The 143,679-nt window shown below is 43.8% G+C and overlaps 4 protein-coding genes, 1 long non-coding RNA gene and 1 pseudogene across 18 annotated transcripts in view; 3 read left to right on the forward strand and 3 right to left on the reverse strand.

The window, feature by feature from the left end:
* Positions 1–3,054: 3,054 nt before the first annotated feature.
* Positions 3,055–5,401, reverse strand: RHOB (ras homolog family member B). Its single transcript, XM_036335245.1, has one exon. The coding sequence runs from the start codon at positions 5,004–5,006 to the stop codon at positions 4,416–4,418; it is 591 nt and encodes a 196-aa protein (XP_036191138.1). The 5' UTR covers positions 5,007–5,401; the 3' UTR covers positions 3,055–4,415.
* A 6,710-nt stretch (positions 5,402–12,111) lies between these two features.
* Positions 12,112–13,791, forward strand: LOC118668763. The gene is made up of 3 exons (XR_004971756.1): positions 12,112–12,335; positions 12,869–12,952; positions 13,702–13,791. It is a non-coding gene; the product is annotated as an uncharacterized LOC118668763 (long non-coding RNA).
* A 9,226-nt stretch (positions 13,792–23,017) lies between these two features.
* Positions 23,018–31,007, reverse strand: LOC118669484 (b(0,+)-type amino acid transporter 1-like). The gene is made up of 6 exons (XM_036335569.1): positions 30,255–31,007; positions 27,262–27,395; positions 26,515–26,644; positions 25,397–25,521; positions 23,806–23,893; positions 23,018–23,293 (listed from the first exon to the last, which is right to left on the reverse strand). The coding sequence occupies exons 1-6, from the start codon at positions 31,005–31,007 to the stop codon at positions 23,060–23,062; spliced, it is 1,464 nt and encodes a 487-aa protein (XP_036191462.1). The 3' UTR covers positions 23,018–23,059.
* A 19,954-nt stretch (positions 31,008–50,961) lies between these two features.
* Positions 50,962–118,849, forward strand: PUM2 (pumilio RNA binding family member 2). 13 transcript variants are annotated; one of them, XM_036335253.1, is made up of 23 exons: positions 50,986–51,096; positions 65,162–65,230; positions 66,123–66,247; positions 67,146–67,219; positions 71,757–71,865; positions 75,689–75,876; positions 76,447–76,616; positions 80,067–80,337; positions 80,581–80,674; positions 82,226–82,351; positions 85,034–85,176; positions 86,760–86,889; positions 90,975–91,118; positions 91,238–91,534; positions 95,526–95,762; positions 106,161–106,428; positions 108,893–109,022; positions 110,890–111,024; positions 112,411–112,548; positions 113,200–113,325; positions 113,565–113,686; positions 114,186–114,378; positions 115,859–118,849. In XM_036335253.1, the coding sequence occupies exons 6-23, from the start codon at positions 75,712–75,714 to the stop codon at positions 115,988–115,990; spliced, it is 3,021 nt and encodes a 1,006-aa protein (XP_036191146.1). In that variant the 5' UTR covers positions 50,986–51,096; positions 65,162–65,230; positions 66,123–66,247; positions 67,146–67,219; positions 71,757–71,865; positions 75,689–75,711; the 3' UTR covers positions 115,991–118,849. The 13 variants fall into 13 exon arrangements, with proteins under 13 accessions (XP_036191142.1, XP_036191149.1, XP_036191150.1 ...); XM_036335249.1 differs by lacking the exons at positions 66,123–66,247; positions 67,146–67,219 and having other exon boundaries at positions 50,962–51,096; XM_036335256.1 differs by lacking the exons at positions 66,123–66,247; positions 67,146–67,219 and having other exon boundaries at positions 50,962–51,096; positions 110,890–111,018.
* Positions 87,645–88,557, reverse strand: LOC118669378 (annotated as a pseudogene).
* A 13,925-nt stretch (positions 118,850–132,774) lies between the features above and the next one.
* Positions 132,775–143,679, forward strand: part of SDC1 (syndecan 1) — a 21,518-nt gene continuing 10,613 nt past the window's right edge. The window contains exon 1 of one of the 2 annotated variants that reach the window (XM_036335260.1): positions 132,775–133,083. In XM_036335260.1, the coding sequence (XP_036191153.1) occupies positions 133,018–133,083 (66 nt within the window). In that variant the 5' untranslated portion in view covers positions 132,775–133,017. Of the gene's footprint in view, positions 133,084–139,592; positions 139,635–143,679 lie in introns of those variants that run through there. The other variant, XM_036335261.1, reaches the window with a different exon arrangement.

A 143,679-nucleotide genomic window follows, 5' to 3' on the forward strand; every position in this document is an offset into this window, starting at 1 on the left:
CCTTGCTCCTGATGTGCCCTGGGCCTCATGCCTTCATTTAAGCGCTCTGTACTCCAGGTCTTAGTGAACGTACTCCCGGGAAGCCCAGCCCGCCAGGGCAAGGACTGTGTTTTTCAATGGGAAGTTTTGTCTTTAAAATGAAGGGGGGTAATGTGAGCTGGGAGGTGGACGGTGAGTGAGGCCCTGTCCCTGCTATTTGCTTTTGTACCCCTCCTTGCAGCAGAGCTGAGGAAGCAGAAGCCAGGGCTGACTGAAGTACGGAGAGCTGTCGCAGTCTGCATTCAGGAGTGGCAGAAAGAAACCTCTAGAAGGCATGGGACCCCCTTTGCACAATGTGGAGAGAGGACAGGGGTTCTGCGTGGCTGGTCCTGGCAGGGAAGCTCTGTGAAAGCGCTGTGCTCCCTGGAGTCAGGAAGTCCGGACCACAGGGTGCATCACCCAAAATCTGAGCTACTGTCAACTAAACCACCTCCCCCCTCTGAGCATTGACAAGGCTCTACCTTAGTCTAAGCCAGTGTTTCTCCAAGTGTGGTCGGTCCCCAGACCGGCAGCATCAGCGTCACATAGGACAGTGATGGCGAACCTTTTGAGCTCGGCGTGTCAGCATTTTGAAAAACCCTAACTTAACTCTGGTGCCGTGTCACATATAGAAATTTTTTGATATTTGCAACCATAGTAAAACAGACTTATATTTTTGATATCTATTTTATATATTTCAATGCCATTTAACAAAGAAAAATCAACCAAAAAATGAGTTCGCATGTCACCTCTGACACGCGTGTCATAGGTTCGCCATCACTGACATAGGACCTTGTCAGAAATTCAAACGTTCAGGCCTCATCCCAGACACACTGTGTGGGAAGTGTGTAAGCCCTCCGCGTAATTCGGATGCATGGCTAAGGTTGAAAACCACCATTGTAAGTACACTGCCCCGCATGTAAAAAAGACTCAGAAATACAATCTGGATTGGTTTAAAATGAAGATTAAATGAGAACCTAAGCCGATGCCCCTTGCTCTAAAATGCCCAGGATCAATAAAACTCCCCACTATCCTCCATGAAACAGTTCCACGGGCAATTTAATGAAATCAGCACATTTATTTTAAAATGTGCAAAATGATTTTTCATATCCTAAGAGTAACACCAGATGTTTTAGCTCTTTTTCCTAATTGATTTTCCAGCCTACAGCAATTCGTCTTTGTATTTTCCAGTTGGATCCTAATGTAGCAAGAAGAGCGTGTTCCGGCAGGATTATTAAATGCCATGCATTTTAAAACAAGCACAACTCAGGCCGCCATGCGTCATCTGAGTGGTTGTCTTCCCAATCTATTTTAGAAAGCCAGGCACTATAGGTACCAGGCACCTTTGAGCAGGCAGGAAACCCAGAAAAGGCCTTTGCGGGGGGCTGGGTCTCCAGGCTCTTTGCTGGTTGCAGAGCTGAGTCCTGGGCAGTGAGCCCAAGCCTGAGCTGTTCTCTGAGTCCTGCACTCCCTGGTACGAAAGCGTTTGCTAGCTGTAAAATCTGCAAGTCACATTTTGTTTTTCAATGGGAAGTTTTGTCTTTAAAACGAAGAAAAGAAAATGTGAGCTGGGAGGTGGAAGGTGAGCGGGGCCCTGTCCCCCCTCTGAGCCTGGGGAAGCCCAGACAATTCCCCTCTGTTGGCCAATGGGCCTGGCTGCACAGGAGGCCCTGTTCCCTGGGTGTTGAAGTGGGTGAAAGGTCACCAGCGACCAGGTTTGCCTCACTCAACAAAAGCTCTGGATGTCTGGGGAAAGACAGGGAAACAGAAGCCTTAAGCTTTAAAGCAAACTTCCAAATGGATCTTGTGGGGCTCTGCCCAGGGTGTGGGGAGAGTGGGGTGGGAGGGAAGAGGAGGGGAGCCACGAAGTGCTAGGGTCCCCAGAAAGTGCTGATTCCTAAAGCAAAACCCACACTTCTTAGGGCGTTGGGAGAGGCTGGCACTATCAAACTGCCTCCCCTCGAAGCTGCTGAGAGTTGGCAGGTCTGAGCCATCATGCCCCGACAGGATCCTCATGTGGTCTCCGAGTATGTCTGCTTGTCTGGTTCTGAGACCCCTTCAGCCAGCTAAGTGTCTGAAATTAGAGCTCATCAGGATTAAATCTTAGACTGTGACTGCTCCAACTTTAAGTAACTGCCCCCCACCCCCACCCCCAGCCCCAAACTCAGTGCTCTGTTCATACAGTGGCCATCTCAGTACTTAGAATAAAGCATTCTAGGTCCTGTATAGACACCCATGCCCATGAAAGTTCAGTGATAGAAGCCAGCTCCAGCCCCAAAGTAACAACCTGCAATTTCATGGGGTACAGTGTACAGTGGAACCTCGTTTCTCGAACTTAATTCGTCCTGGAAGGCTGTTCAAAAACCGAATCATTTTTCCCCACTAGAAATAATGTAAATTGAATTAATCTGACCCAGACCCCTAAATGATTCCCTGTTTTAGCCTTTCTTATACACAATACATGCCTATTGTATTGTTTAATCTATAAACACTTTAAAAACAAAAAGGACATGAAGTGAAAATTTAACATAAAGGAAATGTACAGTAAAAAAATGAAAGTTTTGACACTGGGTGCCTGGGTCATTTATCTTCCTCTGGGACAAGAGCACCCTGGTCTCCCATGGACACCCAACCCCCACACATCCCAAAGGGATTTCATCAGCACTTATTACAAATACTATCAGGGGAATGGAGTTGGTGGGAAGGAAAGACCTTGCTAGCAGAATTCTTCCCTTGCCCCAAAATCACTGGGTTGTTTTTACACACTATTAAACCACAGAAGGGGGTGTTGGGGGGCTGGGTGGAGGGATTGAGCAAAAAAGAAAAAACCCATGGACACAGACAACAGTATGGTGACTGGGGAGGGGTAGAGGAGGGATAAATGGTGATGGAAAAGACTTGGCCTGGGGTGGTAAAAATGTAATACAGTATACTGATAATGTGTTGTAGAATTGTGCATCTGAAACCTGTATACTTTTGTTTACCAGGGTCACCCAATAAATTCAATAAAAAGGAAAAAATTAACCACAGGAGCCATTTTATAAATGTCATCATCATAATTTTTTAATATTTTACATAAAAAAACTGTATACACAGCTTATAGAACTTTTATGTAAACATCATAAGCTCACCACTTTGTCATTTGTCAGTTTATCTTAAAAATAAAAAACAAGACAACAATTTAGTAGAAGTACCACTGGGTGGGGAAGGGAGGGGGAGGAAGGCGGCTAGGGGCAGGTTCATTCTCTGTACAGAGATGCAGAGAAAATTTCACATAGCTTTAGACACTGCCTTGTGAAGAAAAGAGGGGGGTTTAAGTAGGCCCCAATACTCGTTACTGCCCTTTCTCAGAACAGTGCGCATACCTGCACAAATAAAATCGCAAAACGGTGTGGCCACTTTCTTTCAAGAAAACAAAATAAAAATTAGTGGTTTCTTTTTCAACTCTCATTTTAAAAGTCATCATCATTTTTCTTTAAAACATCAGAAGTCGATGAGGTTACAGCGTACAAGTGTGGTCAGAATGCTACTGTCTTACACAAATGACAAGTGCATTGTGTCAATGAAACAATTGTGCAAAGAATCCTTTCAAAAGAAAACAAGTTTTAAGCCTTTAAATAAATCAAAAACCTCGGTTTCTTGGACTGAACAATTTTCACTTGTAGGACAGGCACAAAGTTCGCGTATGGCAAAAACAACCCGCAGCTCACTCTCCCTCCTCCTGCCCGCGGCTGGCTGGCGAGGGGTTCGCTGGAGGCTGGCGTGCAGGAGACGGCAATCTGGAAGCTGTGTCCTCTCAGCCCCAAGTCAGTTGCAAATGTCTTCCCCAGGGGTTGGAAAGATGACCAAGTCCTGTTCTTGCTTGGATGGGCGCCTGACCCAGAGCTGTTCTAGCGCCCTGTCACTCCACCCACCACCACCATTAAATAACACCATCCTACCTCCGAAAATAAAATTATATCTATATTTATATAACACCCCGCCCTCCCCACCCTCCCCTCCCGCCGTTCCCGTGGTCTATGTTACAGACAAGAGATAGCAGGCGCTCGCTGGTGACGGGCGCACATCTGATGGGGCGCGGCAGCACCGGGGCGCCAAGCTCCTCTCCCGGGACCAGAGGCGGGGGTGGGGTAGGTAGCACGGGGGCGGGAGGCAGGGGGCGGGGGGGGGTCGAACATACAGCCACACACTCTGAAGAGGCTTGGCTCTTCCGAAAAGGGTGCTCAGGGGCCCCTTGGCACTCGGCGGGGCGCCTGGGCCTGTGCAACTGCAGCCGGACGCACACAGACACTGGAAAGGGGACGCCCGGTGCCTCCCACGCCGGTTCTCGGGCGGGAAGGCGGACGCCAGGCAGTCCGGTGGGGTCCTCGGGGGGTGAACGGCCCGGGGGGCGGCTCTCATAGCACCTTGCAGCAGTTGATGCAGCCGTTCTGGGAGCCGTAGCGCTTCTGCAGCGCGGCGCGCGTGGCCGTCTCGAAGACCTCGCGCACGCCCTCCTTGGTCTTGGCCGAGCACTCGAGGTAGTCGTAGGCTTGGATGCGCATGGCCATGGCGCGGCCGTCATCCGTGCGCACGGGCTCCTGCTTCATGCGGGCCAGCTCCGTGCGGACGTGCTCGTCGCTGCGCAGGTCTTTCTTGTTGGCCACCAGGATGATGGGCACGTTGGGGCAGAAGTGCTTCACCTCGGGCACCCACTTCTCGGGGATGTTCTCCAGCGAATCGGGGCTGTCCACCGAGAAGCACATGAGGATCACATCGGTGTCCGGGTAGGAGAGCGGCCGCAGGCGGTCGTAGTCCTCCTGGCCCGCCGTATCCCACAGCGCCAGCTCCACCTGCTTGCCGTCCACCTCGATGTCGGCCACATAGTTCTCGAAGACGGTGGGCACGTACACCTCGGGGAACTCGTCCTTGCTGAACACGATCAGCAGGCACGTCTTGCCGCACGCGCCATCGCCCACCACCACCAGCTTCTTGCGGATGGCCGCCATGAGCGGGCCGGGGCCGGGCAGCAGGAGGGGCCCCGCGAACGCCTCGCTGCCGTCCCGCTCGCCGCTCACTGCTCACCTCGGGCTGGGGGGGCAAGGGTCGCTAGCTGCACCCAGGCCCCGCGGAGGCGCGTCCTCTCCGTGCGCTCGGGCAGCCGCGGCGGGGGCGGCGGGGGCGCGGGGGCATAGGGCGCCCTGTGCGTCTCAGCGCGGCTCCCGGGCGGTGGCCGCTTTTCTCGCCTCGGACCCGGAGTCGGCGCCTTTGTGCGCAAACCGCAGGTCAGGCAGCGGCCCCGGCCTAGCTCCCTCCGGGCCTCTCCGGGCCGCGCCAAGAAGCGAATGCGGGAGAGAACTCGACTCCGGCCAGACTGCGGTGGCAGACGCTGGCTGCGGCCCTAGCGCCCGCTATTTAAAGAGTTCGGCCACTTTCTTAATATAGCCGCCCAATGGGAAGCGAGCCGACTGAGCTCATCGCTGCGGAGCTCGGCTCTGATTGGCCGTTTGCCGCAGCCCTGAGGCGGGGCCGGGCGAACTTGATTGACGGCCCAGGCCGCGGGGCTGGGAGAGGCAGCGACCGGGGAGTCTACGCCCCCGGCTGGCGCTGCAGGGCGCTGGGGACACCGGGTTCCCTTCTTCACCGCAGCTTTTCCGCGGCGGGCCCGGCCCGGGCGGGAGCTGGCTGCCCGGAGTCCACGGGCTCTGGGCGAGCGCTGCCGAGAGGCGGCATTTTGCGGGGCGTTGACGCCTCCATCCCACTCAAAATGCCCCTCTTTCTTTGCAAACTCCCAGCGGGCGGTCGGACCTGTGGGGGAAGAGGGCGGCACCTTTAACGAGGGCTTGTTTTTATATAAACACACACACACACACACGTTTGTTTCCAAGCAAGGTGTTTTTGTTTTGTTTTGTTTTGTTTTGTTTTGTTTTGTTTTGTTTTAAAAGCGGCCCCTCTCTGGTCTAGTTGGCCACCCCACCCCCCTTTATCCAGTTCCTCCCCGGGGCAGCCCTAGGTTTGGACCCAGTGGTTGGAGACACTACTGTGAGCTCTGTGAACCAGCTCACAGCCTCGCGGCTCCTCCAAGTCCTACCACCTACCCCCTTCCCGGCCCCCAGCCTGGGTCTGTCCATGGAAATTAGGGGAAGGAGGAACAGTGAAAAGGGAAGGGCGAAGCTGGATGCAGAACTTCATGTCCACTTGGAGAAAGTTACGAAACAGGAAAAAAAAAAAGACAGCCTGGCCCTGGTTTGCATGATTAATTCGGATTCTGGTGTCAGAAGTAGATAGTACAATAAAATTTAACCACCCACACCCCACTGGGCAAGAAGAGGCCGGGGGAAGAAACTTGAAGATGGGGACCCAGCAAATTAGTGTCTTGAGGGGTGCGAGGTCTCTCGTCCCCAGTCGCACACTAAGACTTAATTCATCCATCCCAGGAATCCTGCAGGAGAGGACTGAGTCAAGGGATTTCCAAGGATAGAAGACGTAGGAAGGGGGAGGGGAAGCAGGGTGAGCCTACCAGGAAGGAGCAACCCCAGGAACAAAAGCAGGGAGGTGTGAAAGCGGAGGACACACTTCAGCGACTGGGACCAGCTTAGTGTGGCTGCACTTGGAGGAAGTTGGGACTCAGTTTGGGCCTATGGTGGGGGCTAGAGCACCCACTGAGCAGGTGGAGCTATATCTGTTGTAGAGGGATGCCTATTGGTTTTTCAGCACAGGAGGGACATCACATTATTGCTTCATCTTTCTGCCTCCCTCTCTAAGACTGGCAGCTGTTGGAGAGCCAGGATTCTGTCATATCTCAGCATCTTGGAGACCTAGCACAATGCCTGACAGTATACACAAGTCGGTAAGTGACTGGAGAATTCACCTAAGTGTGCTGGAACCCATTGGAACTTTCTGGGGGTCTCCTACCTCGAACTCCAGACTCTGCATTAACAACTATCCAACCCAATCACCTAACTGAGCCCTGCTGTTTTCACCTCTGATTCATAAACTGGGGTCGAGGTCCCTATCTGGATACTACAGATTGAAAACCGGGTCTATGAAGACATGATGCTGCAAACCCTAGAGAACAGCTCATCCAAAGAACCAAGTGCTTCCTTCACAATGGATTAGCTCCGCACAGTGCCCAGCTTTCTGGTTTTGTTCTTCAGATCCAAGGACCTGAACCGTCAACAAATAAATAATTTTTCCGAAGTGGGATCCACTGGGAGATAATCAGCTATTTTGATCATTGGTTTAGTGTCATGGAACAGAAATCGTTCCTTCACCTGGCGTTAGCAGAGTCAAACATTGAGAATTACAGTGAAGAAAGACTGGCTATTTTATTAGGAATGGCACCACCCAGGAGAATGGGAAGCTAATGCGGGAAAGAAATCCGGTCCCTGATGTATGTAGGTTACAGATTATATAGGGCAAAATCATAAGACCCTGTGGGTTAGGGGGTTCAAGGTCGTGCTGGGAGCTGATTGGTTAGAGATGAGGTAAGAGTAATAACTCATGTATTCAGCATCTCTCTGTCTGGTTTCATGGGAAAGCAGCCAGGGAATCTTTCCACCTAAGGGCTCTGGAGCTGAGACATAACTTAAGTCAAGATGTTGTCTTTAGCAGCTAGAGGTCCAGACCTATGACCATGAAGACCAGCTGCTGTCTTCTCCTGACTCAGGGATTGCTGACTATCCAGGGGCAAGGCTAGGTCTCTGAAGAGTATAGAAAAAGATATACTTTCTAGAGCTAGGGCTTAAAGCTAAATTTAATAAAAAATCATAAAGACCCTCAGTTTCATTAGGGCTCCAGTGGAGACATGTTTTTCTTTTCCGTCTTTTCTTTTTCAGTTGGCCTAGTAGAAAACTCTTATCTGCATGTTTCTTTTTTTAGTCAAAACCTTTTATAGCTGTACTATTAATACTACTTTCTTTGGTCTTAACATATGCTGGAAATATTGGCCATGTTCTTAAACTTCAAATATTTTAAGAAACCAAACAATTAAAAGTTTGTAGTACATGTTTGTTTGTTTGTTTTTTAACTGAAATACAAAGAATCAGCCTGGCCGGTATGGCTCAGTGATTGAGCATCAACCTATGAACCAGGAGGTCACAGTTCGAGTTCCAGTCAGGGCACATGCCGGAGTTTTGGGCTTGATCCCCAGTGGGGGGTGTGCAGAAGGTGGCCAATCAATGATTCTCTCTCATCATTGATTGATATTTCTATCTCTCTCTCCTGCTCCCTTCCTCTCTAAAATCAATTAAAATTTTTTTTAAATAATCAGGAAGAAGGATTTAATTCATTCATTTTCTGATTCTCACATATATTATATGAGGTGTTTCAAGCTTGAATCTCAATATCAAAATAATTCTAAAAATATTCAGTTGGTAAATATGCCAAAGTAAACAAATAGAAGAATCCATGTTCTGCAGCAACTGCTTTTCATGGTTTTCATTTTTTGGGTCCAGGATACTTTTGTCCAATGCAAGCTCTGTGGAGACTGGCTACTTCGAAGACTGCTCCATTCACAGGATAAACTCACTAGGTGACAGCTAGTCTCCTCCCTTCCCAGTACACTCCCACTGAAAAGCAAGGGTAAAACTGGTTGTCTATGAGAACAAATCATTTTAATATTTAACTTTATTAACATAGATTCATTGTATGACAGATTCCCACACCGGTGAGAGAGGGAAATTATCCTTGAGACAAAAGAAAGATATTTATCTATCTCCAATCTTCAGCTTCATTTATTTGGTCTTCATTTTGTCCAGTGTCCCCTACAGGTCTGTAAAACCACCCCCCAACTCCTTCCAGAGAAGACCAGACTGGAATGTTCATTAGATGTTAGCGCCACCTTGTGGCAATCTTATATATGATTCTAGAAAACCTTATCTAACCTAAAAGCATGAATTTCATGACTTTTTATTTTGCGATCTTTCATGGAATGTATTTATAGCTGTATTATTAACATTACTTTCAAATCTTTTTGTAAACGGGTGTTTTACAAAGTTCTTTAGAAATTCTTCACATATATACTTGTACACACATAACTTTTTTCATAGACACTTTAAAAAAATTAATTCCTAGTTAAATAGTAAGTTATAAAAGAGATTAGAAGAGATAAAGGCTAGGGAAACTCGATAGTTTAGATAACATTGGACTTCATTGTTCCATAATTATAATGTACAGGATTGTAAAACAACTTTAACCACAAATATCATCTGCTTTCATGTATCATGTATGTAATACAATATTATTAACTACAATCACCAAATATCACCTTAAATGTTCTCACCACAAAAAGGAAATGGTAATAATGTGATGTGATGGAGATGTTAGTTAAGGTGGTAATCATTTTGCAATATATAAGTGTATCAAATCAACACATTGGCCACCATAACCTTATAGAATGTTACATATCAATTATATCTCCATACAGCTGGGGGGAGAATTAAATAAATGCTGGATAACCAAAAAAAATAATGCTTGACTCAATTATTAAGCAACTTTTATATATGTTTAAAACAACTTGGGTATGTGAATCTGCTTTTCCCTACTGGAAAGTTTATGAAATCTAAATACAGATTTAGTATTTTTGATACAAATTTAGCGTCCAAATTGAGATGGGCTATAACTATAGAACAAATGCTAGAATCTGAAGACTTAGGAAAAACATGTAAAATAGTTCATTAATAATTTTCATATTAATTACATGTTGACCTGATAATATTTTGGATATAGTAGACGTGCATTTAAATATCTGAGACTTAATAGATTGTATATATGATTCAAAGTAATTTTATGTTTTTGTGTGTTAATGTGTCACCTAGAACATTTAAAATTATACATGTAGTTCACATTACATTTCTATTGGATAGTCTCGAAAATGTCTACGAGTTCCTGATGCTCACTGGGTATACTCCCTCACTCAGCATTCTCTCAGGAGTCACCTTTATAGGACCCCCCTGGCACCCCTCATCTTCCTACAGGTATGATTTCCTCCCTTTTCCTAAACTCAGTGCTGGGTTTCAGAGGGGCACAGACACTCAGATGCACACTGGAGTAGAACAATCTGAGCCTCCTCGTCCACTTTCCATCACTGCTCTCCAGACCTGGCACCTCCAGTGTTTCCCCTCTGTCCCCCAAAACAGCAGCCCCTCCCTACCTGCCCACCTCTCATCCCAACGCTAAGCGGTGCTTTCTTTTTTAATTTTATTTTTCAATTGTAATTGACATTCAATATTATGTTATATCACTTCCAGGTGTACAGCATAGTGGTTAGATAATTATGTAAAACACAAATAGCAGTGGTTCTCAGCCTTGGCTGCACATTAGAATCACCTGGGGATCTTTTTAAAATCCTGATTTCTGGGCCTCATCATTAGTAACAAAGAAACAGAATTTCTGGAGAATGAGGCCCAGAAATCAGGATTTTAAAAAGATCCCCAGGTGATTCTAATGTGCAGCCAGGGTGGAGAACCACTGCACAGAGAGGCTTTCTTGGATCACAGAGGCTGAGCGGGCCTTGTTGCACGATGATTTATTTTCCTTTCCAAAAAAAAGGGAATCGAAATCTAACCTTCTGGGGTCCAACCCCAGCAGGTCCAGGGGTCCCCAAAGGTGTGGACAGAGTCGGCGAAGAAGGAATGACACAGAGACAGCGTTCAGTTGATCAGCAGCCTAGCCAGGATCTCTAGCCAAGTTCTGGTCAGGATCTTTAGCGAAGTTCTGGTTATGATCTCCAGCCAGGTTCTGTGTCCATGTTCTCTTGCTAGGTTCTCCAGCCAGGTTCTGTAGCCATGTTCCCTCGCTAGGTTCTCCAGCCAGGTTCTGTCCAGGTTCTCCAGCCAGGTTCAGTCACCAGGTTCTAGTCAGGTTCTCTTGCCATGTTCTATCCAGGTTCTGTAGCCAGGTTCTGTCTCTAGGTTCTTCAGCCAGGTTCTCTCGCTAGGTTCTGTCTCTAGGTTCTGTCTCTAGGTTCTGTGGCCAGTTTCTGTCCAGGATCTTTTGCCATGTTCTCTCCAGTGAAGTTCTTCTGTCTCTAGGTTCTGTGTCTAGGTTCTGTGTCCTGTTGTCTTGTTACATCTGTATTTATACCAGTTGATTCCAATCCTATCAATCTCTATTCCAAAGGTTAGGGCGTTTCTAATCTCTATTCCAGGGAGTAAAGATTATGTAGTTTAAGCATGATTGTTCGTAGTTAAAGTGATTAATTACCCGCCTGGCACTTAGTTAAGGAGTTTTATTCCCTCCCTAACTTCAGGGGAAAATCCCTACCTGGGGAAACAATCTTTCTCAGAGAGGTGACCTTGGTTAAAACACATAGTGCCAAGAAGGTGAGCAAACATATTAAGAACAGTATGCCATATATGCCAGGTCCCTTGAAACAGCAAGGATGGACCGGCTCCTGGCACTAACCCTTGTCCAAGTTTGATAGAAAAGTGGGGCTTGTCAAGTATTTTCTGGAACTTTTCTATCAACCTCAATCTTCTCACTTCAGTTAACATGGATTTAGGGGAGGGAGTGGAGAAGGGGAGGTGAAGACATAAAAGATAAGGCAGGCTTATGATTAGGGGGTCACCTCATACTCTATATAAACGTCTAACCACTATGCTGCATACCTGAAATTAATATAATATTGAATGTCAACTGTAATTGATTTTTTTTTATTAAAAATAAAGTAAGGCTTAGGACCAGCTTATGTAAGGGGGAACACACACACACACACACACACACACCGCACTGTGGGACATGCTATCACTAATATATAAATGAAGGGTGGAGCTGGCTTCACACAGGAGGTCACACTTGAGCAGGGCCTTGAATAACAAGCAGGATTTTTCCAGAAGAAAGAGCTGCCCATTTGCACCATCTGAAACATGCACTGTGCTGATTTTATGTGGAGCCGTCGGAGGGAAAGGAGAAGTAGCCATCAGCAGATGTAGACCGTGAGCTTTGCCTGATGACAACAGCGGGGTGAGGCTTGTCTGGCCTGGTGATGGGGAGGGCAGAAAGGAAAGAGGAAGGTCGCAAGAACTTGCCATTGCATAAGTGCTGTCGTTACAGAATCCAGCCCAGCAAATGCTTGCTGGTTCTGTGGCAAATGCTGAAATGGCACACGCATTTGTTAATTTAGCCAAAACCACAGGAAAGTGGTATGTCGATGCAGTAAAGCAGGAGAGAGAGAGAGAGCCTCATGCTGGGAGGCTGGAGACCTGCGTGTTAGGCTTTGCAATTCCCAGCCGTCCAGCCTTGGGCGAATCATCCTTCCTGGGTCTCACTGTCTCCATTTGTAAGATGAGAGGGAGAGCTCAGAGGCTGGAAACTGAAATGTACAAGGGATCCCGCAGGTAATGTAACTGTGTGTACGACATTAGGCAGCAGTGGAAACTGGGGAACCAGAGAACATGCCATAAGTAAGCCAGAGAATTTCAGAATTTAGAAACCAACTACTGTGCTGTCCAGAAAAGGCACCTGTAGGCGCCATTCGGCCAGCAGAACCAGTATGTGGTCCCTGACTAGATGAATTTCATTTTTAACAAGTCAAGGGGGGCTTGACTGCAGAAAATAGGAGTTAGTTTTTTTCATAAAGTGGGGGGAAACGGCCTAACTGGTTTGGCTCAGTGAATAGAGCGTCGGCCTGCGGACTGAAGGGTCCCAGGTCCCAGGTTCGATTCCGGTGAAGGGCATGTACCTGGGTTGTGGGCACATCCCCAGTAGGGGGTGTGCAGGAGGCAGCTGATTGATGTTTCTCTCTCATTGATGTTTCTAACTATTCATCTCTCTTCCTCTCTGTAAAAAAATCAATAAAATATAAAAAAATAAAAGTGGGGGAAAACTTTCATAGAACAAAAATCCTTTTTATTTAATTTCATTATTCAAGGTCTTCTTTTATGTGAGTTGCTTATACTGAGGTCCAAAAGATGAAATATTCCAAAGGATGGAATCTCAGGAAATGTGGGCTCAGGTAAGAATAAATTATTCTCACAGCTGAGCACGGGTTAGCGTTCAGCAGGGTGGAGGGCAGTCCAGAGGGCAATAACACCCAGGTTTTTTCTCTTCCCTTTTTTAGTCTTCAATGCAAAGCAAGTGATCTAATCAGAGTATTTGTTCAGAGGTGATTCACTTCTTCTGTTCTCTATGAGGTCAGAATTTTGCAATAGGGGAGGAGTTAAATTCACAATAGGTTTCCACACTCCAGTGTGTTACCACAGAAGATGTGTCTTGCCTATTTATAGCACAAGAGGGCGTCTATATTCAGACCCACTGCTCAGAACCGGGGAATCTGGGGAGCAGGAAACATTTGTGGGGCGGCTCTGATGGATACACGTCACCCCACCAGCCCAGGCCTCGGCCTCTGCTCCAGCTACCAGACAGGCCAGCGGAATAGGGCTCAGCTACAGGAACTTCTTCCGCAGGGTCCTCAGTCAGGAAGGAGAACTCAGAAAATCTCTCTGGACAACCCTCTGATGGGACTGCTTCCTCTGTGGAATGTGGAGTCATGTGACTTCTGCTCAGCTCGGTCCCAGTGTATGTTTAAGAATTGGATGCCTTGGAAACTAGATGACTTTCATTTTTTAACAAATCAAGGGGGCCTTACCTGCAGAAAATAAGAGTTAATTTTTTAGGAGTTCCTTTCCCTTTAAAACCTTGGAAATCCCGTTGCTATGCCTAGGAAGTTTGCTCACGCATTCATTCATTCCACTAACATGTTAGGTGCCTCCTGTATGCCTGGACCTCAGTAGAGGACCTAGCTGCCATGCTCCAAGGGACTCGGGGACTTGGTATACTTGGCATCAGACAGCTGTTGACCGGCCTCCATCTAATTGAGGTAGGGACAGGCCTTGCACTTGGCAGATATGAAGGAGGTGATGACAACTGCTGTTCTCGTTCGATCACAGACGATGCAAACAAGCTCTGTGCCAGCAATGGGTTATGGGGAGAAATTACAAGGAGTCCCTGTCTTCAGAGGAGCTCCGGTTCATAAATATAAATGGCAATGCAGTATGGCAGTCATAACAAGTAAAATGACTATTTCAGTCCAGTGAGGAGGTCAGAGAAAGTTTGAACTGAGTGGTATATTGCAACTTTGGTGCCCTCATCAAACTACATCCCCTCCCCCCTTGCAGGTATCCATCTCCTGCGTGGTCCCCTCCCATCATGAGTCTGGGTTTAACCAGGTGACTAGCTGCAGCCAAGAGACATCAGTAAGACTGATGCAAGCTGCAGCTTGAGAAGCACTTGCACAACAGGGCTTGCTCTCTTGGAATGCTTCTTCCTGGAACCTGGCTGCCATCATGCCTTAAGGAACTCAATCAGCCATGTGAATGGGACAATGGTGAGGTTACCCCTGAGACCTGCCGGCAGGTCTGGCAACGCCCAGTTGAGTCAGGAAGTCCTGCCAAAATCATTCACTGCCTGCGTAATCATTTCTTAAGCCCACATTGGGAAAACAGCACTCGCTGGGGGCAACTTTCCTTTCCCTTTAAAACTCTCTGACTTAAAGCTCCAGTGTCAGAAAATAAAAGGAAGCATCCCATGGACCTCTTTATGTTGTATGACTTTACAATGCAGAAAAAAATGGGCTGAAGAAAAGATATGCCTGGCCAGTGAGAGGAGGGAAGGGGGACTTCTATATTTTTTTTAAATCACAGAATGATTGAAGCACAAGAAAAATATAGAGAATAATATCTGCCACCCAGCTTTGCCGATCTTTGAATTTCCTGCATTTATTTCTAATCATTTCAGTACAGATGAGACTCCTGTGTACCCCTTCCCAATCCTTCTCCTCACCCTCCCTCCCTCCTATATGTTATTTCCCATCCCCGTGCATGTACTTATATATTCACTATATATGAGTGTGTCCTAAAGAGTGTTTTGAATGTTCCAAATTTTCACACTAATCATATCAGACTTTACGTAACCTCTACAGCCTGCTGTTTTTGCTCGATGATGTGTTTTGAGACTTAGCTATGTTAATACATGTCGCTCTTGTTCACTCATTTTACCTTTATTAGGTTCCATTTTTAAGATATTTATCCATTTTCCTGTTGTTGGGCACTTGGATTATTTCCATGTTTTTTTCAGAGAAACAATGCCGCAATGATTTATGGCGCGATTGGTAGGCCAACGTGCACGTGTAGAAGACGTTCTAGGAGAAACACCTGTGTCATAGGAGGGAGCGTTGAACGCGACATAAATCCTGGGTTGCATTTTGAGTTCAGAAACTGCAGCCAAGGGCATATGAGATGTGCCTCATCTTCCACCTTGAGGGCCCCATATCCTAGGTGAGTGAGTGTGGCCACCACTCCAAGAATGTGGTTCCAAACAATGCCCTTCCATCCAGACTCAGCTGGAACCCTTTCTCTTGTCTGTTTTTTCCTTTAGATTTACAGTGGGAGATAAGGACATTCTGGAGTGTCCTGATGATTCATACTGAGTGTGACAGTAGGAGAGTCAGGAGGGAGGGCATGACTGTTTAGAGAAGGGAAAAAATGGGGTTATTCTGGAAAATCAGGAGGATTGACGTTCCGCTCACCTATTCCTGGGTCACAAGCCACCCAGCAAAGACTTACTATTCTCCTAATTCTGTGGATGCCTTTATTGATCTCTCCTGGGCTTCCTCACCTGGTTGGTTTCAGCTGGAGGACTGGCTGAGTGGAAAGGCCCTAAGGGCCCTGCTCACATGTCTGAAACTTGGTGCTGGTGGTCAGCTGGGTCACCTTGCCTCCCCTCCACTTGGTCTCACCCTCCACTAGGCTAACCCAGCTTCCTTACACGGTGGTCTTGGGAAGCTTTCTACGAGAGAGGGAGAAGACTCTATACAAACTCTTGCAGGCAAGGCCTTGAATTCACATAGCATCACTTTCTGCTCAACGCCATTGGCCAAAGCAGATCCCAAGGCCAACCCAGGGTTAAGGACAGGACAGGTGCACCCTCCCTCTTGTCAGAAGGAGCAGCGAAGCCATGGGACAATGCAAAGAAGCGTGGGACAAATCGCCTCAGCGTCTTTGAAAACCATCTGCCCTGATGGGGCGGCTTGGGCAGAGACGAAAATGTAACACTCACCATTGGGGTTGTCTCCGGAGTCTTCTGTGCAGCTCCCCAAATAGGCCACGATGACACCAGGCTCATCAGCCGGGATTTCCTGGCAAGGAAGAGGCTGGTGGAGGGAGAGAGCTTTTAAATGATCGATGCTTGCGGGTTCTTCTCTTCACCTGAGAGTTCAATAAGGACTCTACCTTCGACCGTTGTGAATTAGCTCCTTAAAAGGCTCTTTTTGGTGTGGATAGTGCATTGTGCTAGCTGCTGAAGATACAGCAGTGAACACAAGAACTATGGTCCCTCCTACCTCGGAGCTTTTGGTCTATGGAAAGGAAAGAGGCATGAAACAATTAATGACACAGTTAAAGATTGAACGACAGTGGTGTAATGCCACAGGAGAAGTAAGGCATGCGGAGTGAAGATAAAAGGAAGTGGGGGCCCTGGCCTGGTGTCAGGATCAAGGAAAACTCCCTTGAGGAAAACATGGAGCTAATTTTTAAAATATGTTTTTATTGATTTCAGAGAGGGGAAGGGAAAGGGAGAGAGAGAAACATCAGTGATGAGAGAGAATCATCGATTGGCTGCCTCCTGCACACCCCCTACTGGGGATAGAGCCCACAACCCGGGCATGTACCCTGACCCGGAATCTGTGGGGAGCTGATATAGGATTAAGCCTCGGACTGACCTGTTGGCAAAGTCACAAACAAGTCCCAGCTTAGAGGGCACAGTCCTCTTAGCATAATTAGGCTTGACCTTATGATGCTCCCTGGATCTTATCTGGGAAGCTCATGGCCTGAGGGAAGTGCAGCAAGAACAAGAACAAAAACAAGTGAAACTCACAAGAACAGTGTAAATAAGTGAAACTCACAAGAACAGTGTAACCATGGTAACCACTACCTTGTTTACCTCTGACTATAAAATAAAGGCTCAACTTGTCTCAGGATCTTTCTCTGTGGCCTCAGCCTGGCACAGGAAGATCCATGGAGACTAAAGAGAGCTAGAGAGTTCTGAATGCTGTCTCCATCCACACCTTTGGGAACCCCTGGACCTCTGGGGCTGGACCCCGGCAGGAATCAAACCGTAACTTCCTGGCTCATGAGTTGACACTCAACCACTGAGCCACACCAGCCAAGCAGGAGCTAATTTTTGAGGACTCAATAGGCATTACACAGGCTAACACAGTGAAGGAAGGCGGTAATGAATAACTCAAGCAGAAGAAACAGCAGGTACTGAGTTCCTAGGAAGGGAAGAAGCCCACGTGTTTGAGGAGCTGAGAAAACAGAAAAGGAGAGAGTTGACCAGATGAGACTGGAGAGCAGGCAGGAGGCACGTCATGCAGACCTGGTAGACCACGTAAAGGATTTGGGTCTGTCCTGAATTGGTGTTCTCATAAGACAAGAGACCCTAGGAGAGCACGTGCGCTGAGGAAAAGCCACGTGAGAACAGCGAGAGCCACCGCTGCCAGCCAAGGAGAAAGTTCTCACCAGAAACCAGACCTGCCAACACCTTGATCTTGGACCTCCAGCCTCCAGGACTGTGAGAAAATAAGTTTCTGTTGCTTAGACCACCCAGTCTGTGGCATTTTGTTCTGGAAGTCCTAGCAGACTAATACAGTATGTGAAATACTCAGATTTATGCTCTTAAAAGGTCATCCTGGTTGCTACGTGGTAGATGGGCCAAAGGAACAAAAATTGTTAGTTGGAGATCTATTAGGAGCCTAGACAGACAACTGGGCGCACACAGAGACACCTTGTTGTTGCTGTTTCGAGATTCCCATGTAACCAAGGGAACCTACCCACAAAGCCAGCTTGGGTTTTTCCTCTTTCATCAGCTGGCCGTTTCAGATCCTCCATACAGCCATGAGCATGGGGAAGGGGCATGGATGTGACTGTGGTGGGTGCTATAGGGTTTCTGAGCTTCCTGCTTGCTATGCCTTCTGGTCCCACTCACGCTCAGAGATGCACCCCTCCCACCTCACTGTGGATTGTGGCTGGGCCCACTCAACCTTCCCATGTGGTCGTTCTGACAGGACTCAGGTCCTGAGGGGTAATTCCAGCTGCATGGTCACTTGGTGTCCTGTACTCAGAGGTACTGTCTGTCCCAGGACCCAGAAGTATGCAGAAGTTGTTTTTCAAAAGACGTTTAGTTCTCTATCCAGAGGGCATGGCCTCGCTCCAGAACCCAAGGTCTGCATTGGGTTTCTTCCACAGGGGACTGGCCACAAACTCTATGTGGCATCTTTACCTCCAACACCATAGAGTCAAGCAGATCATACGGCTGCAGCCAGGGCGCCCCCTGCCCCCACCCTCTCATGTGATCCATTGTATGGGCCAGGCACAGCCCAGCCAGCCTTTCCCACCCTCTGATGGCCACCAGAAGGGAGTGTACATGCCTCCACCAGGTGCTCAAGTCCTTAGGCGTTTGCTAAACACTGCTCTTTTTTTCTGTCTTTCTTTTATAAAGTTTAAAGTTAATGGAGCTTATTACTGAAGCATGCCAAACACTTTCTTATTTCATACTTACAACTTCCTATGAAGCAAGACTAGCCTCCTTGTCTTACAGATGAGGAAACTGAGGCACAGAGAAGTGAAGAGACCTGTTCAAAAATGCTCCACAGTGTGAGATAAAACCAACAAAAGAATACTAGGAGCCTCCAACTAGGCCAGGGATGGCGAGCCTATGACACGCGTGTCAGAGGTGACACGCGAACTCATTTTTTTGGGTTGATTTTTCTTTGTTAAATGGCATTGAAATATATAAAATAAATATCAAAAATACAAGTCTTTGTTTTACTATGGTTGCAAATATCAAAAAATTTCTATATGTGACACGGCACCAGAGTTAAGTTAGGGTTTTTCAAAATGCTGACACGCCGAGCTCAAAAGGTTCGCCATCACTGAACTAGGCAAGAAAACCTTTTAGAAGATTTTACTGGAGTGGAGAGGAGTAGACCATGATATTGGGGGCTGTGATGGCTGGTTTTAGTTACGTGTGAACTGGACTGGGCTAGCGGATGCCCACACAGCTGGTAAATATAATATTATTTCTGGGTGTGTCTTTGAGGGTGTTTCCAGAGGAGATTAGCATTTGACTCAGTGGGCTGAGAGAAGATCACCCTCACGAATGTGACGTCATCTGGTCTGTGGAGGGTCTACATGGGACAGAAAGGTGGAGGAGGGCGAATTCGCTCTTTGCTTGAGCTGAGACCCTCGTCTTCTCCTGCCCCGGGACATCGGTGCTCCTGGTCCTCAGGTCTTCCCTGCCAATCACAGCAGCCTCTCCGGCCCCTCCACTTCCCTGGACTTGAGCTTCTTTAGAGTTCAAGATAAATCATAGCACATACTTCCACTAAAAAAAAAAAGGAGTTGTTGCCCGGCTCAGGTAGCTCAGTGGTTGAGCATCAACCTATGAACCAGGAGGTCACGTTTTGAGTCCAGTTCAGGGCACACGCCCGGGTTGTGGGCTCGATCCCCAGTAGAGGGCATGCAGGAGGAAGCCAATCAATGATTCTCTCTCATCATTGATGTTTCTATCTCTCTCTTCCTCTCCCTTCCTCTCTGAACTCAATGAAAATATTTTTTACAGTTGTTTACCTGAAGTTCAAACCTCACTAGCATCCTCTCTTTTATTTTAGTTTTTGCTAACGTTTGCAATCCTAGCTTCTTTCTTTGTGAAATGGGGTGCCACCCAAGTCATGGGCAGGTGAGACGGCACCAGGTGGGCTGCTGTTACCGTAGGCTGCTTCCAGGCCCAGCTGCGGAGAGGAGCGACCCTGGGCTGCAGGGGGCACAGTCCTCTAACCCTGAAAGGGCGAGGGTATGAGTCAGCCTCAGGGGAGAGTGGAGATGTCAGGGTTCACAGTAACCACAGAAGGATGTCTCCCCCAGACCAGCCAGCAGTAAACAGGAAGTTCCCTCCCCCACCCCTGCTCTTGCCATGGTTAAGAAGATCCTAAACGAGGATTCAGATCAGTAGCTGATGCTGGCGTTTGGCAACCCTAAGCTGGATCTCCAAGCTCCCAACCCACAGGTGCCTCCAGTTTTCCAGCCCCCAGGCCAGAGGAGATGCCTGTACCCCACCCCCTCCCGGAGCCAGGGCCCAGACCAGACACAGAACCCCCAATCTAGTTTGGCAAGAGGAGGAACTTCCCTACAAGCCATTAAGGTCCCCAGAAGTGGATGAGATGCTGGGTGTAGATTCCTGAGCCCGGGGTCCTGAGATAGTGAGGGACTAGAACTGAGGGAGGTGTGGGGCTGAGACACCCCCCCCCCCCCCCACCAGCCCACTGGGCCCCGTGGGAGCACAGGACAGAAAAATAAACAATGCTGGCCCACGGGAAGCCACTCGCTGCTTCGCCAGCTCTGCCACTCACTTGCCGCTTGGCAAGTCACTTGGCTGCTCCAAATCTCAGTTTGCCTTCTGAGAAATAACAAGAGGATACTGCCCCTGCCTGCGTGCCTCCTCCGGCTAGTATAAGAGTCAACTTCCGCCGAAACCGGTTTGGCTCAGTGGATAGAGCGTCGGCCTGTGGACTGAAAGGTCCCAGGTTCGATTCCGGTCAAGGGCATGTACCTGGGTTGCGGGCACATCCCCAGTAGGAGATGTGCAGGAGGCAGCTGATTGATGTTTCTAACTCTCTATCCCTCTCCCTTCCTCTCTGTAAAAAATCAATAAAAAATATATTTAAAAAAAAAAAAAAGTCAACTTCCTATGCAAGGGTTCCCTCAGCTACCAGTGGGCAGGTAGCCTCAGAAAGGTTTCCAGGGGTCAACAGGCAAGGTCAAGTGTTTAGATGGCCTTCATGTCCATCACTTAGTACCAGAAACCGGCAGCTGGGGACAGGAGCCAGCCCCAGAGCCATTCAAAAATAAGACCCCAGGCCCTGGGCAGCGGGTCCCAGCAGGCAGGGCCTGGGCCCAGGGGAACTACGGTGCAAGACGGGGAGACAAAGGCCCCAAACAGCCTGCGGCCTTCCAAGCACTGGCGGTTTGTTGAGACACCACCCAGGCCAGACCCAGGGCCAAGACTCTGAGTGTGGTGGGTCAGGAGAGGAGGTGGCGCTGGGGACAGGAGGTGGTGAATGTGCCCCACACGGCCAAGGAGCTGGCTATCCTCTGACCAGGCCCCACCCCCACGTTAGAGGACAGTTCTTCAAGAGCTCCCCTGTGCGGCCCACTCTTGGTGCTGCCGCCTGGGGCGTGGGTGTTGTGACCGGATGCAGCAGGAAGTGAGCACACGTGTGCATGCGGTGGGTGGGGAAGTGGGAAAGCAGGCCTGGCGGATTTCAATGAGGTGGGTCACTCCCTTGAACAGCTTAGTCCCGGCATGGAGAACTGTCTTCAACACTCGATTCACTTCCAAGGCTCCTGTTTCCCCGTGACTCCTGTGTATGCATCTCAGCCTTGATGGTGTTTGAGCTCCGGATAGGCAAACCCCCCTGATTATCGCCACAGGAAAGTCCCGCAGCGTTTCCAACTGGACACAGTAAAATGCCCCCCTTTCCTCTAGCGCCCCTCCTCCCCACTTCTCTATTTCCATGAACCCCAACATGAACACTAGGTCAGCTGGCCTCGGACTCTGAGTCATGGCTGGCTTCGCCTCCTCACCCACAACCAGGAAGCAGGCCAGCCCTCCCTTGCTGTGGCCTCAGATCCATCCATTCCCCTCAGACCTGCTGCTGCCCACCCCCCAGGCCCCCTGGAGAGCCACTCTCACCCTGGGTTCCCTCAGCACAAGGAGCCAGATCCACCTTCCGGAGCACCATCTCCTCTCCAAGGCTGCAGTGCACTCAAGCCCCAGGGCTCACTCAGGGCCCCCCATTCTCTGAGCCAAAGGGCCCTCACTTGACCACACCCCTCCTTCCTGAGCCTCCCGGTCAGCCCCCATGAGGCCCCAGAACAGGCCAGCCAGGGGGACGGCCCCGTGTTGGAGCATGAAGCTGGGTGATGCTGCCTTTAGAACGAACTGGTTGCCCATAGAGACGGGCTGGAATCTCCCCAGTTTGAGGCTCACACTCAAGAGGCCACGCCCTGGGCTGTGATGATCAACAGTGGTGAGTGCACCAGGATCAATGCATCTCACACCGAGATGGGGCTCCTGCAGCAGGGCCCCCACACAAAGGCAGTAACTCGGGCTGGTCCCGCCTCCTCTGTCCCTCACTCAACCCCCAGGGCCTGTGGGACAGGCCTGTGCCCGTGAGAAGCCGAGAGCAGGCTGAGGCCGGGTGCCCTTCCCTGCCAAGCAGCTCTTCCCACCCCATTGGTGTCTCACGATCTAAGTCAGTGGTTCTCAACCTTGGCTGCACATTAGAATCACCTGGGAATCTTTTTAAAATCCTGATTTCTGGGCCTCATCTTCCAGAAATTCTGTTTCTTGATTATGGGGTGGGACCACAACATTAGTAACGAAGAAATAGAATTTCTGGAGGATGCGGCCCAGAAATCAGGATTTTAAAGATTCCCAGGTGATTCTAATGTGCAGCCAAGGTGGAGAACCACTGATCTAAGTGTTTCTCTGCCTTTTCATCTCTGACCAGATCAGCTGGCACAGGTGAAATGCTGATCTGATCGCTGCTAATGGGAAACAAGCGCCAAAGATGCTGTTTACTCTTACATTCAGTGCAGCTGTGAGGTCCTGGGCTGAAGGAGCAGTTCTCAGAGAAGGCACAGGAGAGGGGAGGAGAGGGAGAGGGGGACGCTGTGCTGGGTGCTTAACCCAAAACCCCACAACCCCGTGTCCTGGCACTCTAGGAGCTTGTTAGAATCATGCGCGGTCCACCCACAGAGGCTGGCCAGGCCACTCGTGTGAGGACAGAGTCATCTGCAGTAAAGAGGGCAGAGCAGACCTGCCCAGCCCATCAGTCAATTTTTTTTTATTTAAATTCTTTATTATTGAAAGTATTACATGTCTTCTTTTTCCACCATTGACCTCTCCCCAGCCACTCCCCACACCCCCGCACATATCCCACCCCCCCCTACTGTCTGTGCCCTTTGGTTATGCTTATATGCTTGCATACAAGTCCTTTGGTTGATTAGTCAACATTTTTAGTGGCTGGAGCAACTTCCAGGAGCAGCTGGAGATGCAGGGTGGCCGTCTGCAAACACTTGGGCTGGTGCTGGAAGTAGACAAACAGGAAGTAGACCAGGAATCCGCTGAGCAGGAGCAGGAAGATGTAGAGGAACTCGATCTGCGGATGGTCGATGACGGGTGCCAGCACCAGGTAGAGAGAAGCAAGGAGCACGACGACGGGGACGATGGTGGGGACCTGCAATCGGCAGAGCCCTGGATGGTGAGAGGTGCGTGGGAGGCGGTATGTGGTCCCTGGGCTCTGTGCCTCCTGCCTGCCTTCCTGTTACTTCCACCTGCCACCAGCTCCTTCCCGCCAGTCCCTGCCCGGATATGATACCTCGCCTGGCCAGGGGAGCCACCTGCTGGGCTACAGAGGGTCCTGCAGGGAGCAGAAGCTTTGGAACCCGCCCAGTCCTCTCTGCGCCCTGTGAGTCCAGCTGTGTGTGTGCCTCCTCCTTCACTGGTCTCCCACTGTTCTCCCGTGGGGTCTTCCACGGGAGAAGTGAATCCCCAGCGAGCAGAATCAGTGCTGTGTGAGTCAGATGTCCCTCACTCCCCACCCCAAGAAATAGAGAAATTCTCAACCAGAAATGACAGTGGCCACCCCTTACCTTCTTCCTCTGGGTCCTGACAGAGGCTGTGGTTCAACAACCAGCCTCACACAACAGCTTAGGGTTGAAAAAGCCCAATGGGTACCCCAACGTCTACCTTGTAAGGGCGGGGTAGATTCTTCTTCTTCATTCGCAAGTACAGGAGACAGCTGATGGTAGTTCCGTAGGTGACCCAGGCAAGGAAGCTGAAAGGCAGACTTGAGTCACTCACTACCAGGCCCTGCCATAGGCTGGCCTCCTAGGTACAAACCTGGGGCAGAAGTACAAGTTCATCCAGGGCCTTGCAGCCACCTCCAGCTCCCCTGATCCATGAAGATGAAGACAGAAGGCAAGGCGGGGGCACCGAGGACCAGGATGCCCTGGAGGGTCAACATTAGCCCATTCTGCCTCCTTCACCTTCTGGCACAAAGGGGCACCACCTCACCACGTGGTTCCTGATCAAGCCTCTGACTGCCCCTGGCTGAACAGAGGAGGACAACTTTCACGGGGAGGGAGGAGTGTCTGTGTTTTCCCAAAAAAAGCAAGTCTGATGGCATCTCAAGGAAACCTGTGCACTTCTCAGGGACCAGCACCCTCGTAGCCGATCCTCCCACCCAGCAAATCCTGGCTTCTGCTTTCCCATGTCGGTCATTGAGTGGCTGGTGCAGGTCTGATGAAAACCCCAGCTAGCCTTGGAGGCAGGGTCCAGGTCAGGCCATCCCTTGAGGCGGTCAAGACCAAGATGTTGGGTCCTCGCTGAGATGCAATGAATTCCTAGCGTTCTCACTCTGGGCTGGGACATTCTCAGTCACACTCCCCAATCTCAGTCTGAAGACTCCCTATGGTCACCATAGATTTGATTTTATTCTCACCATAGAATGATTTTATTTTTTCTCGCAGGGAAAAAAATAAGAAAGAAAAACCATGTCTGTTACTTAATGTTCTGAAGAAAGTCACATCAGGCACTGCATATCCTGTTCCCGAAGATGCATTATACTTATGACAACAAAAGGAGGGACATGTGGTGCTTGGAAAATTACCCTGAGAACTCCTTGGGCATGCAGACCTGCCCAGAAACCAGCTTCAAATGAGGCTACAAAATTACAACTGGATAGCACTACAGCCCATCCTCTCTGCCCCAGGGAAGGTGAGAAAGGGGGTCAGATCATCTCCCCACTTTGCTGCAATCATTGTGTTGCCTGCGGGTCTGCCCTGAGTTTAATAGAGACATGTTGGGTCAGAGTCCAGGATGCAGACCAGACTCCAAAGGAGAAATCACAGCAGAACCAAGGGCTGCAATTGTGTGAATAAAGCCTGAATATCCTTTCACATTATCTTAGTGACAGAATAGAGGGACAGCAATAAAAGTAAAAGTGAGAAAGACAACACAAGCCTTTAACTTGCCTCTCTCTCGACCTCCTGGTTCATCTGTCTCATTGAATTTTTTTAAACAGAGCACGAGAAGAGAAAGCCACGTTTAATTTTGGAAACATAACTGGAGGAGAATGGCTGAAATGTGTGTGCGTGGGCTCCCAGAAGTAGTGTGTAAGTGTATGTGTGGATACATATAGTGGAGATTACACACACACACACACACACACACACGACTTCCAGCGTGTGCATATATATATTTATGTGCATAGATTCAAGTATAAGTGTGTACACATAGGGTCCACAAGATACTCAGCCTGGCAGGACCTCTCACTTGCCTGAAGAAGTTCACGATGTTGCTGAAGTTCCCTGAGATGACCAGGACCAAAGTCACTGCCGTGGTGAACACCAGAGCCGGAGTCGGTGTGAGGCGACGGGTGTGAACCATGGACAGAAGTCCGGGCTGGGGAGCAAAGCCAGGTGTCAGGCACCCCCCAGGGGAGCCACAGCGGACGTCTGCCTGGGGAAGCTGCCGGTCCTCTTCCCTGCCACACTCACTCTGGACACCAGTGTGCCCAACCTAACCATCCCCAATTCCCACGGCTTCCAGATGTGGGCCTGTGGCTCACCAGGGGTGACCAGGCTCAGGGTGCAGGTTGGAGGGGCCTGTCCCCTCAGACCAGCCAAGACCCAAATAGCTTAGTATGTGGGGCTGGGGCGTGGAGGCTGAGGCAGATGCCTGGCCAGGTCTTTTGACTTTCTACTGCTCACCCCAGGACAGGAAGAGGGACAAAGATGGGTTTGGGGAGAGATGGAGAAGGATGGAGGAGAGGGCAGGACAAGTGTGCCTGGAGCATGGAGTGGGATGGTGGGTTATTGTTGGTTGGCTGTTTTATTGTCCAGCAAACACTCGGTCTCATCTCCCACTTCTGGGGGAGAAATACAGTTTCCCACCCGTTGATGTTGGGCTTGGCCAATGAAGTGTGAGCAGGAGTAGAGACTCTACATGTGCTCGTGTGATTGGCTTGGTCTCTTGAGCCCCTGCCACCTGCTATGGCAAGACATGCCCCAGGACTCACATTTGGAATGAGAAGGTCCAAACACAAGCCCAGCCTGATCCATCAACTCACGGCAACATGAATCGTTTGTGGTTGTAAGCCTTTGAGATGTGGGGGTTGTCTGTTATTCAGCATGATTGCAGCAAAGCTAACAGAGTGTCAGAGAGGACCCCAGAGGAGTGGCCTGGAGGGTTATACAGAAGCTCCACCCTGTGACCCAGCACGGTGAGCCTCCAAAGGCTGAAGTAAAGGGACTCGAGTTCCGATGCAGATGCATTGAGCCCCATTCTCGGAGGAAGAGGGCTGTGTCTAGAGGGCAAGTCCTGCTTTGGGCTATATGCTAGGCTCCCGGCAGGAGGAAGCTTAGCTTGCAGTCCTTCCCAGACCTCCTCTCTCACCATGTGGCCTTCTCTTGCAGCCACGTAGCACACACGGCTTCCGCTGAAGAATGTTCCATGGGCAGAGCCAAATGTCGAGAGTGCCACAGCCAAAGGCACCAGCCAGGCCCAGGCCCCCAGAACCTGGTTCCTAGGATGACAGAGGGGCCAGGGGGAAGAACTCGAGCAACAGCCTGGAAGACTGTCACAGGCCCCATCTGAAAACTGAGCAAGCGAGACATCGGAGTAAGTTTTTTTAATTCTTTTCTATAATACTAGAGGCCCGGTGCATGAATTTGTGCACGGGGGGTGGGGGGGGGGGTCCCTCCTGTCTGGGTCTGGGGTGTGGGTGAACCCAGATTCAAGGCTGTCAGGGCCCCAGCAGCAAGGTCTGGGTCAGTGCATGTCATAGCTACTGGCTGGTCATCCGGTCATTCCGGCCATTCAGTCATAATGGTTGCTTAGGCTTTTATATAGAGAGATATATATTTTATTGATTTTCAGAGAGAAAGGGAGAGAGAGAGAGAGAGAGATAGAAACATCAATGATGAAAGAGAATCATTGATTGGCTGCCTCCTGCATGCCCCCCTGCCCCCCGCCCCACTGGGGATTGAGCCCTGACTGGGAATCGAACCTTGACCTCCTGGTTCATAGGTTGACGCTCAACCACTGAGCCACGCCAGTTGGGCACAGAAAGTTTCACACCCATGGGACACTATCCTTCCCCACCCTGGGGTCTGCCTGGCGGCCTAGGAGCATGAAACTCACCCCCAGCTCACGGCCACAGCGTCAGTGGAGAGGATTTCGTTGGGTGACAACACTAGCAGGTAACTGATGTTGACCAGGATGTATAGGCCCGTGACCAGGGGAATGGCGATCATCAGCGCCCACACCAGGTTCTGCTGTACAGTCGGAGAGAGGAGGCCATATGTTAGCCCGTGAGGTCCTTCCCAGGCCCCTGAGCACAGCACTGAGCTCATCCCGGCTGCAGGGCAGGTGCCAGGGCCTGGGGCCACGCAGGCCACGTGCCCCTCCTCCATGAGCTCAGAGACCCACCGCATGGACACACACGGGCAGATGCCCTGGGCGGCATTGAGGGGCCCTAACCAGTCAGAGCAGTGGAGGCACAGAGCGGCCAGCAGGGGTGGGGAGGGGAGAGGAGCCATCACCAAAACGTCTGGAGCGAGCAGGGCCTTCCACTGGGCTCTCCTTGAAGAATGGGAGAGGTTCAGGCAGGTGGACGGGGAGGGACTCCTGCCAGGGGCAGCCACAGAGCAGAGGCACAGGGAAGAGACAGGACAGGTAAAGGTCGCATCATCAGCTGTTCACTGAGCACTTCAGCTGGAATATTCCAGGACCCCCAGGCCAGCCCTGCCGGAGGCCAGGAGCCCCAGGACTCAGACCCAGGTTGAGGGCCATTACACTTGGGGTTCTCCTCTGACCCTCAGTCTCCTCAACTGGAAATTGGGGATCATTGGGGATCTGTCAAATGGGACTTCCCGCTGTCTGCCTCTCTGCCAGGCGTGAGGGGCAGCAAAGAGGAAGGGGAGAAGGGCCCTGGAAACAGGGGCTGTGGCACTGGGACCAGTTTGCACTGCTGAGGCCTCGGTGCCCAGCGGACCCCCGTCACCCAATAAAGGTACCGAGCTCACCTAGGGTCACCTTGGCGGCAGGCACTGATGACCCAGAACCTTCCCCTTGGCACCAAGCGGCACCCAGGACATGTTACTGACACTTACAATGTAACATGAAACAGAACCAGAGGAGGCCATTCTTCGCCAAGACGCAGGGAGCTCTCAGTCAGACTGGCACAGAGCTGTCTGTCCCTGTGGGGGCAGGCAGACCTCCTCCCCGCCCCCTAGAGGGCCCTCCCCCGATTCAGCATCTCCTCCTCGGAGTGTATCTTCCATTCTTCAGTATAACGTGAAAAGCAATTTCCAGAGCTTTCTGCCGGGAGGAGATCTGCTCACAGAAAACTTTGGATCTGGGCGCGGGAGGAAGGACACGGGGCACTGAGGACGAAGTAGCCTCTCAGAGCCTGTCCTCACACCCCCCTCATTTTTCCTTCAGACACAAACGCCCTGTTCTTTCTGGTATCTGGGTTCAGATTCCTACTGCTTCCATGTGGCTGTTTAGCCACAAAACGCATCAGTCCACCTCTTCCAGGAAGCCCACTAGGTTGCTCTGCCTCATAGTGGTCTCCTTTCCTGAACTCCAGCAGCAAGTGGCGGCAGAGCCCCAACAAGCACATCTGCTTCATTGTATCCAAGCCTCTGTCCTGCCCTGCCCTGTCCTAAGGGCAGGGGCCAGATAGGGTGGCCAGCTCATTCCAGTTTGCCTGGGACTTTCCAGCTTTTAGCACTGAAAGTCCAGCATGCCTGGGGATCCCTCCGTCCTGAGCAACCCGGATGGTAGGTCACCCAACCTAGCAGGTCACATGGAAAACTTGTGAAAGTGACACAAATAAGGTAACAATAAATTCTCATATGAGATGGGTCCTCCCATCTCCTTTCTAGTTCTAAAACCTGAGAATCTGAGGGCAAAGAACTTGCCCCAGCCACAGTGTGCACATAGCCACTAATTCCTCATGATCCCAGTCCTGGAAACATGGCTCTGCCTGGGCCCTGTGAGGCAGAGTCCTGGGTTCCCCCTCTTGGCCTCCTAGCAGGGTCCCCTCAGCAGGTGAGCATCCACCATGCCTGACCCAGCCCCGTGCCGAGGCAGACGTTGTGCTTCTGAACTTGACTCATCTCGGACAGCCCACCCGCCAGCTAAGGAGCTGTGACAGCTACAGAGCCCTACAGTTGTGCCACGGACAGGTTTCTGGCGAAGACACAAGAACAGAGATTTTTCTGGTTTCATTCTCAAGTACCTTAATCTTGCACTCAAATCCCATGGACCAAAGCCAGCCTGCTGCTTTCTTTTATAAATAAACTTGTATTGGGATGCAGCCATTTATTTACTTATGACTCCTCACAGCGTCTCCCAAACCCCTATCCAGGGGGTCTTTGCTGAGAGCTGACAGCCCTCAGGGCCCTAAAGCCAATCTAGGACAGAAAGGAAATGACTGGCCATTTCATCCTGTAAGAACTTAAAACTCCTGCAGGGGAACAAGAAAACAAATGGCATCCTAGGCAAATGTATTTATGGCCTCGGCACCCCCACCACCTGAAGAGTCCAAGTGTTGCAAATGCTTCCTGGGAGGCAGGTGATGGGGGGGGGGGGCTGCAGACCCACCCCCCCACCAGGCAATGACTAACCAGCCCACGGTTCTCCGGTGGGTGAGCCAGGCAGGACTAGCCCACACTCCTGTCCCAAACCACGCCGCTGTGTCCTACGGTGGCTCCCATGGCAAGTGTGAATTAAGTGTGTACTACTATGTTACAGGGAGAACAGCCCAAGAGATATCAAACTGAGCCATCAAGCATGGCCTCCTGCTATCCCTATGACCTCAACATCACGCCTCCATTCTGAGCCTCGGTTTTCCCACATGAAAAATGGGTTGATAATGCCTACCTCACAGGGCAGCAATATGAGACCCTGGGGATGATGCTGTGAAGTCCTCTGCTTCCTTGAGACGTCATTATTTCTATAATTCCATAAACTAATCAGAGTGGACAGTGGCTGGCATTCCATTCCCATGAGCCTAGGAAGGGCACCCCTGTTTTCAGCCAAATTTTCATGGTTTTAGCTCAAAGGACAATCACTGAAACTGCTGATGCTCAGAGACTTCGCCCCCCAAAGCAGTGTCATGGACTCACTTGTGGGTTCTTGAGCTCCTCCAACACATAGTTGAGGGTATTCCAGCCGTCGAAGGACCACAGGCCCTGGTAGAAGGCCATGCTGATGCGCCCGGTCTGCCGCGTCGTGTTGTGGAAGGCGGCCAGGAGGGCTTCGGTGCGGCCTCGGCCCTGGCCCAGCACCACCGCGCCGCCCACCACGATGACCAGCAAGGAGAACACCTTGGCAGCCGTGCACACGTCGTTCAGCTGGGTGGCCAGCTTCGAGCTCCAGCCGTTCACCACCAGCAGCAGCAGGATGCAAGCGACGGCCATGCTCTTGAGCACCGCCGGGGGCAGGGAGGAGCAGCCGGGGTAAAAGGGGGCCACTGCATACTCGGCGAAGCTCAGAGAGATGGCAGCGATGGAGGCTGGGCGGCTCACCAGCACGAACGTGTAGATGACCAGGAAGGCTGGCAAGGAGCCAAAGGTGTGCAGGATGTAAGCATACTCCCCCCCGGATTCGGGAACCAGGGCCCCCAGCTCAGCGAAGCACAGGGCACTCAGAGTGGCCAGGAGGCCGCAGACGGCCCAGACCACGAGACTGGCCCCGGGGCTGCCCATGTAGACCAAGATCCCCTGTGGTGACATGAAGATGCCAGAGCCGACCATGCTGCCGACGATCAGGGACACGCCGCTCCACAGCCCGATCTCCCTCCTCAGCCTCAGCCTCCCAGCACCCGGCTCCTGCCCGGCCACCCCCTCGCCGCCATCTCTCTCCCGACTTCTCTCCATCGCAGAACCTCAGAAGTCGCCGTGTGCACTCGAGCAGAAGCAGATACTCTGATGCCTGTGTACCTGTCCTGCAGCAGTTAATGATTATAGCGCCTGAGGAGTCTTGGCCCGAGGCCAGAGAGCCAGAGCATGGCGCGTAGAAGGTTCCGAGCCTTCAATGATCTACCCGCCCCCGTCCAACCCAGAGCCCAGGACAGGCATCTGCAGAAGCTGTTGTCAATGAAGCCCAGGAAAGGTTAAGGAAAGGGGGTTCTAGCAGAAATCCCTGTTGGCCAATTCCACAGCAATAACAGTTAGATGAGCGCTCTGTACCAAAAATCCGATTGCTGAGCAATGACACAGACAAGCCTAAGAATCTCGACAACTCTTTCATCAGACAAGCACTGAAGTCCTTATTTCCCCAAGTTTCCAATTAAAACTGCACCAGCCCTACTCCGAAGAACTGAGATGGTGGAAAAAGAGGGTCCAAATAGCGCAGGGCAAAGCTTGTTCCGCTAGCGGAAAGGGGCAGGTGCGCAAGAGCACAGGGCCTGGAGTAGATTCCTGCGTTCAAAGCCCAGCTCTAGTCCTTCATAGTTGTGTGACCTGGGACAAGGTCTCTGAACTGTCTGAGAGGAGGTCACAAGCCCTTGCCAGGTAGCTCAGTTAGTTAGAATGTCATCCCGATAAGCCAAGGTTGCAGGTTTAATTCCCAGGTCAGGGCACATACAAGAAGCAACTAATGAATGCATGAATAGGTGGAACAACAAATCAACGCCTCTCTCTCTCTCTCTCTCTCTCTCTCTCTCTCTCAAATCAATTAAATAGATAAATAAATAAATAAAGCCATTCATACAACCACCCTCATCTCTAACACCAATGGCAAGTTTGGGGGTTCCCAAGATCATTATGTTCAATAATTTGCTAAAAGGATACATAGAACTCACCAAAAGCTGCTATTTTCATATCAAGGCTACAGATCAACCAAGGATATAAAATCAGCCAAGAAAGGAAGGACATGGAGAGGAATCCAAGAGAGCTCCAAACCCAAGGCTTCCAGTTCTCTCCCTGTGGAGTCAGGAGCCTGGAAGCCCCATCACACAGACAGGGTTGACTGCTCATGTGGCTAACCTCAGTTTCCATCAGGAGGTCGAGCTGGTATTCCGTGACCCACAGTTGCCATCCAAAATGACATTATCATTCTCAGGCGGGTCCAAGGCTCCCAGGCAAACACAGGTGCTGTGACCAAGCATGGCATTCCACGGACGTAGAGATTACTTCTCAGAAGCTGAGGGCAAGGGCCAGACCTCTCTGTGGGCCAGGTTTAATCCTTCACCACACAGATGGGGAGATACCTGTGACCTGAGGAACATTATGAGAACATAAGGATGGTGAGGTTTTATAAATACTTCTTTAAAAATCTATTTGTTGATTTTAGAGAGGAAAGAAGGGGGAGAGAGAAAGAGAGAGTGTGTGTGTTCCCCCACGTCCCGTGCGGTTCAGGGTTCAGGATCTGGAAGAGGGGCCGCACACAAATGAAAGAGACGAGAAAAGAGATAATTTGGAAATTGGGGGGCCAGGCGAGAGCCCATCCCAAGAGGATGGACTCCGCTTTGGCTCAGGCCTCCCCATCCTTTTATTCAGTTTGGGACCCACCTATAGGCCTTAGGCAGGCAAGTTCCAGTAACAGGCAGACTATCTTATCAGTAAGGATTGACATGACTTTCTGGTGGGGAAGTTGCTTCAGCTACCATTGTCTCCACTAAACAGTGGGTGCATAGCCCTGGCCTTTGCCAGGACTTCAAGGGTCACCAGCTCTCCAGGCTCCTTGTCCACATCTCTCTGCTACAGAAGACAATAGGCGGTTTCCCACAAGCGAGAGAGAAGGAAACACTGACTTGTTGTCCCACTTATTTCCGCATTCATTGGCTGATTCTTAGGTGCCCTGACTGGGGATCGAATCGGCAACCTTGGCATATCAGGATGATGCTCTGGCCAGGGCATAAAGATTTTTTTTTTAATGATTCATCTTGCCAAGCAGGGTGTCTACACAGGAGGACCCTAAATGCCAGGTTGAGGAGCTGGGAGCAGCAGGAATTGGAAGGAAGAGGGGACAAGTGAAAGTAGAGTGGGGAAGGGCTCACTGCAGGGTTTTCCTGGGTGGGGAGACCTGGAGACGCTGAAGTTCTGTGGGCTTCAGTTAGCAACTCCAGGAGGCCTTCCAGAATCCGACACAGTGCAGCCTTCAGCTCTAGGATCCACCTGCCTGCGGGGAAGGGGTCCTCCAAAGCAGAGCCACCTCATATGACATCCCTGTGCTGCCTCCACAGGCACAGGGTAGCTGACGTGCCCTGTCTGGGGGTACTGAAATCCCAGCACTCCTAGGCCTGGCTCCTCAGCCCTCCCCTTGACCAGGGCTGCTCTCTGAGCCCAGAGGAGCCGAGGCCGCCCCTTACGTGACCAAAGCTCTGAAGCTGGTCTATGTGCCTATGTTTGGGGAGAGGTGGGCAGAGAAGGCAGGGGTTTCAGCTGGGACCTGACTCCAGGCAAGCACTCCGGTCCCCAAGCTGCTGTTGTAGGGGTTTAACCTAGCATGCCCCCTCCCCAACCAGGTTATTTCATTTTTTCCCCCCTTCACTTGGAAAAACGTAGTCTTTCTTGGCCTGACCATGTGACTGACTTGTGGTTGGTCACAAGGAGGCTTTCAGGAGCCCCTGAGGGCTCACACCCAGGTGGCCAGGCCTTCGGGGGGCTTCCAGGGGAGGTAGACTGGAACAACCTACGGACCAGCATCGGGCCTTTGACACTCTGGCAACGTTGAAACCTGTTATTTCCAGGAAAAATCCTTTTAAGAAAACCCTGGGACACAAATGGTGGGAATAAGACCCAGCCCCAACTGCTGTGGCTCTGTGGACCTACCACCCCATGAACAAGCAGAGGAGAGGAACTACCCATTCAGAGACCTTGAGTAGGTCCGTTTGTCCCCATATTCAAGGCAGATCCAGCTGGCCACTGTCTCTGTGCTTCAAAGCAGGCAAAGAAGAAGCAGTCCCTGCCTTCTCTACTGAACATGCATTTCCCACCACGTTCCCTGCAAGTACTGGCCTGACTCTTGGGTGAGGAGCCCCGAGGGCCCGAGGTATTCTTGGTGTTTGTCCCCCTCAAGCACCCCTCACCCATCACCACCACCACCACCATCACCACCACCACCACCACCACCATCATCACACAACACACACACATACACACACACACACACTAGACGGCGGAGCACAGGCAAAGGCTCAGAGTGAGCTACTGCCCTCTAATGGGCAGAGGGAGGGAAGGAGAGAGAACTGGACAGAGAAGGGAAAGACAGAAGAGAAGGGGAGAGAGGGGCTGAGAGGCCTCAGAGTAAAGGACTGGTAGAGGGGGAAGGAGGAGGGAGGGTGTGGGAGATGGAAGGAGACCCTCCCCTGTGAGCATCCCCATCCTCGGGGCCGTGCTAATTCGCAGCATGCAGTCCATGTTTCCATTGGATTTGCGCATCAGCCACTCAGAGCTCCATCAGGTTGTGTGCGATCAGAGCTCTCGCTCATCTCCGAGAGCTGCAATCGGGTTGGGAATTCCCTGCTTTTTGCTGATCTTACCCAGATGCCTCCTCTTCTGAGGACCCTCTGAGGACCAGCGGCCAGTGAATTAGCTCAGGTTCCATCTCTCTGACTCCACCTGCCCCATCGAGCCCTCTGACTTCCATTCCACTTTATGTTTTTGCTGATTCCGTATTTCTGACCTTGACCTTCCTCCAGAGCGTCAGACCTATACACCCACTGTCCAGTGGATACCCACCTGCCCATCCCTCAGACACCTCAAACTCAGAATGTCCCAACAGCACTCGTCGCCTCCCCCGAGCCCACGCCGCCTATGAGGCCTGCCATGTTTCCTTACTGTGGTGGACACTGTGATGGGCCTCCAAGGTCCCCTCAGAAATTACGGGTTTATCCCCTCAGCTGCTGGGAGTGCTGCTGGCAGGAAGGCCTGGCTGTCAGGATGCCTCTGGGATTCCTCAGTGACAGAGCCACCTCCTTCCCCAGGGAGGTCCCCATGCAGAGACCGATGGGTGTGGGAACACCAAGGCCAGCCCCGTTACCCCAGCTGGCACAGCTCTGCCGGGCCATCCCTGTGGGGTCGCTGAGCTTTCCCACGGGGCTGCATTGTGGCTCAACTTCTCCGTATTCCCAATCCTGCCTCCTTCCTTCCAGCCCCCAGGGATCCCAAGAGAACTGCCCAATTAACCTTTGGAATGCGACTCTCTGTCTCAGAGATCCCTTTCCAGGACAGGCATCTGCAAGCCCTGGTCACCTGGGCTCGGACTCTGAGTCGTGGCTGTCTTCGCCTCCTCACCCACAACCAGGAAGCAGGCCAGCCCTCCCTTGCTGTGGCCTCAGATCCATCCACGCCCCTCAGACCTGCTGCTGCCCACCCCCCAGGCCCCCTGGAGAGCCCCTCTCACCCTGGGTTCCCTCAGCACAAGGAGCCAGATCCACCTTCCGGAGCACCATCTCCTCTCCAAGGCTGCAGTGCACTCAAGCCCCAGGGCTCACTCAGGGCCCCCCATTCTCTGAGCCAAAGGGCCCTCACTTGACCACACCCCTCCTTCCTGAGCCTCCCAGTCAGCCCCCATGAGGCCCCAGAACAGGCCAGCCAGGGGGACGGCCCAGTGTTGGAGCATGAAGCTGGGTGATGCTGCCTTTAGAACGAACTGGTTGCCCATAGAGACGGGCTGGAATCTCCCCAGTTTGAGGCTCACACTCAAGAGGCCACGCCCTGGGCTGTGATGATTAACAGTGGTGAGTGCACCAGGATCAATGCATCTCACTCCGAGATGGGGCTCCTGCAGCAGGGCCCCCACACAAAGGCAGTAACTCGGGCTGGTCCCGCCTCCTCTGTCCCTCACTCAACCCCCAGGGCCTGTGGGACAGGCCTGTGCCCGTGAGAAGCCGAGAGCAGGCTGAGGCCGGGTGCCCTTCCCTGCCAAGTGACTTCCATTGTTCTTTTTCCCCATCTTTGTCTCCCATCGCTGAGCTCTAGAGTCTGATTCAGTGGCACTGACTAGGTGATACATTGATCTGATTATCCCTTAGGTGTGATCCAGCCCATAAATGCTATTTACCTTAGATTCAGAATTTTTTTTCTTTCTTTTTATACTTTTTGGGTTTTTTCGGTTTGGGGTTATTTGTTATTATTGTTTTGTGTTTGCTTGTTTTTCCGTCTTTAGCATTTAGAGGTGTCTTTTAAATTTGTTTTTATTGTTCCCTCTCGGCTGTGTTTTTAAAAGGACAATGTATTTGTTCTTTGCTCTGTAAATTTTGAGATTGAATTTAGACAAAACTGTAACATTCTGCCCTTTTAAAAATTAATGAGTAGAGAGAAAGAAAAATTAATAAGTATACATTTTCACTTTCACAAAGTATAAAGACTTTGGCTTTTAAGAGAGAAAGATGTGAATATACAAATCTAAAGTTTCCTCTCAAAAGAACACTTTATTTTAAAGTGATTTTCAAAGAGTTATGTGCCTCTTTATTTAGTTAATTCTTAATGTTGTTCCTAAGTATTTTAGATTCATTCCCAAGGACTCTGATTCCATGTTAAAATTAGGGATCAAAGTGATATGTTTATGAAACCCAGTCATTAATAAGGAAAGAAAGAAAGAAAGAAAGAAAGAAAGAAAGAAAGAAAGAAAGAAAGAAAGAAAGAAAGAAAAGAAGGAAGGAAGAAAACCTAGTCATATTCTTTCATTCTCATTTAGAAAAGGCATCACCCATCCCCCTCCAAACAACAGAAAGAAAAGTCATCTAAATAGAGGTCCTTTAAATCCATTAGCAATCAGACTAATATTCAGTGTGCTTCTATTTGTTTTATACAAATACGTATGCCTACACACACAAGCAGGTGTGTTTGTGTACGCTCGGAAATGTTCTGGGAGGATACAGATGAAGATGTTAACGGTTGTTGCCTGTAAGGAGTGAGACTGGGAAGTGAGACGTGCTTCTGTGGCGGCTGGTGTTTCTGCTAGCGAGCACGGCCAAGGGGATATTTGGGTTTTTTTGTTTGTTTGTTTTTTCTGTGGTTGCAGAAGCAGAAATCTCAATGGTGGGCGCTAGGTTTGTGGTTACAAAGAGACAGAGCACCACGGGATAATGATTTCCGGGCAGGGGAGCCGTTCCTGGAAGCTCAGCCTCCTGCCCTCCCAACAGCGGTGTAATCACCGAATTCCCTGTAGTGAGTCTCTTTCTGCTTCAGTTGTCTGGAGTCATTTCTATTATCTTCAACCAGACCTTGAACTGACATGGGGCGGGAGGAAGGGGGAGAATTACAAATCTCAGAGGAGCCCTACATATGCTATTACCAAGGCCTTTGTTTAATGTACCCCCCAGGGATGAACTCGATGCCCTGACCCAGATCCTGTCTTTGCACAGCAATGCTGATCCGTCCTTGTCCTAGTTTCTCCACCCCTGCAACAAGATATGTGTGTTTGTGTATTTGCCCAAACACTTTGGGTGTAAGTGACAGACACTAATCCACCCTCCTTCAGACTGTATATGTGGTGTTAGACACGACCAAATAGCAAGAGGGGATGGAGTGGATTTTGTCTTCTCCTCTCTGTCTCCCTTCAACTCTCTCTGTTCCTGCCTCTCTTTCATGCAAATCTGTTAGCTCTTCTCTCTTGGGCTGACTGTTCCCCACAAAAGTGTAATTATTACCACTGGCAGCTCTTGGCTCATATTATCACAATGTGTAAGAGGGACTTTCTTCCCCTCAGCTCCAGTTGGAAAACAACCCTGGGGAATAATTCTGACTGAGTTAGCTTGGTTTGTGGGTTTGTCCTTCGGATAAATCACTGAGTCACGGAGAGTGGCTTAGCTGGGTTCAAGCAGGGTCTTACCGCAAAGGACTAACGGGCGCTTTACAAGACATCAGTGACCTCTACAGTGTGAACCCTTGACTGCTCCACACATACACAACTATCTTTGTACACACACACCGCTCCAATAATGGCTATGCTTGAAAACGGTGACTCCCCGGTATACAAAAAGACCACATTCACTGGGATCGTTTCAAAACCAGCGGCAATCATTCCTCTCTGTGAACCCACGTCCTCAGATAGTCCTGGGACATGGTAGTAAACTGGTTCTCTGGGGGAAGAAAGAGGGGGGGAAAGCCTTTGCTTGTATTGTTTGCAATTTCTATGTGTAAATACTTCACCGTGACCGATATCAAGCAAAATTCCTGGAAATGTATCCTCTCTCAAGCTCTCATGCCATTGACCTCTTTCGTACTAACCCAGAGTTAGGCTTCATGTCACTTTATGTGATAAGAGCAAACTTGACACAAGCAGAGAGACTTAGAAAGTAATTGCACGTTGAAGCTTGCCCTCGCTGCTCTACTTGGAACCCTGACATCAACCGTGGGAATGAGCCGGATGGTGACAGACATATAACCAATGGCCCTGTTTGCCTCTGCCAACAGCCAGAAAAGTGTGTGTGTGTGTTTGGGTTGGGGGGGTGGGGCGGGGGAACGGGAGAAAGCCTCCAAAACTAGAGAAGGCTACAGAAGCTTGACTGAGCCCAGCCAAGACCAGAGGAACTGACCCAGCCCAAAATGTTGACCCACAGAATCGTTAACTAATAAAGGGTTACCATGTTAAGCCATGCATGTTAAGGTAATTTGTTACACAGTAAAATCTACTTGGTACATTAGCATAGTCACCAAAGGGAAGCAAGCAAGGATTATATTCAGTCACTACATTCTGCTGAGTCCAGGATTTCTCTTTTTCTTTTTTAGAGAGAGAGAGAGAGAGAGAGAGAGAGAGAGAGAGAGAGAGAGAGAGAGAGAGAGAGAAAGGAGAAACATCCATTCATTGTTCCACGTATTTATGCATTCATTCGTTGATCCTTGCATGTGCTCTGACCAGGAATAGAACCTGCAACCTTGGCACATTGGGAAGGTTCTGTAACGAACTGAGCTACACCGCCAGGGCCCCAGGATTTAAGATTACATGCGTTTCATATATGAAAGGAATTTCAAATGATGCTGACAGTGATGCTTAACTGGTGTTGTTATTACACTTTGCTTGCTTTGCTTTTGTATAAGAACATTTCCAAATTTTATTCATAAATTTAATCAACATAGCAACAGTAGGTTTACAGGTTTTATCAATAACAGAACAGGAACGAAACAAAATATTCCAGAGACTTCTTGAAAAGTTTCAAAGGCGTACACAGCAGGCTAAAAATCGACAGCTAACCCGCAGTTGCACAACAGGTTATATTTATTTCTGCATTTTCTCAGTAAGTTCTTCCTTCTATTTGCCTGCCTCTTTTCCAACTTGTGGAGACTGGGCTTTGCGTTCAAGAGTTTTTTTCCGATGTTTGTCCAGCTTTAGCCTGGTGATAGCCGCCTTGCTGGGGTGAATGCCCACATGCACCGTTGTGCCCTTAGCCTTCTCACGCTGCCCCGGTCCATGTAGATGACACATGTCTTTCTGTGCACCTGCTTCACCTTGCCGCTTTGCTGACATTTCTAGTGTCCTCGATCCATCTGGACCTTATTGTCCTTGCAGAAGGGCACGGAGTGGACCTTGTACTTCTGCTGCAGCTCCTTGCAACCCAAGGTCACGAATGGGGTCGAACCTCATGGTGACCCGCTACCTGGCACCAGAAATTGATGTTGTTATTACTTAATACATATTAGTAAATTTCTTTTCTGCATAAATCCAGTTCATGATTGTGCTTACTAAGAATGCTTCCAGATGCAATTAGTGTCCTGCTAAACAGGAATTCTAAGGTACCTTAATTTCAAATGAATTATCGGTTCTTTGTTAAGACAAAAAGCATAGGGAAATATTTTCCTGACCTTAAGGTAGGAAAGTATTTCTTTTTAAAACAGGACCCAACGAGCATTAACCAAAAAAGAAAAGATTGATAGATATTATTATATTTTAAAATTAAACTTTTAAAAATCAAATGATGCCCATGAAGAACAAGCCACAGACTGGGAGAAGATATTTCCAATTCATGTAACTGACAACAGTATCCAGATTATATACTGTGTATAAATCAACATTTATAAATGAATAAGAAAAAAACTAGCCCAAGTAAAATATTGGCAATAAGTTATAAACAGGCTATTAACAAAATAAGTGTGTGTGTGTGGGAGGGAGGGGGAATGAATGGCCAATTAAAACAAAAAGATGCTCTACTTTAATAATATAGGAATGCAAATTAAACTGTAATGAACAAGATTCGTTTTAAACGTTTTTAAACTTCTTGATGGAGATAGGAAAAGAACCCTAGAACAAATGGAAACACAAACCATGATCTAGGTTAGGAGATTAATTAAACTTTAATTAATTTTTCATTAATTAGTTAGACACACTGATTCTAAAGTTCTTATGGAAACAATCAAACAAATAAGAATGGCCAGCAAGCATGCCCTCCTTCTCACGCCTGCGCCTTTCCCTTCCCCCCCACCCCCACCCCCATCTCCCCCCTTTTCTCCACACCCCTCCCCTCCCCCCTCCCCCCATGGTGCATTACCTTCACCTTTCTCTCTCCTAAGCTCTAAAGGTCCTACTAATGAATGGCCAAGAAAATTCTAAAATAAAAGAATGTGAGGGAAGATTAGCCTTATGGAATATGAAAATATGTTATAAAGCTAAAATAATTAAAAGTGCCCTGGCCAGGTGGGTAGCTCAGTTGGTTAGAGCATCCTGATGCACCAAGATTATACCGAGGTTGTGGGCTCCATCCTCAGTACCTACAAGAGGCAACCAATGAATAGATAAGTAAGAGCAACAACAAAGTGATGTTTCTCTCTCTCTCCCTTCCTCTCTCTAAAATAAATAAATTATTATTTTTTAATAATTAAAAGTATAATACTGACACATGAATAGGCAATGGAACAAAATTAAAAATCCAGAAACAGACACACATGTAGGTGGAAATATAGTTAAAAATAAAGGTGCCCTTTCAAATCAATGGAGGGAAGATGGAGTCTTCAATAAATGGTACTGAGACATCTAGATAGCTCTCTTGGAAAAAATATTAAGATATAGCCATATTTCTTGCCTTTTACCAAGATGATTAACAAATGAATCAAGGATTTAAATGTAAAAACAACATCCTACAAGAAAATATGGGGGGAAATGTGTTATATCACAAAACCCAGACGCCACATGTATCTGTCAGAGTCCAATCAGGTGACATGAACCACACAGCAATTTTATTAACAGGAAAACGTTAAAGAATTGTCAACTACAGAAGACGACTAAAAGGGTAAAAGAAGAACGGTAGATGTAAAATAATAAGAAACATGTATATTCGTCTCTGCCCGCAGTTTCTGCTACTATTTGATCTTTGATCCCAGTACCCAACACAGAGCTCCTAAAACCCTTATAATCCCCTGGGAGCACCTTTCATCCTGATATTTGGTCTTGGGCCCATTCCTGACCCAGCGCTCCTAAAATGCTTGGAATTTCTTGAGGGGTGGGGTGATAAGAGCCTTGTATGCAGAACTAAACCCCTTGGAACTTCCTGGGGGATAAGAGTATCGCTTGGCCCTAACCGGTTTAGCTCAGCGGATAGAGCATCGGCCTGCGGACTGAAGGGTCCCGGGTTCGATTCCGGTCAAGGGCATGTACCTTGGTTGCAGGCACATCCCCAGTAGGGAGTGTGCGAGAGGCAGCTGATTGATGTTTCTCTCTCATCGATGTTTCTGACTCTCTATCCCTTTCCCTTCCTCTCTGTAAAAAATCAATAAAATATATTTTTTTAAAAAAGAGTATTGCTTGTTTTAATTCTTGGTGGGCTCCTGGACGGGGGCCATCCCCAGAAAGACTAACATGATTGGAAGCTTAGAACTTTTAGCCCCAACCCTTCTCCTCCAGGGAGGGAATAAAGATTGAATTAATAATCCATTCTGCCTCAGTGATCAAGCCTCCATGAAAGTTCCTCAGGTATGGGCTTCAGGGAGCTTCTGGGTTGGTGGAGGGTGACACACCCCAACTCAACGGGGACGGAAACTCCTCCACTGGGGACTCTTCCAGACCTTGCACTATGTACATCTTCATCTGGCTGTTCGTCTGTATCCTCTCCTGTAACCTTTATCATAAACCAGTGAAGGTAAGTGTTTCCCTGCATTTTGTGAGCTCTTCTGGCAAATTATCAAACATGAGGGTGGGGTCACGGGAATCCCCATGGTCGGAAGTACAGATACAACACCTGGGTGTTCTTTGCCTCACCCAGCTGTTTCGGATGTGCACCTGGGATTGTGATTAGCATCTGAAAAGTGGGCAGTTCTGTGGGACTAAACTCTTAGCCTGTGGGGTCGTCACTAACTCCACACAATTAGCTCAATAGCAGGACAGCCAGTTGGCGCCCACCAAAAATTGGAGGTTTGTTCAGTGTGGACACCCCTCCCATTTGGTGTGAGTAGCAGTAGAATGAACAGGCGTTGAAAAGTAGAAATGAGAGTAGAAATGAAACCAGTTGTAGAAAATGAAACAGAATACAGCTTTTGGACATCTCATAAAGACAGCAATGTGTGGAGAAGACAGACAGCAGAGATGCAACAGGCACATAAGTGGAATCTCCAAAGAAGAAAAACAGGACAAGGGAAGTGAACAAACAGTGCAAGAAAATGTTCCCCAAATAAAAGGCAACTTGAAAAACTGTGCACAGGGAGAAAATGACACAAAATGGGTCCCTGCCAAGACTGATGAGATGTTAAAGATAACCTCTCTTCCTCTTTTTCCCCCCTCTTTCCCTTCTAATCAATTCAGTCCCAAAGTCAATTGATGGCACCTCACAAAATAGGCATGCCTGTAGGGAATGAGGGGCAGGGCCTGCCATAGGCCCCGAAATAGTTGTGTTGGAGCCTGAACAGAGTCAGGGGGACATCTGGGTAGAAGAGTGGAATGGATTGAATGTTTGTGCCCCCAACCCCCAAATTCTTACGTTGAAATCCTAACCCCCCATGCGATGGATATAGGATATGGGGCTCTTGGGAGGCGGTTCGGTTATGAAAGTGAAGGCTTCGTGAATGGGCTTCGTGTCCTTACAAAAGGGACCTCACAGAACTCCCTGGCTCTCTTTCCACCACGTGAGGACACGGCAAAGGAGTCCACAGTCTGAGACCTGAGAGAGGGTTTCCACCAGAACCCAACATGCTGGCACCCCGATCTCGGCCTTCCGGTCTTCTGTTGTTTATACCTCACCAGTCTATGCTACTTTGCAGCCGCCAGAACTTACTAGGAAGAGTAACCTGTCCTGGGATGTTGGCACCTCACTGGGTCAGGAGGGGCCACGTGGGAAACAGCTGGCTGATGCCGGTGTCTCAGCCCAAGCAGGTGGGGGGAGTGTCCATGCTGGGGGGCAGCCTGGCCTGGGTTAAAGCCTGATGGGTGAGGAGGGCTTCTGCCTGGTGGGGCAGCTCCAACAGGCAATTTCACCAAGTCAGACTTCCTGCTCTTGCTCCCACCTGCCTCCTCTAGGCTCCAGGGCCCTGCAAACATCCCTTAGGTAGTAGGGGGTCTTCTCAGGCAGCGCCCTGTGTGTGCTCACAAACCAATGGTTAGCGCCAGCCATCTTCACCCCGCGCATCCCCTGCTCGAGGTCCTGCAGGAAGGCGCCTGACTCTGCCTCATCTGTGCGCCCCTCGTGAGAATGCGTGTCTGTGCCAACAGCACCCTCCCAAGGCTGCTGACTGAGATGCTGAGGTGCCAGCCTCCCGGCAGAAATGTCCGTTTTGTGAAACTCTTGACCACCTGGAGCAACCCTGCTTGTCTCGCCACAATTCCCAGGCCTCATTTAAAAATTTTTAATCTAATTTTTAATAATAATAAGATCCTCCTCTACGTCCCACCTCCCTCTTTCTGAGGAGGAAGCCCCATGGACAGCACCTCCCTCCAGGTATTTTGTGGCCTCAGACCGTTTGACATATTCTTCCTGTCACGCACCAGCTTCCCCCGCCTGGAGAACTGCTGTTCAGGGACACCCCTGGGGCCCAGACTCTGCAAGCGCTGACCTCTGGCCAGCCCCGTAACAGCTCTGGGCTCTCTCACAAGTTCCATGTACAAATATGCTCTGATGGCCGCATGTTGCACCAGAGCTCAGAGGATTCTTAGAGAGAAACGGAGCCTGGCTGGTGCAGCTCAGTGGGTGAGCGTCAACACATGAACCAGGAGGTCACGGTTCCATTCCTGGTCAGGGCACGTACCCGGGTTGCAGGCTCCACCCACAGTAGGGGGCATGCAGGAGGCAGCAGATCCATGATTCTCTGTCATCATTGAAGTCTCTCCCTTCCTCTCTGAAATCAATAAAAAACATATTTTTTTAGAAAAGAGGAAAAGAAACTGCAAAGTCTACAAACCCAGAAGATATATCTCTCCTCCCTGGAGTCAGAGAACAGCAGGGCTGGAAGCTCCCCCGGAGAGGACCCAAAGTAACGCCACAGTTCTACCTGTGAGCCAGCCCCAGCCCCCCTGGCTGGTCATACCCAAAACCCAGGATGGGTGGCATGGGCCAGGCAGCGAGCGCCAAATTATGGAAAGCAGATCACATCGGCCTTCGGGTGTTCTTAGCCTCACCCAGCTGTTCCGGGTATGCACCCAGGAGTTTACAGGTGATTTCACCCCCTCCAGCTGCCAGAGACAAGGCAGTCATCACAGAAGTCCTGCCGCTCCCGCAGTCCCATGGGAAGTCTGAGCTGAGCCTGCGGCCCCTGTGTCTCCGGGTGAATGAGTGAGACCCACCTGTAAGACCTCAGGTTGTCATGCCCCGCTGACGATGCTGTGGGTCTCCCCTTGCCAGTGTCAGCCTGGCCCTGGGCTCAGTGCCCGGGCTCCAGTGTCAGGGGCTGAGCTCCATTCTAAACTCCCCACACAACTGGCTCATCATTTGGCCCCCTCCCAACGCTACGGGAGGTCGCCTCGCCCAAATGCCCCGCCCTGAAGAAACATCTTCCATTTTCTGCTTCCCCCCTAGACACAACGGTAGGTCTTCCTTGCCCCCAGCAAGCCACAGAGCCAGTGCCTGAGGCAGCTCCAGGGTGGCGAAGGGACAGACTCTATCAGCAGGTGGAGCTCTGGTTGCAGGCACGGGGCAGCGGTGGTGGGGACAGCCCTTCCTCCCCTGGGGAGTTGGCAGCAGTTAGCAGGGGCTGAGGGGTCCCCTGGTGAGGAGCAGTGATGGGAACCTCCAGAGGCTGCCCAGTGCCTCCTGGCAGCCTCAGTGACACAGGCCGTGCTGATCTCTGCTGCAGGTGGAGGGGCAGGCTGGCCGTCCTCAGCTGCCTCCCCCGTGGAGAAATAAGGAGGAGCTGAACTGGAGGGAGGCTGGGCGCTCTCCTGAGCCAACCTGGGCCCCGCCCTGTGGCCCCATGGTCCAGATCCCAGGAACCTCCAGCTCCTGCAACAGTCCTCTAAGGCCTAAAACCATGCTTGGCACATATACGAAGTAAAAAAAATACTTTCTGAGTCAATGAGTGACTCTGAAAGTAAGGCCTGCTTCCCTGTAGCTACTGGTTTCGTGGCAAAGCAGGGTACGTACGGTGCAGCTTCTACGTCCTTGTGTGCTGGGACAGTGGCCCGTTGCCCTCACTATCTCCGCGTCCCGGTCCTTCAGTAAGAACTCTATGGGCCCTGGCGGGTGTGGCTCAGTTGGTTAGAGCTTCATCCTGTGCACCGAAAGGCTGAGGGTTCGGTTCCCAGTTAGGGCACATACCCAGGTTATGGGTTCGATCCTTAGGGTGCCTACAGGAGGCAACTGATCAATGCTTCTCTCTCTCTCTCGTTCTCTCTCTCTCATTCTCTCTAAAATCAATAAAAACAAATCCTTGGGTGAGGATTTTAAAATAAATAAATCAGCATTATATTATAAAAAAAAAGAAGAAGAAGAAGAACACTACTGCTCTATGGGCTGCCACCATGTCCATTTTGCTAGTTGCACTTGGAATGGACAGCAAGACTTGGGAGGCCCCCATGATTCTCTCATTTTTACGAGTCTGGGCAGAATCCTGCCCTCACTCTCGCTGGACAGGTTTGGATGACTCCTTTTCCAGCGGCCTGCACTTCTAGAAACATAAACATCTCCCCCACAGCTCATCTGACTTCTCTGGGGACCGCTGCCCACTCTGGGGAGGACAGAGCCCAGCCAGGTAGCGCCCTCCCTCCCCGTGTCTCCTCAGAGGGGCTGGAGGAAACCCCTCGTAGAGCTTTTCCCAGAAATGCTTGGGCAAGTGTGAGCAGCCACCTTCCCATGAGGAGTTCATCCACTCCTTCCACACATCTTAAGTGCTTCCCCCAGGTCCCGAACTGCTGTAGGAGCTGGGCTATAGCAGCAAACAGGACAAAAGCCCTGCCTCCAGGGAGCTTACATTCGAGGGCGGAAAACAAGACAATAAGCCAGTGAAGAACTCCCTGGGAGCTGCCCCTGAGCATGGCTCTGCTTTCCCTTTCTCTCCCCCCAACCCTGCCGCCAGGCTATTGCCTTTGCCTTGCTCTCTCCTAAGCTCCAAGGCCTCTTTTGCCTCTGAGCCCATGCAGCCCTGCGGGCTCACTTCTACTACCCCTTAATTTTTTTATTATTTATTGATTCGTAAGAGAGAGAGGAATCCAGCCAGTGTGGTGCAGTGGTTGAGCGTCGACCTATGAACCATCAGGTCAAGGTTCGATTCCTAGTCAGGGCACATGCCCAGGTTGCAGGCTCAATCCCCAGTAGGGAAGGGGCAAGAGGCAGCGGATCAATGATTCTCTCTCATCATTGACGCTTCTACCTCTCTCTCCCTCTCCCTTCCTCTCTGAAATCAATAAAAATTATATATATATATATGAGAGAATCATAGAATTTAAAAAGCAAAAAACCCACAGAATGAGAGCCAACTTCCTCATTCATTGGGAAGGTCTATTGACATATCTCAGATTTGGTTAATGAGAGAGAGAGAGAGAGAGAGAGAGAGAGAGAGAGAGAGAGAAGCAGAGAGAGAAACACTGATTTGTTCCACTTATTTATGTATTCCTTGGCTGATTCTTTTATGTGCCTTGATGGGGGATGGAGCCCACAACCTTGGTGTATCAGGACAATGCTCTAACCAACTGAGCTGCTCGGCCAGGGCTCACCTATAATTTGAAAGAAATAAAATAAAATGAAAGGATACAACTCAGAATAGCCAGATGGAGGTGATGCATAGGGCAAGGAATGGGGGGAGGGGTAGTAAGCGTTTCCCTGATCTCTCCAGATGTGTCACTCTCCCAGCAGCCCCACCTTCACCAATCTAGTAGCTCTCAGAACCCTATTGTTTAGAGGTTTTATAGAGGCCTCATTATGTAGGCATGGTAGATTGTATCATTGGCAGTTAGTGATTAATTCAACCTCCAACTCCTCTCCAGAGGTGGGGGATGGGGCTGAAAGTTCCAACTCTCTCAATACCTGGTTGGCTCCTCAGGCAACCAGCCCCTATCCTTAGGGGCTTTCCAAAAGTCACCATATTAACATAAACTCAGTGTGATTAAAAAAGGATTTGTTATGAACAAAAGATACCTTCGTTTCTCTTCCACTAAGGAAATTCCAAGGGTTTGGGGATCTCTCTTCCAGAAATGGCAATAAAGACCAAACATATATTTCTTATTATTGTCAACATAAGAAACATCCAGACCTGGAGAGAATTTTTATAAGACTTTATGTGAGCCAAATTGATGACAATACCGGGAAGCCAGCTCTTAAATGCTGTGGAAAATGACAATTTTGCCGTTTATGCTATACCTTTGGAATTAAGGAGTGAGCAACTGTATGAAAGATTACATGGAGGTGGGCATTTCAAAGGTGTGTTAACCTAGATGCACAAGAACCATGGACACAGCTTGCTTCAACCTTTTAATAAAGAAGTTATATGTCTGGGGCATGACTACCTACCATGACCTGCCCAGGTAGGCATTTATGATCAGGTCACCCTGCGAGGTTACTTTTGGTTAGATTTATTAAAGCACCCCTTTTCCGTCCACTTTATAAATCACGATAACACAGTGAGCCTGCTGCACTACTGGGAAATTTTCTATAATATTTTGTATTCCTGTCGGAATGTATCTCTAGTTTAATGACAAAATTAGAAAGCATACTATACTTTGCTGGCAGTCTATAACGTACAGGATTCCAGTCAATTTTCCTTGACACCATGGACTAATGGTGATTTATTTTTGAATTTATGAGCATAATTTGACTCCGTGACTCACCTTCTCCCAGCCTCAGAGTCACCCCAATGGTATGCAAGTCATCCTCTGGGAATTATTGAAGTGTGGCATGTCTGAGATAGATCAGCCTCCTGGTCCAGAGTTGCCCAGGCCTTAGAGACACTGGACAGTCATAGATCTCCCTGTGTTAAGGACCTAAACTTTCTTATTGTAAGCCAAGAAAAGTCCTACTCTCCAGCAGGCCCCAATTGGAGGAATACCCAGGATTTTTCCCCCTGAGAAACCATAACAAGCCGGGAGAACCCCACCTAATCTTGTTTAACCTTGAGGAACCTTTTATTAATCAATCTCTCTTGCAATAAAGGAACATGCAGCTGAGCATTTGCTTCAGTTATTTCTTTTATTAAATTCAAGTAAGGCCAAACTCAACACTGTATTTTTAAAACAGCACAGATTGAGCCTATTCCTGTTCCCGTCACTCTTGTCTATGTTGCTCTCTATCTTCTACCTGTATCTATGCAGGAAATAATGGTGTTCACCAAATCTGGACATTAGTATTTCAGTCAAAATTGGAATGATTTGAACTCAGTTATAAAAGTTTATTGCCAGCCAGTGTGACTCAGTGGTTGAGCATCAACCCATGAACCAGGAGGTTATGGTTCGATTCCCAGTCTAGGCACATGCCTGGGTTTCGGGCTCAATCTCCAGTACAGGTTGTGCAGGGGGCAGCCCATCAATGATTCTTTCTCATCATTGATGTTTCTCTCTCTCTCTCTCTTCCTTTCTGAAATCAATAAAAACATATTTTTAAAAAAAGAAAATAAGTTTACAAGAAGTCTCATAAGCAGTCCCAGTGGAAAGGGCATTTGCACAGGGAATATTAAAATGGCGTTCTGCTCTAAGATGCAGTCTGTCTAAACTGGTGTTCTCAACGGCTACATATTACAAACAACTGAGGAGCTTTCAGAAAATATCAATATCCAGGCCTCAGCTTACACCCATCTCTGGGGTGGGCCCTGGGAGTTGATCTATTTTAAATGTTCCCCAGGTGATTCTGATATGCAACTCTGGTTGAAAACCACTTGTCTCAACAGGCCATGTAGACACATTCCTAACACATTGGGGACGGGTCACGATTGCCTGATCGCCCCCAACTGCCCTCCCCTGCCGGCCTCATGGCCCCCAACTACCCTCCCTGGCCAGTCTCCTGGAAGGTCTCCCAGTCTAATTAGCATATTACCCTTTTATTAGTATAGATAGATGCTCTGAGTTGGCACCTCTTTGTGTCTCAAAACCGATGATACACCCATTACAAAGCCATTTCCTATCAGGCCAAATAAAACGACTGTGGTTGGTTTACCCATGCTCCTTAAGCTTTTTTATCATGTAGAGGAATGACCCAGGAATCTTGTTAAAATGCAAATTCTGAATCAGTAGGTCTGTAGTTGGGCCAAGATTCTCCATGTCTCACAAGCTCCCAAGTGATCAGGATGGGTGTGAGGCATCAATTACAATGTTCACCTTAACTATCTAATATTTATGGTAGCAGAGGAGTGCATCCTTACCGTGTAGGCAAATCCACCAGAGAAGCCAATTATAATGAGAAGGTGCTTAATGAGCAGGGCCAGATTGCAAAGCATATGTGAAGGCTCAGAGGCAAGCAAGTGCTCACTGTGCTTAGGGCATCAGGAGCGCGATAGGTGGAGTCAGATCACTAAAGGGTTGGGCTTGCATCCGTGTTCTGCAGAGCACAAAACCTCTAAGGGATTTTCTGCGAAGGAATGTTTCCAGAGTCAAATTTGTTCGGGAAATGTTGCATAGTATGTCCCCCATCTATTTATAATACATGTTTTGGTTTTAAAGGTGCTAAGAATTATGGTAGTAAAAAAGTCTTCTCTCAAATAGAGATAATACTTTATAAATAAAACGAGCTGTATGATTGGTAAAATAAAAATGAGGGCCCTCTTTCCCAAAAAGCATTAAGACTTCCTAGAGGCTGGCCAGTGAGCTTGGTGGTTGAGCATCGACATGAACCAGGCGGTCAGGGCACATGCCTGGGTTGCAAGCTCAATCCGAAACAGGGGTTGTGCAGGAGGCAGCCGACCAACGATTCTCTCTCATCATTTGTATTTCTCTCTCTCTGAAATTAAACAAAAAAAATGCGCCTCCATAATCTTGACGCGGAGAAAGGATAAGGGTGAAACCTAAAGGCCTGGATGACGGTCCGGCTCCTGTGGGTGCCAGCACCCCGGAAGAGGCGTGCGCGCAGTAAGGACATCGCGGTTGGGGGAGAACGAGCTCCCGGGAAGGAAGCGGAGGGGAAGCGAACTCGGAAGTCGAGGCCCCACGCGGGAAGACAGCCGAACGCAGCGTTCGGAAACGCCGCGCCCGCGCCGCCCACTCCCGGCGCACAATACAGCCAGGCGCCGCCGCGGAGCCCAGAACCGGCCGCGAGCCCGCAAGGTGAGGGCGGGGAGCGCGCGCCGGAGGGACGGCCGAGACGTGCGAGCGCAGGGAGCGTGCGCACGCGCAGAGCCCCCGGCGGGAGCGCGGGAGCAGCGTCGGACGCCGCGGAGAGGCGAGCGCCCGCCTCCTCCTTCTCCCGGAGTGCCTTGCGCGCGCCCGGTGGGCGGGGGGAGGGGAGGGGAGGCGGCGGCGGCAGCCATGTTGTTGTGAGTCTCTGTGTCTCACCCTCGGTACCTCGGCGGTTCGGAGGAGGAGGAGGGGGAGGAGAAGGAGGAGGTGGGGTGGGGGGGAGGGAGGTAGGTGGAGAAAGAAGATCTTGCCGCCACCGGAGGCGGAGGAGGGGAGGACGTCTAAGAGCGACGCCGCCGTGTGCCCAACGGTCGGTGTCCCCGGCTGAGGCAGCGCGGCCGCAGCAGCCCCGTAAGTCAGTCGCCCTTGCTCCCTCTCTCCGTGCTCTGGCGCCGCTGGGGCTGCGCCTCGGGCTTTGTGTGGCGGCCTCGGCGGGAGCAGCCCCCCGTGGGGGTGGGGGGAGGATGGACGGGGCCTGCGGGGGCCCGGGACGGCCGCGGCCTGGGCCCGCTCGCACAATGCAGGGGGAGGGGTGCCGGAAGGGGGTGTGCGCCGGGCGCCGGGGGCTCTCGGCTTTCCCGCTCCCTGCCCTCCCCCGCGCCGAAGCCTCGCGGCGCTGGGACCCCCTCTGCTCTCAGGTTGGAGACGGGGCTGTCTGTCGGTCCGCCCGGCCGGCCGGCCGCGGGTTCGGGAAGCGGGGCGAGGCCGGGTGGGTCCAGAGAAGCGCGCGTGTGGGGAGTGGGCGAAGGGGAAGGAGTGGGTCTGCGAGGAGGTGTGGGCAGTCGCGAGGCCCCGAGCGCGGCCCCGAGCAAAGCTGGCGGCAGACCGGTGTGGGTACGAGAGAAACGGCGACTTGGGTTCGATTGGTTGGGTGCCGTTTAGTAAGAATGTTGTGTTTTTGTTATTGGAACAGATTCTGAGACTCAAGGATATGCAAATTAAGGCCAAAGAAAAGATTGGAGGCTTCAGACCTTGTAGCCGTAGCTTCCCGTCTGCATGGGCTACATTTAGGGGAAAACAAATTGTTGAAGGTTTTATGCCCAAGCACGTTTGTAAAAGTTAGTGCTGCTTCTGAGAACATGGCTAGGGGAAACGCACTTTTCTTAACGCTCCTAACACATATTTAAACTTTTGGTATTTGAGGGGGGGGGGGCAGTATCGCGGACACAATGGGTGTAATTAGACAATCGTGTCAATTAAAATCCGGACTTAGTATTTCGTGAGATTTTTTTATCTTAAGAAAACTGGCGACAGATGTTTCTAGTAAAGGTTTTTAGGGAGAGCTTTATTAGAAAAAAAATGCTTTTAAACGCGTAAGAGAAATGGAATACCTGCAAAGGTATTGTATGCCGAGAGTTTTAATAAAGGGAACTACTGAAGGATTTTAAAAGCTTGTTTACTGTTTAAAAAGCCTGTGTACTGCTGAGGTTCATGTTTAATAGATGACCACACCATGTGACCCCGGCGTATTTGAGGATGATTTAAGGAATTCTGCGTAGGGATCCTGTGAAGATACAGATACATATTTTTAATTGGCTAAGCTTTTGTTCTTGGTTGTTTAACATCCTGCTTTTAAAAAAAAAAAAATCACTTGTTTCACCTGCACAGTCATCATAAGTGGTTGTTGGCATTTTCCTTATTGCAAGAATGTCTTTAAAATTCCAATTTTGGGTAAAATTAAGTTATTTAGAATCTTTTGGTGTCCTTGAGGGCAGTTTTTGTACCAGAAAAGGTTTTCTCTAATTTAAAAAATTAAAGTTATATATCAGAAACCTGGTTCTTAAGCTGTTTAGTTTTTGCTTTTAAAGGTCCAGTTTCTTTCACAAGTCTAGCTATTTCAAGTTAGATTTTCTGTTAGCATACTTCATCTTCAAACAAAGTAAATTTTAATACATAGTTTTTTAAACTTAATTTGTCTGACTCCAAAGTTCTCTTAGATGTCCCAATATTTAGTAAGATTCTACTTTTAAAAAACAGTCTAAATTACTGCCATATTTAAATGGGACTTAACAAGGTTTTCACTTTAATAGGTCAGTTATTCTTAGGCATTAAAAGTACATAAACCAAATAATGCAGTCTTAACACATATTAATGCTTAAACCTTTCATACTTGTTTATAAATCTTTCTGATGGTGAGAGATAATTTGCCTTCCTGTGTAGGCACTTATCGCAGCTGGCAGACGTAATTATAACTCTGAACCGAGACTCGGGCCAAGTATGAGTCCAGAGCCAATCTTCTCAGTGCCCAGACTGTCTCCTTTTTATAGACACTGACAGGATCTTCATAATTTTAAGTGGAGGTTGCTTCCTATCTCCTGAACTCACGTTCTACATGCTTCCTTATTCAATAACCTTTAAACTTGCTGGGTTTCTAAGATAGGAAAATTGTGTTTTTTTCATTTTCTTAAGACTTACAGATATTTTAAGTGTCTGAATGTTTGTATCTCATGGCTTTGGCGTTCACAGTTTGAGGCCATTTTATTGATGGATGTGATTGAAATAATTGTATTTATAACTGGGTAAGTTTGTTTCTGACATTAGATTTTTATGTTTAGCAATATAGACATTTTTTCATTTAAAAATATATTGCTTTTGTAATGTAAAAGGTGAATTTATGGAAATATTTTTAAGCGTTTCCAGTGAAACACTGTATAGCATTATTACATAGGTTGGTGCAAGATAAATGTTTTTTCTTCTCAGAGTTTCAGGTAGCAGTATGTTTAGAAACATAAGGTTAATGTTATGTTTTTCCTTGGTGATTTTTTCTTTTAACTCAAAATGAAAAATTGGAAGACTTGCCTAAAACATGTGTCACCTTCCTTAATATCTAATACCCATTCTGTGCTCAGATTTCCCTGATTTTCTCCAAAAAGTATTTTATAGTTAATTTGTTAGACTCAGGATTCAAACTAGGTTTACACAGCATATTTGATCTTTAAGCCTCTTTGTATATATAATAGTCTTCTCTCCCTTTAAAATTTCTTTCATGTCATAGATATGTATCATATATTGATTTTGTTCTATCTCTGTCCTATTTCTGATAAAACAAGTATTTAGATCTGGCAGCTTCATTAGTTAGATTGAAGTTTAGTGGTTTTTTAAAAAATATGTTTTTATTGATTTTTAGAGAGTGGAAGGGAGAGAGCTAGAGAGAAACATCATCAGTCAGCTGCCTCCTGCATACCCCCTACTGGGGATCAATTCCTCAAACGGGGCATGTGCCCTGACTAGGAATCAAACCAGTGACCTCTTGGTTATTGGGTTGATGCTCAACTGCTGGGCCACACTGAGTTAGTGGGGTGTTTGTTTTTGAGACAGTTCTTTATAAGTGGTGGTGCTGTTTCTCATTAAATTACATCATTAGACATATAATGTCTGCTTCCACTTTTAGGGTAATGAATTAGTAAATAACAAAATAATGCTAATTTAGAAATACTGTTTTGGGGAGGCTCATTTTAAAATATATCTTTGTCATTCCACGTGTATCTTTGACTCATTAGAGCCACTTTGTATTATCTAACAATTTTATAAAGCGTGTCATCTATATTACCATCTATTTGACCTGCTTCTTTCAGATATCTAAAAAGCATCAAAAACTGACATTGATTGAGGGGGTTTAGTGTGTAGATCTTCTCAAAGCAGTATTTTGTTTTTTAAAATAAAGGAACTTCCCTAAACAATATTTTCTTAAATTGAGACAATGACTTATAATCCAAGATACATTGTAAGGACTCAAATATATGCTGATTCTCCTTGAAAGAATTTTAAGGAAAAACTCTCTTGGCCTTATATTTTGCATATATGTAAGTATATGTATACTTATTTATCCTATTTTGCTTTCTTGAGACTGTCTGTAAGATTATCCTCAAATAGCTAAAGCATCTTGCACAGAAGTGTTTGGTAAATTTTTATTTAATGTCTCAGTGCTGGTGCTGGAATAATATAATTTCTAATCTTAGAAGATTTGAACTAGAGTCTGAAGATTTCTGGTTTCTGGGAGTCTGTATATTGATAATACTTTTTGTTGTTGAGGACATTCAAGGCCTGGGCAAAGTAGAGAGTGCCCAGGAATTGGGGAGAGAGTGCCCAGGAATTGAGGAGGCGAGGTGGCTGGGTTGCAGGCCCACACCTGACCCCCAGAGGGAAGTTGGATGGGGGTGGTGTTGGCCCAGACACACACAGGGGAGTACCTGAAGAGTGGATCAAGCAGGCAGAGCCACCAGGGGACCTGTAGGCCAACCCTTGAGAAGGTATCTTAAGTCAGGTGGTGAGTGCCCAGTCCAGAGTCTAGCCCAGGGAATCAGGGTTGGGGTCTGGTTGGGGGTTCCTGGAGCATAGGGGCTGGAGCTCAAGGAGAGTCTGCTGGTTGGACTCAAGCAGCTCCTGGAGGCGGGCGTGGAGGTGGTTGTTTTCTACCAAGTGGTCCAAACAGGAATTGATCTGGTGCAACCTGAGTTGATGGCAGCATATTCTGCTTCCCTGAAGCCGTCCGTCATCCTTGCCTTCCTCACCCACCTTCACCAGCATGCCCAGGTCCCCATTGAGGCCCAATATTGCGGGCCTGGGCGCCATAGAGGCCACGAGATGCTTGATAACACATTCTTGCCAAATTTGTCGTAAAACTTAGCTTGTCTTCAATATAGTTGTCAGTAATATTGTTCTTTATGCAAGTAAAACAAGCACACATAATTCCCCCATGAAGTACATGGACAAACAAGTAGCAAATATCAAAATGTGTTGGTATGGATCTTGACTCAACCACTCCCTAAGTGACTTGTCCAATATTACTAGAAAAGTGTTTGATTCAACTCAATTACTTGGTATTGGTAATTAGTAGAAATTTCTAATGTTAAATCTTTCAAGGGTAATGGTCTATAAATACTTAAATCTGGATTTAGGTTTACATTTCTCATGGATAAGAAAAAGCACTGCTAAACATTTATTTTCTTGATGAATTTGTAGAAGTGATTTAATACACTGAAGAGACAAGGTACTTCTTAAGGATGTCAGCACCTGTTTGTTTGCTCAATGATGATGTTCATTAAAAACACTCCGTGTGTGTGTTTTTAAATATATTTTTATTGATTTCAGAGAGGAAGGGAGGAGAGAGATGAAAACATCAATGATGAGAGAGAATCATTGATTGGCTGCCTCCTGCACACCCCACACTGGGGATTGAGCCCGCAACCCAGGCATGTGCCTTTGACTGGAATCAAACCCAGAACCCTTCAGTCAGTAGGCCGACACTCTATCCACTGAGCCAAACCAGCTAGGGCCTCCTTGTAGTGTTTTTAATGACTATCCAATAATAGTAATATTTTATAAATAGTACTTGGTGTGTACTGACTTACATTTATTTGAATTAATATTTTTGTGTAATTTTGTAATTCATGGACAAGGTAGCAACAGCCTCTAGGTGTTAGAGGACTAATTTGGAGAAGTAGTGCCAAGGGGAAGTTGCTTTCGGTCATTTTATGTTGGTGTCTTCAGCATTACAAGAAGTCTGAGGAATAACCTTATTCATTGTCTCTTTATTAAAATGAGCATTGTTTATTTAATATCTATGAAGACATGTATGGTCACTCCACAGATATTAGTTGATTTCATGATCTGAATTTATATTTTATAAAATATCTTAAAATTTTTCATTCAGTATTGAGCATTTAGGTGGCTGTCACACAGTTTCTACCCTACCCCCTCTAACCAGAGTTTAATTTCTACTATGGCCTTAAAATAAAACTAATTTGAAAATGTGATTAGTGTAATATGGTAGAAAGTGCTTTAACACCATTTATTGTAGCTCTAAATGGGTTTTTCTCCTAACTTATTTTTTATTATAGGTATACTAGTAGCCCTGCGCCAGTAGCTCGCTGCTGCCCTCCAGTAGCTCTCCACCTGCTGCCCCGCCCTCCTGTAGCTCCCCCCCTGCCCCCCCCCCCCCAATAGCTTGCTGCCCTGCCCCCTCCCGTAGCTCTCCGCCTCCCCTCTCTTCTGCTGATCTGTGATCTGGTCGTGATGTGTCATGGTGTTACGACCATTTGCATATTGCATCTTATTATATAGGATGATGAGGAATTGGATCAGATACTGAGAAAAATTAGTGCTCTTAATGATATAAATGTATAATACTTACTAATGCATGTTCTTGGTTCTTCACACTATTTGTAAATGTTTTGGAACATACATTAGTACATCTAAAAACTGACAGAACTTAACCAAGTTATTTGATGTACTTTATCTTTTTTTCTCTCACATAATTAGTAATAATGCTGCTTACAGAAAAATTAGCTTCAGGCATACCTTGGAGATATTTTTGGTTTGGTTCCAGACCACCACAATAAAGCATGGATCACAATTAAGCAAGTGGTAATCTTTTTGTTGATAAAGGGTCTTGCCTTTAAATTGTAAAAACACATTTGAGAAGTGCAATAAAGGGAGTTGTAATAAAATGATGTATGCCTGTAATGTTGGATTTTAGAATTTAGTAAAACACTGTTCTTTTGATAGGAAGCAGAATTATAACCTCAAAAACTAACTTTAATTCAAATTTATCTCAAGATTTCACAGGTTCTTAGCCCTAGAAAAGTTTCTATTATGTATCTTCTATATTAGCAAATGCTAATTGTTTAATTATTAAAGGAAGTAATATTGGGAAGTTTCTTTTACACCCTAAGCAGTACTGTGTACTATATATAAATACTCCTGAATACATTTTCTGTAAGTAAACATAGTTCAATATTATGTAACTGATTGTTAGATATTCTGTTGCTCATTAGAAGAAAAAATTGTTCTTTTTCCTTCCTAAGATCTAAGCTTGTCAAATTTATGTCCAAATTCTTACTCTCCACCCCGACCCCGGTCAAGATGATACCAACATTTGTAGCCATATCGGACATAGCAGTTTGGCATTTTGAGTCCCATTTATGGCATATGTGTTACCATGACCCTTCAACTTTATTATGGGAATATGGAGGCTATTGCAGGAGAGTTGAAAGTGTTTATTTTCTTTTTGTCCCATTGTTTTGCCCATTTTGTTCTCCATTCTCTTTCTTTTGTTTGAAATAAATGGTAGCACTCTAAACCTATTATTTTCAACCCTTTTCATCTCATGGCACACATAAGCTAATTACTAAACTTCTGTGGCACATCAGAAAAATATTTGTTGCCAATCTGGCAAAAAAAAAAATCTGTAATTTTGATTCATTCACACTAGATGGCTATTGATTATTGTGTTGGCTGTTGTCTTTTTTCTTTTTCTTTTTTTTTTGACAGTCTAAGGAAAAAGAAAAGGGGTCAGTGCCAGTGAATAATAGTCAGGGGGCATGTTTTAAAAATTCTTGCAGCACACTGATAGAAAGTCATTGCCCTAAAGTGTTTTAAAGTTTTTTCCCTGTAACCTACTTGATCGCTTAAAGAAAATAATAAAATCACCTTTGGTTAAATGTGATCTGAAATCTTCATTATTTTTTAAAATGCATGTAGATAGAATAATTGAAAAAGTTGAAAACGAAGCCCTGATGCTTAACTGTTGGTTTCCTCATATTTGAGAGTGGATTGTCTACTTTTTTTGTGTGAAGCAGTCAAGAGAGTAAATGCATTGAAGGAGAGGTCAGCAAACTATGACCTGCAGGCCAGATCTGGCCCGCTGTCCATTTTTGTTTGGCCCTCTGTCTATGATTGGGGGGAGGGAATCAAAAGAATAATTTTGTGACACATTAAATATATATGAAATTCAGGTTTCACTGTTAATAATGTTTCATTAGGACACATCCATGCTCTTTTACTTCTATATTGTTTATGTCTGTTTTTGTGCTAAAAATGCAAAGTTCAGAAGCTGCAGCAGAGACCCACAAAACCTAAAATGTTTGCTGTCTAGCTCTTTAGAGAAAATGTTTGTTGATCCCTGTGCTGGGCAAATGAAAGAATTGATCCATAGTGGTAATAGACCTATCACATTTATCCAGAGGTTCTTTACCTTACGACCTCATCTATTTAAACCACAGATAAAAACCTGAAAGTAAGCAAAAAAGAGCTTCAGTAAAGTTTCAGTGCTTTACTCTTGGGGGAAAATTTTTTTGTTATGCTTCTTTATTTATTGATTAATTTGAGAGAGGGGGAGGGAGGGAGACAGAGACAGTGATTTTTGTTGCTCCATTTATTCATGCATTTGTTGGTTGATTTTTGTATGTGCCCTGACCAGGGATCGAACCTGCTATCTTGGCGTATTGGGATGACACTCTAACCAACTGAGCTACCTAGCCAGGGCGAGAAAATTTCTTAAGTCTACTACTAAGTTTCTTTTTTAATAATAAAAATCTTCCTTCTCTCACCAGTTATACAGATTTATTGTAGAAAGGCAATAAAATTCAGATAAATAGATGAAAGAATTGGTGTACTCTGATCACATAAGAACTATGGATTTTGTTTTATTTCCTTTCAATATTTTGTAACATTACGAGCATTTTTTAAATTATAAACTCAAATATTTTTATAAGCTACATGATACTCCATTTTATAGTAGTGCTGTATTACCTTTGTGGGACAGTTATGCAGTTAATAATTTCAGGATTGCAAGCAACACTACTGCAAGTATCTTTGTACATAAAGGTATTTTATATTTAGTTTTTATTTTTAGGATTGATCATCAGAGTTGGGGAGATTGGTTCAAGAAGTAGATGCACTGATATAGATATGATGCCAAATTGCTTTCCTAAAGGATTGTAATTTTAAAATGTGTTCTTGTGTTTGTTAGAGGTAATTTCCTTCTTAGAGCCTGTTTACTCTTAAAAATCTACCATACTTGGATATCTTAGGTTATAGGTTACTGCAAATTAAAAGTAACCTAATTAGAAATATTAGAAGTGGTACTATAACTTTCAAGTCAAGTGATGCTTAACCTGACAGCAAGGCAGGAGGCTGGAATACTAACAAGACAAACACTGAGCACCCGAAGAGCTTCACAAAGTTATCAATTCTTTCTTTTGTTTTTAAGATTTTAAAAATTGATTTTGAGAGAGAGAAACATCCATGTGAAAGCAAAACATCAGTTGGTTCCCTCCTGCATGGCCCTAGTGGGGATCCATCCCAAAAACCAGGCTTGTGCCCTGACCCGGAATCGATCCAGCAACCTTCCAGTGCATGGGTTGACTCGTAATCAGCCAAGCCACACTGGCCAAGGCAGTGTCCATTCTTTCTAGAGTAGTCTATAATGATGCTCTTGATGATGATTCATATTTTTCCAAATACAATATTAGGGAAAGAGGGCTAGAGAGATAGAAATATCAGTGAGACCGATTGGCTCCTGCACGGCCCTTAGTGGGGATTGGGCCCCCAACCCAGGCATGTGCCCTAACTGGGGAATCGAGCCAGTAACCTCTTGGTTCATGAGTTGATGCTCAACCACTGAGCCACACCAAAGAACTTTTGAATACATTACCTCTTTGACCTTCACAACAGATATAAGTAAATTAAGATTTAGGGTCCTAACGGGTTTGGCTCAGTGGATAGAGCGTCGGCCTGCAGACTCAAGGGTCCCCGGTTCAATTCTGGTCAAGGGCATGTACCTTGGTTGCGGGCACATCCCCAGGGGGTGGGTGTGCAGGAGGCAGCTGATGGATGTTTCTCTCTCAACAATGTTTCTAACTACCCCTCTCCCCTCCTCTCTGTAAAAAATCAATAAAATATATTTTAAAGAGAGATTTTTTTTAAAAAAAAGAAACTTAGAAATCAAAGATGTTTAAAGTAGACTATACTAAGTCATTAGTGTGTCATCCTATATAATCCTATATAATAAAGAGCTAATATGCAAATGGTCGTCAAGCCCTCCTGCCCTCACGCAGGGGCCAGGGGACCTGAGGCCTCGCCCCCCACCCTAGAGCCAGGGGACCTGAGGCTGTGCCCCCCACCTGACAGGCTTGATGGGGGACCTGAGGCTGCGCCCCCCGCCCTGCGGGGCTTGACGGGGGTGGGGCTGGCCGGGTCTGGGTGGCCGCACGGGTGGGTGGGGACTTGACTCTGGGTCCTGTGGTGCGCCCCAGACTCTGACAGGAGGGAGATTTTCATATACATTTTACTAATTTTCTTTAATATCTGACACTTCTGTTATAGAGAAAGGGCAAATAGCAATATTAAAATACCTCCTCTAATTCCTTTTTAATGTGCATGAGTTTCGTGCCCTGGGCCACTAATATTATGATAAAGAATTTAGATTATATGTTACAAAATGATAGGACATATTCCGACTAAGATTTCTTACCTTGATAATTGGGGGTATATATGTATATAAAATTTTATGTATATGTGTATGTGTTGTGTGATAAAAGAATATTTTGATCTTAAACTGGGTTTTGCTTTAAAACTCAGTGTCATGACGGTATGGCTAGAAATATTTATTATAGTGGATATTGAATGTACATGTAAAGTAGTTCTACAGATATTATAAAATTCATAATACAGTGTTGAAATTTCTGCTTTAAATGGGCTTAGGTATTTTAAAGAAATTAAGAGGAAAAAATAGTCTTCTGTACTTATGTACATTCTTCCATTTTTGGTGCTCTTTATTCCTTCTTGATCATCTGAATTTCCATCTGGTATGTTCCCCTTTAGCCTGAAGAATTTCTTTTAAAGCATTTCTGGAGCTAGAAGTCTGTTGTAATGGATTTTCTTTTTATTTAAAAATGTCTTGCCGAAACCGGTTTGGCTCAGTGGATAGAGCGTCGGCCTGCGGACTGAAAGGTCCCAGGTTCGATTCCGGTCAAGGGCATGTACCTGGGTTGTGGGCACATCCCCAGTGGGAGATGTGCAGGAGGCAGCTGATCGATGTTTCTCTCTCATCGATGTTTCTAACTCTCTATCTCTCTCCCTTCTTCTCTGTGAAAAATCAATAAAATATGTTTAAAAAAAAAAGTCTTTGTTTTAGCCTTTGTTCTTGAAAGTTATTTCCATCAGATAAAATTCTAGTTTGGCATTTTTTTCTTCTTTCAGCACTTTAAAGTCTGGTCCTTTATATTCTGGTCCCGATTGTTTCTAGTGCATAGTCAGTGATCATTTATATAACTTTCCCCTTTCTGTAATGTTTTTTCCTCTAGCTCTTTTCAGGATTTTATTTTTATCTTTGGTTTCCAGCATTTTTATTAGGATGTACATGGGTATGGGTTTTTCCTATTTATCTTGCCTAGGGTTCATTGGTATCTTGAATCTGCAAATTTTGCTTTCATGAAATTGGGGGGAATTTGTGGCTATTGTTTCTTCAAATAATTTTTCCACCTAATTCTCTCTTTTTCTCTTTCTTCAGATTGGAAATCTCTATTGATCTGACTTCAAATTCATTAGCCCTTTATTTCCAATCTGCTGTTAAGTGCATCCAATGACATTTAAAATGTATTTATTTATTTATTTATTTATTTATTTTCAGTTTTAGGGTTTCCTTTTGGTTCTTTCTATAGTTTTGCTTTGCTGAAATTTTGTATTTTTTCTTTGATTAGTAGCATGTTTTTTTTCTTTTATCTCTGAACAAAGTTATAGTAGTTGCTTTAAGATCTTTGCTAATTCTAACCCCTGGGTCATCTTGGGGTTGGTCTTTATTAATGGAGTTTTTTGGTATCTATATATGTCTAATAATTTTGGGGGGTTTTGTTCTTTTTTTCATGTCTAATAATCTTGGTTTGTGTTCTAGACATATTTTACATTGAAAATGCTCAATTCTATGGAGAATATTGGTTTCTGATTGTTTTTGTTTTCATGGGACTCAAACTCTGTGACTTCTATGGTGGTCAGCAGCAGATATTTTGTTCTTTTCACCTTAATCGGGCTGCTTGGAATCTATTCCACATGTGGAGTATAGAGATTGTCTAAAAATCTGAGCAGAATTTGGTTGCCTCCTTTTTAAGACTTCCCTTCTTAGTTTCCAGCTGCTCTTTTTGTTCCAAACTCTGTTACTTGGATCTTCAAGCCTTTAAGACTGGGTTGTTTATAGGGATTTCAGTTATTTTATTTATTTATTTTAAATCATAGCTTTATTTTTGTTTATTTTGTCCAGAGTTTATTGTTATCTCTAGGAGGGTTTGTTTGGTTTGGTAGGAGCTACTCCTCCAATTACCATAAAACATATCAGGCTAATTTAAACTCTTTGAGAACAGTGGTCATATTTTAACTCAGTGTTTTCTTTACAAAATCTTACACATTGCCCTGGCTGGTGGGGTGTAGTCCTGTGCACTGAAAGTTTCTGGTTCAATTTTCCCAGTATGGGGTATACAGGAGGCAGCCAATGGATGTTTCCCTCTCACATCTCTGTTTCCCCCCCCCACCCCCCACCCCCACCCCCAAAAAAGAAAAATCTTACACATTGAAAATGCCCAGTAAAAGCTTATTGAACTAATGGATGAATGAAATGTTGGTTGTGTGAGAACTGTTGGTGAACCAGTTTTCCTAACAAGTTAAGAGAAAAGAATAGTTATTTGCTGCCACATATCTTTTTCTTTTTTTCCATAAGACACCCAAAACATTTTTTAATGCCCTTCTGGTACCACGAAGATCCTGAGGATCTTTATTTCAGTGTTATCAAGTAGTACAGTATAGAGATTAACAAACATTACAGTCAGTGCATTTCATGGGTCCGCTGTGTCATTTTAACCCTGAACTTTTTTTTTAACTTTAGTTTATTTTTCATTTAATAATTATTTATTGTTGAAAGTATTACATATGTCCCCTTTTTCCCCGTTGACCTCTTCTAGCCACCCCCCCCCCCCCCGACCTTCACCACTGCCCTATTGTCTGTGTCCATGGGTTAAGCATACAAGTTCTTTGGTTGATCTCTTACCACCCACCCACCCTCCCCTCCTTCTCTCTGAGGTTCAACAGTCTGTTCCATGCTTCTATGTCTCTGGGACTGTTTTGTTCATCAGTTTATTTTGTTCATTAAATTCCACATATGAGTGAGATCATGCAATACCACATATCTTTGATACAATATCTGTTCAGATCTTTTGCCCGTTTTAAAATTGGGCTATTTATTCTCCTTATTTTTAAAAAGTTTTTCATATATTCTGGATACAGATACTATATTGGATATGTGATTTGTGGATATTGTTCTTCTAGTCTATGATTTTATTTTTCGTGCTGTGTGTGTGTTTCTATTGAAGGCAAAGATAGTTGGAAATTTTGAAGAGGAGAGATTTGGTTTAGAAATATGAATATGGAGGTGAGGGTCCTAAGAATATACATATATTTCTCAAAGTAATTAGAGTTGAAGAGATTGCTCAGAAGAAAGGATAGAAAAGAGAGTACTTTGGATAGAATAGTAAATGAACACTAGCATTAATTTATGAGTTGAGGTGACAATTAGTCTGTGAAGAAGCAACTGGACACATAAGAAAGTAAAAAAGAATTATATGGGACAAAATAGCAACATAGAGCAGTATTACAGGAAGGAAGGAGTGCTTTGTAACATAAAAATGCTATGGAATTTTAGAGAGAGATAACTGACTGGAAAAAATAACAGGATTATATTGTAAGGCCCAAAACTTTGAGGGCTATGCATTTATTTTAGGCTTAAGTGCTTTTCTCCAGCAATATTTAACACTATGAGGCAAGGGCCTTTGACTCAAGAACATATTCATTGTCATATGAAAGATAAAAAGCAATTTCAACTATGTTAGAAGTGGAAAAAATAAATACATATTTTAGTTTGTGTTTGAGAGGGATGGAAAGGAATTCTTAAGAAAACGAGCATTATAATTACAGCTGATTAATTTATGCATTGCTTTGAACTATATCATCACTAAAGTAATTTTAGTGAAGTTTTTTTATTGAAATGAGATCTACAAATAATGAAATGCTGAGGAGTTTTGAAAAACCTTAACTGAAAGATGTAATGCAAAATAATATTATAATAGGAACTGCAATATAAAAAAAAGATAACTACACTTTAGTACTTGAGCTCGCTTCCTCTCTGCTCTTTATTTTCCTTCTATTCTTTTGCTCAAGAAACTAGTAGGTTTTCTTTTCCCACACAATTTTAAAAAATATTTTTTTATTGAGTTTAGGGAGAGAGAAACATCGATGAGAGAGAAACATCAACATTGATCGGCTGCCTCCTGCACCCCACACTCTGGGGATCAAGCCTGCAACCCAGGCATGTGCACTGACCGGGAATTGAACTAGCCACCTCTTGGTGCATGGGGTGACACTCAGCCACAGAACCACACTGGCCAGGCTAGCACACAGTTTTTAATGTAGATGGCTGTCATGTGCTCTGTTTAGGAAAACCTGTCTTCATAGAGAAATCTGTTCTTGCCCATCTCAACTCATGCTAACATCAGTAGTAACTAATATGATATAAAAATTAATATAAAAATAGTTGATGCAGTCCATTATTTAAATTTTTCTTTCTACTAATTCTGTTTTTGTTATTCAACAGGTTTGATTTGTGGATGAAATGAATCATGATTTTCAAGCTCTTGCATTAGAATCTCGGGGAATGGGAGAGGTAAATATTTATGAATGCTAAGAATGTATATTTCACTTTGATTATTTGAGCCATTTAGCCTTTTTTAACTGTAAATCTTGAAATTAGTGGTTAATGGTGTAGGTTTTTAAAACCTCCGATTATACACTTATGTAGTTGTGATTTTCAGCTTTTTTTGTGTGTGAGGTATGTGTCCAGTTGATTGGTTAAATAATGTGTTATATTTTGTAATGAATCATAAATACTTTGCTCAGAAAAGAGTCTTCTTGATTCTTGTCCTTCTGTTTTATATATGTATGCTGTTTGCGTTAGGCATACTAAATTGTTCACTATTTTCTCTTCCAAAAATCTCTCCTTGTTTGCTGTTTGCTTAAAAAAAACTTCTAATCCTCGACAAGACTCTGTTGGAAAAGATGCTCATCTATTGTCCTTTTGCTGTCTGCAGTGGAATTATACTTCCTCATCTGACTTCTTACAGATCTTTATATATACTTTATTATATTACTGGTTAGTTTATTGTTTTATATTAGTCTCCTTAGTAGATTGATAGCTTCAAATGATTAGCACACAGTGGGTATTCTAAATTTATTAATGCTTTTTATCAGTCCTGTTAATCTGTGACTTGGGGGATCCCACTTAATCTCATCATTATATTATTTAAGGCATCAAAAATACTTAGTTTTCCATTTACCTAATGAGTATTTAGAAAATCTTAATTGTTGATGAAAACCCTGTGGTCACATCTTTATTTTGTCATGTTCTATAGTACTAACATAGTGTGAACTTTGATAAGACAAAATAATCGTGAACAGACCTAAGATGTGTAATTAATTGCTTGCTCCTGGAGATTATTTTACTTTGGTAGATTAGAGGCCTTCCTGAGACTCACTCCATCCAATGCTGTGCTCTTCAGATGCAGAAAAAGAGTCCAGTCACTCCTCTGGACCACAAGAGGGCACCCTGCAGCTAGCTAACCCTCCCCTTCTCCAGAACAGCGTTTTCCAAAGAGTTTGTCATTTTCAGAGGACTGATTTAAGGGTGAGTTAAGGTGCTTAAGCATGAGTATTGCCAAAGTAAACTTGTTAGTTCAGTGCATAACGTAAAATTCTGGGCCCTAAAAAAATTTGAAAAAGGGAATAATCCTTTAGTTAGAACTACAGTTTCACGACAATGCAGTGGAGTCTGCTTAGGCATTACTTACCCTGTGGGTGAATAAAAAGAAGCAGTTGAAAGGGGCTTTTGTTTTTTCCCCTGCTGCTTGTTTTCTTTGGTCTTTAGAAAGCAGAATAACATATCTTAAAAGCAGGGTTGAATAATATTTCAGTCTAGTCTGTGACAAACTTGAACTTAAATGATTTTTAAGAGCAAGTAAAGTCACACCTTACCTTAATTCTATTTAGACATACCCTCCTCCCAGCACTTTACTTCCCAAGTCTACATTATGTATATATTTACAGATTGGCTCTTTTTTTTCTTCATTTCTAAATAGTATTTGTAAATCCAAAGATATCATTGCTGTTTTTTAAAAAAAAGTCATAATAATCAGAACCAGTAGTTGAAAGAGTTTAGTTAGTTATTTGGGGATGGAGGAGGGATATTTGAGGTTTATGGAAAGAGAGGAGCGGGGATGAATAGTATGTTAAATGATCTAAGCTTAAATCTAGGCTTTCTGAATGGAAATGTCAGAAATGCAGAGTAAAAGTGGCTAGGTTTAGACTTCCTGCTTTTTTGGTGGCTAGCAGCAGGTTAGTGCTTCTGTGACCTTCATCTAGTAAAAATGTATTTTTAAATAAGCTGTTACTCACTAATTAAGTGTTTTTCTTAACAGTTTACCAACTAATTCTGTTACCTCCAAGAGATAGCTAAGAAACCTACCCAGGTTTCTGTCTCTGGGTTCTCTCTCCCACAAGTCTTTCTATCTTTCCTCATCTCACAGGCAGCAGGGAACCTTCTGGGATTTCCTTCTTTGCCTGTCTCTCTCTCACCAGTCTTCTCCTCCTTTCCTGACAGGTGAGGTTTTTTGTTTTTGTTTTATCCCAGAATTCACTCATTTTAATAAATAAAAGCAGCCTTAAATTTCTGGTTCTTGAGTTTTCTAAAATTGCTTGTTATTTTTTTAATGTGACATCCTTTTTTAATGGATTGGCCTATTCTTGACTTTTTCTTTAAAAAATAAAGTTGTCCTTATTATGTCTTAAGTTGTAAACCTCTAATATACAAAGCACTGCATTACATAGAGACCTATTTGCATATGTATTGGTTTTTGTAGATCATGCCCATCATCAGAAGGGTAGTTTCTTCTAGTTATTCATTCACAAATAGAAACAGGTTTGTATTCATTCGTAAACTCATTCCATTTTTTTTTCATAGCACATTTTCATCAAAAGACCTACCTATTTGTGTTATGTCATATGACTTAAAAAGAGCAAAGCTAATCCATGTAGTGTTTTCAAACTATACTGCAGAGGCATATACCTATTTTATATATGTATATATAATGGAAACCAGCTATTTCAAATAGTTTTTAAATACCTGAGCATAATTTCATCTGCATAAATTCCTATCTTAATTCTATCTTAAACTTTATCCACTATAATAAATACCCACATATGGGCCGAATATCATAATAATATCTTAAACTGTTTTATTCATTATATCTAGTGGTGGCCTATTATTGGAAATTTCAGAGACATTGATGGATTACACTATGCTTAAAAAGAACGATCTTCTGTGGTAGTTGAATGTAAAACAGTACCTTAGAATTAAACAGATGGGTTTAAATTTTAATGCTTCGATCTACTATGTATATACAGGGTGGGGCAAAAATAGGTTTACAGTTATATGGAAATTAATATAATTAATAATAATACATGCATAAACTGTTAATCTTATTAGCAACTGTAAGCCTCCTTTTGCCTCACCCTGTGTTAAAAGATTCATATTTTCAGTAATGAAGATACCTAATATTTATGTGTCTACTATGTGCTAGATGCTGTTCTAAGCAGCTATGTTATTTCATTCTAGCCTCATAAAAACTCTTTGACGGTAGCTTTATTATTATTCTTACTTTATCGATGAGGAAACTGAAGTTCGAAGTGGTTAATTTTATGGACCAAGACTATTAATAGTGCTTAAATGGCAATTTGAACTTATGAGTGCCTTGACTATTTACAATACCTCTTCATATTGGAAGTAACAACATATGGTAATGTTTACTGGTGACATTAAGGGATATTAGAAATGGAGAACATTTGGGGAAATAGTATGATTTTAAAAAATGAAGAAGTATTGATATCTTTTTACTAACAGAAAAGTCCTAGTAGGGAATTACTTTGTGTCTTTCTTGTTCTCTACACACTTAGTTATTAACATCTTAGTTATGCCTATCTTGTATGAACTTCTATTATAGTCACTTTACATTCTAATTTGCCAAGACAGTCCGGATATATATCTGTCTTCATGGCATAATTATTAATAACACGAACACCTCCTTTCTCAAAACTGTCCCAAATTGGATGTTATATGAACACCTTAATTTAAAACACCATAATATAGACACATGGCCTTTAAATCCTTAGAATTATGTTAATTTTGTTAGTTTGGTCATTTTACATAACAAATCTGACGTCTAAGTGCCCTCATAGTATATACTAGCTGGAGTGTATTTATTTTGAGACAGTACCCTAGAATGTTGACTGATTTCTTTGGGGATGGAGAGGGCAAGCTATAAATGCTTCTTTAAGAAAATAATGGAGGACCATGGAGGGATGAATTTGTATGTCTACTCAATCATTTCTGAGTTGGAAGGACAGACAAGCAGGTTGACAAATACTGAGTTGTCTGACCTTGGTTTAAAGCTTTTGTGAATTATGGAAATACGGAAGTGGTATGGGATAATGTATCTTACAGATCTTCAAGATCTCTTAGCCCTTGTTTTCTGTAATGTGTTATTACAGTAAAAGAGTCTCCAGGGGCAAATCTCTATTTTTATTGCAGTTTCAACCAATGTAGCAAGGTAATCTTTTCTTTTTTTAACTGTTCTATCTGGAATTGTTGCCTTTCTGTATATTTAGTCCTTTGAACTTACTTTTGGTCACAAGCTAGTAGTTTCTCCAAAAGTTTGACAGTGTCTAAACTGTCACAGAAAGCTGTTTCTGGAATGTTGATAACAGCCTTTGCTAGAAGTATTAATATTATTAACTACTAAATTCTTTTCCTGTGCATGATAACTTAGAAATGGTTGCAAAATGAAAAGATATACACAGCACAGTGCTTGGCAAAAAGTAGGCACACTAGATTAGTGCTTGACATAGATCCCCCCCCCCCCCCATTTGTGCAGTTTGCATTTTAAAGCAGTGCTCTATGACTAAATCACTAAACTGAACCTTACCCAGAAGACTTTGAAATACTCTTCTAAAGAGATTCTGTTATTTCTAATATCTCAGAAGATAAGTTTGTTTTAACCACTTCTATGTCTGGGATAAATGTTTCTATTAAGGTGTTATAACTTTATTTTCAATTTTTCATTTGAAACATTTTTCTTCATGAAGTGTGGGATAAGAACATGTCTTTATTCTCTGACCATTTGTCATTTTTCTTCGTGAAGTGGCCTATTTATACAGTGTTTTTAAGGGATTAACTTGGGTTTTTACTATGAGTAAGTGTTCATTTTAAATATATTAAGTACAGTGCTTTAGTATTGTATTACTAGCTTTGTTTTTTGTTTCCATATTTACATGAAGCTTCTGTAATGAGATTTTTAAAAATTGAAGGAACAGAGATTATTTTATTGGGATCCTCTTTAGAGCAGATTATTGTCTAAATTTTAAATACATATTATTTGCAACCCAGGAAATGCAAACATGCAAAAACTTATTTTTTTAATAGCAGAAGTTAGTTTCCTTTAAAATTAAAAATTAAAAAATACATATCTGTAGATTAGGAACATGCCCAAGTTGAATTTTCCCCTTTCTCTTCAAAGCAGCTTCTCCTGTGTTTTGTGTTTTTTGTTTTTTCTTTTTCTTTTTCTGTTTTGGTCAATAGTACAACCATTTACCTTGTTAACCAAATTTTAAAGTTTTATCTCTTTTATCAACCCATCCTCATTTGCATTTATATTTTATTGATTCTCCTAAATGTTTCCCAAATCCATTCTATTTTCTCGCTTCTTTCTGACATACTATTTCAGTTCTTGTCATGTTCACCCTGTTGTAATTCTCCAAACTGATTTCCTTGCCTATAATCTAGAATATCTCTATTCTTACAATGTGCAACTTGAGTTGTTTTCTAAACACAGTGTCACTCTTGCCAACCTCTCTTGATTCTCTTTGGTTTTAATGTAATATGCAGTTTCTTTAGTATGTCTTTAAGGTTTCTCATAATCTGACCTAGATATCTTTATCAGCATCAACTTTGACCTTCCTGCATCTGTTCTTCTATCTCACACACTATTCCACACTCTATGCATCTTCTCAAGTTGTTCCTTTGTTTATGATTTACTTTGTCTTCCTCACCTTCCACATACACTTTGAACCCCCAACACACACAATTTTATCTCTCAGACCCAATTCAAGTTTTACTATTTATTTTATTATAGTTAATTTTATGTTTCTGAACTCTCTGTAGATAAGGTCTCCATGCCTTTAAGGAGGCAAACACGAATAAGTATATACATGTTTAATTCTGAGCATTGAAAGATTGGGCTGAGACAGATGATAGCCTTTCAAATGGTTTAAAATGCCAAATGCATGTCTCAGAAAACCAGTCTGTTCTTTTTAAATAAACATATTTCCAGCCCACCTCCTGACTGTCAGGAAAGGTGAGGAGAGACCTGAGATGAATATTAAAGCATGGTTAGGAATTGGCCAGATGTACATTTTGAGTAATCAGTGAATAATTGTATCAATATAACTTTTATGTGCTGTGTATGTTGCAATATAGGATAGATAGAGCACAGGACTTTGAAATTGTTATCTCCAAAGTATTTGAGGATCTTTTCTGTGTATCTCTCCCATTATCTATAGCTTCCTGATTTGGAATTGATAGGTTACTAGGATCAGGACCTTGGAAGAGTTGTGAAGTTCACTTCCATTGATTAAGTGAAGTAGGAATGAAAATAATGTTTTCCATCAAGGAAGCTGTAGGATAGGAGGTGAACCAAGGGCAGTATTTGGAAGTAAAGGCAAATTTTTTATCACTGTAGATATTTTTATTGTATTACCTATATCTTAGAAATTTAGTAATTTTTTTGATCAATTTATAAAGAAAATCACATGACATTCAACCAATATGTGTTTTGAAAAATGTTAAAAATCAGGAAAAGTCAGATGTTGACTTTGATATAATGTTTAGGACTAGAATTATTAGAGCCAGTACTCAAATATAAGTAGGAAGTTATTTTTTTATTGAGACAAATTAGGTAATAGGTCACTCTGAATTTTCATTGAAATTAACTTGTACATATTAGTGGTAAGTTTGCTTTCCTCTACATATTAGTTATTTGTAATTAGAATAAAATTTAAATGTAATATTTTTCTCCCCCAAATAGCTTTTGCCTACCAAAAAGTTTTGGGAACCTGATGATTCAACAAAAGATGGACAAAAAGGCATTTTTCTTGGGGATGATGAATGGAGAGAGACTGCATGGGGAACTTCTCGTAAGTTTGTGATATATGTGTGAGAATTATTAATTTATTTGACTTTTTAAAAACCCTGCCTACTCCCAGGCAATAGTTGGAGAAAATTTGTGATGTCTTGGTTGAAGATTTCATTGATCATTATAATGCACATTTTCAGGTGTAAATTGATCCTTATCTAATCATCCACTTATTGACTAGAAGTGCTTGTCACAATAAGATTTACTAAGTTTTTCTTTGAAGTGAAAACTGATTATAGAATTCTGAATTCTCATTAAAATAGAGGATGCATTAACCATAGAAATTTTAAATCGTATTATAGGACAGTGACAGATTTATCTAATTGCAGCCTAATCCAGCTTTATAAGACAGTAGCCACACCCAAAAAGAAAGTAAACTTCCTTAGTAAGATAGAATTCCCAGAAAGGGAGCAGACTGAATTTTTAAAAAATATATTTTTATTGATTTTAGAGAGGAAGGGAGAGGGAGAGAGCAATAGAAACATCATTGATGAGAGAGAATCATTGATCGTCTGCCTCCTGCATGCCTCCTATTTGGGATTGAGCCTGTAACCTGGGCATGTGCCCAATCAGAAATCAAACTGTGACCTCCTGGTTCATAGGTCGATGCTCAACCACAGCCACACTGGCTGTGCCTTTATTTTTTTTTTTAATTTTAGTTTTATGTGTACACCATAAGTGGCTAGACAATCATGTACTTTACAAGTACCCAACCGATATTTCAAGTACCAAACTGGCACCGTACATAATTATTACATTAATGACTATATTCTCTCTGCTGTACTATACATTCTCAGGACTATTTTGTGACTACCAGTTTGTGGTTCCCCATCCCTTAACCTTTTTCACCCAGCTCCCGAATTCCTCAGTCTATTCTCTGGCAATTAATACTCTACATTTAAAATGGAAAAAGGAATGAAAGCCTTGGCCAGTGTGGCTCAGTTGGGTGAGCGTCTTTCCATTCACTAAAAGATTGCCAGTTCTATTTCTGGTAGCACACATGCCCTGGCTCAGTGGGCTTGATCCCCAGTAGGGGGTGTGCAGGAGGTAGCTAATGAATATTTCTCTCCCTTTATCTCTCTGAACTCAATTAAAAAACATATTTAAGAAAAAGATTGAAAGCTTTGGTAACTACTAATTTAGACTAAATTTTCCTAAAAATAATGAGAATTTTCTTTGAGTTTAACCAGTGAGCACTACCAGTTTATGGTAGTGCTTGATCTGTACCTTTTCCACCAGTTTCACCAGCCAGTGGTAATGTATTCTCAAACCAATAAATGAGATTTGATCTTTTGCCTCAAGGAATTCCCCCCCGCCCCCGATTTTAACATATATTAGATTGATCTCTTAATTTAAATTATTCATTTATTTGGACCGGGATACATTTTCCCCCTAAAAGGCACTTATACTTTGCTAGAAATCACATGTGCTTGAAAACTGATAGACATGCTTTGATTTTTGTTTTGGGAGTTGAATGATAACTTTATTTACCAGAACCAGATATTTTTTAAAGCATTCCAAAGCAAAGCATCTTGAGCACATTTGTTCCTGATATTTCTAATTTATAATTTTAGTTAATTCCTTATATCACTCTCCCAATTTTTTTAGTTATATGGATAAAATTTTGAAGAGGAATATTAGTTTTTAGTAGTAGACATGAGAAATAAATGGAGTTATATTTACTGAAAAAACTTTATTGAATTCCAAGCATGTACAAATAAGAATAACATTCCTGTTCTAAAGGAATTGTTGTTCTAAGAAAGATTATTTCCATGACTGCAGGAGACTGTCATATTTCCTTCTCAGCTGAACTGAACTACTTGTGATTGTTAATTTCATTTTGTTCTGGAACTTCCAGATCTTTGAACATGCTGGTTTCTCTTAACTGAAATGCTCTTTCCACCCCCATCTTCACTTTTATTTTTTCCCCACTTTAATTCTTGCCCTTCTGATTAGAGTTTACTCTAAGACTAAAAAAGATTGATGCCCTTTTCTTCCCTTCTAATAATAATCTGGATTGTTTTTATTGAAGCACTTTTACTCTGTTATGATTGCCTTCTATTAAGCCTATAATATCTTTGAGGGTAGGGACTGTCTTGTTTGTTCTTTGATACAACAGGCAGTAAATCAGTATTTGAACTGGGTAAATGAATGGGTGAATGATCAAATAAAAAATATGGCTAAATTTCTCATGGATAAAGATATTAAAATAGAAATGTTTTCATATGGTTTAACAAAAGTAGCAATCATTTAAAAATTATTACAGTTAATGAAATAAAGACTAGGTACTTCTGTGATAGTTCAGCCACTTAAGGACTAGACCTCATATTGAGTATTGAACATGTTCACAAAAAAGCCATAGGTAGCAAGAGCCTATTGGTTCCTTTAAAAACCTTTTTTTTTTTTTTTTTGCAAATGTATATGAATGTTGCCTCAAATGTTTTATTATATTTGTATTCATTTGCTCTCAGAGCTTAAGTACTGCCTTTTCTTTTGTCACAGAAATATTTAGAAAGGGTATTCGTACCAGATGGATAATTTTTTGTTAATCAAAAATAAATGGAAAACTTTTAAACTAGAAGGGACTTTTTAAAATACCCTTTAAGTGATACTTAAGTTTTTTGTTTTGTTTGTTTTTTGTTTTGTTTGTTTTTTAAACATCTTCAATACATAGTTTTTACACCAAGAATAGGAAATTCTGTGTTACTACTTAGTTTTTATACCAAGAATAGAAAATTCGGTGTTACTACTAGTTTGTGCTATAAACACAAACAATAAGTTTGTGTTTATAGCAGTATTGCCATGTGTTCTGCATCTGTCCAGTACATAACAGTAAGCTTGAGAAGTGCCTCTGCCAATTTAGGAACAGTTATCTTTATTCTAGAATTTATCCCTAAAGGTTTTTGTCTTGAATTGTTATGAATCACCAAAATAACTTCTTTTTCAATTACAGTTGGCATACAGTATTAGTTTTAGGGGTACAACATAGTGATTAGACATTTATATAACTTACAAAATGATCTTTCCAATAAGCCTAGTAGTACCCATCTGATACCATATGTACTTATTATATTACTAGAGGCTCGGTGCACGAATTCGTGCACAGGTGGGGTCCCTTGGCCTGGCCGGTGATCAGGGCCGATTGGGGCCAGTTGGCCAGGGAGGGACTTCGGGAGGGCTCCAGGGCGTGTCTGGCCCTCTCTCCTAATCCTTATCAGCCTGACCCCAGCAGCAAGCTAACCTACTGGTTGGAGCATCTGCCCCCTGGTGGTCAGTGCGCATCATAGTGACTGGTCAAGCGGTCAACTGAATGGTCGACCGATTGGTCAAACACTTAGCATATTATGCTTTTATTATATAGGATTATTCATTATATTCCCTATGCTGTACTTTATATTCCCTATAACTGTTTTTATAACTGGTAATTTGTACATCTTAATCTCTGTACCTTTTCCACCCATTTCCCCAGCCCCCCTCCCATCTGGCAACCATCAATTTAAAGGACCTTCATTTTTTAATGTTTATAGGCAACTGAGCCTTCAGATTGTTTCTCCATTGACCTTTTTTGGTTGACATATTTAAAACAAAACATAAAACTTCACATAGGCTTTTACCTATTTTTTTTATCAAATGGCTCTTTTTATCTGGATTAAGACATGTGCCCAGTAAGTCTCAGCAGAATGAAGAGCTTTTCATAAAGATTGTAATAACATTAAAAATAGAACAGTATACTGATTTTTCTTATTTTAGTGTATTAATTTGTGTAAGTTTATTCAGTTAATTTAAAAGTACAAATATGAAATTGTGTTCTTTCTTCCAAACAGACCATTCACTATCCCAGCCTATTATGGTACAGAGAAGATCTGGACAGGGTTTTCATGGAAACAGTGAAGTAAATGCAATACTGTCTCCGCGATCAGAAAGTGGAGGCCTTGGTGTGAGCATGGTAGAATATGTGCTAAGTTCTTCTCCTGCTGATAAATTGGATTCTCGATTTAGGAAGGGGACTTTTGTAAGTATTTTGAATAAAGAAATATTTAATAATTGTTCAGTGGTTATTTGGTTATCTTTAAATCAGTTTATTTTTCTGGCCCTTCCTAGAGCTAAAGGAAATTGTGTAGCTAGCTATTAGTGCTCATCTTCTTCTCTTGGCCACTTCTTGAAATATATGAAACAGTAGAACTCCTGAGAATATTTATATTCTTAACCATGTTACAAAAATGAAACCATATTAATTACAATACATAATTTGCAAGATTAAAATTGCTTATTTGTGGTAGAACTTGATCTGAAAGTAAGTAAACAAAATCATCTCTGCATTAAGTAGAATTTTAATCTCGTTTGTGGTGTTACCGCTTATTCAGCACCGCTATAGTTAAGGTTGCCTTAGCCCTTCTGTTATAAATCACTGGTTTGCACTCAATTTTTTGGCCTTTGATAAATTAGTTGAATACAAAATTAAAGTAAGATTCAATGTTTTTATTGTTTACATGCACCATAGTGTAGTTCGAGGTCACCTTATGGTGCTCTTTTTTGTGTGTTCTATTAAATATTCAGAATCAAACAGATTCTTTTTCCTCAGGGCACTAGAGATGCTGAAACAGATGGACCTGAGAAAGGAGATCAAAAAGGCAAGGCTTCTCCATTTGAGGAGGACCAAAACAGAGATCTTAAACAAGGAGATGATGATGATTCTAAAATAAATGGCAGAGGTTTGCCAAATGGAATGGATGCCGATTGCAAAGATTTTAAGTAAGATTTTAACTTTCTCAAGAAGAAAAGCGTATCTCTTTAGGGATTATTACTACTAGTTGATGTAACTGATGTAGACATTTTTCCAGTTTGGGTTTATTTTATTTCCCTTTGTACCTTGTGTTACTCTGGAGGAACATTTAATTTTTTAAATAAGAAATATTAGTTAATGATTATGAGCCATTTTTAAAAACAATTCTTAAAAATATTCTCTCATCTAGTGCATTCTATTGAAGGCGTTAATGTTAGAAGCTACTGTTATCTTTCTAAATTTTAACTTTTTCCTTTCTGCTAAAGTTTAGTGGATTTCAAATTTAATATGTGATTTTTCCTGGCAGACTTCTTGGGGTTGCTCTTTTTTTTAAAATATATTTTATTAATTTTTTACAGAGAGGAAGGGAGAGGGATAGAGAGTTAGAAACATTGATGAGAGAGAAACATGGAGATCAGCTGCCTCCTGCACACCCCCTACTGGGGATGCGCAACCAAGGTACATGCCCTTGACCGAAATCAAACCTGGGACCCTTCAGTCCACAGGCCTATCCACTGAGCCAAACCAGTTAGGGCTTGGGTTGCTCTTAAGCACCTTTCTGTGGAGTTTCCTATTTTTATCCCTGTTTTGTGTTTCCTACCTCCAATTTAATTCTTAATCTTGAAAATGAGGAAACATAATTAGCTCTTAGGATCTGTGACCTTTATATGAGTTTGTGTTAATACTTAACATTCCTGAAATTGGCAAGTGGGGAGCATATTAGAGGCTTCAAAAAGTTAGCTTTCAGCCCAATTCTATAAGTTGTAGCTTTTTAGTTGTCTATTTATGGCAATTAAACAAATATTTCTTCTAACCTTTGATTAGGTGGTGCACCTTTGTCTAAATATTAGGAAGTTGTTTCTTTGTAATGATTTCCTATACTTTATACGTCAATAATCAGATGCTTTGGGGCCTGTCCCTGAAAATGAGCCATTTCTTTGAGATTTTCTGAACCGTGGAATCTCAGTTAACTGAGTGTAGGTACATGTGGGTTTTACACTCATTGCCTTAGTCATCAAAATCAGAGAAACAGCCGAAACCGGTTTGGCTCAGTGGATAGAGCGTCGGCCTGCGGACTGAAAGGTCCCAGGTTCGATTCCGGTCAAGGGCATGTACCTGGGTTGCGGGCACATCCCCAGTAGGAGATGTGCAGGAGGCGGCTGATCGATGTTTCTCTCCCATCGATGTTTCTAACTCTCTATCTCTCTCACTTCCTCTCTGTAAAAAATCAATAAAATATATTTAAAAAAAAAAAAAAATCAGAGAAACAAGGGCTCTTTAAAAGTGTCATTTTATTTGTCCTAAGTGCAAAAAAGCATCCAAAACCAGGAAACCTCTTTTGATAAGAAATAAATTTAATGCTAGTCAATTTGTTTTAGAACCGTATCCTGATTTTGCTCTTCTGCTGTTACCTAAATTTTGGTCAAGGGCATGCATGTAAAACTGAATTGATTATAAACCCCTCAGAGTATACATTTATAATTGAAGTGTTAATACACCATTAACTATAGCAAGAAAAGAGCACCACTGATAGCACATGACTTTTTTCCTATTGTATCCTGCACTTTTTGCTAAATTAGAGTTGTTTTGTATAAGAGGTTATACTTTTCCATATTAACATGAATTTACATTACAGTGTAAAAGTTTTTTTATATATATATTTTATTGATTTTTTACAGAGAGGAAGGGAGAGAGAGAGAGAGTTAGAAACATCGATGAGAGAGAAACATCGATCAGCTGCCTCCTGCACATCTCCCACTGGGGATGTGCCCGCAACCCAGGTACATGCCCTTGACCGGAATTGAACCTGGGACCTTTCAGTCCGCAAGCCGACGCTCTATCCACTGAGCCAAACCGGTTTCGGCCAGTGTAAAAGTATTTTAATCTAATAGCTGTGGCCATATGGTCACTGCTGCATATCATTAATATGTACATTAACTGATAAGTCATCAATATATACATTATCAGAATAGAACTGAAACGAATGAAAAAACTATAGCAAACTGTCTTATTTTTTTAATTGGCTGATTTTAAAGAACATCATTTCAGTCTCACTCCCCTCCTCCATATATTCTGAATGATAAATAAACCTTTGGAATAGTCACATGAAAAATTAGGTATGCATAAAGCGGAAAGGAATTTGAAATTTCTTCTAATATTATATGGACAATAGTTGATCTTTAAATAAAATGTAAGTTCACCTAAATATCTGGGAAATCATTCTTATAATTCAGTAGTTACTTTGTAAAATGTTCTGTATGTGTTAGCAAACTTACCCCAATGTAAAATACCTGATAGTGGGGGACAGTTACATAGGTGTAACAACTGGCATTGAAAGCTAGGTAAAATAATTATTGCCATTTATTTAAGCACTTATATATGAACATACTGTGAACTCATTGTTCCTCAAAACAAACTTATTTCTTGTACGGGGAAAGGATCTTATTTAAAATATTTCAGAGGGAAGATGGGGGTGGATGGGTGGGTAGGGATTAACCAAAGAACTTATATGCCTATATGCATATAAGTGGACACATACAATAGTGTGATGAGGGGCCAGGAGGGAACTGCTGGGGGGGGAGGGGGTCAGTAGGGAAAGAAAGGGGAAATCTGTAATACTTTCAACAATAAAGATAAATTTAAAAAATATATTACTGTAGAAAAACAGACTATAAATGAGGATTCATTATGTCTAGAAGTAAAAAGAAAGTTTAGACGATGAGAGATGTTGATTTTATAAAAAGTCATTGCTTAAAATTTAGTCCAGTGTTAATTAATTTCTTGGGGAAAGTTAAGGAGGCTAGTCGGTAGAAAAGCAGTTTTGACCAGTGTCACACATTTTCATTTCTTTCTGACTTAATTAAACTGGAGCAGTTTGGTGTTATAAAGATTATGCCAAATTGGGGAGCTGCCATGGGTGGGGATGGGGGAGGTTTACAAATAGTTTTTGGTTTGTTCCTCTTACTTGGAACCACAGGTCATCTCTAGTTTGTTCAGTAAAGAAACTGAGGCCTGGAAGACAGGCCAGGAGTAAGGAAGGTGTTGTCACTTATAGTTGGCTCTTCCTATACCTACTATTCATTTTGTCTATGTTTTGAGAAAAAGAAATTAGGTAGTCTGAGCCTAAATTGTGGTATTGGCCAGTTTTCTTATCTATAAAATTGAGTTATATCTTTATGCTATTTAAATTGGAAAGAACATTCATTAATAATTTTTATAGCTAAAACCATGTCAGTTCTTCAGAAGAATTTAGTTTAGACAGACAAATAATATTTTAAAGTAAAATGGTTGGTGACCTGGGATGCCTAATTTGTCCTCTCTACTTTACAACTACGTGTTTTTTATGATTTTCCTGCTTTCCCATTTCAATTTTTGAGTTGTTACTTTTACTCATAATGTCTTTCTGTTTTCTTTTATAGTCGTACTCCTGGAAGTCGTCAAGCCTCTCCAACTGAAGTAGTTGAGCGCCTGGGCCCCAATACTAATTCCCCAGAAGGATTGGGCCCTCTTCCTAATCCTACAACTAATAAACCACTTGTTGAAGAATTTTCAAATCCTGAAACTCAGAATCTGGATGCCATGGAACAAGTTGGTCTGGATTCTTTACAGTTTGACTATCCTGGTAATCAGGTACCAATGGACTCTTCAGGAGCTACTGTAGGCCTTTTTGACTACAATTCCCAGCAGCAGGTAAGCATGCCCCTCCTTTACAGAGGCTCCTCTTAACTATGTACTGGTGTGTAGCCTGAAGTGCTAAGAGGCATTAACATGAATAATAGGGGTGCTATGGAACACTTCATGTTTTATTGAATAAATGTTTTTGTAGTTGAGAAAGTTTTTTACCTAAGTGTGTAAAATATTCTGTTCACAGTTTTCTAAATAGAAATGTAATGCTTTGAGACTAATTTTTGTATTAAATATTTCCCCTAATAGCTCTTTCAAAGGACTAATGCATTAACAGTTCAGCAGTTAACTGCAGCTCAACAGCAGCAATATGCATTAGCCGCAGCTCAGCAGCCACATATAGGTGAGTTTTTATAAGTTACCATTTTGATTAGACTCAATCCTGTGTTAAAGCATTTAGATGTTTTTCCTTTTACTGAGTGTTATTTCATTACTCTTTTAAACATCTCATTGAGATCATCAAAGATTAATAGATTACATGGCAGGAGTAAAGATTTACTAGGGAGAACTGTTTCTGATTATTATGTGTATCCTTGGTTATATAAAAATCTAATTTGGTGAAAGATGTCAGCAAATAATTTTATTTCACCATGTGCAGTTGAGAGAGTCAAACACTTGGAAATTCCATTGAAATTATTTGTATCCATTATCAAATCAGAATGTTTATTTTTTTGTAAAAATATTTTTTTATTGATTTCAGAGAGGACATAAGAGGGAGAGAGAGAAACATCAATGATGAGAGAGAATCATTGATTGGCTGCTTCCTGCACACCCCACACTGGGGCTCGAGTCTATAACCTGGGTATATGCCCTTGACTGAAGTCGAACCCGGGACCCTTCAGTTCGCAGGCTGACGTTCTAGCCACTGAGCCAAACCTGCTAGAACAGAATGTTTCTTTTTTTTTTTTTTTTTTAACTGCCATACATTCTTTTTTTTTTTTTTTTAATATATTTTATTGATTTTTTTACAGAGAGGAAGGGAGAGAGATAGAGAGTTAGAAACATCGATGAGAGAGAAACATCGATCAGCTGCCTCCTGCACATCTCCCACTGGGGATATGCCCGCAACCCAGGTACATGCCCCTGACCGGAATCGAACCCGGGACCCTTCAGTCCGCAGGCTGACGCTCTATCCACTGAGCCAAACCGGTTTCGGCCAGAATGTTTCTTTTTAAAGCGGTTTAAAAATAGAAATCCTAAGAAAAAATTTAAAGGTATTTTATTCCTTCATTAAGGTTTTGGGACTTTTAGTCTTTTTTTTTCCCCCCCAGAGAGAAAAGCGGGGCGGGGGGGACAGAAACATTACTGATGAGAGAGAATTATTGATTGGCTGCCTCCTGCACGCCCCACACTGGGGACTGAGCTCACAACCCGGACATATGCCCTGACCTTCATGTTAGGGACTGTGACCTCCTGGTTCATAGGTCAATACTCAACCACCGAGCCACGCCAACTGAGCAACCTTTAGTCTTTAATGTGAATTATTAAAATGACATATTTGTTACTACTAGAGTTCAAGTATGTGCTGTTTGTGTTGGGTTTTTTAAAGGTTCCCCAGCTACACTTTACATAATTATAGTATAGTACCAAAACCAGGAATACGACATAATAAATGTGTGCATGTATAGTTTTATGTCATTTTATCACATGTAACCATTTTATGCCTATCTGATTTTGGCTAACTTTGATTTATTTCCTGGTTGGAAAAGTGAAAACTCTGACAATCAGAATCTCTGTTTCAGAAATGAAGAAACTTTTAATATATTGTTAAATGCCCAAGAATTTAAGTACATTCTCCTTCTCCATCCCAAATTCAAAGTAGAAATGTTTTTATTTAATGACGAAAATCATACTTTACATTTTCATTCATTATTTCTCCCCCTTTTAAATACAGCTGGTGTATTCTCAGCAGGCCTTGCTCCAGCTGCATTTGTGCCAAATCCATATATTATTAGTGCTCCTCCTGCAGGGACTGATCCATATACCGCAGCAGGATTGGCTGCAGCAGCAACACTAGCAGGTAACTTATTGTTCATCCTTGTTGCTTATTATGGATTTAGTTTTAATCTTGGTTTAAGCTTTATTTTGGTCTATTTGGGCAATTTGAAGTTCCTAGGAACAACTGAAACGTTTATACAAAATGAGCTGAAGTTTCCAGAAGTTAGTTATTTATTTATTTATTTATTTATTTATTTATTTATTTATTTTTATTTCAGAGAGGAAGGGATAGAGAGAGATAGAAACATCAATGATGGGAGAGAATCATCGATCGGCTGCCTCCTGCACGCCCCCCACTGGGGATCGAGCCCACAACCCAGGCATGTGCCCTTGACCAGAATCAAACCTGGGACCTTTCACTCTGCAGGCTGATGCTCTATCCACTGAGCCAAACCACTAGGGCCAGAATTTATTTTTTAACTGTAATGCTACAGAAGAAACATAAGCCTGATAATTTTCCTCCTATACATAATTGATTTACCTTTTAGTTTTTTAGTTTCAGAAATCTTACATTGCCAAACAAATCTTCATTCTTGTGGCCAATCCCATTCATTACCCACAGAGACAATGTAAATTAAAGTTACTTCTCAAAAAATAAACTGGGTTAGTGTTGTAAAGACCCACATCAGGGAAAGTATATGTTAAAGTGCTTCTGCATTCTTGAATATGAGTATGTAAAAGTAAAGTTTATTTAGCAATATTGAAATTTGCAAGTAAGTTGAGGGACAAAAGATGGGGTGGAGTTACAAAGAACTTCTTAAAAACTGTGAAACCTTGAAACCACCACTCAACTGAAATAAACACCAAAACTATATAGTGTTACATGTCAATTATATCACAATAAAGCTGGGGGGATTTTTTTTAGAAACTGAAGCTGTATTTATTGCTCATTTAAGTAAGGAAGAGTTGCGTGCTTGTCAGGCACAGTCTCTCACTCAGCAAAGTAATTTGCTGCTCTATAGGAGTTTGGGGGGAGGGGCGTGTTTTAGGTTGACTTGATTACAAAGACAGAAATGAATTTGTCTTAAGCGTGGTTTATGTTGGTTATCAAGGAAGGCACAGGGTGATGTCAACCACAGAAGTGTGTTCACTGGAATGAGAACAGTCTTTGCTGAGGAGTTTGGGGACTTTTTTTTTATTCAGGAGTTTAAGAAGTGGAAAAAATTGTTAATTTCATATTGTTTAATATCTTAGTTTGCTGACTGAAACTGATCTATCACATTGAGTAGTTTTTGGTCTATATCTGCATGTGATTCCATAAGCATGTCAGTTTTTTTGGTGCCATTTAATTGGATGTTAGTGTGTAAAGTGCTGGTATATCATTCATACAGAAATCATTAATCTATGGAACTGAAAGAAGCAACTTTAAGAGGTCATTAGTTTTGAGATGCACATGGTAGGCATTCTGGACTTCGGCTTTCTAAGACCAGTGCTATCTAGCAGAAATATAGTGTGAGCCAGATAATGTAATTAAAATTTTTCTTGTGGCCTCTTTATAGAAATAAAAAAAAGATGAAATTAATTTCAATGATATGTTTGATTTAGTCCAACATATCTAAAATAATTTCAATATATAATCAACATTTTTAAAATTATTAATAGATATTTTTCCCTTTTTTCATGCTAGCTCTTCAGAATCCGTGTTTATTTATACTTACAACACATCTCAATTTAGGCTATCCAACTTTTAATTATTAGATAGCCACAAGCTATTAATAGCTGTTAATGGCTTCTGGATACCGTTTTGAACAGAGAGGTTCTTGGTAGTTGTCTGACTCTTAAAAAATCTACAAATTAGATACACTAAATTCCATATCAGTGGAACATGTTTCTTAGTCAGGAATCATGACACCTTGCTTATTAGTTTAATGATGGGCTTATTGTACATGATGCTATTTACTTTCTAGGGATCAAACATTGTCTTGAATTAAGTAAAAGAGAGTAATTCTATTTTTCTTAGTTTGCTTTCTTATGTTTGTGTTCCTCTGTGCTCATATTAACTAGTTTTTTCTTGCCTTGACTCACTAGTCCCATTTTCCTAACCACATAAACACTGTTTTTGTGTGATTTTCAGTTGCCTTGTGAGAATTGTGACTAAGTCTACTTTAAATATGAAAAATATTTTAAAATTCAAGGTTTGCGATTCAAAAATAGTTGTGGCAAGCTTGGTACCAGAATGTTCCTTAGTTTTATATTATAGATTGCAAATCAGAAGATGAGTGTCTAGTTTATTTTCATAATTCTTTTCAATAGTCAGAAAATATTTTTAAGAGAAGTAATGAATTGAGAATAGAGGATCTTACAATTCTTTGGTGAATAATGTTTTCTAATTAACTTGTTTGTCAGTATCAAACCCATAAACTGGCATTTAGTGAATGTTGGATAGTTAACTGTCCTGTTAATTCATTGGTCCTCTTAAGTTTAGCTTCACGTTTCTCCATTAAGGCCACTGCTGTTGCTCTTAAATATTCACTCTCTCTCTCAATAATTAATGTTTCAGTGAGACTTTCTCCCTAATAGAATAAGCAAAAGTAAAAGGGTATAGTAGGTGTAAGTGGATACAGGATTATAAGGACATCTTCTCTAAGTCTTAAATACCCCTTTTATGATCTAGCGGTGACTGACCTCATTTATCTATAAAATGTAGTGACTTTCCCCCCCTTTTTTTTTCTTTTTGTGTGTGTGTGGGGGATGTGAGGTTTAGGTCCGGCAGTGGTTCCACCTCAGTATTATGGTGTTCCATGGGGGGTGTATCCAGCCAATTTATTTCAGCAACAAGCTGCAGCTGCGGCAAACAACACAGCAAATCAGCAAGCCGCATCTCAAGCTCAGCCTGGACAGCAACAGGTATAGGCCTGCCTTCATTCTGTTAATATCTGAAGCGTCTCTGAAGTTGTATGAGCTCTTTGTGTTCAAGATGTGTGTCTTTTCTCTTTATTTTCTTCAATATGTGAGATGCATATATCTGATTGCCAGAAGTAGGTTTACTGCGCCATTGTGACATTCTTTTTAGTTAATAAAGCTATTTTAATAATCATAACCTGCATGTCTTTTTCCATACAAACAACTGTAAATCTACTTTTGTCCATACCTGTGTAGTTAGTGCACAAGTCTCGATTACATGATTTTTTTCTAATCTGTAGTCTATGAATTTAAAGATTTGCTTGTATTTCAGTTGTACATTTCTGTTGAAACCTCTAGCAATATTACATTTTTCTTTTCAGTTCCTAAAGTGTGCTAATAATGTTCCTATCAAAATAATTGTCACTTCAATTTTTTTCAGTTTTCTTCTGGATATTTAAATTACTATTTTAAGTATTAACTTAATATAGTTCTGACCAGAAAAAGAAGATTACTGGGTACTTCATATTTTTAAGCACGAAAAGATGAAATATTTTCACTAAAGGTTAGATTTACCTTCTTCAAACAAAATGTTTATCACAAAGATTTTTTTTTTTTTAATTTCAAGCACTTTCCTAGAACTATTTTGGTAAATGTAAAACTATTGATAAATTCCAGATATCTGGTTGTCAAATTCAACATATTTTTAGCAAAGAAACAGTTTAATGACAAGTATAGTGTTATTTACTTGCCAGTTAAATTTTATTCTAAATTTTCTTAAATATAGTTTAATATACTATATATTGATGTTCTATCGAAGCTGTTTTTTGGCTCAATCCTTATAGATACAAAAACATCATATAAAAATTATTTTTAATATAAATTTTTTCTTTTTTAGGCAAACTACCTGAATAATGCACCCATTTGTGATACTTAATTATAGGATGGTCTTACAATGAATGAATCCCCCTTATCCTGAATTACTTAAATATTTATGAAATTAATGTGTATTGTGCTTGTGTTTAATCACTAAAACAACTACATATTGCAGAGTAGTAAAATTTGACCAGCCCTAAGAGTTTGCTCTGTTTTGATGTAATCTTGTATTCTTTTGTTCACCCCAAGGTTTTACCCTAAAAAGCAGCTTCTGAATTCTAAAAACTTGGTTCAATTAAAAGTTTTCACTCAGCTACAATCTCGTAACAGACTAAATGAATAATGATACTTTATTTCCTTAAGCTTCCTGTGTTTCAGTGTTCAGCCTTAAAGACTAATAAAACATAAATTAAACTTCTTATGTTCATCTAAGATTTTGTCAGAGCATAAATACTAGAAATAATTTTTCTGAAAGACCTAGAACCTCCAAGTTCCTTAATAAATAGATTGTTCTAGTTGTCAAGAGTCAGTGATTGTGTTTTTGATATTAAGTATTTTGGATTATTTCATGCTAAATCGACATTTCATTGCATATAGATATGTTCAAAGAATATTCAAAGGCTATTTCTGGTATATACAAAATTGTTCAAGATACATTTATATATGTGTTACTTTATAATTTCGTTTTTAAGGAAATCATTTGTCCTTTGTAGGTTCTTCGTGCTGGAACAGGTCAGCGCCCTCTTACTCCCAATCAGGGCCAGCAAGGGCAACAAGCAGAGTCACTTGCAGCAACAAATCCAACTTTGGCTTTTGGTCAGGGTCTTGCTACTGGCATGCCAGGTATATAGTTGGTTAATTGTAGAAATCTGAATAGATATTATTTTGTAATTGATTTTTAGAGAGAGAGAAAAATATCTGTTGGCTGCTTCCCCTATATCCCCCAGCAGAGATCGAGCCTGCAACTGGCTATTTGAATAGATTTAGAATATTAAATGTAGACTGTCACACGGAAGAGTGAAAAATCTTGCCTACCTTGCAATAAATTATTTACAATTCAAATGCCAAGAGTTGAAATTAATACTATTTATGAGACTTAATGACAGGGATGGAAAATATGTATTAGAATTCTCAACATAGCTTCCCCCCACCCCACCCCCCCCCCTTTCTCTCACACACACACACACACACACACTTGATTATAGAGAAAGAGGGGATGCGGGGGGTGGGGGTGGGGGGAGAGAAACAATGATTTGTTGTTCACTTATTTATACATACATTGATTGATTCTTGTATGTGCCCTGACCAGGGATTGAACCCAGAACCTTGGTGTATTGAGATGACTCTCTATCCACCTGAGCTTTGCAGCCAGGGCCATTTTTTCTCTGTGGCATAAACTGTAGCATCTTTCCAGCTGAAAGTAGCCCAGAATTCTCATGGCAGTCCTTCAAGAAATAAAACCAGTTGGTTAGGAAACACCTGTTCACTCATGGTCTTCATTTTTGCAAAATAAATGTGTTTTGTAAAAGAAATTGGCAATATGCCTGGTTTATAATTATAACTAAATAATTATAAATGAAATGTTACGGCTTTTTTAACTAATCCATTCCTAAAACTTTGAGTTGTTTAATTTCTTCATTGGAGATTGTAGCCTTTGAAGTAGAGTCAGATGGTCAGCTTCAGAGAGCTGACAGCTTTGGCCATATTTCCAGAAATTTCATCAAGAACTTGATTCATAGTATCTTGGCTTTCTTCTTCATTATCAGAGCCATCAAAGATGTCCTCAGGTGTGTCATCAATCATTTCTTCAGTCATTTTCATATTTTCCTACTGGAAATTCTGCATTTTTTGTAATGTCTTTTGTGGATTCATCTTCTTGTCAACTGCCTACGTTGTCTTTGCTATAGCAGACATTGCGCAGCCATCTTCATCTGGAAATTTGTCACTTGTGTGTGGATGTAGAAATGACTTTTGTACTTAAGGCAAAAGTTTCTGTTTGCTGTTTCCATAGTTGTGCAGGCTCTTTGGCTAAAACTGAAAGCTTCTTTATTACCAATTTTGGCCATTTTCTTAATTTCTGATTTTACCTGTTTTTCTTGTCTCTCTAATGCTGCTTCATCTCTGTTTATAGCCCTCTCGTAACTCTCAATTCTGTTCTTTATTACACCATCCAGGGTTTCTACTTAAAGAGGGCTGCCATGGTCAGAGTCTGTGCCAAGTCTGGCACATGACTGGGAAAGGACAGGCCCTTGGAGAGTTCAGGGTGGTGAAGCCCATGGATAAGAGAAGAGGGCAGGGACTCTAGGTAGGACCCACAGAGGGTGGTATCCGTGAAGCATACCGCTGCAGAGTCACCCAGATTGGCCGCATTTAAAAAGCCTGACAGCGTGGAGTATTATTAAAATCATGGAGTAGTGGGAACTCTAATACCAAGGTGGTAACAGTATAAAATTGCACAACCACTTTGGAAGTGGCTTGGCATTATTTACCAAAGTTGAAAATAATGTGCATACTCTATGACTCAGGGTGTCAACTACTATATGTTAGAGAAATATGTACACATACACTTCAGGATACATGTACAGAAATGTTTATGGCAGCACTGTTGATAGTAGCCCCAGACTGTTGCCAGTAAATGATGACTGAATAAATGCATTTTGGTGCCCATCCAGTGAGGGGCTATATAATAATGGAAGTGGAAACTGGGAAGATCTGTATACAACCACTTGGATGAATTATATATAAAAACTTTTAAATAATCTAAGCCAAGTGATTGTTATAAATAATAAGACAATGTGTAACTTTTTTTTTTTTTTTTTAATATATTTTATTGATTTTTTACAGAGAGGAAGGGAGAGAGATAGAGAGTTAGAAACATCGATGAGCGAGAAACATCAATCAGCTGCCTCCTGCACATCTCCCACTGGGATGTGCCCGCAACCCAGGTACATGCCCCTGACCGGAATCGAACCCGGGACCCTTCAGTCCGCAGGCTGACGCTCTATCCACTGAGCCAAACCGGTTTCGGCAATGTGTAACTCTTTTAAGGGAAAGAGAAAACTGTGGTTAAGCTAAGGACATAGGAGAGATGGGTTCCTGGGCAGTTTCTATTGACTAGGATAGTGGTTATACTTTTTTGTGTTACAATCATTAACACTAAACTTTTTTGACTTTTTGTGTTTTATTTCACAATAACAAATTATCATGTTCTGCTAGTTAAGTACATTTCTGGTTAAGAAAAAAGTTACTCTCAACACCCCCTTTTTTACAGCAAAATTCCTCAAAAGCATTGTCTGTACTTGTTTGTGGGTCTTCGGTTTCGTTCTTTACTGAACTTGCCAGTTTGGCTTTTGTCCTTTACCAGGTGACTTCCAGGTTGCTAACTCCATTGCTCAGTTCTCAACTTGTGGCTTTTAGCACCATTTGACATTATTGATCACTCAATCTTCATTGATTATTTTTTTTTTTTAATTTGGCCTTCAAGAAACCACATTGTTTAAATTTTTTTTCTTCCGTACTGGTTATTCCTTCTGAGGCTCTTTCCTGATTCCTCCTCTCTCCAACCTCTTAATGTGAAGTGCCCTCAATCCATAGACCCCTTTTTTATTTTCTTGGTGATTTCATCTTGTCTTATAGCTTTAAATATTATCTTTATGTTGACAACACCTAGATTTTTTACTTTCTAAACTTAAGAGTTGTATATCCTATTGGACCTCTCCTGTTGGATATCTAATAATCTCAAATTTATCATTTCATGAGGAGTTCATTCGTGAGGAAAGTTCTTGGAAGCTCTGCGTTCCTCCTAGATTTTGCCCTTTGCATCTCTTCTTTTGACTAGTCCTCCTAATTTATATTTATTACAATAAAACTGTAATTGTAAAACAGTCAAAATTACTGTATTTAATTAAAAACAACCTTTACACATGAAAGTGGTTGTCTTAGTGTTTAAACTTAGTATTGGAGGTTGGCAGTACCTTTTTTCAAGTGGTTGTCACTATTGAGCTTGAGTCCCTGTTACTGTATAAGGCAGACTTTCTCTTGAATTCTGGGAGTAAACTAAGCCCTATTGACTTAAAGTATCCACTATTTGTAGTTAACTTCTCTCCTGTGCATCTACAGTGATACTTGTTAATGTATCATCCTTGGGAGAATTGGCAAAATAGTTATTTTCTGTTCTGTGGTTCAGATGAGGAATCCCTACTGAGAAAGACTGCTAAGAGGTAAACTTCACTCTCCTATAGTTGGAATAATGCAAATTGTCACCTGCCTTGTGTTCAGGGCTATGAAAAAAACTAATGCCTGCATGATTTTTATTCAAATTTTAGCTTGAGAACCTTTACAAATAGATTGTTACCTTATGATTTTAAGGTATCTGTTTATATCATGATTTAAGTTTTTAAAGAGATGCTTACAAATGAAAATCTAAGGGAATGCTGTTACTGAGGCACTTGGTTTAGAACTTAACTAATGTGTAATAAACATTTCTATATCTTGTTATAACTCATTTTCTTAGTCTTTTTATCCATCCTCTTCTCAGAAATGACTAAATAGGAATATTTTTTTTTATCAGCACTTGATAATTTTTATATAAAGGAAAATACCTTATTTTGTGATCCACAAGTGAAAGACATCTTTGTTAACCAGTTAACTGCCACGATATTTTGAATTTAATTTAAAAAGGCCCGCCGCTTGCGTCTATAGACGGTTATGGCGTACAAATGGTTAAAACTTAACCTATGCTTTACTACATTTTCACACGTTTAGCCATACCTTCTCAAATATGTTTTTCATATAGTAACTACGGGTTTTATATAAATAAGTATATAATAGCTATGTTTTTTGCTTGATAAAAACATTCAGGGGGAAATAAATATGCATGTTTTCTACAATACATGTTTTCATCAAACATTTATCTTAATATTGTTTAGGCTATCAAGTACTAGCTCCAACTGCCTATTATGATCAGACTGGTGCCTTAGTGGTTGGCCCTGGAGCAAGAACTGGCCTTGGAGCTCCAGTTAGATTAATGGCTCCAACACCTGTTTTAATTAGTTCAGCAGCAGCACAAGCTGGTAAGTGTAACTGGCGTTTTCAGGGATAATTTTTTTTTCTGATGTTGTTTGAGATATTTTAAAAAACAGAAACATTTTTTCTGAGTAGTTTTAAGAAGTATCTGCAATTTACTTTGCAGCAGCGGCAGCAGCAGCGGCAGCTGGAGGAACTGCAAATAGTCTTACAGGCAGCACAAATGGTCTATTTCGGCCAATTGGCACTCAGCCACCACAGCAGCAGCAGCAGCAACAGCAGCCAAGCACTAATCTACAGTCTAATTCATTTTACGGGAGCACATCTTTGACTAATAGCTCCCAGAGCAGTTCTTTATTTTCTCACGGACCTGGCCAACCTGGAAGTACATCTCTTGGCTTTGGAAGCAGTAGTTCTTTGGGTGCTGCTATAGGCTCTGCTCTCAGTGGATTTGGTTCATCAGGTAAGTTCCCTTTAAGATGATATCCAGTATATGTATGTTTTTAATGTTAAAATAAGCAATAATAAATAGCTTGTAGTGTAGAAAGGACAGGATTAAAATACTGGTTTATTGGTTTCTGTAGAAGCAAACTACTTCCTGCAAATCTGTAAATAGCTATGAATGTTTTAACTCATTTCAAGCAGTCCATCCTTTTCTCAAATACAACACATTTTCCCCTGGCTTTAAGAATTGTAATTTTTGTTTTAGTAGGTTTGTTTGGAGCAGTATTTTATGCTAGTTACTAGCTCTTCCTTATTCTGTACATAATGCTTGTGGAAGTAAATACTTTTGCCATCTTAAATTTCTGGTGTTTTTGTGTACTTATTAGATTATTTATTATTAAATGCTACTGATTCTTATGATTTTCTTTATTTCATATAATATATAAAAATAAAATATAATGAAATGTTCTAAACAGTCCCTAAGAAACTACCAGTGTGCTTACTTTATTTTAGATTAAATAATTAGCCTTTTTATCACTAAAAGTTTGTTTGAAAGGGTGTTTTTCCCAGGGCCTAATTTTATATATAATACTTGAGAGATTCAAATGTTAAATAACTTCACAAAATAAATAACTTATCCATACAAACTGATTTTGTAATTGAGTGAAATGAGAAGAGGCCCACTGTTGACAACACCTTGTATTAATCATTCTCTGACATTTCCAGTGTATTCAGGAAGCATTAGGGGGAAAGCTGCTTACCCTTATTTCTCTCACCTCTTAGAATCATTAAAACTGCTTCTCGTCTATTTTCCCACCCATTAAGTTATATCCTTTTCTGGTGTGAAAAATGGCAAAACTAACGTGTCAGCCATTATTAATATGCTTTCCAGGTTTAATATTTATAGGAGGAATGGTCTTGAATAGCAGCTATAAACTTTTAGATGCAAAATGCTTTTTTTGTTACAATGTAATACAATAGGGACTTAACCCTTGCCTAACAAAATTGCCTAAAGAATGGGCACGATAACTTCTGAGGGAAAACCTAGTGAACATGGAGACCGTTCAATCTTTTAATTTAATTTTTCTACTCTTTTTTTTATAATCCCTTTTGGAGTTTAGTATTCTTATCTCCAGCCCAAGGACTCCGTTCGGACTAATTTTTTGCTTCTAACACAGTTGACAAGCATTTTCCCCAAGTAATCCTAAATGCCAAAGAAAATCAAAGAGAATATAACTTTTAAAAAACACAAAATTTGTTGAAATAACTAGTTCATAAACTATAAATTATAAACCCTAAGTAACCCAAGGAAAATAGAGAAGAGCTTTGATAAACCTCGTGTACCCTTTTCTAATAAAATATGTCACTGGTGGTCTGGTATAGATTTGTAGGGCCCCTTATGTAATTCTTCCAAATTCCCATTTGTCTCTTAGTTTTGAAGAGCCTTCCCCTGCATTCAGAAATGGTTGGCTTGAACATTTTGTTTCCCACAAATGACCCCTACAGATGCCTCTTTCCCCAAAACTTAACCTTCTTCATGCCTCTATGAGCATTGCTTACTCAATTCTGATTTTCAGTCTGGGGTACCTCTGTTTCATCTTGCTTCAGAGGGTATTAACAATTGCCACCCCAAATACTAGTAAATAGTCTTATACCATCTCCCTCTTCTTGGACATTTTGTGAGAATTCATTCAAGTGCTACGATATGTTTGCTTACAAATCTATCATTGCTGTTTCACATTATGGCAGTTCCATGCCTATACGAAATTTAAAATATATTGTGGTATGTGCACATTTTTGCACACAATAACATACATAGTCATTCTCTTATATGATGAAATTATTAATGCTTAACAGTGTTAAGTACTCTAATGTATAAAACAGTTGGCCAAGAAGCTTAACCATTGTAACATAGTGATTAAATCATCCTTTTGATACCCATTATTTAGAAAGTGCTGTTACAATTGAAAGTTTGCAATTGAACATTTTATATACACAGTTAATTAATGATTAGTGACTCCATTTTCTAGCTTCTTAGATATTTTAGATAGACTTTGTTTTATATTTCATATTACACTTGCAGATAATTTAAGCATATAGTAAAAAGGAGCTAGTTTGTATATGTTTAAAGTTATTTCTGAATTACTTTTAAATGTTTGGTTTGGCTTTTCCTTTTTGGAGGAAAATATTGCATGTGTCAAAATTACGGTTCATTTAATTATTTGCCAGGAGAAAGATAGTGCTACTGTTTTCATTAGAGAGCTATTGTCTTTGTCAGTTAGTTAAATTGTTACTGAAATAAATAGGACTTTAAAATGTAGCCATGTCTTACAAAAATCACTTTGACAGTGTCCTTTTAAATTAGCATAGTTACTGTAGCAAACACTGACAGTTTTGACAAAACCAACTCAAAAGAGCTATTTACTACATTAGCGTTTACATTTGTTTGTGATTTTTTTTGCTATTAAAATGCATATAGTTACCTGATACTTCCCTGTTATGATATCTTAAGATGTAAAATTTTCAATAAAACACATCAACATCAGTCTTTCAGAAACTGAACTGGCAGGTATAAAAGGTTGAATGAATATTGTTATAATATTTTGCCTAATATAGCCGTGGGAGCCTGGTTTTTTTCTTTATAGAATTTTGAATTTGACAAGAACCAACGTAATTAAAGTTTCTTTATGTCTGAATTATAAGCTTACCTTGGTGTACCCATCATGTACTCTGCTTAATTTTTCTCTTTAAACTATACCCTTATGACCTATATATAATTGACTTGAGGTTAAAAAACCAAGTCCAAATATAAACTTTAACATTCTCTTGAAGCAAATTACCATATTGGTCTGAATATAGAGCATGTTCTTAAAAAACTTGACAGGTTAAGAAAAGTAATGTGAAATTTCCTTAGATGAAAAAGGCATTTGGTTTAAAAGGACAGTGCTTAGAAATAAGTGGAAGTATACTTGAAAATATTTATACCAAGTGAGACAAGAATTGAACAGCCACTTCAAACACGTAAAGAATTTGATTATCCAGATAAATGTTAAATGTCAAATCTTGCTTTCTGTTCATTGCATGCACAGCTATATGATGATGTGATACTATTTTATGATTTTTGTGGAGCACAAAAGGAAAAATTAAGTAGAGGTTAATAGTTGAATTTGGAATTAAGTAAAAAGAATTCAGTATGTAGGACAATAAAAGATGTAATATAAAATAATTATATATTATCTAAGAAAAAATAGGCTGATCAGTCTTCACTTGAGTAAGGGGCTAAGAGGGCCAGTAATAAAAACTTAGGAATGGAAGCTCCTGAGGGGTAAGTGAAAGCATGTTTTTGGTGTGATAACAGTGATGACAACAATTTTTTAAAAGTTTAGTTTTTTCATATATATTTTGTAATTTAGTTGTTGAAGGATAAGGAGAATGTATAGTGGGGAATAAGCTGCCATCTATATTTCACAGCTGAATAATATTCGGGCCAGTATGGACTTAAAGTACTATGGTTTGAACACAAGGTAGAAGCCAAATTAAATGTGAATGATGAGGGAAATACGTTAATATTCTGTTTATTAGTGTAGTCTTTTCTTGGCATTGAGTTGAAGTTTGGGAACTGGCTCCAGAGATTAGGACACTAGCAAAATTTAACTTTATTGGAATTGACTCTCTAGCATATCATAAAGCAGACTACTTACAATTCCAGGGTTTATAAATCATACCAGGGTATTAAAGCACAGTAATCATATGTGTCAGTGATAAATATGTGTGAAATAATGAACATATGACTGCTATGTTAAATATTTGGTTACTTTATTGGGGTGCATTTATACCCTTTTATGATTAAGAAGTTAGTGTATATATAGTTATCACAGTAATTATCTTCTCCATAATGTTTCTAAAAATAATTATTGTGATCACTCCTGTTATTTCCCAGCAAGAGTTGGGGATAGGTTTTATTCAGTTAACACTGTATGTAATTAGGGTTTTTTTTATTTCTTCTTCAGTTGGCAGTTCTGCAAGTAGTAGTGCCACAAGGAGAGAGTCTCTATCTACTAGCTCTGACTTGTACAAAAGATCTAGTAGCAGCCTAGCACCCATAGGGCAACCATTTTACAATAGTCTGGGATTTTCCTCCTCTCCAAGTCCAATAGGCATGCCTCTGCCAAGCCAAACTCCAGGACATTCACTTACGCCACCGCCATCACTTTCATCACATGGATCCTCATCCAGTTTGCATTTAGGTAAAAAAAAACAACCAAAACCCTTTTTATTTGTATGTATACATGTGTGTTTGTGTGTGTGTGTTTATAATATATGTGAAATATTTAATGTTGGATAAAACATGCCAAATTGCTTTTGCTTTTAGATATTAGCCTTTTGAAAAAATTCTTTTATCATGAAAATTTAAAGTGAGGGTCTAATGTACAGTAAGGTAAAGACCCCTATTGTATCTTGTTTCTTTTATGAAATACAGTGGTGTGTTTTTTTCTTGTCTGTGCTTTTGATTTGTATGTGTTTTAGATCATCTGAAAAGTCAACTATTTGTACATGATAGTGAAAGAGAATTTTCACTATTGTTTTTGTACACCAGAAAAAAAGCAATTAGTCACATAGTTATTTAACTTTAAATTATGTAGTTGAGTACAATGGTTTTTGCTTTGGCCTTTGAATGCTTGGCCATTTACCCAAAGGGTATATGAATTTGTGAGGTAAAGAAACCTAAGGGTTTGGTCCATATATTTCTCTTTTAAATATGTTTAAGGAAAAAAAATGGTTTAGGCGTATTGTATCCTTGAAGTTGGAGCATTTAGAACTTTGTTTATATCTGTGTATTAAAATTGTCCCCACCCTAAGATTATTGAATTAGTGGTTACCTTTTTCCCTTTCTGGGAAGTATTTGTCCAAGTAGTTAACAGTATATTTAGAAGGGTTTTTGGATATCTGAGGCTTGATATGAATCCCTGTCTCCTCTAAAAAGTATTTCATTAAAATTAGAGTTTGGATTTTTGTAATCCTAATTACCTCAACTGAAAGTGAGAGGTTCTATTGCTGATTTTTATGTACTTGGAAAGATTTAAATCTGCTTCCAATTTAAAAAGTAATGTCCTTATAAGCAGACATGTTTGACCTCTCCCCCTCATCATAGGAGTATAGATATTTTTTTTCTTAAAGCTCAGTAATACAGTAAGTGTCCATGTAACAAAAATATCTTTTATAGTAATCATCATTTAGAATTATGTCATTGAAAAATCCTTTTAAAATAAAAAAAAAAAATGTTTTTATTGATTTTAGAAAGAGGGGAAGGGAGAGGGATAGAGATAGAAATATTCATTAGAGAGAAACATCGATCAGCTGCCTCCTGCACACACCCTACCAGGGATTGAGCCCACAACCTGGGCGTTTGCCCTGACAAGCAGTCAGACCAGTGACCTCTTAATTCATGGGTCAACGCCCAACTACTGAGCCACCCTGGTCGGGCCAGATTTCGTTTTAAAGATGGGTCCTCTACCCCAAATTCTGGACCTTTGCTCTATGGGGGATATTGAATATATGTACACAAATAATGAATTTATTCAGGTGGGCTCCTATGATCTGTTTTGCAGCACTATTTGTGTAAATGTATCAGTTTTTATTTTAACACCTTCATTTATTATTTCTCGGTCACAGGAGCTGCTCAGTTCCTGATTTCTATTATTTCTGTTCAGACCTACTTCCTCCACCTTTCTGTAAAACATGCCTTTGAAACTTTGTAATGGACACACAAATTTGGAACATAACTAAGACTAGATCTTTCATAGTAGTTTTATGTTTTATTTGTTAAAATTATATGTCATGTCTTGTCATTTTTTTCATAGGTAAGTTTCAGGTCAGATTCCTGTCAACTGTTACTGCTTATGTTGTGCTTTAAAGCCTGTATAAATAGCATTAATTATTCTACACTGGTTGCTTAGAAATTGGATTATAAATTACTTTTCAGATGTCTCTATGATTAAGTAGCAATCTAGGTGTGTTTATTTTAGAATGTAAAAATCTAGCTATATAGATGCTTAAGGAAGGAATTCTAGTCAATTAAGAGAAATCATAACTTGGGCCAGCAGTTCTACATTATCCTGATACTTTGTACCCTTAATTAAATTCCTTCACCTTGAAATCTGATACTTTAATATACCTCTGATTGGAATTATCTGTAGATTACTTTCTTGTTTACTCTCTAGTTTCCTCTGGCTTTAATTGTATGTAGTATGACAGACAATATTGTTAACAAGGAATAGACTCTGCTGGATTGAAAGTAATTTCATAAATTTGCTCTTGGTTTAGTGTTCATGGAAATGGTTGATCGTTTGCTTTCCTGTGATTCAGTCACAATGCAAGACTTACATGCTCTCTGGTCTAAAAACTATTTTAAATTGTATGTCCTTTAAGTGGATTTCTTTATAAATCAAGTTATCAGGGCTGTGATTATTTATAAAATTCCTGTGGAAATGAATTTGCATATTCATTTTAAAAATAATTTTACTGAGCTCACACATTAGGAGTATAGTATCATGAGATAAAGTTCTCAGTTTCATTAGAATTGGTTGGAATTAGTTCCAAATTATTGAGATTTTAAGACACACAATCATTATACTTAATGATAGACCTTGATAGCTACATTTTTAAAGTATTGGATAAAACATGTTAACTTTTTTTTTTTTTTCTTACCAGCTCTCTCTTTGCTTGTGCTAGTCACTTTCACAAAAAAAGCCTAATGACAGCATTTAGTGCTTCTGGCTTCCCAAGAAAGATGTTTCATTTTAATATATATTTTTATTTATTTCAGAGAAGAAGGGAGGGGGAGAGACAGAAACATCAATGATGAGAGATAATCACTGATTGGCTGCCTCCTGAAAGCCCCCAATGGGGATCGAGCACACAACCAGGGCATGTGCCCCAACTGGGAATCGAACTCCAACCTCCTGGTTCATAGGTCAACGCTCAACCACTGAACCATGCCAGCCAGGCTCCTCCATTTTCTTGTATGAAATTTCAAAGAGCAACTCTTTTTAAAAAAAACAAAAAACAATTATAACCACAATGTCATTATCATACCTTTTAAAATTAGTAATTTTTCATTACTTTTAATTCCTTAAATGTCATTACTTAAATGTCTTTTTCCAATTGTATTGTTTGAATCGGGATCCAAATAAGGTCCATACATTAAATTTGTTTGATATGTCTTTTTATAGGAACCATTTCCCCTTCATCTTTTTTCTTTTTCTTTCCATGTATTTGTTGAAGAAACTTTGTTCCTGTTGCCTTTCCCATATTCTTGACTTTGCGTATAGCAATAAGCAATGATAGTATTTAACATGTTCCTCTATATTAACATTATTTCTCTGTATTTCCTGTAAAATGGAATTAAGCCTAGGGGTTTGATCTAATTATTGGTTTGTTGGCTTATCATCTTGGCCAGGATATGGTTCTATACTTCTATCAGGAGACACATGTCTGGTGTCTTTATTGTGAGGTTGTCCATTTGATCATTACCTAACTATTTCTGCAGCAGTTGTAAAATGGTGATACTCTTACTTCTCTGGTTACTTCTGCATTTATTAGCTGGAACTTTTCCAGAAGAAGAACTTTTCCTTATCAATTGTGAGGTTACCGTGAAATATATAGTTCATATATGAGTTAGGATAATGCTTGATTTTTTCCCCCTTGATTTTCTAACTTTGAGAATGAGTTGATGTCCTAGCAACATCTAAAGGTGACTGTTTTTTCAGTCATCATTGTATCTGTAAATTGATGGATTTTTATACTAGTTGATATGTTTCTGTCCATTGCAGTCTGAGACATCAATTTTATGCCCTTTTTTTAATCCCAAAATTTTACCATTTGGGGCCATTTTGAAGCTCCTTCAGATTGGCTCTCCTGTTGACTTCAACTCTACAAACAGCATTTAAATTACTGGTGGATCAGAGAAACATGTGAAAAGAACAAGGAAAGAGAACTTTAATGATTTTTATTTTATTTTTATTTTTTTTATTGATTTTCTACAGAGAGGAAGGGAGAGGGATAGAAAGTTAGAAACATCAATGAGAGAGAAACACCGATCAGCCGCCTCCTGCACACTCCCCACTCCCCACTGGGGATGTGCCTGCAACCAAGGTACATGCCCTTGACCGTAATCGAACCCGGGACCCTTGAGTCCGCAGGCCTACACACTATCCACTGAGCCAAACCAGTTCTGGCATGATTTTTATTTTAAAATGCAAAGAGTAGTCAGTGTCAAATTTTGGGCATCAGGTTTAGAGTTGAATAATACTTGAATTAATTTCTCATGTATTTATCTGTAGTGATAAGGAAAAGTCTTCTACCTGCAGTTGTTACTTTTAATCATTCTCTCTGATAGAAGTCAGCATCTTATTTCAAGATACTTCACTATTTGTAATAGAACATTAAAGATTTCCACTATTTTATTCTTCTACCTGGAGCTAGCTGACTAGTTTGTTCCTTCCTTGTTTCCTCTCTTTTCTTCTTTCAGTAAACTTTTAAAATGTTAGAAATGTTAGTGGTTTCTTGTTTACTCCAATCTTTATGCTCATAGTAACTAGGTTGATACAGAACTTCTTGGGTAAAAGCTGTATTCTGTATATGTATTTAATTTAGAGCATGACAAACTAATGGATATTTTCCCTTGTGCCTTTTCATTTTTGAACTGGCTTGTGGGGGGCGTTTTGTAAGAAAAGTACACTAAAACGTGTAACCCAAGCTTTGTATTTAGTGAAATTCATTATTTAAAGGTGGCTATTGGTTCTGAAGATTCATTAACATCATGTAGTTAGTAATCACATAGTACTTTAGCTTTCTAGGGATTAGAAAATTTTATAACCTATCTTCTCAATCACAGCAAAATTTTTATTAAGTGTGTGAGCAGGATAATAGTAACTTTTAAGATCATTTTCCTATTAGTAGTAGTTACATGTGTTAAAACTGCTGACCTTTGGCACATATAGTCAACTTCTCTAGAATGAAATGTCTAAGAATTAAAACAAGTATGTTCAAATTGGTTGCAAAGCTGTGTGCAGTTTTTCTGAGTTTCATATATGCAGAAAACTGATTTTTTTAAAGTTTTCATTAGAAGTACTATTATCATTAAGTAGTAAGTTCTCTATAACTGAATAGCATTTGGTAGTTTTCTAAAGTTCCTTCATGCTCATTATTTCATTTCATCCTAATTCTTAACATAGACTGGCCGAGTGATATGCCCAGTAAAGATGATAAAATTATAGGTCACATGAGCCCAAGAGACAGTAAATGACAGAACTGAGGCTAGAACACAATTCTGATTCCTGTTACTATCCTTGCTTTTTCTGTTAGCCTATAATTAACTGAACAACTTTGCAAAGTGTATAAATAACAATATTCTAATCAGCCTCTCAGACTGTTTATCTCAAAGTGGCATGGTTATGTTTTTAAGTTGTGTATAAGATTACTAGACTTCTAGATACCTTTCTCACTTTAGTTACTCTTGAGATTTATAGTAAAGTTCTTATCTAGACATTTAAAGTCCAAACATATTACCTACTTTATGAAGTAAGAATGTTTAATCAGGCAGGTGACTCAGGGATAGGCCACAGAAAAGCATATTCAGCCTCAACAGAATATTACTTACAGGTTTCCGTGGTGGTATAAATGTAAGCACTGCTTCAACCTTTTTGTGTGTCTAAAAGTCATTTATTTGTTGATGAGTATGAAACCTGTTGAGTAGAAATTCTGAAAGTATTATATGGAGAAATTATTTTGTTTCACTTCTGTACACAAAGTTACTGATCTTAGTTCTACTTTGGGTTCACAGTGATTAATTTTACTCATTATCCTTTAATACATTAAATGTGATTTTTGTGCTTCAGTGCCAGAATTTTTCACCAGTTAATTCAGTTAGGATAATCACAGGGTTAGGACTAGAAAATACTTGATCAGATTCAGTGGTTCAGCATCAGAATCACTTGGAGTGCTTGTTTAAAATACCTAGTATGGTTACCAAGGTGTGACAACAGTTTTTGCCTGTCACAAAGGTTGTGGGGATTCTATTGACATTAAAGATTCTATTAACATTTAGCAGCCAGGTGCTAAACTTTTCATAACAAAAAAAGGATTATCCCACTGAAATTTCCAGTAGCGTCCACATGGAGAGACACACTTTGGAAAGGAATAATTCATAATTTACAGACGACTTTACACTTCCCTTTTAACTCATAATTAACTCATAATCTTTGCATGTTCATATGAGCCTTTGATTGTGTCCCCCATCATTTCCCTAATGCATTTTTTTTTTTCTTCGTAACTACTTGCCTTCTATTGACCTGAACTCTGCTTGTCATTGCAGACATAATAGTAAAAAGGAAAAACCCTCGGTATAATTATTAGTAGCAACCTACTCTTAGTACCAAAATCTGTATTAGTTCCCTAGGGCTGCTGTGGCAAATTACTGCAGTCAAGTGGCTTAAAACAAAAGACAAACTTTCAGGGGAACACAGTTCAGCACAGTATAGCATTTTATGCAGTTTACTCTCTAAGTGTCCAACAAAGAGTGTTCAATAAATGGTAGCTGCCTTTTAAATAACAGTTATTGTGTATAAGAGGAAAACACTATCATATTAATAGGCAGATATTTAGGTTGTCTTTTTTCTACTTTTTTCAGCTACTATACCATTGATTCTTTGCCTACTCCAAGTAACTAGTCATCTTCCATTATCATCTTAACATTTCTTGACCTTTCCAGAAGTTTGCCTTCTGAAACGGACTCTGCCTAGTAGCCTGTATGTAGTTGTAGTCTTCAGAACCCAGAATTTACTTGGATTATGATTTTTTAATTTAAGTAGTTGACAACCTGCTATAAAATGAAATTATTTATCTGCATAATACAGATCAATAAATTACCTTGATTTTAGTTCTTTATCTGCCAAACTCTTCTATCAGAATAACCTTCAGATACATTGTTTTCTTTAATAAATATTATCCACTGAGGGTAATCCAGTAGGTCTTAAATAAGATTGATGAAACTGTATTTTTAAAAGAACACACAGGTCTGATAGGTTGAGGAGCTATCATTCCATATCCTAAGGAGGTGGGAAAGGAAGGAAAAGTAAAAAGACTGTTTAAGTGGTTTTAGTTGTTGCATTGTTTTTCTTCCCTGTGATTTTCCCAGTATTAAAATCTTTTTGAATTCTGATATTTACTAGTGAAAGATTCTAAAACAATAGACTTTTCAAAGGAATTAAATGAAAACGTATAAAATTATATAATTTGTACTATAATAATTACAAGGTTGTTAACCTTCCTTCCGTTTCATGAATGAACTTGAAAGATAACTATGTAAATAGCATAAGGAGCAGCACACTTGTGTGATAAGCTCTGGTCTAAGAGTCCTGGCTGACTAGCTGTAAGTCACATCATTTGAACCATAGTGACTTCATCTGTGAAATTATAATATAGATCTTCATGTCCTCTACACTCTTATTTAGATAGTGATTAAGAAGTGGTAAATGATAGGGGGATGTCAGTGATGAATTAAATGGACTATTTTGTCTTTACACTGTCAGTAGCAGTGATTTGAATATAGATGACCTGTTTGATTGTTTTTAACAAATTTTGGAATAATTTCAGGCTTATGAGAAAGTTGTAACAATTAATACAAAATAATTCCAGCATATTCTTCATCTAGATCAGGGGTGGGCAAACTTTTTGACTCGAGGGCCACAATGGGTTCTTAAACTGGACCGGAGGGCCGGAACAAAAGCATGGATGGAGTGTTTATGTGAACTAATATAAATTCAAAGTAAACATCATTACATAAAAGGGTACGGTCTTTTTTAGTTTTATTCATTTCAAACGGGCCATAGTTTGCCCACGGCTGATCTAGATACTCTAAATGTTATTTTCCCACATTTACTTTATCTTTTTTTTTAAATATTTTTATTGATTTCAGAGAGGAAGAGGGGCGGGGAGGGAGGGAGGGAGAGAAACATCAATGATGTTATAAATTGGGTTTTAAATAGTTCTTACTGATTTCCGAGAGAGAGAGAAACATTGATCGGTTGCCTCCCGCGCACAGCCTGACCAGGGATCAAACCCACAGCCTGGTTATGTACCTTGACCGGGAATCGATCCCGTGACTTTTCAGTGCATGAGAACGCTCAACCAACTGAGCCACAGTGGCCAGGGCTATAAATTAGGTTTTAAATGCTTCTTAATTTGTAAGAGAAAAGAAGGTATCCTGCCCTGAGTGAAATTTTTTTTTAGTTTTATACGTGAAAATACTAATTAGTCTTCTAGAAGTGAAATTTCAAGATTTAAAAAAAATTTTTTAAATATATTTTTATTGATTTCAGAGAGGAAGGGAGAGAGAAATCTCAATGATGAGAATCATCCATCAGCTGCCTCCTGCACGCCCCCTCCTGGGAATCAAGCCCACGACCCGGGCATATGCCCTCATCAGGAATCAAACTGTGATCTCCCTAGTTCATAGGTCGGCACTCAACCCCTGAGTCACACTGGCCAGGCGAAATTTCGAGATTTTTTAAACTCAAGGCAGTTTAACAGTATTAGACATTTTAAGTTGTCAGCATGAGGAGTTTGGTGTTAATTGCTGATAGAATGTAATTAAAGAATATCTAGACATGGGAGAAATTTCTGTTGCATGTTCCTAGGAGTACTTGGAAAATACCAAATAAAACTGACATGGTCATTTCTGGAGTAAGTATGTATATTGAACTGGTGTTGAAATTTTTTTTTAGTGTATTAAGGACAAGAGAAAAAAATTAGTCTTTATGTTTGAGGTAATAATAAGCAACAATATAGAGATAGTCATGGGGGGGGCAGTGAACAGGGCAGTACGAAATTTGTGTAAGAAATAGGTTTGGAGTAATGATGTGAAAACTAGACTAAAGAATATAGAGGATGCACTCTAGCAGGGTGCTATAGGTTTTAGTGTAATGTGACACCTTCAAAGAGGGCCTTGGAGTGGGAAAATAAAATTGTAAAAACAAATTGGAATGCTAATCATAGCACCCCTATCCTGCAGAAAGGTTAAGGAATTGTTAAGAATTGAATGGGCTAGTGGTCAGTTATTGTTGTGAACAGTTAGTGGAACTATATAAATAGAAATAATAATAGTGGACCAGAAGAGTTAATAGGAAATTGAGACAAGTATTAAGACACTAAATTCTTTCACTTTTTAGATATAACATGAAAATTTGATGTTAGTTTTGGTGTATAAAATGACTTAAGTTACACACTTTTAAAGAAAGAAATAGAACTGGCCCTTAGGCAGTTGATGTTACATAAAATACTCATGAATATTTATTGTATACTGAACAGACATGTGTTAGACACTAGGTTTCCAGCATGGGAGTGAATGCAATTTTATGGCACTTAACATTGGAGAGGGGGCTGAGGGTTCGAGTAAATATGGATGAAGGGAAATTCAATGAAGAAGAATAAAGCTGGGGACTGAAAGTAAAGCAGTTCACTCCAGGATTATAACATTTTTACTGCTCCTTGTCCTTTTAACTTTTTTGGCCTAGCGCCTCTGTATAACTTCGCACCGACAGTGTGTCCTTGGCATCATCTTTACCCTGTGGCCTGGTTGCATATACAGCACTGTTCTACATGTAGTTGGTATACAATAGCATAAAGCTGCTGTTGGATTTTTGTTAATCTGAACTACTAAATCTGCATTTAGCAATTTTCTATACATTTTCTTTTTTAAAAGGACACTGTCAAGTAGTTTTAAATGGTTATATGTATTAAGGACAATTTCCTGCTTATATTTATTTTTGTTTCTATTGACTGCCATTTATTGTTCTTGTTTAGAATGGTATGTAAGTTAAAGAGGATTTTTATTCGTTATCTTAAAGATCAGTATTAGAGCTCTAGGAATAATGTTATGTATTACTATAATTTCTTATCTATAAAATAGTATTTATGGAGAGTATTTTTAAACAATATTTTAAAATAGTGTGTCATTTGAATTTATTGTCTAATATTATTGTGGTTTTTTAACTTATAAAAACTTATCAATGTGTTAACTAAGAAATGATTTTTTTTACACAGAAGTATATACTTCTTAATGTGCTTTTAAATATATTCCAAAAATACAGATTAGCCTTCTGTGTTCCTTTAATACTCCAAATTTTAGTCAAACTTTTTCAGTGGCTTCAAACCTGTGTTGGCTAGTTATTTGCAACTTGCTTGTTAATGTAACTGAAAGTTTTATTGGTGGTTTCAGTATTCTGTTATTGATATTAGTATGTATGACATTAGTTGTTATAATGAAGTTTTAAACCATGCTTCCAAGAACAACTACAGGTTTTGTGTATGATATTAGATGTTATAATTATGCTGTAAACTAAACTGCCAAGAACAAATACAGTTTTTCCTCGTGTTTTCTAGTCTCTTTTTTCCCCCTTATCTCATAGCCACACACATTAAGTAAATGTGTGAGATTTTCCTCCCATTTTTATTTCTTTGTTAAAACATACAGGAATTAGTGGGGTGAAAAATTTCTCTACTGACTGAATTTTTAGTTTAAGTGACTTTTATTTGAGGAATGACTTTGTCAAAACTATTTGCTAACCACAACTGCTTTGTTGTAGGAGGACTGACAAATGGTAGTGGTCGCTATATCTCTGCAGCCCCCGGAGCAGAAGCAAAGTATCGAAGTGCTTCCAGCACTTCCAGTCTGTTCAGCTCCAGCAGCCAGCTCTTTCCTCCTCCGAGGCTTCGGTATAATAGGTCTGACATTATGCCTTCAGGCCGAAGTAGATTATTGGAAGATTTCAGAAATAACCGCTTCCCAAACCTTCAACTTAGAGACTTGATTGGACACATAGTTGAGTTTTCTCAAGACCAGCATGGTTCTAGGTAAGTGATTATGATTTTTGATACTTTCCACTACATTTAAAAATTTTTTTTAATCCTATTGGATGTATTTTTATTAGGGAGGGAGGGAGGGAGGGAGGGAGGGAGGAGAGAGAGAGAGAGAGAGAGAGAGAGAGAGAGATTGATTGATTGATTGATTGATTGAGAGTGGTTGCCCCTGCACACTCCCTGACTGGCAATCGAACCTCCAACCCTAGTATGTGGCATGCCTGGGAATTGAACCCACCACCTTCTGGTGTATGGATCGACACTCCAACCAACTGAGCCACACTGGCCAGAGTCACAGCATTTTTGTCTTGGAAATTGCTACCTTGTAAAAGCCTAAATTTTTCTTGACTAGAATCATTTGATCTGCATAAAAGTTGGAAGCTTTTAAAAAAATAAATACTTACTATGGATTATATTTTGTCTTTTATATTAGGATAAATAATAAAAATACAGGTTTACATTTTTTTTAATTTTCCAATTTTCTTTTATGAGAATTTTTAATACCTAAAATATAGTAGTGCCTTTTTATTGGATTGTTTTTAATACATTGACTCTAAATCATTTAACATCTTTAAATTTTTCTTAAAATATTTTGAATTCCGCCCGCCATGGCTCAATATTTAAGCTTTGACTTATGAACAGGAGGTCACAGTTTGATTCAAGGTCGGGCATGTGCCTAAATTGCAGGATTGATCCCCAGTGTGGGGCTTGCAGGAGGCAGCTGATCATTGATTCTCTCTCATCATTGATGTTTCTATCTCTCCCTTTCCCTTTCTCTCTGAAATCATTAAAAATATATTTTAGCCCTAACTGGTTTGGCTCAGTGGATGGAGCGTCGGCCTGCGGACTGAAGGGTCCCAGGTTCGATTCCGGTCAAGGGCATGTACCTTGGTTGCGGGCACATCCCCAGTAGGGGGCGTGCAGGAGGCAGCTGATGGATGTTTCTCTCTCATCGATGTTTCTAACTCTCTATCCCTCTTCCTTCCTCTCTGTAAAAAAATCAATAAAATATATTTAAAAATACTATATATTTTTTAAAAATTTTTAAATTTCATTTGTGGACTTTAAGCATCCCTGATGTATATATTATCTTTTTTTAAAAAAGTTAAAAATCAGTTAAATGCTTTTGTGTTCCTTTATAGATTTACTGGAGGCCCGATGCATGAAATTCATGCAAAAGTAGGCCTTCCTTCCCCCAGCTGCCAGCACCAGCTTCCTTCTAACACCCGGCACCCAGGCTTCCGGTGTAGCCCCAGCTTCGTCTGGAAGGCAATCTGGTCTAATTAGCATATTACGCTTTTATTATTATAGATATTCAGCTTAAATTGAAACATTCAAATATAGAAATATTAGTGCCTTTGTACATATTATTTTTTAATCGTCTCCCAAAGACATGCTTTTTAAAAATTGATTTTAGAGATAGAGGAAGGCGGAGGGGTGGGGACATCAATGTGAGAGTGGAACATCAATCAGTTGTCTCCCTCACACTTCCCATCTGAGGATCGAACCTGCAACATGGGTATGTGTCCTGACTCGGAATCAAACCCTAACCTTTTAGTGTACAGGACGATGCTCCAACCAACTAAGCCACAGTTGCCAGGGCAGTGCCTTTGTACATTAAATGCATATACCATAATGCTTGAGGTAGATGTGACTAGGGCCCGGCCAGGGAGGAGCCTGCAACTGAGGTATGTGCCCTTGACTGGAACCGAACCTGGACCCTTCAGTCTGCAGGCTGACGCTCTGTCCACTGAGCCAAACCAGCAAGGCTTGAGGTCGTGTTCTCAAGATACAGCACAGAAAGGAGAATGGTAATAGAATTCTAATACATTTATCAAATTTGAGATGTTTTCTTTTTTTATAGTTTTAAGGTAAAACTGAAATTTTTAGTATACGTGCTGCTGAAGCGAGTACTAAAACTGAAATTTAAGAAATACAGTTATTGATCAGATAGCTGCATATAAATTTTATCTCCCTCTCTAGTTGCAAGTTCTTTAAGAGTAGCAAATGAACCTTGTGTCATTCACAAGGGCTAGCTTATAAGGAATTCAGTTGCGTTTGATGAGCTTTATTTCTAGGGGTTTCTTTTATTCTGGCCTAAAAAGATACTTAGTACTATTGTATGTATATTCTGAAAATATACAATACGAATAACCAGTAAAATGTTTGTGATTTTCTTTTTGATTATAATGCAACCGGAACTAACTTAAACATCTTTACATTCTTATTTTTCCCTGTTTAACTAGTAATTTTAAATTAAAGGTGTTGTAAAAGAAATGCTTCATAACTTTTTTCTTTTTGTTTTACCTTGGCTGTCCACCATAGAAAATGTGTTAGTACTGTTTCTGAAAATAATTGTGTTTGCGTGGATTGGGGGTGTAAGTACTCAAGTCCTACGGATTTTGTAGGAGCTTGTTTTCAGTGTACTGTCATGCATTTAAAATTTTTTTCCATGTAGGTTCATACAGCAAAAACTAGAGAGAGCTACTCCAGCTGAGCGACAGATGGTTTTTAATGAAATTTTACAAGCAGCATATCAATTAATGACAGATGTTTTTGGCAACTATGTTATTCAAAAGTTTTTTGAGGTAAGCATCCATACATGTTTGTATATCTATCTAAGTATATGCTCAATACTTAAAAAAGCTCAGGAAATTGGGTAAAAGTCATCTATATATATAAAAGCCTAAGCGACCCTTACGACAACCAGAACAACCAGTCTACCAGTCACTATGATGTGCACTGACCACCAGGGGGCAGACGCTCAACACAGGAGCTGCTCCCTGGTGGTCAGTGCACTCACATAGCCAACCTCCTGTGACCGGCCAACCTCCCTCAGCCCCTCCCCCTGGGCGGCCAGTCCCCCCATCAGTCCCGATCGGGGGTGGGGCCCAGCCAGCCAACCTCCTGTGGGCCCCCGCCCCTCCCCACCAACCAACTTCCCGCAGCCCCTCTACCCAGGTGGCCAACGTCCCATGGCCCCTCCCCCTGGCTGACCAACTTTCCAGGGTCCCTCCCCCAGGCCAGCGGGCCCTCCAATAGGCCATGATCACCAGCCAGGCCAAGGAACCCCACCCATGCACAAATTCGTGCACCGGGCCTCTAGTTTTTACATAAAAATACATGAGCTTGGGTGGGAATATTTGTAAATCATATAAAATAAATATTTTATACCCACACTATTTAAAGAACAACTAAAGTTCAAAAAGACAACTCAATTAAAAAGTGAACAAAGGACTTGAATAGACATGTTTTCTTAGACAATATACAAATGCCAGTAGGTATAGAAAAAGAAGCTCAACATCCTTAGTTATTAGGGAAACATTTCAAAACCACAGTGAGATTTCACTTTACATTTATTAGGATGATTGTAATTTTAAAAATGGAAAATAACAAATGTTGGTGGAGCTGTGAAGAAGTTATAATCCTTGTACATTGTTGGTGGAAATGTAAAATGGGTCAGCTGCTGTGGAAAACAGTTTGGCATTTCCTCAAAAACTAAATATAAAATTGCTATACAACCCAGCAGTTTTGCTCCTAGATATATACAGGATGGGGCAAAGTACATTTATAGTTGTGAATAGGCAAAACAGTTTTTCTTGTATTATTAATTACTGTATTTTCCATATGAACAACTGTAAACCTACTTTTGCCCCACACTGTATATACCCAAAGAATTGAAAACAAGGTCTCAAACACTAAGTTTTCATTTCAGTATTATACGGAATAGCCAGAAGGTGGAAACAACCCAAATGTCCAACAGATAAATATATGGGCCTACCTTAAAATGGAATGTTAATATTAATCCTGATTAATATCTGAAAATATAAAGCATTGGGAGTAACTCTTAGATGAAGCAGTAAATAATAGGATAGTCTTTACTTGGATTTGTTAGATATTATCTTTCCTACATAATAAAAGGCTAATATGCAAATTGTCCCCTCAACCAGGTGTTCGACCAGGGTGCAGTGCCAACTGGCCAACCACCCAGGCCCCTCCCCCCAGCTGGCCCTGCTCAATCTGATCTATCGGGGCAGGCCAGCCAGACCCCACCCGTACACAAATTCGTACACCAGACCTCTAGTTTATTTTATAATTTATATAATTAGTTTATAATTAAACATCTGTGTTGTAGTTTATGTTAGAATATAGTTGAGAATTAACTAGTCTGAATGTATGGCTCAGATTTATTATATTAAAGATGAGGGCTGTTGGTTTGAAATGAAAAGTGAAGGTGTATGTTAATAACAGAAATTTTTGACCCCAGAGCAAGTAATACACTTACCATTTTAAGCATCTCTGGGTCTGTCTTAGTTAACTTTTACCTAAATGCCTCCTCCCTTCACAATACCTATTTTAAAAGTCGATTCAATAGGCTACAAACAGTGGGTTATTTAAGTTTAGCAAAGTAGCATTATGGTCACTTTTTAATAATATTATTTTCCTCTCTGTCAGTTTGGGAGTTTGGATCAAAAATTAGCCCTGGCTACTCGTATTCGTGGTCATGTTCTACCCTTGGCCTTGCAGATGTATGGCTGCCGTGTTATTCAGAAAGCATTAGAGTCTATTTCATCTGATCAACAGGTAATTGTAAGTTAAGACAAAATTTTTGTATTTTTTCAGTTTTTAAATTACCTTTTTTATCATACAGTAATCTTGGAGTGAAATATTACATGTTTCCAGTTAGACTAAAAGATTTTTAAACTGTCTTAACAGTAAGTTATTAGTTAAAAGTTATACAGCAGCCCCAGCTGGTTTGGCTCAGTGGATAAAGCGTTGGCCTGCGGACTGAAGGTCCCAGGTTCGATTCCAGTCAAGGGCACATGCCTAGGCTGTGGGCTCAATCCCCAGTGGGGGACATGCAGGAGGCGGCCAATCAATGATTGTCTCTCATCATTGATGTTTCTCTCTCTCTCTCTCTCCCTCTCCTTTTCTCTCTGAAATCAATAAAATTATATTTTTTTAAAAAGTTATACAACAGATCTTTGCTCTGCCCTCTATTTTCTTCATCATTTCATCTCTTTCATGAATATATTTTATTACCTACTGTGTGATAAGCAGAGTGCTAGACAGTGGGTGTTTTTGCTATCACTTGCTTATTTGATTTTCTGTCATATCGGGAATACATTTTACTATTTCCAATGTTTATTTGGATTATATTTATACTTCTATCATAAGAATGAAGTTTTTATAAATCTCACTCAACAGGAAAAGTAACCTAAGAATTAACAAGATTTATAATTCTTTAAAAGAAGATACATATATATTAAATGGGAAATATACCATGTCAAGTTATTTTAAGTTTCTTTAATATTTGAAAGTGTAAAACTCTTGGGAGTAAGCTTTACATGAACCAGTTAATGAATAATGGTATTTTTTTTGAAATATATATATATATATATATATATGTATGTATTTTTTATTGATTTCAGAGAGGAAGGGAGAGGGAGAGAGAAAGATCAAAACATCAATATGAGAGAGAATCATCTGCACACCCTCTACTGCGAATCGAGCTCGCAACCTAGGCATGTACCCTAACCGGGAATTGAGCCATGACCTCCTGGTTCATAAGTAGACGCTCAATCACTGAGCCATGCTGCTGGACTCATGCATTTAAAATAATTATTTTGGGGAAGAATAGTGCTAAGTAGAGAAAAAGTTCTGAATGAGTTATATTAGTTGTCAGCTGAGAAACATGAGTAGAAGATGTACACAGTGAAGATAGTTTAAATATGGCCAGTTCATCACTAGGTTGTATTTCAGTTAGTATAATTCAAATTATAATCTTGCAAAATGTTTTAGTAATTTTCACCTTATTGGCTTCTGCAAATTATACGTTGTGGGGGAGGGTTAAACTTTCATATGAAAAAAACTGCAAACAAAATTTTTATTATACTTTTGTTCTCATTTCAATATTTGTAATCCTGTTAATGTTGTTTGATGAGGCAGTTATTTAAATGTCATCTTCTCCTGCAGAGTGAAATGGTAAAGGAGCTGGATGGTCATGTACTCAAATGTGTGAAAGATCAGAATGGGAACCATGTTGTACAAAAATGTATTGAATGTGTTCAGCCACAGTCACTACAATTCATCATTGATGCTTTCAAAGGACAAGTAAGAGGTTTTTTTTGGCTTCTACCTAGTTAGCAGGGCATTATTTTAGATTTTGAGTGTTAACACATTTTTTCATAAGTCACAAGATAATTCCCAGTACTTTCACATAAAAAATAGGGGACAGAATAGTGAATGTACACTAATTTCTGCCTCTGTTACAGAGTGAGTCAATACCTTCATTTTTTTTGAAGCTGAGAAATAGAAATATGAGTTTAATTACATTACTTTAAGAAGTAAAGATAACCTCTGTTAGAATTGTACACTAATTTTTTTCAAATTTCTTGGGAGAAGAGTGAGGAAAACTTAAAACTGTATAATAAAAGACAAATATTAATTAGCAACTAATACATTGTAATTAATAGTTTCTAATTACAGTGTGCACTGTCCTCACCCCACAGTACATTTCTCCTCATTATTACATGTCTTTCATCTTCTGTTTAGGTTCCTTTTAATCAAAATATCTGTTAACTCATATTGAGCACCCCATGGATTAATGCAATTTGAAAATCATATTTTTAAATTGAATATGTGTTACAATGGGAAAATCCAAACAAATTTGATGATGTATTAAATGTGAATTCCCCACCATTTTATTTAAATTAATTCAGAGTGTCAGAGAAAGGAAATTTTAATTCTTCCCATTTTTTTAAGGTGTTTGTACTTTCAACTCATCCTTACGGGTGCAGAGTGATCCAGCGCATCCTAGAGCACTGCACTGCAGAGCAGACTGTGCCTGTCTTAGAAGAACTCCACCAACACACTGAGCAGTTGGTCCAGGTATAAGCTCCCTCATAATATGAAATGTTTATATATATATACTTAAATGTTCTGATTTATTTTTTTTAAGGTATAATAATTTTCTTAAGTTAATACACTGTAGAAACACAGTGAAACAAAAGCTAGTGTACTCTCCTGAGTACATATACTGTATTTTTTAGAAAAATGGTTAATATCTTTTTAAAGAATAATAATTCTTAAGGAATGACTTAAAATAAATTTTAAATATCTGTACTTAGGATCAGTATGGCAATTATGTTATTCAGCATGTACTGGAACATGGTCGACCTGAAGACAAGAGCAAAATTGTTTCCGAAATCAGAGGAAAGGTCTTAGCCCTGAGTCAACACAAATTTGCCAGGTATTGCATTATTTTCTAATTCTAAGGATCTTCTTTCAACTCTTTCTTTTTTATTAGTAAGCACAGAAATGCATATAGAACATAACATTGAAATATAATCTTTTCTTTAGTAGAGTCAAAAAGGACATGCACAACATTGCTTTTATTCTTAAAGAATCTACATGACAAATTAGTTTCTATTTCTGAAATCTGTAGTTAGAAAATTATGTCCCCACGACCTCTGAGTAAATGCAAATTTAATTTATTTAGTGCATGTTTGTGAAAGTCTCAAACCTTATTAATAACCTAGTTTCCCCGTTTTAAAATTATAATATTAATTACAATTTAATTTCGATTTTAAGAGACCCATAATTAAACTTGTGGAAGTCCAATATGTGTCCTTCTGTGATATCAATTTGTTTTAAAAGTAATTGTAAGAAAATTACAAGAGATTCCCATCTTGATTCTTCTCTCTTCCAGTGTATTGAGTAAATTCTTGTGTATGTGCTTTAATTTTCAGCAATGTAGTAGAGAAGTGTGTTACTCATGCCTCCCGTGCTGAGAGAGCTTTACTGATTGATGAAGTGTGCTGCCAGAATGACGGTCCTCACAGTGCCTTATACACCATGATGAAGGACCAGTATGCCAATTATGTGATTCAGAAGATGATTGATATGGCTGAACCTGCTCAGAGAAAGATAATCATGCACAAGGTAATATACTTAATAGCTCTGAAAACAGTTGATTCAATTTGTGTGGCTTTAGGCTATGCATCTAATTTCCCTAGGCTTTAATTTTCCTTATCTATGTTATAACTGGGGTGGTGGTGGAATGTATTGATACCCTGATTTTAGGTTAGTATGGTGTACCCTTTATTAAATTTTTAAGGTAATGTGCTCAGTAAAATCAGATTCATTTCTTATCTGTTCATCTACCTTTAGCATTGTTCTTCCCTTCCCCATCTTATTTCAGTATACTTGATTTGCCATTTTACATGGGTCGAACATTGATTTTCTCAATAACGTAATAAATTTTCCAGGGACAGAGTTTATGTTTGTTTGATTGTTTTAAATCAGTTAAGTTGTTTTTTCTCTCTATCTTCTTCCTAGAATCTAATAATTTTGTAAAGACATCAAGTTCCATAGGAAAATCTGTTAAAAAGAACACTGGAGGAAATAATATTTGAATATCTTGATCTTTTTCTAAATTTAGTCATTTAAAAAATGGAACAACATATGTAACCTCTTTGGATTCCTGTTTATATTAAAGAGAAAATGATCTTGTATGATCATAAATATTTTTGGCCTTCTGATTTTTAACATTTTTCAGCTGATGTATTAATTTTCTACCTTTCAGAGAGATAGAAATATCAATGATGAAAGAGAATCATTGATCATTGTATGTCCCCTACTGATACAAGCCCAAACCTGGGCATGTGCCCTGACTGGGAATCGAGGTGACCTGGTTCATAGGTCAAAGCTGTCTGGGCAATTTCTAATATTTTAACTGTAATCAGCAGTGCTTTATATGAATGTCTGCATAAATGTTTTTGTAAGGAAAATATTTAGAGTGGAATTGCTGGTAAAGGTATGTAAACATTTTATATTTTAATAGGTACTGCCAAGTTGCTCTCAGTTTGCACATCTATTTAGTCAGTATATAAAAAGGGTACCTGTTTTACATTTATCTCATAACTACCAATTACTTATAAAGTTCTTGCCTATCTAAATGGGAAGATAATGTTATGATTTCTTTCATTTATATTTTCAAACCTATTAGATTTTGAGTGTTAACACATTTAGTAAGATATTGAACATCTTAAATGTAGTAGCCATCACACATCTGACCATTTGCGTATGTTTTCTGCTTTATTTTGAATTGCGTTTTTGCCCAGCTGTCTCAAGTTGTAAGATTCTGCCTTCCTAGACTGTGGTAGCTCACTAGAGATACTCCCCTGCTGTGCTTAGAGCTCCTCTGCTACTGTGGTAGCTCACTAGAGATACTCCCCTGCTGTGCTTAGAGCTCCTCTGCTACTGTGGTAGCTCACTAGAGATACTCCCCTGCTGTGCTTAGAGCTCCTCTGCTATTCTTTGAAAATCCCAACTATTATTCTAAATTACTTGGCTATGGGGCACTTTTTTTAAGAAATCAGAAACTAAAAGAACATACCTAAGCAGATTATTTGTTTTTCAGATTCGACCTCACATTACTACTTTGCGCAAATACACATATGGGAAGCATATACTGGCCAAGTTGGAAAAATACTATTTGAAAAATAGCCCAGATCTAGGGCCTATTGGAGGACCACCAAATGGAATGCTATAAAGAAAAAAGAGAAAGAAGATAATGTAACCATAACCACGTGAAAAGAACTTTTCTTTTGTGAATTATCAAAACACAACTCAACTATGAATCGTCAAAATTTTTTTTAAAGCAAAACTATTTATTGACTTTATTCATCCATTTGTAAATTTTTTAAGGTTCTTGTGTATATTTGGGGGGTGGGAGTGGTGAATTATAAATGATATTTCGCCCTGAGTGGAGACCTATCAGATTGGATTGCTGGCAAAGCACAGAATGCCTGTATATGATGTAACTGTATCAAAAAAAGCTGTCACATATTTTGTAAATTTTTACCTTGTAAAGCCACAAAAATAGTTTTTAAAGGAAAAAGTACAGTATTCTTTTAATAAACTGGCTTGCAGTCTGGTAGGTCTATGGACCCCATAGCACAACAGGTTTATAGAGATGTATATAGAAATATAGTCATTTTTTTTTTGTCCTTTGTGTGAAGCCTTTTATAACAGATTAACAATCAACTACATAAATATTATTAATATTTTTAAAAAGTTAAGTTGTATTTTGGTAATTCACAATCTATCATGCAAATAAAATTCAGCAAGTAAGATAAGAATTAAATGATTTGAGATGAAAAGAACTTAACATTATTTACAGTGGATGTGGTTTTAATCAAATACTGCCCTAAAATGTTTCTGGCAATGTACAGAAGTATTGTATATACTTAACATATGTAATTGTTGTAAGAGATAGAAAAAAACAACAAAATCATGGTGACATTTCCATCGAGTTAAGTGCACTAAACGGAAAGTTAAGTCCCATTTTAACTTTTCGGTTTGGTTTGCAATGAGAAAGAGTGGAAATTTGTGTATTGTTTTGCTTATAGAATTACAAGGACATGTTGAGGAAGTGTTGAGCTTTATTTTGCTTTTTCATAGTAGATTTCAGAAAGTGGGAACCAGATAGAGGTGAAAAGGGGGCCACTGAAAAGTGAATTTGATAGCTCAACATTTAAGCATGATTACATATTCAGATAGCCTTTTTTGCTTCCTATAAATATATGCATTGTGTGTGTAGTAATAGATGGTAAGTTTACAATTTGGAAAAGCAAATCTTGTTTCAGTGTTTATTATAAAAGCCTTGCTAATTTAGTAGTAATGCTTTCCTTGGTTGTACAGGTGTACATTTGTAAACCATCATGCTGTAAATGGAATTTGTTTTATCTCTTTGGGAAACATTTGCATTTTAGTGTACATTTATGTCCCTGCCCTCTTTGACCTGGCATATAGTGTTGTATAATGTAAATTTATTTCTCCAAATCAAGAGTGATTTTTTAAAATTTTTTTTATCTTTATATGATTTCAGAAGTATGAACCAACTTTCTTTTTATTATTATGAGAAACATTTTGTTTTATAACATAGTTAATATGGACATGCTAGGATTTGGATCCCTTTCAAGAAGTCAGGGTATTGTGCATAATAGAAAGTATTGGACTGAGATATTTGGTTAACATGGAGGCCAATGCTTTTTCCATCTTATTAAATGTGATGTGACTTTTTTCTTTGTACAGAAGAGTACTGTATTTTTGGATAGCCTACTCCCAAGTAAGAGCAAATCTGTATGATAACATTTTTTTCTCTGGACATAAGACATAACAGTAACATGATGTACATTTACAAGCGGCCTTATGTACATTTCCCAACAATCTTTTTAAGGCAAAATTGTGACCATATGTGTATAATTAAAATCGTTTTTAATCCTTTGCCTATGAAAATATTTTGGAAAAAAACTTGCTTTGTATATTCAGTTTCTGAAAGATAAAGAAAGTGCTTTGTATTTTGTTGAAGTCAGTATTTTGTATAAAACATTTATGTTGACCCACTTATGTTTAGTGCTGAAAACTAATGAACCATGCTATCTCTTTAGATGGAACATGTAAGGGATTTTTACTAGGAAGTCTGCAGAAGAAAAGCAATCTTCTGAGCACAATATTGAATATAAAGGTTTTATCACTGAGCTGCTCATATCATGAACCTAAAAATAATGGCATGAAGTTTGGGATGCCAGGCATACTTTTTCATATTTTATTTGAGTTGCTCTTGTTTTTTTAACCCAACATTCCATGTTGAGGCCATTAAATCCAACCACTTGTCACTGTCACTTCTCAGAGTCACACTGGTTCATCACGTCCCAGTCACAGTGGCAGTGCTTCCCCTGCGAAGCTGCTCTCCCACCTTCTTGCCTTTGTTTTGCCAGCCTTAGTGTCTTGGCGCCGCGTCCAATTTTTGTTCCCAGTATCAATCAGCTCATGGTTTTAGGATCCAAGTTGTCCTTGTTGGAGATTGGTAGTGACTTTCTTGGATTTGCACAGTTGAATTCCTGATTTCCCTTTATCCGTAGCCTCTGTTGGCACAGGCAGTTACCTCTGCAAATGAGGAAAGTCCTAGAGACGAGCACATTGGGAAGCAACCCTCTTCTGGGGTCCTGAGGGTCCCCTGTGTCCTGACAACCTAATCGTCCCAGTACTTGGGGCCTGTTCTAGAAAAGGATGTGTCATGGTAGACATGGTGTGGTCTGCCATTGTTGGTACCCACCCGGGATTTCACTTTTAATAAAAGTTGGCATGGAACTTTGACAAAATCTGAAAATGGCTTTTCAGAATAAAGGAACTTAACTGGGCAGAGCCACTGAGGCTTCACTCTTGAGTGTCTCCTTTCAACATGGATTGTTTCTGGACCAGTTTGTCTTAAGTCCTGGCTCTTATTGGTTCATATGAAATAATGTTATCTTCACTTCTTTGTATATTATGTATAAATTAGAAAATGAAAAATGTGTGAATAACATTGTATGAAATAAATCTGGTCTTGTGTTTTTCTCTAGATAAATACCCCTTTGTACCTCAGTTTAATTCAGATTGCCCGTTCAAGTTTACTCTGACTTAAGGAAAACAAAAGATATTTTTATTGCATGACCACCAGTCTGGAGCAACTGATCCCTCTCATGGTATCAGTCCTCTCTTTTGATCAATTTCAGGATTTCTGTCCAATTACATAGAGTGATTATATATTTTGGGTTTGTGAACTCAGAAGTTCAGTGCTTTACCCCAGGGCAGTACTAGTTCTAAATCCTCATTGATCTTAAGAATTGAGAATAAAGATACCTAGAACCTAATTCACAACTAATGCTAATGCTATTTCCCTTTTCCTATCCCTTCTATAGCTATTTAAAGTAAAAACCGCACGTAATTTGATAGCATCCAAAATGGAGGTTACATACAAGGGAAAAGGAATTTTCATTGTACACATTGTTTATCCTCAGTTTTCATGTTACCTTGATTTGGCTCTATTCTGAGCTGCAATCAACCCTTATTAAATTGTTGACCTACCCCAGTTCGTAATGATGAAATTAAAGATTCTCAAAAGGAAGTCAATAATATATCCTCCCACTCTTTGCTTAGTAACCTAAACGTGGTATTATTCTTGCCCTCGCGATTGGTTTCTCAGGTTTAGGGGGAGGGCAGAGAAACCCCTAAGGAGCACTATTCACCGTCTACCATACTTAGGAGGATCTGACTAACATATCTGAGGGGGAGCTGGTGCCCCGACTTGCAGTAAATTCATCTATGAAAACGGGTGAGAAGGAATGGAGTTCTGTGGCATCCAGTGCTCCCAAGGAGGGAGGCAGGCAGGCCTAGCTTGGGCCCTGAGGAATCTGGGCAAACAACCCTCTAGGCCAGTGATAGTGAACCTTTTGAGCTCGGCATGTCAGCATTTTGAAAAACCCTAACTTAACTCTGGTGCCGTGTCACTTATAGAAATTTTTTGATATTTGCAACCATAGTAAAACAAAGACTTAGATTTTTGGTATTTATTTTATATATTTAAATGCCATTTAACAAAAATCAACCAAAAGAGTTTGCATGTCACCTCTGACACACGTGTCATAGGTTTGCCGTCACTGCTCTAGGCCTTTAAGTTACCTGTGAAGGAGGAATAATATCCTGACTTCCCATAGAACATTGGGTCTGAGGGATACTTGATGCCAAGAACCTAACAGCTACAGTATAATAATAAAAGCATAATGTGCTAATTAGACTGGATGACCTTCCGGACAAAGCTAGGGCTGCGAAGGAAGCCGGTGCCAGCAGCTGGGGGATGTAAGGCCTACTCTTGCACGAATTTCATGCATCAGGCCTCTAGTCCTATGTAATAAAAGGCTAACATGCAAATTGACATCACTATGATGTGCACTGACCACTGGGACAGACAATGCAGGAGATGCCCCCTGGTGGTCAGTGTGCTCCCACAGGGGGAGCGCCACTGAGCCAGAAGCTAAGCTCACGCCTGGCAAGCACAGTGGCGGTGGCAGGAGCCTCTCCCACCGCAGCAGCGCTAATGATGTCCAACTGACGGCTTAGGCCCACTCCCCAGACATCCCCGAAGGGCTCCCGGACTGCAAGACGGACTGCAAGACGGCACAGGCTTGGCTGAGGGGACTCTCCCCTGCGGCCCCCCCCCCCCTGCACAAATTTCATGCACCGGGCCTCTAGTAGATCATACAAGCTTAAAATTTTTGTTGAACTTTACTACCTCCGAGTTCTGTAGACAATTTCTTTTACATTCCAGTGATAGAAATTTTTTTCCTAGTTATTTACCAGGCTCTTAAGCCAAATGAAGTTGCCCTGTATTCTACTTGGTAATTGAGGAATTTGCTAAACTAACATTAGTTCAAATTTTGTTGGACATCAGGGTGTAATGCATCAGTTTGGACCCTGGAATTAGAATGCCCAGGTTCCAAACCCTTTCGCTTTTACTTTACTAGGCAAACAGTTTTATTTTTCAGCCTTAGTTTCCTGGTGGTGTCCGAAAGGGAAATGATACCCACCTCCTAAAATTGTGAGGGTTACCTGAGAATATGTGACACACAGGCCCAGTGAGGACTCTGACTCCTGCTGTAGTGAGTTAACGAAAGAGTTTTGTGGTTGTTTTTTTTTTTAATTTGCCTACATAACCGCCTCAAAACATTTGGTTTGGAGCTCCTTTATGTTTCTGCAAACAAGCTCTTGATCAAAGTTGCAGAAAAATCACTGACTCGGTAGGAAAACTATGGAAGATATGATTAAGTAACTTTACAGCATTTTAGTATTTTTTCTTGGTTCTAATATAAGTAATAGAAGCTCTGCTCAGAGGTATCCGGCTGCCATAATGGATATGACAAGGAAATTGAAAGCAGCGTGGTGGAGCTACACACACGCACGCACGCGCGCACACACACACACACACCTGCGCCACTGGAAAAGCATGTGAGACCCAGAAGCTGCTGAAATGTCATGGAAGTCAGACTGGTCAGGACATCGCTTGGTTTCTGCCATTCCGCACAGCCAGCCCTTGCGTCCTTTCCGCTGAGCAGTGTGAGCGGGCGCCCCCTCTATTGTGTGGTTATACTTCAGTGAAAGAGTTCTGCCAACAAATCAATGTTTTGCTGGTTAAAGAGCCACCGTGGATCCTTGGTAGGTGTCTGCCTTGAGAGTTGAGCCATAGTGATAGCCAAGTGGGGAAATTTAGAAAGCTGGATTATGTGCAATTCCCTTAAGGAAATCTCCTTTAAAAAAAAAAAAAGAAATGTTACTGGTTTGAGAGGGAGAGAGAGAAGCATCGATGCATCAACACAGTTGGCTGCCTCCTGCAGGCTCTCTGCTGGGGATCAATCCCAGAAACCCAAGCATGTGCCCTGACCGGGAATCGAACCGGGGACCTTTTGGTACATGGGTTGACATTCAACCACTGAGCCACACGGCCCAGCAAAAGTGTCCTTTTAAGCACAGTGAGAGCAAATGTCTACAGGCCAAATGCAGAACCTCGGGCTACCAGTGTGCAGCCTCCGCCGAATACAGTCTCAGTGAGGGAATCTAGCTGAGGAGTGAATTTGCACAGGTCCTGAGGCTGGAGGTAAAGCTCACCTCACACAGGCACCTGCTCCTGCATGACATCACGCCTTTTACAGCCTGGCGACTGAGAGCTCAGGAATCCCTTCGGAACCCACTCCGGAGTCTCCTGGGGGCTTGAGATTGCCTAACTTCTCTAAGAATTATTTCTATTTCCCTGGTCTGATGCCAGGTAAAGTGCATTATTTCACTTAATCGCCACAATCTGAGTTCAGACCTTTTCAGGGATTTCCCCCAGGTTGTATGGGGAGAGGACTGTAAAACTAAGGTTCATACCCAAGTGTGTCTGCCTCTCCCAGTCCCACGGTCACATCTTCAACATCACTAAGGTTCAGGCAGCCCTTACCTGTGTGCCAGGTACTGTACTAGCCCTTCACCGTGCTTATTTAATCCTCACAACAACTCTCTGAGGTAAGCACTAGCATTTCTCCAATTCATAGAGGAACAAATTAAAGCACAGAGAGGTTAAGTTACTTGCTCAAGGACACACAGCTAAAATAGCCGCTAAGAATTTGCAAGAGAAAAGTGCATACAATTGCTAGCTGAGAGGGTAAGTAGGTGAGAAAGAACTGGCCTGCAGCTTACCTGCCCTAAGCGCAAGGAATCAGCACTTCCTCCCACCAGGGGGCTGAGTCACAGCCAACCCGAAGCTTCTCAAACACCAGGTCCTAGGCAGGAGGACCCGGAAAGGGGGGAAAGGGGGTGTGTGGCAAGCCACTCCACCCTAGGAAGTGGCTCGGGGTGAATCAGCCAGATTACACCTGGGAGGGTGTGGCTGGCATCGGCACACCTACCTTCAGAAGAGCTTCCGGTACAAGCCGCCAACAAAGGTTGCTCTGGAGATGACCCAGAAATGAGTCAAGAGCCACCGGGGGGAGCTAACGAAAGACTTCAGTGCCCAGCGCTGCCCCAGTCCCCGCAGCCACTGCACCCTCGGTTTGGCCTCTCTGTTAACATAAACCAGATGGAAAGATACTACCACTGATTTTCAAAATCTCACCCATCCTCTCCCTCATCCATCCCCGAGCCTAATTGCATTCTGCCTCTTCCATAGTTTTCATTCCTGCCCCTTCCCCATCTCCCCGTCTTCACTGCCACCCCTCAAGGCAGGCTTGGCCCTTTCCCTCTGCTGCCTTCCCTGTGTGCCCACCTGCAGTCTTCCGCCTGCTGTGGCAGAGGACTTTCTAACATGTGGACCTTGTCATCGAGCCCCTCCTCTGCTCTGAAAGGTCAGTGACTCCTCTGGCCAAGGCCTGCCCACCGGTGGCACGCAACGTGACACAGGCTGTCTCCATGTGACCCAGCTCTGGCCAAAGGGCCTGTGCTCTGGCCTATCCAGGCCACTCAGATCCCCTCCAGTTCCTGCACATTCTGAACCTCTTTCTTGCTTCCTTGCCTGTTCTCTGCTGGGTTTCCACCTGGCATGGCCTCGCTCTACTCTGCCGGTGGTTGGCTAAATAATGGTCCCCAAAATAGCCATGTCCCAATCTCTGGGACTTGTGTATGTTACCTTCCATGGCAAAAAATAAAATGAAAATAAGAATGGGGGGAGAGGGGTCTTTGCAGATTTGCAGATGTGATTCAGGTAAGCATCCTTAGATGGGGGGATTATCCATGTGGGTTCTGAATGCAATCACCTGTATCCTTATAAGAGGGAGTTTTTATCACAGAAGAGACGGCGATATGAAGATAATGCAGAGAGTGAAGATGTTGGCGCTTAAGGTACGTGTGATGCCACCACAAGCCAAGGAATGCTGGCAGCCCCTGGAAGTTGGGAGAGGAACGGATTCTCTCTTAGAGCCTCTGGAGGGAGTGCAGGCCTGCCGATCCCTTGGTTTCGACCCAGTAAAACTGATTTGGGATTTCTGGCTTCCAGGCAGTAAAGGAATAAAACAGTGTTATTTTTGTTGCTGTAAGAACTGTCCAAACCTGTAGAGAATTTTCATGAGTTTATTTGAGCCAAGCTGACAACTGCCAGGAAACAAAATCTCAAGGAATTGAGAAAACGCTCCTGGAATTGGCAGTTTTGCAGCTTATTTTATATGTTAGCGTCCAACGAGGAGACGTAAGAGGGGTTACATGACCTTAATGGGTGGTAGGTTAAAGGGGTGGGAGAAGGCAACGCGGGGAAATCTCTAGGCCTGGCTAAAAAGTGAAATGGAGAGACGTACTTTTACTAGCACATTGGTGAGTGCGGATGGTTAATAATTACCATTTACAGCACGTGGAGATGGTATTCGGGAATACGATACCAATGAGGGATTGTGTGGTCTCCTGCTCTGATGTGTGGGTGTGCCCTGAGGGGCGCTCTAACATTTCAAAGGCATGTTATCTTAGATCCAAAAAGACAGTAGACAGACATACTTACGGGAAAGACTGACCTTTGTCAGGGACGCTACAAGCCCAGGATGTGACTACCAGTCGTGGCCTGCCTTTAGCTAGGAATTTTAATGTGCAGACCGTGCTATGTGGTGACTCTCGGTCTCTGAGTTTGTAAGGCCGCCACGCAGGCCTCCTGTGAGCTTGTCAGGTTTCGTATGTGGCCCCCTTTCATCGACATTTTAAGCTACCAGATTCATAGTCAGTAATGTGTTTCCGCAGCCACGGGAAACTAATCCATGGCCCAAGTCATCTTCCCTCATCTGAGCACACGCTCTGATGGCTTCTCCCTCTCCCTGGGACCTTCTGGAAGGTTTTCTTTGTATTCCGAATCCATTGTCCCTGCCAGCTGCTGGGAATACAGGCTGGTGTGACAGGCACTTCTTTGTGTTATGATTGTGTATATGTCTCTCTCCAAAGAGTGTGTCCTCCTCGGACTTGAGGATCTTATGTTCTATTTGGGTATCTCCAGCATCTGGGCTGATCCCGGCAGGTCCTCCAGTGGCTGTCACGCTGCTGCATGGCTCCCTTCCAGGGCCACCATCCAGGCTGGGAGCCAGCAGATGTGAACTCCGAGAGCACAACTCCAGGAATCCCAATTTACCTGGAAGGCTCGCGGAGTGTTGCTTCCTGGAGCTGGGCATCACTGGGGCTCTGGACACATTTACCAAAGCAATATACTCCACCCTCCTCAGAAAGAAGGAGGAGGGGGAGGAGGGAGAGGGAGGAGGAAGAGGGAGGGGGAGGAGAGGGGAAGAAGAGGAGGAGGAGGGAGAAGAGGAGGAGGGGGAGAAGGAGGGAGAAGAGGAGGAGGGGGAGAAGGAGGGCAGGAGGAGGAAGCTATCCTGGGCTGATGGGATGGGCAGCATCAGTCTCCCAATGGGACCACTTTGGGGAGGTGAATTTTCCGATTTGGATGTGTACATTCCAGTGATGTATTCATTCTTTCTCTCCCCTGCTGACATTCTAGCAAATATTAGAGGCAACTGAGAAGGCGTGGGAAACTATTCATGAGAAATGGACACAGTGAAGGAGGGCAGGGTGGTGGGGGGCAGGGGGAGAGGGTTGGGGGGTGAGGACAGGAAGTGAGGAATGGCTGTCAAGTCCACTCAAAATAACCCCTTCACCTGTGGTTTCAGAGCTTCCTGAGCGTGGGAGAGAGCAGAGCAGTTCTCAACACCTGTCAGAGCAAACGTATTCGTTGCTTAAAAGCAGCAAACTTCCCACAGTCCTCAGTTCCCACGCCTCACAGTGCACACAAGCACCCCCCAGTCGGTGTGGGACAGGGGCTTCCACAGAGCCCCACGCAGGTCGGGGCCGTGGAGCCTGCACCCCGAGAGAGGGGCCCCGAGGAGCCGGGGCTGCTGACTCCGAAAACACCTCCTTCCTCAAACAAGGCCCTCTGGTCTCCACTGCTTTTGGGGACAGAGGTTGTTAGGTGCCTTGAGTCAAGTCCAGAATCTAACAGGCAGTCCAGCACTGGGAGGCTGGCTGGGTCCCTGGGTGTTTATTAATTAATTAATTTATTTATTTATTATTTTTTTAATTAATATATTTTATTGATTTTTTACAGAGAGGAAGGGAGAGGGATAGAGAGTTAGAAACATCGATGAGAGAGAAACATCGATCAGCCGCCTCCTGCACACCCCCTACTGGGGATGTGCCCGCAACCCAGGTACATGCCCTTGACCGGAATCGAACTTGGGACCTTTCAGTCCGCAGGCCAACGCTCTATCCACTGAGCCAAACCGGTTTCGGCTATTAATTTATTTAAATTTTTAAAATTGATTCAAGAAAGAGCGAGGAAGGGCAAGAGAGAGAAACATCGGCTTGCTGTTCCACTTATTTATGCCTTCATTGTTTGATTCTTGTATGTGCCCTGACCAGGGATCAAACCCACTTCCTTGGCGTATCAGGATGATGCTCTAACCAACAGAGCTACCCGGCCAGGGCCTGCAGACCTTTACTGATGGCATCTGAGAGACATTTCTCTCTCCCTTCTCCCCAGGGAAACTGTCCTCCCGGCACCCTGTTGGTCGTGTGTAGAAGGAGGAATTGACAGCGTATTGTTAGGATTAGATTCGCTGGCCAGGGACAGAAAAGCCAGGAGACCAGGGAAGCAACGCAGAGGTGTCTCTCCGTCATGTGCATGTCTGGGTGGGCAGTCCAGGGCTGGCGTGGCGCCTCCTGGGCCAGGGACCCTCGCTCCTTCTAGCCCGTTCCTCTGTCAGGCATGGCCTCAGGGTCCCAGATGACTGCTCCAGCTGCAGCCACCACATCTGCATTCCGGCCAGGAGGAAAGAGAAGAGGCAGGGAGACAGGCATGCCTCCTTCCCCTGACAATTCCCCGAAGGCACATACATGCACCACCTCTGCGCTCAGCCCTGACCACGTGGCTCCATGGAGCTGTAGGAGATGCGGGGAAGAGTCTGTACTTCCAGTGGCTGTGAGGCCAGCTGACATTTAGGAGTGCTTTTACTGGAAAAGGGGAGGAAAACAGATGTGGGAAGCAGCCGGGAGTGCCCGGACGAGCAGTCAGCAACAAAGAGCTCCGGCAAAATGTTTCATAAAGGGAGGGCCATTCAAAATCCAGTGACAATGAGATACCATTTTACCTGCGTCAGGCTGGCGAAAGAGAAAAGGTCCAATAAATGCCAGGTCAAACAGAGGATGGAGAGGAATGGGAGCTCTCACACTCTTGCCGGGAGTGAAAATGGCTAGAAGCCCTTTGGAAGCAGTGTGTTTAGAGAAATCGCCCGGGGCAGGGTGTAAGAAAGGTGACGCTGTTTATACTACAACCCAGGCACTCCAGCTACTTCTAGGGCAGCGGTTCTCAGCCTGTGGGTCGCGACCCCTTTGGGGGCCGAACGACCCTTTCACAGGGGTCGCCTAAGACCATCGGAAAACACATATATAATTACATATTGTTTTTGTGATTACTCACTACGCTTTAATTATGTTCCATTTGTAACAATGAAATTGGGGGTCACCACAACATGAGGGACTGCATTAAAGGGTCGCGGCATCAGGAAGGTTGAGAACCACTGCTCTAGAGAAAGGCTCACGTGCACTCAAGGAGAAAGGTCCAGAATTGGCGGTAGCATTGTGTGTAGCTTTGAAAAGCTGGAAACAAGCAAATGTCCAGGGATTCATAGAGCACGGCATGCGCACGTGATGAATTATAATACAGCAATTAAGATAAATGACCCCGAGCCACATGTGTCAACACGGACACACCTCAAAACACGACTGAGAAAACTCAGTTGAATCTGTGATGTTTCATTTCATAAGGAAAGAAAAGAAAAAGACATCATGTTAAGAACTGATGAACTGGGTGGTAGTTGCACAGGTGTTCATTATTTTATTTTTTAGCAATTGAGGGTGGGGTGGGGTTTTTTTGCATTTTTTGTAAATTATACATAGCATAAAATTTACCATTTTAACCATTTAAGTGTACAGTGCAGTGGCATTAAGTACATTCATTGTTGTGCAAAAACCACCGCCATCCACCTCCAGAACTTCCTTCGTCTTCCCAAAATAAAACTCCGTATCCATGAAAAAATAATGCCTCGTGCCCCCCTCCCCCATCCTTCCCAGTCCCTGGCAGCCACCTTTGTTTTCTGCCTCTGAACTTGACTACTCTATACATGTGTATTGGCCCTTTTGTGCCTGGCTTATTTCACTTAGCTTCAAGTCTTCAAGGTTCACAGGGGTTGTAGCATGTGACAGGATTTCCTTCCTTTGAGGACTGAATAATACCCTATTGTATGTATTTACCACATTTTGTTTATCCATTCATTTGTCAATGGACTTTTGGATGGCTTCCACCTTTGGGGCTATTGTGAATAGAGCTGCTATAGACATGGGTGTGCAAATATCTGTTCAGTCCCTGCTTTTAATTCTTTGGGGTATATGCCCAGAGGTGGACTTGCTAGATTATATGATAATTCCATTTTTAATTTTTTGTGTTTTGTATCATCTTGAAGCAGAATGCCCTTACATTCATCTCATACATACTCTTTAAGCAGTCAAAGTACTGAATGGCTGTGGCAATGGCTTCCCCAAGCCATTGAAGGTTAATCTACACCCACCCTGGTGCTGAAGATCTGCTTCCTAGTGATGGCTTCATGAAGGCATGGGACCCACTTCAGGCCAGTGAGGTGGGAAAAGAAGTGTGTTGTGTGTTGTGTGTGTGTGTTGTGTGTGTGTGTGTGTGTGTGTGTGTGTGTACAGGGGGGCTTCAGGGAACTATTTCCTTATTCCTGAGGAAAACACTAGGAGAAGGTGGTCTTGTTTGCGGACATGACTCTGTTAGCTGTGATGCCTGGAAACAGTGCCCATCTTGCCGCCATTCTGCGGATGGAGCAACACAGGGGGGACAGAGCTGAAGGGTGGGAGGGCCTTCGTTTCAGTGCTGTGGAGGTTTGGGTTGTTCAGTGGATTATGCAGGTACAGGTACATGCAATAATTGTCCTATTTTGAAAAATATGTGTTTTTATTGATTTTAGAGAAAGGAAGGGAGAGGGATAGAGAGACAGAAACATTGATGAGAGAGAATCATTGATCACTGCATGCCCCCCATTGGGGATCGAGCCCGCAACCGGGGCATATGCCCTGACTGGGAATCAAACCATGACCTCCTGGTTTATGAGTCAATGCTCAACCACTGAGCCATACTGGCTGGGCGCCATAATTGCCCTATTACTCAAACAGTTTGAATGGGAGCTGTTACTTGAGGTTGAAAGCATCTTTACTGATTTAGGAAATAACTTCCAATTTAAAACATTAAATAAAGTATATGTTCTCATAAGCATCTAGGAATACATAATAAACTTAAATGTTCTCCTCACTGCCCCCACTCCATTTTCCTCCCCTAGGAAAATGTACTTTTATAGCACATTCATGTAATCTATGTGCACTACACATAGGATTTTAAGACAGTGTTGTGCTGCCCATGCTGGGGATGGCGAGGGCGTGTGGCTTCCTCGAGATGTGTTGGATGATCACAGCAGGCCAGGGGTCAGCCGGGTCAAGGTGCGCCCTGATCCTCTACTTCCCTTCTCTGTATATGTGTCATTCTTGGGGCCCCGCCTCTTCCTAATTGGCCCAAAGAAATACACATTGATCTGGAGCAAATAGATTCTGAAAGCCCTAGCCTGTTTGGCTCAGTGGCTAGAGCGTCAGCCTGCGGACTTGCCGGGAGCCGGTCCATCTTTGCTGCTTGACACAGTCGCTGCAGGAAAGAAACATCTGCACAGCATATGTTTCAAGGGACCTGGCGTATATAGCATACTGTTCTTAATATGTTTGCTCCCCTTAGCGCTGTGTGTTTTAACCAAGGTCACCTCTCCAAGAAAGGTTGTTTCCCCAGGTAGGGATTTTTCCCTGAAGTCAGGGAGGGGATGCCTCTCCTAGAAAGGTTGTTTCCCCAGGTAGGAATTTTTCCCTGAAGTCAGGGAGGGGATGAAACTCCTTAACTAAGTGCCAGGCGGGTAGTTAATCACTACAAACAGTCATGCTTAAGCTACATAATCTTTACTCCCTGGAATGGAGATAAGAAACGCCCTAACCTTTGTAATAGAGATTGATAGGATTGAATCAACTGGTATAAATACAGTTGTAACAAGACAGCAGAACACAGAACTTAGAACACAGAACGTTCTCTAGAGACAGAAGAACTTCGCTGGAGAACATGGCAAAAGTTCCTGGACAGAAACTGGCCTCAGAACCTAGAGACAGAACCTAGCGAGAGAACATGGCAAAAGATCCTGGACTGAACCTGACTACAGAAATTGGCAAGAGAACCTGACTAGAACCTGGTAACTGAACCTGGCTGGAGAACCTGGACAGAACCTGGCTGGAGAACCTAGCGAGGGAACTTGGCTACAGAACCTGGCTGGAGAACCTGGAGAACCTGGCTGGAGAACCTAGCAAGACAACATGGACACATAACCTGGCTGGAGATCCTAAGCAGAACTTCACTGGAGATCCAGACCAGAACTTGGCTGGAGATCCTGGCTAGAGATCCTGGCTAGCCTGCTGATCAACTGAACACTGTCTCCATGTCATTCCTTCTTCGCCGACTCCATCCACACCTTTGGGGACCCCTGGACCTGCTGGGGTTGGACCCCGGCACGGACTCAAGGGTCCCAGGTTCAATTCTGGTCAAGGGCATGTACCTTGGTTGCCGGCACATCCCCAGTAGGCGGTGTGCAGGAGGCAGCTGATCAATGTTTCTCTCTCAGCGATGTTTCTCACTCTCTATCCCTCTCCCTTCCTCTCTGTAAAAAATCAATAAAATATAGTTTAAAAAAATAGATTCTGAAAGAAACAATAAACTGGTAATTTCTATAATACAAAAAAAAAAAACGCTAGCACACCCTCCCAACTCCAGTTTTGTTTATTTTGTGCGGTAGAGAAAGGCAAGATTCCAAACTGACCAATATTTCCTCCATATTGGGTTAAAAAGACAAGAGAACTAACCAGACTGCGAGCGGCCCCTGGAGACACCCGCATAGCTTTCTGTCAGTGGGACTTTCTAGCCCAGCAGGACTCCCTGAGCTGCGGAGGGGCCCAGCCTGCTGCTGCCCTGATGCTGGTTGATCTGAGAAACTGAAGCAGTGGGACTCGCATCAGGTCCCAAGAACCCAGATGAGGCTCTATCACCCCCCATGGACAGACACAGAGGGTGAAGTATGCTAGCAATCATCTCAGGTAGAAACTATAGGTTAACTTTAACCCTGCTGTTTGGTTTCTGTACTTATTTGTTTGCTAAAATAATAGAAAAGTTATTTTGACTTTCTGAATTATATAAATTATCCCATTCGATTAAATACCCTATTGATTGTAATGTGAATATCCCATGGGTTGTGGTCACACTGGTCTTAGGAAGCACATTTTCCTTTACCTGGGAAGGACAGCACAGTTATCCCAAGGTCAGAGGGCTCCAGTTAACATGACCCGGTTGACTCAGTGTTCTGGAGACCCAAAACTGCGATTTAGATAACCTGCTGCTTCTGCTCTGTAAACTGCTTTTTTGCAAACCAGGTTCCTCATTCCAAACCTTGGGATGTAATCAATACCTTTGTGATCTTTGCCTCTACAAGTCTGGTTTTGCGGCCATCTTACTACTATGAGATTTGGGGAATGGCCTCCCATAGTCCCGGACTGCAATAAATGTGACTCTTTAATTCGACTTCTTGAGGCGTCCTTCTGTGATTCACGGGGTACGTTACAACAAGGGGAAACTGAGACCCCAAAAGGGAGAGCTGCCTGCGGTCCAACAGGTTTTCAGGAGCAGGGGCCAAACAGGGCGGGGTGCTGTTTGGGGGTCCGGCTGTTAGTGCTCAGATGGAGGACTGTGGCTTGAGGTGGGGATGCAGGAAGCTGCTGGGAGGGTGGGGAGAATACGGGGGCTCAGGCCAGTTGTCCGGAACCGCATAACCCAGGACCCGGGAATGTTTAATCCGTAAGGAGAAACACTAGAGACTGCGTGAGAGGCCAAGAAGCCGCAGGAGCCCTTGGTTCCCAGCCGGGGCTGCAGAAGCTGCCTGGAGAGGTGGGTGGGGAAGATGCCATCTTTGGCCTCCAGGTTCAGGTCCGTAGGTCATTTGGCACCATTTCTCCTCCTCACAGATTGCAGGCAGGCCAAGCGGCTCTGCCCGCTTCTCTCAGGGCCCTTTGCACTCCACCCGCAGGCCTTCCACAGCCTTCTGCACTGAGGTGCCCGACTGGGGATGGAAACAGAGGCCCAGATCAGGGAACCACGAAGGGCCAGGAGCTCAACGGGTGGGTGCCTCTTGAGCAGGCCCGCGGTCACCTGGACACCAAGCTGTTTATTTTTCCTTTTAGCTCTGAGGATCAAGAGAGAGGGCACTGTCTTCCATAGAAGGACTCTGAAAACTCCTCCTCCCTCCCCCCACCCCTCCAGAGCTTCCAGCGTGTTAAGTGCAGGCAGAACGCAAGCCCCTGGGGCACCTGCGCGGGGGAGGGCGGGCGTGGGGAGCCCACCTGCGGTCGGACAAGCGCGGGGGGACCCATCGGTCTAAGCCCCATCACTTGGGGGCCAGCACCGCGGCCCGAAGTGTTCCCTCCGGGACCTGGGAGCCCGACACACCTGGAGGCCGCTCGTGTCCGCCCAGAGGGCGCTGCAGGCTGGCGCGCACAGCCGCGGACCAACGGTCTCCCTCCCGCCCCCTCCCGGACGGCGCTCAGTGCCCTGGGCCGGGGCGGCAGGGGGTGAGCCCGGGTCCCCACCGCCCGAGAGCAGCCGCGCTGAGACGCCGGACCCACCGCCCGCCCGGCCCACGGCTCGGGGGACCCGCCAGGCTCTACCCCGGCGGAGCGGGAGGGGCGGGGCGCGGCTCGGGGGTGGGGCGGTCCGAGGGGCCGGGCTGGGTGGCTCAGGGGGCGGGGTCCGGGGTGGGGACTGGCCCGGAGACCTGGCGAGCTGGGGGTGGGGGTCTGGTTTTTTGCAGCGGCTGAGGGCCTGTGGGTTTATTATAAGGCGGAGCTCGGCGGGAGAGGGGCGGGCGGGAGCCGAGCGGAGTCGGGAGGAATCCAGCAGAGAGCGGAGCGCAGCCGGCGGACCGCACGCCTCGCCCCGGACAGCCGCACGCGGGGCAGCGCCCGAGGGAGCCGAGCGCCGCGCACTCGGTCCGGCCCGAGCCCCGCGCCGCCCGCCCGCCCGCCCGCCCCGCGCACCCGCCCGCCCGCCCCGGTCCGGGCAGCATGAGGCGCGCGGCGCTCTGGCTCTCGCTCTGCGCGCTGGCGCTGCGCCTGCAGCCGGTCCTCCCGGTGAGTGCGGCCGCGGCGGGCGGGCGGGCGGGCGGGCGGGCGGCGGCGGGAAGCCGGGCTGGCAGACCCGCCGATGCCGGCGGCGGCACGTGGAGGGGGAGGGGAACCTGGGACGGCTTCTTCCCGCGCTCGCCCGGCGACGGTGCGCCCCGAAACCCGGGCGCCCGCCCCCGTCACCTCCGCCGTCGGTGGGCGCCGGGTGGGCTCCGCCGCTCCGGGTGCGGGGCTGGGGCGCCCCGCGGAACGCAGCCTGCGCCGGCCCCGCGCCCCTCGTGCCCCCCGCGCTCAATGATGTAAAACACGCGCCGGAGCCCGCCAGCCTGCGGCGGCACCGGTCCCCGGCTCCCCACCCGTCACCCCGGGCGCCGCGGTGGCCGGGCCCCCACCGGTGACCCGGGAGGATGCAGTAGCCGCGGCCACGCGCCCCTCCCGCAGGCCCCAATTCAAACCGGACCCGCGAGACCGGGCGCCGGCCCCTTCGGCGGAGGCAAGTTGGGGCGCAGCGGAGCCCCGCGGGAGCAGGCGGGCGCGTTAGCCCAGGAGCGGGGGCCGGGCCGCGGGCCGCTTTCCGTTGGCCGTCGGCGGGGAGCCGGGCCGAGCTGGCAGCTCGGTTCCGGGAAGTTGGCCCCGAAGCGCTGGAGAGCCGCGGGGACCAACTTCTGGGCCGAAGTTGTGCTGCCGCGAGGGGCGCGCGCCCGCGCTGGGGACGGGGTGGCGCACGGCTTCCAGCGGGCGGCGGGAGCGGCCCTTCCCCTCCCCCGGCCCGGCTTTGTGCTGGAGCCGCGCGCGGGGAAGGCGGGTCCCTCGGCCCGCCCCGCGGAGCTGGGGAAGAGGGACGAATGCGGAGCCCGAGGCTGGGGAGGCCTTTGGGTAGGACGCCAGCATCCACCATGGACGGGGGTGGGTCCCCTCTCGAGAGGAACCTGGCCGACAAAGCGTCTCCCGAGGGTCCCCAGAAAGTGATCTCCCGCCCTGGCCGCCAACCCGCCTTCCCCAATGGGGGCGCTTTGTTCTCGGCCCCTGAAGCCCTTTCCCGGGAACCGCCCCGCAGCGCCGGCCCTGACGTGGGCTGGGACCCGGGCCGCCGCCAGGTGTCAGCGCCGGCCGCCTTTGCCCAGGCCACCCCCCGCCCGCACCGGGTGCCAGAGGTCCCCTCCGCCGCCGGGTCGGCCATCCCCCCGGGACGGAGAGGGCGGGGAGGTGCGGAGCGAGGGGCGCTTCCCCTTCCGGAAGTGGCCGCCTCTCGCCACCACCTCTGGATGGCTGGCCTTCCCGGCTCTGGCACAGGGAGGCACGTGGGCCGGGAAGGAGCATCGGCGGGGGTGGGTCCTCCACTCGTAACGTGGGGTCTGGACTAGTCTCAGCCACGCTGCCCTCTGTGAGGCCCTACCTACCCCGAGCATAACAGCCCCGGTTATTGAGCGCTTGGGCATTTTACAGGGCCCGGTCCAGGCGAGGTGTTTTCCGAGCGGGTTGGTGAAGTGCCCCCCTGCTTCCCAGGCGACTGTTGTGCTTGCGAGCATTTGGAACTCCAGGCGAAGGTCCCTGATGCCTCTTGGATTACTGAGGGGCTGGGGTGTGCGGGTGCGTGCGTGTGTGTGTGTGTGTGTGTGTGCGCGTGTGCGTGTGCGTGTGCGTGGTGGTGGTGGGGGGGTACCCTATTGGGGAGCCATGGCGACAGATAGGCTTTCTGAGCAGGGTCTTCAGTGCGATCCTGGCTTTCAGGTTTAAGAATTTGACGCCTGTCTTCTCCTTTGCTGGCCTCTGTGGGACTCAGCTTTCGTCCTGAGTCACAGTGGCTGTTCTGGAGAAGAGAGTGGAGGTGCTTGGCTTACTTCCCTTGCCCCCCTGGCCTTACTTGGCTGCTCCTCTCTCCCCAGGCCCCGGGTGGAACCCCAGCAGGGATGCTGAGGTGGGGTTCTCCACCTCTTCTCAGCCAGAATGGGGGTGGGGGCGGTGGCGGTTTCTCTGGCTGTCTTGGCCGAGGCTGGGGTGTCTGTGCGCTCCGGTCAGATCCCAGAGTGACCGTTAACAGGGAAGCGGATGGGATTTGAGATTCTCGGGGACCACGGTGCTCAGAGTCCTTGTGTGTGGGGAAGGGGCAGGGGCTGCGGTGTGGGGCATTTTTTTCTTGCCTAGAAACTTTGACACTTTGTGGAGACACAGGGCCCAGGGGCTAGTTGAATCTCAAAGGGGAAAGGAGGGAGAGGTGGGGAGGCTTCTTAGAGCTGAGATGGTGGGAGGGCTTCCTGGTGGCGGTGGTTGAACTGAGACCCGAGACTGAGAGCCCTAAGCTTTGGGGTAAGGCTCTGGCTTGAGCTTAGGTCTTTCTCTCTTTCTTTTTTAACTAAAGTTTGGTTTGTTTTCTCTTTCCCAGCCCTGCCCTCTTCCTCTCCAGGTTGGGGTAAAAGGGGGTATACAGGTGCCATGAAATGCCTTCGCAGAGCTCCCCTCTACTTGTTTCCTGAAAGAAATGAGGCAGTGGGGTTTGCCTAAAATGGGAGAAGATGTTCATAGGTCACACAGATCTGTGTCTAAGGGTTCACTTTGGTCCCAGTGGGAAGCAGGTCACAGCTCCCCTGGGGCCTGGGGAGGTAGGGTGTGATGCCTGGGCACCTGCTTTGAATGGGCAAGGGGAGGCTGCTCAGCCACTCCCAAGAGAAGGGAACAGGTTTGTCTAAAAAGCTTTCTGTGGTCTTTTGTTTCTGCCATGCAAGAAAAATGGCTTGTTCTGGAATAGTTATTTACTGGGTTGCTCTCTTTCCCTCTTCTCTTTCTTGAAAGGCATAAAATTCCTTTTTGCCCTAATTATGGGGGCTAGTAGAGACACTTCCCCACGGCCTGGCTGAGTGGGTGGGGTGGGGGAGGTGCTAGCTGCCTCTGCCAGGCGCACAGCCTTCCAGAGGTGATGTCACTCCTGGCTTCGGCTCCGCAGCGAGGGTGGAGCTGGTGTAAGTCTCTACCTGTGGCTCTGGTGGGTTCCAATAAAACCTCATTAACCCAGATCGGCGGGGAGGGGAAGGGGAGGGAGAAGGGCCTGGAAAGAATTAGTGAGAAGCTTGAATTTTGGAATCTTTTATAGAGGAGTCTTTTCTTTTGCAGCAGAATTTGGGGTTCTGAAATCCCTTGGGACTGAAGTATACAGGGCTTTCTCAGGGAGCTAAGAATCCATGGTACCTTCAAAAGTATTCTCATGCCGAAACCGGTTTGGCTCAGTGGATAGAGCGTCGGCCTGCGGACTGAGGGGTCCCGGGTTCGATTCCGGTCGGGGCATGTACATGGGTTGCAGGCACCTCCCCAGTAGGAGATGTGCAGGAGGCAGCTGATCGATGTTTCTCTCTCATCGATGTTTCTGACTCTCTATCTCTCTCCCTTCCTCTCTGTAAAAAATCAATAAAATATATTTAAAAACAAAAAGTATTCTCACTTGGAGCAGGGCTTTCTGAACTATTTATTTCCCTTCCGTTACTAACAGAAGAACGCTAACCATAATTGGCCCTCTGGATGCTAGGGTCCTCACTGTGGTCACTGTACCAGGTGATCTTACGTCTCCTGGGCTCATGGAGCTCCGAAGAGTACTTGGCCCCTGTGCCCGGGGCCCCCAGGTTGCTATATTTTGTCCCCCAACTCTTCCATCTCTGTCTGGGAGCAGCCAAAAGGACATGGGTGTGTTTAAGTGTAGTTAGCCACTCTCCCGTTCAGTTCTAATTGGCACTTTTCTCCATTCTGAGAAACGAGTCCGATGTGTTAGAGTTAATCCTAAGACCAGAGTTTTCAGCTTGGAGTAAGGGTCTCACCTCTGAGTAATGTTCATGATCTGTGACATGTGGACCCTGTGCCTTCAGGGACCTCCACTGGGACCTCTGCAGTGTCCCTTCTAGTGCCTAGAATGACAGAGAGGCTGTCAAGGGAGTTTTTCTTATATATATATATAGATATATATAGATATAGATGATATAGATGTAGATATAGATATAGATAGATATAGATAGATATAGATATATCTTACTGATTTCAGAGAGGAAGGGAGTGGGGAGAGAGAAACATCAATGAGAGAGAATCATTGATCGGCTGCTTCCTGCACACCCTACTAGGGATTAAGCCCACAACCTGGCACATGCCCTTGACTAGAATCGAACCTGGGACCCTTCAGTCTTCAGGCCAATGCTCAATCCACTGAACCGAACCAACCAGGGCTCAAGGGAGTCTCTTAGGGGCTCCCTTGGTGAACAGATATGAGTGACCTCTGGGTGGGAGCACCTGATGACCCCATGCTCCTCTCCTGGCTTGAGTTGTAAGTGACTTGCCAATGACAAGTAGCCGGGACCCAGGGAGGCTAACTGGCCACAGATCCTGATTGGCCCAGGCCTCGTTCTTCGCGTGGGTCCCGTCTCCCTCCGCTCAGCGTGTTGATTTGGACTGTAGGGCACCGTCTTGGCACACCTTACTGTTTGGCAGGCCACACACAGCTTTGGGCTGAGCAGAGCCCCAGGACGGAGTCTCAACTCTGCCCCTAATTTACCACGTAATCTTGGGTGAGTCACTTCACTCCCAAATCTTGATGTCCCGTGAAAAGCGGGTAGCATACCTGTTCTCCCTGTCCTCATTCTGTCATTTGCGAGCTCGTTTCATAATGAATTCGTGAAAGCGTTTGGTAATGAAAGTGCTCGAGGAAAGTTAGCCGTGGATATCGTGCTCAGGGCTTTTCCGACCTTATTTCATCTTTACCCCAAACCTGTATACTCTGTGTCATTGCCTCCATTTTGTGGGTGAGCCTGTGTAGCCGAGCGCCTCCAAGGGGCAGAACCAGGATCGTGTGTGTGTGTGTGTGTGTGTGTGTGTGTGTGTACACGTGTATGTGCATGACATGAATAAATTGATGGACTGTCAAGCCTCCCCCATGAAGGCCAGCACACGGAGCCACTGAGTCCTGCACAGCCCTCGTGGGTATTTGCGGTTCCACCCTGAAGAGCCGTATGGGCGCGTGTTTTGAATGGAGGTGTTGCAGTGGCCTTAACGGTGCTTTAGGCCAGTGGTCAGCAAACCGCGGCTCTTTGGCCCCTTCGCCGTGGCTCTTCCACAAAATACCGACTTCTGAGCACGGGCCACGAAGTTTCAATCGCACTGTATGTGCGCACCTGCACGTGGTATTTTGTGGAAGAGCCACACTGAAGGGGCCAAAGAGCCACAGGTGGCTCACGAGCCGTGGTTTGCTGACCACGGCTTTAGGCAATCCTAGGGTTTAGGTAATATACTGGGTTTGGGTTGGGTTCCTTTGATGGTCACTTAGGGACAAAGCAAGAGCTCCTCCCAGGAAGTTTAGGCCAGGAAACAGTGGGACCCAGCAGAGTGGGGTGGGGAGTGTGCACCCGAGGCCCAGTGGGTTGGGGGGGCATACAGTTCCCTTGTTCGGATGGTACCTTCAGTCTTGCCCCAGCCAGCAGCCAGCCTGCACTGTCTTTCCTCTTGGGCATGGGGGTAGGGATGGGGTGGGGGTACATTTGCCAAATAAGCCTGAGAGCCATGCACCATGGCACAGCTGGGTTACCAGAATCCAGGGCTCCTGGCTCCTGTGCTGGCTTCCACCTCCTGCCCCGCTGCAATCCAGGTCCCGCTGCTGGAGCAGCCACACACACGAGGACTTGGCCATTAAATGACGTCTAGCTCCAGAACTCTGGTCCTTTTACAGAACAAACTATTTTCTGATTTCCTCCTATTCAACAACCAATTTTGGAGTCTCGGGTTGAAAGTCCCCCTCTCCCCCCAGGGCCTGCCTACGTGTGTCTAGAGAAGGCATGGGATTAGGGAGTCTGGAAAGAGGGCTTTTGGCGCCGGCTCCTGCACCTGGAACAGGCTCAGCGCCCTGTCATTTCCCTCCAGCTGATCCAGCAGGGGCTGGGCTTCGGGCGGGTGGAGTGCGCGCCCTGGAACCTCTCGGAGTGGCCTTGAGCGCCCTGAGTGCCTAGGGAAGGGGGGCAGGCGGGTAGCTGTCCCTTGATGCAGGAGGCTCGTTTGGGGCGCAGGCTGTAGAGCTTGAGATCACAGAGGCAAGCCCCGGTGCTCGGGGTCACTTAAGCAACGGTACCTTCTAGCTCTGGGTGGACAAGGGAAGCCTCCCCTTCGCCCCAGGAAGGGCTAGCTGTGTCTGCGATGTGACCGCCGCATCCTGTCCTCAGGAGGCTCCGTTGGGTGGGGAGTTGGCCCTAAAAGGTCTGCTGCATTCCCAGGCCCGAGCAGGGGCACCTGATCAGCTCCTCTGGGCTCGGTGCTGTGGGGTCCAGAGCCAGGGTGGTGTGGGGGGCCTAGGCTTCCTCCGGAAAGTGTCCTGCTGCCTGTCAGGCTGTGCCTGTTTGGGGACCGCACGTGTGTGGACACGGGCTCTCAGAGGAAGAAGAGTGCAGTAGGCAGGCTCGGGCTTGGGACCATCGGGTCCGGAGAGGGAGGCTGGTGGCAGGACCTTCTCCTGGACTCAGCTGTCTGCCCAGTCACTCTTCCTGTTGACCCGGGAACTCCTAGGCTTTCAGATGCCCCCCTCCTGCCCCAGGAACCCGGTGAGCATCTCTCCTCCTGGCGTTTATGGCTCTGTGGGCTGCCTAATTATATGTAGAGGCTGCTCTTCCACTGGCCTTCGGCCCTGGGAAAAACGCTTCCCAGACTCACCTGGGGGTTGCAGCCCCACAAGGCCCTCGTGTGTGTGTGTGTGTGTGTGTGTGTGTGTGTGTGTGTGTACGAAGGGGTAGAATGGTGGGTCCAGCTGGCAGCATGGGTTGCAGCTATGGCTGGGCTTTGCATGGACAGTCCTGACTCCGTTTCCCCCCAGGCTCTCCTGATGGTAGGCTGCAGTCCAGAGCTTTTTGGGAACCTGGTTGTCACCTACCTGCCTGCAATTTCCTTCTCAGAAACCGGGAAGCTGTCTTCCTCTCTCCCTTCCTTTCTGGCCCTCTCCCCTTTATAGCTGCAGCTCTGACACTCCTCCATCCCTGGCTTTCGTTCGGAGTCTGCGGCATTATTCCCACCGAAAAGGGCAGCCGGGGCTCCTGGCCGTCCTAGTCCCAGGTTGGCCCTGACTGTGGGCCTCAGTTCCCCCACCTGCTCAAGTGGCCTCCCTTCCCTTCGTCAGCTCTGACAGCCCGGTGGCTGCAGAGAGACCTTGTTCTGGAAAGGAGGAGGTGGCCCTGGGGGACTGGGGTGGGCTCAGCAGCCTCCACCAGTATTCTGCGTGGGGAGCACCAGCTGCCTGAGGGGCGTCTGTGGGGTGGGGTGAGGGCAGGCTGCGTGGAGGAGGTGAACTTGGAGCTCAGTGTGGGAACCTCCGGAGGACGAGGCCCTGCGCGAGGTCAGGCTGGGGGTGGGGGTCAGGGAATATTACCCGCACACACCCAGGCACCCTGGCCGCCTGCCCCAGGGCCACTCATTAGCAGGAACGGAAGCCATGGTGGGCAGGTTGGGGCAGTGGGGAAGGCAGATCTGTTTATCGCTCCGCTCATCAGCTGAGTCATGGTGCCAGGCCCACGGGCCTTTTTCAGAGACTCACCCAGCCAGCCTTGACCGTGAGCCCATTGTGTGCTGGCCGTGGGGTGGGGGCACTACTTGGGGGCCTGGCTTCCAGCCCCGGCCCTCTTTACTGCTGAGTGATTGTGCATGGGCCTCAGTGAGCTCATCTGTGAAATGGGGAGGGGGCTCAGAGGCGGAGGTGAGGTCATGCATTTGGGTGTTCACAAGTCTCACGGCGATGTGACAGGACTGGAGGGTATCTGGGCCAGGCCTGCCTCTGCTCCTGCTGCCCGCAGAGTTCTGTCTCAAGCATGGGGGTCGTGAGCCCTACCTGGCCTGACCAGATCTAAAAGCCCTGGGCAGATGTGGAAGGGTCCTTGCCTGGTCCAGGGGTGCATGTAAGAGAGGGTGGCTATTACGGGGACCAGACAGGAGCGGCGTTCTGTGCAGATAGGCCAGCCCTGCTCTCGGACAGCTTGGGCGCCACTGAGCTCCAGAGAGGCGGAGAGCCGTCCCCCCACAGAGATGTTGAATTCACCACCTTTCCTACTGAGGAGACAGGGTTCTGGGACCTGGCCAGGGTGGATGGGACATGGGGACATGGGAACCACGGGAGGGACTTCTGGTGGGCCGAGGTGAGCTGGTCCACCCCAAAATCTAGCCTGTGCTGGGCACCAGGAGGCCTGGGGGGCTTGAGGACCTGGACTTCTGTTTCCACACCCTGGCACCTCATGGCCGCGGAAGCCCGGGGCCTCACCTGACCCGCCGTGGGATGTGGCTGTACCAGTGCCATGGTGGGCGCACGGGGTAGCACTGGCTCTTCCCTCCTGTAGCTTCTCGGCATCCCTGCTGCCCAGGAAACTATTTGGGGCCTTGGTGTCCTGTCTCCAGGGAGTGTCCTGGACGGATGTGTGGTCAGGTTTGGGCTTGCAGGGCCCCAGGCTGCGGGGGTTTGAGGAGCCTCTGACGTCACTTCAGAGAGAGCCATTGGGGTGCGGTGCTGCCGTCCTGGTGACCGCATCGCCTCAGGATGGGGCTTGGGGAGGGTCTGGGCGGCAAGACCTGCTGGGCTGTGGGCCAGGCTAGGAGACTGTGCCACTGGGCTGAGCGAGATCTTCGGCACTGCCCCACCTCCCTTTCCCATCCCCACAGGCACGCTGCGGGGCTGGGGGCTGGGGGCTGGGGGGATGGGTCTAGGCGCAGTTTTCCTGGGAAAGGCCTGGTTGTGATAAAGTCCTGGGAAGGCTTAAGCCAGGAAGCCGCCCGAGGTCTTGCAGCACTGGCTGAGGCATCCTGACCTCTGGGAATTGTCTGAGGAGCAGAGAGCCCCCTCATGCCCTTTCCCCTCTGCCCCCTGTGGAACAGGAACCTTCTGCTAGACCCCCATCTAGGGTCGGCCTTCCTCTGGGGAAGGGACTGGGGTCCTGAAGCCTTGGGGCTGGGCAGGCAGGATGGGACCAGAACTGGCTGGCTAGTCTGCCTTGATTAGCCCCACCTGGGGCTGGAGCAGAGCGAGGTGCTGGGCTGGGGGTGGTGGTGCAGGGGGAGGGATGGGGAGAGCACAGGGCATGGAGTCTGGCCCACCCAGCTCATCACCAGGCTCCATCACTTCCTCCCTGTGCCCTCAGGCATGTTTCTGCGTCCGCCTCTAAGCCTCAGTTTCCTCATCTGTAAGCTGGGGTGTTTCATGTCCTGTGTGACTCAGAGGGGCTTTGGAAAATATTCAGTGAAATAACATACGTGGCGTGATTTGTAGTCCCTTCCTGGGCTCAGAGGGGCAAGTCTGGGGGAGAGCTTTGGGGCTAACGCTGCTTGGAGAGTCCCTGGGGAGAGCCCCCCACCCAGTGCCCGTTAATGGGGGAGGGGCGCAGCGTAACCTGACCTGCTCCTGTGACTACCCCGTGTGAATGGCCGCCTGGTCTTACCCCAGTGTGCTGACGTCACAGGGCCTGCAAACCTGGCTTTTGCCCCTTCTCAGAAATCGGAGCCTCCCCTCTGCCTGACCTCTGCCAGGGGCTGGCTCCTGACCCCTGGGCTGGGGGGGCGGGGCGGGGGGGGGTGGCTGGCAGGCGGTGGGAGGAGGCCAGCTGAACCCAGACAGCAGGGCCCCCGGCTGTGCGGGCAGTGGCTGGTGTCTAGACCTGCAGACTGAGGGTTTCCCCACCCTTAAGGACCCCCCCTTCCTTCTGGACTTTCTAGAAAATTCTGCCTTCCTTCACTCAGGCCAGAAAATACCAGCTCCGCTCAGCCATGGGACCCCCTCAAGGACGCTCTGCCCTTCCTGTGTGTGGCTGGGCTCCCAGCAGCCTCCGTGTGCTGACCGCTCCGAACTGCGCTTTATTCCAGAGGCCGGGCCCAGGCTGGCCCGTTACTGTTCCATGTGCGGGAGAGAAGCCAAGGACATCTGTGGCTCCACGCTGGAGCAAAGGGAATTCACTCAGTCCTCCTCTTTTGGGTATGGAGCTGGCTGGCGCGCATTCTGACACAGGTTGGAAAATGTGCTCTTGGCTCCTCCAGCTTCCCTTTAGCAATCCTTCCCCATCCTCCACACTCCTGCTCACCCCTGCACCCCAGATCCAGAATAGCCCCCCCCTCACACACACAGAGCTGGTTTCCACTCTCCTGTGGGTGACTGTCACCCCTGAGCCTTCCCAGCGGCACTTTTATTTCAGAGGGGACGCCGATGGGGAGATCTGGGTGACAGAGCGCGCCTCCCTCCTCCGCGTGCACAGCTGGAGCGCTGCTGGCTGCAGGTGTGTCAGAAGCTGCAAGTTTCTGCCTCCAGTGAAACCGAAGAACACTTTATTTAGCCAGCGCAGGGGGAGGATGTCTCTACAGGCCCATGTGCCAGAGGTGACAGGCCCCCCAGGCTTGGGGGAGTCTGGAGATTAATCAGCTCGAGAGCAGTTTCAGGGGCCCTCATGGGGGGCGGCGGGGGGGTAGTGGGGGGCGCGCCGTCTAGAGGATCCTGCACTGAGCTTCCGGCCTCGGCTGTCTCGCTAGAACAGCCAGCGCTGGGGAGGGACGAGGCTCTGGAGGCCTGGCGCTCCCTCTGTCCCTTTGGGGTGCCAGTTACCATCGCCGGGGTCACCTTGATTTGGG

Source organism: Myotis myotis, unplaced genomic scaffold, assembly GCF_014108235.1.
Source record: "Myotis myotis isolate mMyoMyo1 unplaced genomic scaffold, mMyoMyo1.p scaffold_m19_p_14, whole genome shotgun sequence".
NCBI lineage: Eukaryota > Metazoa > Chordata > Mammalia > Chiroptera > Vespertilionidae > Myotis > Myotis myotis.

Coding starts and splice junctions, on each gene's coding strand:
- RHOB (XM_036335245.1), bottom strand. CDS start 5,006: ATGGCGGCCATCCGCAAGAAGCTGGTGGTGGTGGGCGATGGCGCGTGC.
- LOC118669484 (XM_036335569.1), bottom strand. CDS start 31,007: ATGGAGAGAAGTCGGGAGAGAGATGGCGGCGAGGGGGTGGCCGGGCAG. Junction 26,645..27,261: donor GCTGTGGCCGTGAGCTGGGG/GTGAGTTTCATG, acceptor CTGTCATCCTAG/GAACCAGGTTCTGGGGGCCT. Junction 23,894..25,396: donor AACATCGTGAACTTCTTCAG/GCAAGTGAGAGG, acceptor TCTGCCTTTCAG/CTTCCTTGCCTGGGTCACCT.
- PUM2 (XM_036335247.1), top strand. CDS start 66,107: ATGCTGTGCTCTTCAGATGCAGAAAAAGAGTCCAGTCACTCCTCTGGA. Junction 75,877..76,446: donor GATTTAGGAAGGGGACTTTT/GTAAGTATTTTG, acceptor CTTTTTCCTCAG/GGCACTAGAGATGCTGAAAC. Junction 80,675..82,225: donor AGCTCAGCAGCCACATATAG/GTGAGTTTTTAT, acceptor TTTTAAATACAG/CTGGTGTATTCTCAGCAGGC.